Source organism: Dicentrarchus labrax, unplaced genomic scaffold (assembly GCF_905237075.1).
Source record: "Dicentrarchus labrax unplaced genomic scaffold, dlabrax2021, whole genome shotgun sequence".
NCBI classification, from domain to species: domain Eukaryota; kingdom Metazoa; phylum Chordata; class Actinopteri; family Moronidae; genus Dicentrarchus; species Dicentrarchus labrax.
In genome coordinates this window covers 13,560,490-13,704,668 of record NW_026136701.1, presented here as the reverse complement: position 1 = coordinate 13,704,668, position 144,179 = coordinate 13,560,490, and the positions used below count along the sequence as shown (strand labels likewise).

The window sequence follows — 144,179 nt, the reverse complement described above, 5'->3', positions numbered from 1 at the left end:
ACAAACGTTAGTCTATCAACATAGTTGAACATTTGATGCAGTTATTAATCAACACTGGTATCTTGGCTTTTACAGTATTTATTTTGTCTACTGTGTACATTTACATTGTTCTAGAAAAGGGACTTCTAAAAGGATAATATCCATATTTTACAGTTAAAGTCAATGATATTGCTCTTTAAAGCTTTACCTCATTTGCCTGAGGAACAGAAAATCAATAAAAGAACAACGAGGGATAATCCCTGACACATACCAAATTTATGAACTTGATTATTTGGAGACGTTTTGGGCACTAATTTGCATTTAAAAATCTCATAACACAAGTACCTGCCTCCCAGTACACACATACTAAACACAGTAAGGCAGTACACACAGCTCTGTATTAAGTGGGCCCAAGTAAGTAAGCATATATATACAAAGGAACACACCAATAAAGTCTTCACCCCTGCAGGACTAATGATGACATGTCACACCAGAGGGTGCCTTAGTCAGCCCCAACTTCAGAGGGATCTTCCCCTGCTGTTAATTAAACTTCCTAATTGAAATCTTAAAGGCTGTTTCAGTTCCGCTCACACAGCTTGTTTTCTCAGGCTGTTCCGCTCCAGTAGAGAACGTCACATTGTGAACGAGCTGCGAGAGAGAACAAGACCATTGATTGGTTTGGTCAACTGCTCTGGATATGGGTCAGTCACATCTCCACCCGTCTGCTGCTCTGTTTCTGTCTGCCTCTGTCGGCCTCTCACTCTCTGAGTGGTGGTCTCTGTCTGTTTACTTTTTGCTGGTCATAGATGCCTAAATGTACAGTATGAATACATCTTTAGAAGGAAATGAGAGCACAAGCAAACAAAAATAAAGTTATATAGTTAATATAATTAAAACTGAAAATAAATAGGTAAATAATTGTAATGGACAAAATCACACAGTCATAAATTGAGGACTCAAACCCAGCTGTAAAAAGACAGAATTTAAAAGTTGCATGGTTTTTCTTATAGTGGAAAACCTATCCTTGTATAAAATGATCATACACTTGTGTAATTCCATTTAAAGTCTGTGGTTGGGACATAGAATATGCCATCTGAATTTTAAGACTGCTGAATGAGCTTTTTAGCTCTCCCAGTAGTCTGGTGTTGTTGAGACTAATGGTGAGGTTTGAAATAACTTGTTGAAAGACAAATATTCTGGAGAGCAAGTGAGCCTAACTCAACAAAACAAACAACAACACAGCCGGTCTTACCCACCCTGCTTGTCTCCAAAACAGACCAACTTTCTTACAAGCCAGTAGTTCTAGTTTCTCAGTAGCAGGATTGAATATTATTGTGTACTGGAAATAGTCTCCATATGTATTTGTGAGCAATTTACACAATACAAATTTTTTTTACATAGCTGTTTCTACATCTTTGTTTTTGCTTAGTGGATTCTTAAAGGTTACGTATATATGAGATTTAAAACATTAATATGGCAGTAAAGAATTATCTGCTATGTAAAGATATATTGGAGTAATGAGCAGAGAATGACATCACAATCCCTTTGCCTGTGTTGCTATCCAAGCCTCTCTGTTCTCTGTTTACAAAGACAGACTCGGCGTGTATGAATTTTAGTGCATGTAAGACCATCTGTGAGCAACTGAAACAGCTGTTTTTTTATTTATTTCAGCCAAACCAGAGTTGGTGAATGTTGGAGCAGTGGAAAAGCTAATAAATATTTCATAGTTTTATTTTGTTTCTGTCCACTTTGAAAGAAGTTACGATGTTGTGATGATCTGCACGGTAAAATTACAGGTTTTGTCTATGGAGTCGCTGTTGCTGGTTAAACAGAAGGTCTATCTCTGCATGGGTACTTTGACTGACACATTTGTCCCCAAAGATTAGCTACGTTGCCACCATTGCAGCCTGTTTTGTGAATAAGTGAATTTAGGGTTTATTTTGACCAAACCAGTTTTGGTGATTGTTGGAAAGACTAACAGGTGGTTTTGATGAGTTTTGTTTCATTGCTGCCCAGTTTGAAGTGTGTTTTATGATTATCTGCTTGGTAGAATTACTGGTTTTGTCAATGCAGTCTGGTGAGTCATGACGTCAATTGTTTAGGTGTTTTGTGAACTTTTCTGGTCCTTGTATTGTACATGAGGTGAAGGGTCAGTAAAAGTTCTTGCTGTCAGGTTTTGACTTTTCCTACTCCTTTTAGGGATGCATGGTTTCTCTACATGCATGCTGAACACAGCACACACCGAGAAGAAGAAAAAGGGGAGTCTGGCTCATATCAAAATGTGGCCAAGACTGTCTCAGCCATTCAGTTTTTTGGTGGTGGGGGGTGGCATTTCTTTGTTGATTCTCAAGCCTCTTAACCACAGCTGAGAGTTGTTTTGTTGTCTGGCCTCCATGCCTCAAGAGTTCAACACAGAGTAAGACAGCTCCCCAAAGGCTGATATTTAAGCTATAGGGGTGGAAAATAAGGGATTTTGCTACGGGTGTCTCTATAAGCCTGTAGGCTGCAGCACAGGGACTTTTTTCCCCCTCAGATGTGTCTGAGCCCACTTGCTGAGAAGTGCTTGGCAAGTTTTTGAAGCAGTAGAGATCCTTGCTGCGGGCAGCTTCACTGAGCTCTGGCTGATAGTTGTTCACCAAGTGCTGAGAGTGCTGCTATTACGGACACATAATCTTCATTCTTCAGGCAATCGTGGCATCTTTTGACACTTTAATGTACTTTTAAGAACTTCTGTCCCCATAAAATCGTTAATTGTTTTATGGTAATATGTTTAGAACACCCACAACTGCATTAAAATATTCATTATAAGATATTGAATATAGTATTTATAGTATAAAGTATGGAGAGTTATATGCTAGTTACTAGAGCTGTTAATATCATTTATCAAATATGAAAAATGTCTTGACAATTTGTCTTGACATGAGTCATGGTGGTAGAGAGGATGTGATTCCCATGGGTATCATTTCTGTACTTTTTGGAACATTTGGCTTACAAGTAGAACATTTTACTTGAAAAAAGGAAATTATGAACTGCCGTAACACTTGGAACAAATAATGAATTTAACCTGTTATAATTAGTTTAGGATATACTTTTACAACTTTTATAACAAATAATTAATTTAACAAAAAAAACAATATTAAAAATATATTTAGATTAATTAAAGTTACAAGTATATTAATTTAAAACAAGAAGAAATGTACCTATCCTTAATTAGTAGTGGTGTTGCTGCAGCATGTGACCATTCTGTGTAATAGTTTATTGGTCACTTCACAGTTCACATATTGAGGGATCACTATCAAGATGTGGGATGTATGTATGTATCAAGTATTAGGGGATGAAGTCAGGGTCGAATGGTATTGATATATTGGCTGGAAGGTTTTAATGGGAGGACCCCAGGGAGTGGGTGGGGCCGATGTCTGGATTGAACATTGTAGCTTCATTGTTCCCCTGTGGTTCCTGTAATAAGAAAGTTGGTGATGTTGGACTTGAAGCAGAAAATGCAGTTTTGCGGCATGATAGAGATGTGAGAACTGAGACCGAAGAGGAAGGGGTTGGACACATATATTTCAAAGAACACAGGAAATTGGAAGACAAAGGGCTTTGGTCTTTGTTCTTGAACCTAACTTACAATCTAATAACTTCATGAAACAGGGGACCATGGCTAAAAAGTGGTTGAAGAGGTAGGAAGAATTTAAAAAACTCGGTTGTGTGAAGCAGAGCCATGATGGTGTGAAAGGGCCCTCAAATGCAAAATTTTGTGCATAACTTTGAAGCTTTGTAACCGGAATTAATGATGCTTTGTCTTGCTCATTTTGGCTCTTAAATATTGTCCATTGTGGTAATCAAGGCTCTTTTATAGTTTTGCACTTCAAAAATCACATCCAGCCATCCTTTTGTGTAGTCACAAATAATGTCAACATCAAAAAAGGTCTTTGGGGAAGTATCAGAAAGGCTCCTTTTCATCTCAGCCGGCTGGAGCGGTTTGATTGACAGCAGCTGGCAGGCTGCATGAGTGCTGGTGTTACACTGTAGGGAATGAGAGACAAAGTAAACAAACTTGTGCTGCAGCCTACATGGGCAGACAGCGTGTTGTTAGTGATGTGGAAGAGTAAGGACCACACCAGCATCAAATGGGACCCAGCTTACATTTGCAGGTTGCAGTTTACATTTGGTTTAATGTGCTGCAGGTGAGCAGATAATTACCTGTCTAGCCTGCAAACTGACGTTACAGTGCACTTTTCTCCAAATGAATGTGTTTTTGGTCGTTCAACAAGCTGAGGCACAGGAGTTTATAGTGTTCATATCTGTAAGGAGGAGACTCTAGTAGTAAAGCTAATGTGGGTTGTTGTTCAAATGCTCAATATCCCGTTGAATTAATGCAAACCTAGGGGGCGCCATCATGAAACCAAACAATACACAATAAAAGTTTATTACTTTTTGCTGTAGCAGACCAATAAAAAAAGCAATTTAATTTCAGTTGGACTTTTAAAATAATAACAAGAAGTTTTCTTAATTCCTTAAATCCATCTGTAAGATCCACCCAAGTAGCATTTGGTTAAATTCAATTTGACTTCATGAAAACAAAAGAATGAACTATAACTATATATCATCCAAGCAGAATCATTCACTTGCAAATGGGCATGGAGATGTGATAGCCACTCCAAAAGAATAACTTCCTCCCTCTTGTCTTCCTGCAACAAATTGCTGCTGCCCATGCTGCCCTTCCCATCTGCTTCTCTGTGTGTGTGTTTATTTCTTTCCTCTCGCATTGTTTACACTGTGTGTTAATGAGACATTAGATGTAGCCAAACCTATTCATCTCAGTCCCATTGTTCAAACCTCCACGTCCGAAGATAGAGCTTCAGAGCTGCCAGGAAATCCAGCGACACCTGCTCACCTGCATGGGCACACTCCATGCAAAGGTTTAATTGGAGGGAGAGAGTGAGAGGGGAAAAAAAACGACAAGGGGGACAGATTTAATTGGAGAAATGAAGAGAAAGGAAGAATAAAGACAGGCAAAATGAACGTGGTTGAAGGCCCTCCATTTCTATGAATTGAAAACTCCCCTCCCGCCTCTTCCTTCACTCATATATCCCCCATGCACACATGATGCAGCAGCAGCGTTCATCAAGTCGAGGGGAGGACAAGAACAAAAGATAAACTCCGTTCACTCTCTGGCACACGGAGTTAGAATAGCAGCCTGTCAGATAAGGAGGAGAGCTGGAGGTGGACAAAGGATGGGAAGGCAAGAGGAGCAGAAAAGAGAAACAGTAGCACATAAGGAGATAAGAGGGAGAGCGAAGAGGAGGAAGACTCCAGGTTGATGTGGGAATAGGAGGAAACAGACAAGGCAGAAATGTGATGCAGAGAGGAGGTCAATAAAGACGAGAAGGTGCAGGAGAGGAGGAGATTGGCACGTCACTGCGGCCTTTAGCACAATCTGCAATGTGCCGTGTTTATCTCAAACCGTACTACTCAGCCTCTCGCTGTTAAACGCTCTTTGTTCCCTCTTTTTTCCCTCTCTGTCTCTCTCTCTCAATCCCCGTGTCACACAATGTGAATCTGCCTATCGCTGTCTCAGAGAGAAGGCATCCCGCATCTTTCAGGAGGTTATCAAGACGGGTACATGCTGTTAATTACCCAGCTGTCATTGATCCGCCATATGTGCGCACGTACACAAAGACACACACAAGGATTTAAATGACAAGAGAATGTGAGGAGTTGATGTTGTGGATTTTCTTTGTGTTTTCAGAGTTGTGTGATGGACTGGGTTCAATTTAGGGGTAGATCTTTAGCGAACAGTTAAGCCTTTGGCCCCTCGTGTCCTCAAGAGAAGTTAAAAGTTCAGGCTGTTTATAAAAGCCTGTGTTTGTTTCGAAAAGAAGAAAAAGAAAACAACAAAGGGAGTCAAACAAAGGGAATCACAGAAAGAGACAGTCATGTTGTAGACATCTTTATCTCATATCCACAGCGGTGACGTTGGATTGCACAGCACATTATTTGTTTCAGCGCCCCTTTCCTCCCTTACACAGAGCACTGTTGGGTGACGATGTGCCCCAGAGTCATGATGTAACTCCAGGAAACTGATTTTCCGAATAGAAGGTCATCTATTTTCTATTGCGCAGTAAAATGAGGTTACAACGTGTCAGTGCTTCTGCTACCATGTCGGAAGATCAGATATTGACTCAAAAAGGGTGATGTAAGGTGGAGAAATTGAGGTGAGTTTCCTTGTGATGTGGTTAAAGTATCAACAAAGGCACTATAATCAAGCCTTGTTTAAAGCTGTGCAGGGACCGGTGATATACTCGCATGGCGTGATGTAATGTGCAGTAAAACTTGGGTGGGCTTGCTGATCAAGGGCTTGAATGCTTTTGAGACTGTGATACACTGTGACTAAACATGGAAAAGTGTCTCACTGCTCTTCCCGCTTCATTCTCTGGGGATTTTGGATTACTGATGTGGAGATTTTGCCCACCCCATGCAATACATATTTACAATCTACTGTATGTGCAACAATGTCCCTTTGTTAATGTGTAGTTTTCATGTTTTTTTAAAATGTTCTCTTATGATTTACCTGCACTTTCTCCTTACTAGCTCTTCTTTTGGTTGCTTAGAAGGAAGAGATGATTAACTCTGCTCCCTGTTTTGTGGCACTCGTCGATATGCAGTATCAACTGTCATTCTTTATTGAGGACCAAATTATAAGGCATGGCATTGGTTTTCATGCATTAAAGGATACGTCTGCCAATATTTTTCGTAGAATCAACTGTGTAGCAAAAGCCTAATATAGCTCATCCCTCTGTGTCACAGAGCTGCATTGTTTTCCAATTGTTTGCCTTTTCTCCAAATTAAGCAATGAATTTGTCAACAGTTTTTACAGATTTACATCCATACACTATAAGGGCAGGGAAGTCAGAAGTCCTGTTTGTCAAGGGGTTTAAGACTGGATGCATATAATCTCAATATCTCTGGTTCAATTTCAGCAGGGAACCTGCTGTTGCATGTCATCACCCTGTATGCCTGTGTCTCTCTAGTGTCACACTATAAATCCTAAAAAAAGAAAATCATAAATATGGCAATATGGGTTAATGCACATGGTGTCTTCATTGGATTTTGAAACAGTAACAAAAATATGTAATAACATCAGCCTTGTCCTTTGAATCTTTATTTAGACTGGCAGCAGCACACTTCTGGTTCAAGTAGCAGAAAAAAAGGAATCCTTTCAAAGATGGCCTTCAGCAGTTCTGGCATACCTGATTAAATAAACTAGACAAGTTTATTTAATCTCTGCCACTAAGGTTTTGTTTAGAGGTTGGGTCATTGCCACTTCGCTTCATCATCTACTACTGGGTTTGTCCAGAGAGAGAAAACACCCAAGGCAACACAGCAGGCTAAACTAAAGAAAAAGACCCAATGCTGTTTGGTTGCTGTGTTATAGTCCATACAGGTATTATTGCCTGGTACTGATACTGAGTCAGCCACTGCTTGTCTTTATCAACCATTAGATGATCAAAAGCCTGCAGGATGCAGTTTATTGCCATGTATGAAACCTCTTAGATAATTTAGTTAATACAATACTTTTTCCCTGCATGTTCCTAATTGGAAGATGATAAATCATTTAAAATACTATGGCCATAAAAGTTGCATAAAAAGTAGCAATAACAAATTATTAATACAGATGATACATTTAGTAAAAGTACACTATTTCTAATTGTGTTGGGCATAATGCATCCAAAAAAATTGAGCAAATGTTTCTTCCTAATTACCTCAACATTAACTTAAATATATTATATTATATATATTTAATATATATATTTAAGTTAAAATGTGAAGAGAGAAATGTATGTGTTTTGTGAAATTTTTTCATAGTCTTATAAAGAGAGGGAAATATACTTTCTTTGCCCACCTGCACCAGGCCGTTCTGTAGAGGTGTGACATTGAGATGACACATTCACATGTAAAGTAACCTACTGACTTAGTTTCAACAGCAGACATTCACTTACTCCATCTATAAAAAGCTGAAACACAATGAGTGTGAATGAAAATGACCCTGTTTTTCAAAAGTGGGCGGACAAATCTCATTATTTGAGAATAACAGTAGGCTGTAGATATAGAAAACATTCTGAAAACGTTTTTGTTTTACACTCAGTTAATTGTAAAAGTTGTTATTTTTCTGTCTTTGTTGCAGCCATGGACGCACCCCTGAATCTGACAGCCAGTGAAGTGAATCACCGCAGCGCTCTCATCTCCTGGCAACCGCCAATCGCAGAAATTGACAACTACATGCTCACCTACAAGTCGACTGACGGCACCCGAAAAGTATGTAGTGCACGCAGCTGAACTCTCATGTCTCATGTTGATACCATATATATATATATACTGATAATCATAATGTATGTTAACATTTTATCTGCAGCCAAAATGTGTTTTCATATCTAGTGGTTCTGAAAATCCTGTTGAGCATCATGCTACATTTGCAAACGTGTCAGGGAGATAAACTGTTTTTTTGTTAATCCACACACCTGAAAATAGAAACTTAGTTCTGCAGATATTGTAGAACATATTGAAACCCCTCCTTGGATTTAGAAATTTGGAAACTTATTATACCATAGCTGAACAATGCTCAGGAAAAGAAGATTAATGCAGAGTCACAACTTTATGACAAGCACTTCAAAATTCAAATGTTATCTTTCAATCATGTCATCCCTTGATGTGGAATGTGCAAGCGTTTGGGGACACACACACGCGCACACTCACAGATTGATACACACACAAGGGAAGTACGCAATGAAATTGCTTGTCTAATAGAGATATTACTTTAATGTGTCTCAGTAGAGACATTGTTTATTTTTATTAAACCTTTGATGTGGCCGAGTAATGGAAATAAAGCACATTAGCAAGAGCTGTGTGGAACGCACCATGACTGTTGCCGATTTGATTGGAACCATTTCCCATGATGCTCTGCAAAAGACTCCCTTTTATTGGCAATTACGTGTCTTATACACAAACACACACATGCAACCAGATGCACACAGACTTTCCCCTTCAAATGCCCACTGTAGTGGCATAATCTCATAAAAAGTCAAAACACACGCACATACTGATGAAATAATGATCCAGCAGAAGTGTCTCTCTCTCACACACACACACACACACACACACACACACACACACACACACTGACCTTGAATGTGCGGTACTGCTGTGTGGTTGACCATCGGGTGTCACTCATGCACAAAGAATGCAACACGAACAATTCAGATGATTACATTTTTTAGATTTCACTTGTTTCCAATGCAAACAGACGTCTATCAACATTATTCTTGGAATGATTACTTCCTTTATACTGTTGATCCCACCATCTGCCTTTTCATCTTTATTCCAAAACAATGGTTTGTTTCTAAAGAAACATTTTTCAATAATATTAAATAATTTAAAACATTTGGTATGCTATTTCTAAGACTCTGCATACATTTGCATGTTCAGTCAAACTGATGAACATTTTTTTTTCTCCTACAGCACACATATTTGCCTTATACATAAACATACAGCATACAAATCAGTACCCAAAAGGGAGAAATTCATATTTAATACTGGTTTTATTATGGCGGTCTGTATTTTGGCATTAACCAGTAATAGTAATACCCTTAGAGAACCTTTTTCCATACAACCAATCAGACTGTACTCTTTCATGGTGACGGTCACACATGACAACCAGACAGCAGCCTTTTACACAACACAAGAGCCACAGAGTTTAAACAACCACCAACATTAGCTTTCCTACCAAAATCTCCTCCTCCCCTTACAAACAAGCTTAAGTGTCTAACTTACAAGCAAAGACATGTCTCGAGTTGCACTTTGGATTGCTGAATGACCGACCAAACAAACATCTGCTGGAGAAAAGTGCTCTGCTAATGTCAGTTTGCAGACTAGTTCGCTAGATGGCTGCTCAGCTCCAACACATTAAACAGCTTCAAAAGTAACTTACTCTTCACTACCACTGCAAACTAAACACTGTTGACCCATAGATAATAAGCTACAGTTCCCAGGCCAAGTTTGTTGCTCGCACCTTCACAGATTCAGAGGAAAAGGAACATTTTCTATTTCTATTTTTATAATAGAAAAACTAATTTCAAAATATCTCTGACATTGTTTTTGACTGTAAAACCAAATATTTCAGGTCACAGCTTATAAATAGGTTCTTCATTGTTAATTACATACAGTCATTTTTAACAGCAATTATTTTTTAACAAAAAGTGAAAAGCCGGAAGATCTCGCAGTTGGAAGAGTTTTTAAAGTCTTCTCATCACCTTTGATCGTGTTCTTTTAGATTTTATTCAAATCTTCGTTCGCCACAGTGAGCTGCCTCAACAAGTGCCTGCCACATTTTGAATTCATATCATTCAACAACAAATGAGTCATACCACTCATGCTCAGAGCAAAAACGATTGCTGCAGCCGGAGATTGAAGAGTCGTCCTTGTGAGATTTGCCTCTGGTTGTCTCCACTTGAGGTCTGGCTTGACTGAAAACATGCGGCAGCGTTACCCCGCCTGTAATCTCACCGCATATTGGTGAGACTTACAGCTGTTCAGCCAGCTTCCCCTCTTACCGAGATAATGGACTTTTAGAATTTACACAAAGTACCTGTGAGATTAATTTCTTATCTGATCAACATGTACTTAACAGTGTGTAAATGTACGTATCTCTGACGGTTATATTCGTGCCTGTAGTGATGAACATCTCCCCATTCACTCACACACAAGGGTAAATAAATATGCATCCACCAAACATCCAACCACTGAACCACACAATCAATAGTGAGTGCATGAAGGTATATATTATCCTTGATAAGAAAGGGCTGTTGCACTGCAATAAAAATCTTATCATGACCCTGAAAACCTGCTCGGAAAATGTCAGATCCTCCGAGACACAGATACCATTTACCAGCTGCTTCCCTGCATAATTCACGTGGACACATTGCCTGGAAATGTGTGATTTTTTTCCCATACTGGCTGAATATTCATTATAACTTGTTCATATTTAATGTGTATCCAGGGCAAACTGTAGCACACAGGCACACAAACTCACACATATGAATACATGCACAGACAAGTTCATGTTTCTGTCAAATTAACTGAGCGTGGATTTGTTTCTCATCTAAGAAACTGATCAGAGAAAAAGTCTGTCAGAAACGGTCAAACGTCTTGGCTCCTTAAGACTGGCTCAATAAAAGAAGATTTGTCAAAAACAAAGGGATGTAATTGGATTGTTCTTCACCAAAAATAGAAATGTTGTTTCCTGATTGCTTAGCAGCTTCTCAGCTTGGCTGTTCGATAAGAGTCTTTTATCCTGTTCTCTCCGTCTAGTTGTCCCCCTTCTCCTCCGATCCTCCACCCTCCCTTCTTTCTCTTTCCTTGGTTTTCTCAGTTCCTCTTTTCGTGTTTTTTTTTAGTGTCACTTTTCACATATGAAAACACAGACATCCAGACACTGCAGTCAGTGGAAGAGTAACTTTTAGTGCTTAGTTAGTTAGTTTTTATTTCTATGTCATGTCAAACATCTAGCTCATCCCACATGGGATTACAAGACGCCAAACAAAACAAAAGAACAAAAAAAAGAACAACATTATAAGTTCTGCTTTATGCTTTATCCAAATGCACTGTACACTCAAAAGAACTGCTGCAAGTTTATCCTGTTGTTGTTTCTCCTCCAAGTAACTGGCTAATTTAAATAATTCATATGTGAGCAACCAACTTGAACTTCACTAATACAGTATTTAAGTATTTAAATTGACTTAATATTATTTTCTCAATTTTTCTAAATAAGCCTCTTCTACTTGTGGTGCCAGTTTGAGAATATTGTGCTACTGGAACACAAAGCAAGCTGTCATGTGTTTCCTGAACAAAAATAGCTTGAAGGTTTCTTTGTTGCCATACTGTAGGTCTTTGTAATACTCACAAGCTCAGTTCAATGTTTTATCAGTGACTTATGGGGATTCTAATTTAATTTATTTCAACCCTGAGGTTTATACTGAATAAACATGAAATTATTACTTTTATAGAAGGCAATTTATTTATCTAATATCTTTTTAACTTGTATGTGAATGAATTCTGTGTGTGTGTCTGTGTGTCTGTGTGTACTAGGAGCTGATCCTAGATGCAGAGGACACATGGATTCGACTGGAGGGACTGGCTGAGACCACAGAGTACACTGTCAAGCTCCAGGCTGCAAGAGGACTTGACACCAGCGCTGTAGTCTCCACTACCTTCACTACAGGTACAGTACACACACATTCATGCACACTCTCACACACACATAATGTATTTGTGTTCTTTGATTTAAGCTTGTAAAGAAATTCTAATGGGGTTGAGTTTTCTTGACCCCGCACATTTTTTCCCCCCTTGTGCACTGCATTTCACATTACAGTCACCATAACTAAAGATGCACAATAATGAGTCCCCAAAGTCAGGCATAGTTTTCTTTTTCCTTCCCTGTAGCATAGCAAGGGAGACTTCCCATTAGGTTTCACCTGCAGGGTGGCTGTCTACAATCCTGACGCTTGAACAGTGTGCACTTAAATGTGCTCAGGATGACACATATGTCACTCAAACCAGGGTGTGTAAGGATAGCTTTGCAAATTGTCAGTTTCACTTTAACCTAAAACAGTTTTAATAGATCTTTTCTGGCATGACAAGTTGTAAATGCACTATTTGAATATTATGACCATTGAAAATGGATATAACAAACATCTTATATTTATATTTACAACAAACATGGTCCCCTCTACCTTTAGCTCTGTTTCTGGCCCCACTTACTCCTGAAATATCTGCTCTTTAACAGTTAATTTCAAACTCCATCCATGCAGTCTACATAAATCATACATTTTAAGTCAAAATATGAACAAAAATAAGGAAGTCATAACTTAACTTCATGCATCCTCTGCTTCTCTCCAGGGAGTCGTCTATTTGCAACACCTCAGAATTGTGCCCAACACCTGCTAAATGGAGAGACTCTGAGCGGCGTCTACACCATTTACATCAACAGAGACCCCAGCCAGGGTGTGCAGGTGTACTGTGACATGACCACTGATGAAGGAGGCTGGATTGTAAGTCCCTGTGAAGATGACGCCTTCTTTTTAACACCCTGTTGTATGTGCAGATTTTATTGCATCAAATACAACACTGAAGGTCATTTTGATCATAGCAATAGCAGTATTTAGTTCGTCATTCTAGTTTGAACACGTGAGTTGTATTTTCCTCATCTTGTCACGTGATCATATTTTGGTGTTCAGGTATTCCAGCGTCGTCAGAACGGCCTGACAGACTTTTCCAGGAAGTGGAGTGACTATCGAGTGGGCTTTGGAAACCTGGAGGATGAATTCTGGCTTGGTAAGACTCTTAATCTAGAGAAATTCTGTGTAGTTTCAGATACATGTCCTTCACTCTTTTGTTGTTAAGTGCCATACAGAGACATAACAACAGGCATAACAGCTTCTGTAGTTGAAACATACAGGGGAAGATAAAAATCTGTACTATTTCTCAGTCAAATCACGGTAGGAACTGGGGAGTAGAGGCTCTACATTTATTTTTTTGTATATTTTTATTGATACTGACTGACTAGTACTTGTATTAGAACTTTTACAGGTGAGGTGACAGATTTTCTGGTGGCTTATTTCATGTCACCTTGCCCAGTGTATTTCAGCTGCATTTCATTTGCTGCAGACTGATATTAACCACAACCTGCCAACAATTGTTCAATCTCAGTTCCAGTCTTCTGAAGGGTATATTACCCTCTTCATCATCACACCGTCTCCATGACTAAAGTGGATTTAATAGGTACAATCAATGGAGGGTCATACCTTTCACTCGGTTTCAATTGATACATATATTTCATGGAGAGGAAAGATGTTCCCAATATCTTGTGCAGGCAGTATAGCCTTTCTTGTAAGAGTTTTCCCTCATCTCATCTTTCAGCACTTGACTTCACAAAGTCAATCCGATTCATTACTGGATTCTCTGAAAGATCATCTCTCCCTGAAATGACTGAGTAATTGTTTTTAGCGTCGCACTGATTCAAAGACAAAACAACAGAACATCCTCACTGTTTTGATGGACTGCTGCATATTTTTTCTCCCCCCACCCCAAAAATCTCATTATGAGACAATAATTATATTCATTAGAAGATGTGCAAATGAGTCATGTTTCTTCATGGGCCAGTTTTTGTGTTATTGTTTTGGTGCAGATGATTAAAGGGAAATATTGCATGAATATTTCATTAAGTGAATCAGGACCTTGAGAAGAATGTTTTTTGAACTTTTTGATTAGAGAAATTAAATAACACTGGGGGGAAATTTTATGGCATTGCATTATCACCACATTATAGCAGAGGGAGGGCTGTTACTTTGCAGCTGACACATTATTGGATCATAATACAAGATAGCTGTGGCACGCTCTATTCCATTAGTGATTAAACACACCGTAATAGGTGAAGGCATAAAGAGATTTTAGATTGAACCCCCTCATGAACTGGAGCTGACAATGTAATGGAATGTGGTATAAAAGCCTGCAATTCTTGTTGAGACTGTCAGATTTGTTGCTTCACTGGTTATTTTTAAAGCAGTAGTTTGCGGTGTTGTCGAGTTGAATTGAATAATAATGTCAGCTGCTCCTGTTACTTTGGTGCACTACCAGAGTGTTCAAAGGTAGCTCTTACGATTGTATCACAACAAAAAAAGTTGGATTGCTGTGTGATGGTATAAATTAATAATTTATCATTTTTATATTTCAACAACACTGGAGAATTTCTCACGGCAGCACAGGAGGCCTGACAGAAATATTGGAAAGATATCTCTGAAGGATGACACTACACACACCATTTATATAATCTTTGCTCACCACACAGTAGATGGAATAGATAGTGAGTTATAAAGTGACAGGAGTGTTTTAGCCGAGACCTGAAGGCATCGTGTAGCAGCATCCTGGCACAATTTGTAATGGCTCTCTTCATACAATATGATCTAAAGATGCCGGAGCATATCTGGTTCAGTGAGTGCAAAATTTCATTTGACCTGTTTCCACTTCAGCTGAATCAGCAATAATCTTCCCTCTCACCACTTCTGGAGTAGTCCAGGGCTGCTTCATCTCCAGGGTCTTGCTTTACTTTTTCAGTGCTTCCTAGGATGCACTTCTCTACCCGTCTTTCTTCTATCCTGCACTGTACTCTGTCCTCTCAGTGCATAAAAGCAGCTTAATGTAACCTCAGGGTGTGAGGCATCAAGAGCTGCTCTTTGCTCCTGTGAAAGGTTCTCCCCGTGATGCCAGATTACAGATAACATGCCAGCGGGGGACATGGTAGCCTCAGAGCATGGCACAAAATGTCAAGCTTGCTGTATGAAACTGTCTTGTCTGTTGATCTAGGGGTTAATACGGTTTTTAACAGAGGACTAGAGGCTTTTTTTTTTACACATAGAAGGAAAAGCACAGGTGTTACTAATAACATTAATGATGGCTCTGTCCTAGTAAGTTTCGACAGTGGGACCGTGAGCCAGGACCCTAAACTGAAGCAGTGTACATTTTATCATTTACACATGTGCTTTTGCTACTCTGACATTTCAAAATGTCTTCTATGAAAAAGGCCTATTGGGGCATTATCTATTTAAATGCCCAATCTCAGCAGAACATGGCAGAAGGTAATTTACAGCAATCATGTGTCCTCCTGAAATAGGTGATAGTTATTTATGTAAGTACTACCTGCAGGTGGTACAGTATTCAAAGGATGTGAAGGAAGATCATGAAGAAAACATTGTGCGACACCGATATCTTCCCCCACTTATAACACTGCAACTTGCAGTTAGTTGTTATTTACTTAATTCACTACTTAACTCTCAAACTACTCTAATCTTCTCATCTTGCTTTTCTCTTCAGTATTCTTTTCCACACACTGTTGACTTTCTACAGTGGTATGTTGTATAAAGTCGCCCAAAAAACACAATTTGTGTTTAGGATTTAGCCTTCAAAACGATCAAAACCAGTGTGGTACCAAATCACATCAGCACCAGCTGGTGTGTGCACTGCTGTTCTCTCTCTTGCTTTACCTAGTCCACGCTTATAAAATATACTGTGTTGGCGTCACAAGAGAACGTCAAAGAATGTGTGACTGTCACTTTCCGTACTAGACCGTAGCCTAGATGACTAGTTAATTGACTACAGATAGTGCCGGGAGTGAGAGATGCTTTACTGAAGCAACAGCACAAAACACAATGTTCAAGAGAAAGGTTAGAAGTATTTTTGGCTCATTATGAAACTGTGGTGGAACTAATTGGACCTTGGCAGGCCGCCATAGTCTAGGTTTTTTTTGGGAAATGCTGCGATTCGTCCAAGTGAATTTGAATAAATAATCTCAAAGCACTGCATGACACCACACAGGAAAACATAACGTAAAGACTATACTAAACGATAAGACATATAAATCTTGCCATCTTATTGACGATGGCATTGTCAAAAGCTTCTGGCAAGCTAGTAGTAAAATACACAACATTACTAGCTTAGTTTACTGACAGGTCAATAGGGCATGCCATAGGTCAAGATAGTGGAGCGCCCCATGCTGGATCACAAGGCAAACTACTACACCCGGTCTGTTGTGCTAATAGACTATCATTTTTAAATTCCAAACAGGTCATTACACTTTGAAAATGAACCACGTTCAAACACATTTTTTGAATTTTAAATAAAAAGTGAAGGCCCTACTAAGCAGTGTCCTTAAAATGTATCATCCTTATAGAAAATAAATGGCATCATCATACAGATGGTCACTGCGGTTCCAAACCATTTGACCTTCTCTCTTCTTTCTACAGATTAGATTGCTGTCGTAGCCCTGGAGAGCCATTATAGTGAACATTTAGCTAATCACCACCTCTACACACAGAACAGCAATATATTGAACAGTATGGAACCATAAACATGGATATTAAATCCACTCAAACTGAAAAGAAGAGGCACTTAACCGGCCAGCAGTAAAGAATATGGAAATTAAGCTTTCATTATTATGTTACAGTTTGAAAACGGCCATTTTTATTACTGCTCTAGGGCGATCTATTCTCCCTACTCACTGACCTCAGCCAGTTCTCAGCCTGAACACAATGTCAGTTTGATGATGTAATAACAGAGAGAAACCAGGGTGCCTGTGTGCGATATGTGATCATTATCCCATTCTCTTTCCTTTTTTAATCCCCCCCTTGTTTCTGAATAAGTGTGAGAGAAAGACTGGTAATAAAATCTGACGAGATTGTAATATTGGTAGTATAATAGGACAAGAGTGCAATAGTGTGTCAAAATGCATTTTTAATCGCTGCAGTTTGGAATAGAGCACTCTGATCCCATAAAACTGTTGGAGGAAAAAACAGTAAAAAATTATGGTTGCAAGATTAATTGCTGATAATACAGTGATATTATACAATGGAAATTAGGGATGACTGAGTGTTAAACACAATTTTATTACAACAATTGCTTTTCCCCTGTCACCCTAAGTGCCTTTGGGTTGTAACATAGATTTTATCTGCTTTCCAATGACATATTACAGCAGGCTTAGTTTCCCTGCTTTCCCGAACTTCGACTGCCTGCTCCTTATCAGCGACTACTGCAGATTTTTTATGTTTTCTTCGAATTTTCACTGGGTTTAAGAAAAAAAAACCCACGTAATGCTTCTGTTGGAAGCAGGGAAGTGGACTTTTCCAAATGGACGCTTGTTGTAATCTGATAGGGAAGGCAGCTCCAATCTGTCAGGTCGGTGTGGAGCATTATCACCTGTCTGGGTTCAAACGAGCCTCGTATCTGCTACCTTGGAGATAGAGAGCAAAGCTGCCTATCTCAGAAAGTCGCAACATGTGGCATTTGCAGGAGGGCTGGTGGTGGCCGTGTGCACTGCTCTCGACAGTGTCAATCATCCACATCCATATGACAAGCTGACAAAGACGTCTGACAGAGTGCTTATCAGGATTCAAACCTTTAACCTACAAAGCTGTGGGTGGGAACAAACTGTATTTCGCGTAAGTAAAAAATAAAATAAGAATCTGGGTGGTAGAATGTCAGGAAATCAAAAAATCCACAGATTCAATTATTGGTTTAATGGTTTTATGTCTTCTCTGATCATTATTCTCATATATTTACCTAATATTGTTATTCTGTCATTCCATATTGGTACTTCAGCATACTCTATATAACAGCTATTGTATCCGCTGTATGTCAATCCTGGAAGAGGAATCCCTCCCCTGATGCTCTTCCTGAGGTTTCTTCCTTTTTTGAATCAAGGGTCTAAAGGATAAATGGTTTCATATGCTGTATAGATTGTAAAGAAGAAAAAGTGTGATTTTTAATTTTGGGTTATAGATTTTTTTTTTACATGACTCTGACTTTAACTTCAGACATTTGGTGGGACCAATCGAGACATGTGTGCAACTGAGATATGTAGTTAAATGTGCTTGTATGAATTTAAATCTGTACCTGTGTTACTTTGTCTTACTTTCCATGTCTTAGCGTTGCTTTGAAGTCCATTGTTACTGTCTTGCATCCAGACTCCATACAAGTCCAATCACAATATGAGCGTAATGACGTCCATTATCAGTAGCAGTGTAATTACTTCCATATCAGGATGAGCGTGATGACTTCTAAATCTTGTTTTGAAGCTCAAACACCAGTATGATTAAAAAGCAGATCTTTCTTTGGTTATTAAATGGGTAAGCGCTGGTGTAATTAGAAGATAAAAGTTGTTTTCAAACAGCAGGTGTAACTGTAAAGATTTGGTTCGCGTCTCTGGAGTCTACAAACATAGAATGAATATCGACAATAGGATTTAATATAATGTGTGTTGTTTCTTTACAGGTCTGGACAACATCCAGAAGATTGCTGCTCAGGGCCGTTATGAGCTGAGAATTGACATGAAGGACGGACAGGAGTCGGTGTACGCCAATTATGATAAATTCTCCATTGGGGATGCGAGAAACCTCTACAAGCTCAGGATAGGAGAGTACAATGGCACCGCTGGTACGTGGTTGAATACATAAGGAATCTTTTTTTTTAGTTAACGTGTGTCACTGGTGGTCCAGACCCCCACTAGGGGTTGCCAAAGCTTTACAAGGCCTTCTTCATTTTAATGGGTATAAGAACTTTTTTTCATTCATTCCTGTGAAGAAAACTAAACAATGAAATTGTTATTTTTAAAAGTTTGGATTATTATTTAAGATATAAGCTTATAAAAACTCTCGCAGGATAAGGACATGGTGAAAACCTGAACACAAATATTTCCTCAGAGCCTTCCCTGTCTGCTAAACAGCCTCATCCTGCATTAGGTAAAATAACCAAAGAGCTAATAAAACAACCGAGGAAAAGTTTTTTTTAAAACAGACACACAGTCAGGATTGTATGAAAGGTACCTAAAACATCTGAACTCATTTCTGATGCAGTATTCACAGGGAACAGTCTGCTCTTTTGTGTTCACTATTTGGGTTCATTGTACAGTTTATATGTGTATATAGTATATGTGTTATACTAGTATTGTTGAGCATTGAATATAATATTTAATATCCATCAAATATTTCCCTCAGGGGGTGTCAATATCTGGCATTTTTCTTTGCTCTATGGATGACAGCCTTGTGATCAACCCTCTCACTGTATAGAAATGGCCAGTGAGGACCTCAACATTGAAAGCTTTTTGCTACATGGATATTTTTTTCATATCAACACTATACACTATATACTGTAATATAAGTGAAAAAGCTCTCCCATCCCTCCTCCGCCATCTGACATTTTTTCTCCTGCCACTTTTCTTCTCCCTGATGTCTGAAACCCGCTTCAGCACTTCTCCACATTTCCACTCATGTCCTCACTCTCCATGTATCTCTCAGTCTGTCAACATGACCATATGCCAGAATTACCCATCATCTCCTGGTGTTTATGATTATAATTCTGTCTGCCTAAATAAATTCAGAGAGCCTGCAGCAGGAAAGTCTTTCCTCTCCCTTCCCTCTCATGCCTCTCCCTCCTGCCTGCCTGGTCGTTTATGTCCCTTCATCACGCTGTTATTCACCGCAGCCATATGCCAATGTTGCCTGACATACGTTGATGTTTAAGGTTCTCCGTCTCTCTCTCTCTCTCCCCCTCTCCTCTTACACCAGGTGACTCTCTGAGCTACCACCAGGGCCGGCCCTTTTCTACAAAAGACAGAGACAATGACATCGCTGTCACTAACTGTGCCTTGTCTTACAAAGGAGCCTGGTGGTACAAGAACTGCCACCGGGCCAACCTCAACGGCAAATACGGCGAGTCCAGACACAGTCAGGTGAGTCGTCCAATAAATATCGGATCAAAGAGTGAATGTGACAAATCAAATCTAGTCTAATAGTCTACTGATCATTAAGCCAAACATATTTTGTGGTGTAAGTTAGAAAGTAATCATGGGCTGGTCTACCTAAATTACAAAAGAGCACTTCTACTTATTGTGGTGTTATATGTGGGATGGATACAAGACAAGGATGAATTACCTGTAGAACAACTGGCTCAGGACCTCATAACTCAATTTTTGTTTGGTTTTGGTAAAGTTCAATATCAACTTACACGATAAGGGCCTTATGGGTGATAATATGGGTGAGCTTTATTACCAAAGAAGGTGTCTGGGTCAAAGTCTGTCTTTAAGGCCTTCATTATTTTGGTTTTGTGCTTACATAATGCATATTCCCAAATTAATTTGTGTCTAATCAAATTACCACACAGGAAATCTGAGACCAGGAAGCATAGAAAACCTGTAAACGATGAACAGAGAGTGGGAGGAATGGGGGAGTTAAATTTTGGTTTCATTTGACCAGGTTGTGAGATAATTGGTCTCTGAGATTTCAGCCACCATCCTGATATAGTGGGGCTGGTAGTGTTCACATAATTAAAACATTTAAAATTTTACAATTCAACAGCAATGTGTATTTCCATAAACAATGTCCCCGCGTCACCTTACACTGAACCTCTCCACTGAGCTACTTCTTTGGTAGAATGTAGTTCCAGTGGAAACTGCTGATATCAATTTCTGTGGATTATTATACTGGGGCGTTTCTGGAACATACACACTGCTGTTAATTTTTTTAAATGTAGTTTTTCAATCCTTTAAGCACCACACATGTCCCATTCATGTATATGGTATTGGCATGGCAGCAGAAAACTCAGTGGTTGTCCTAAAAGCTCAGCCATTTTTGTTGGTATTTGGGTGAAGCGGCCCTTTAGCTCAATATTGTGGCGTTGGCATTTTAAACACATAAACTGTCCTGATTATGGCAGTGTGATTAAAGGTTAAAATCTCTCGCTTTGAAAGGCTTATAATTTATAAATGAAATTACATGAAACTTGCTACAGACATCCATCTCCATACTTATTACACTGATTGGCCTGATGGAGGAGCTATAATGAAAGGTCAAAAACAAAAGGACCGTAACTGCTGCTCCACTTGTCGAATTTTAATGAAACTTGGAGAGATGCATCTTAATATTGATTGGTTCCAAGTGCTTGTTTCATCTGTTGGAAATAAGACTCTTTCAGGAGGAGTTTATCTAAAGATCATTGTCAATTTACAGAAATATGTGAAAGGAAAAGGCCAGAGTTTATTACAGAGTATTTTGCCTATTACATCTGAGGTGTGAGTGACTGTTAGGGGCTTGTCTTTTGACAAGAGTGTGATGTGCTCTCTCTCTCTCTCTCACAGCTTGATGCTGAAATGGCTCGAGAAAGAGAGTGGGGTGTTGTGTGAAGCAGTGATTAGGCTGAACTACAAAGGCTTTCGAGCATCATGGCTTCTCTCTGTGTGCTCTGTACCTTTCTCTTTGTTGCTTGATGACATGAAACAAGACCAGGTGGGAGCAGAGATGGACAGGCATAAAGACCTGCAGAGAGAAATTACTTTTCAGAGTAAAGCTGAAAATGGGTGGGTTTTGGCTGTGACGGGGATTAGAATAGAGTGAGACTGCAATTGCACTAAATTCATAATTGTGCTATCTCTCAAGTAAGGAAGTTGGCCCTGCTGCTTAAAAGGCACTTAATATAAAATTTCCTTTTTCAGACTCTTCTATTATTTGATATTTTCTGTCATTTTCTCAAATGCCCTTGTTTGGCCTAAAAAGCTCTGTTGATTCTAGCAGCTTCTGAAGTCACACTTTCGCTCTTGCAGGGTATTAACTGGTACCACTGGAAAGGCCACGAGTTCTCTATTCCTTTCGTGGAGATGAAGATGAGGCCGTTCAACTTCCGTAGCATCAGCAGCAAGAGGAGGCGGTCTGCCCCTGTATAAACAAACCGCCTCCGCGCAGCCCAGAGTGGCGGATAAATGGAGTTCGGACGATGTTTGGTGATGGACTCTCTCACTGATGTGCTTTTTTTAATGCCTTTTAGTGAGGCTGCAAAGGGAAAAAAAAGGGGGGTTATGACATAAAGCTACTAATATTTTATTAATATTCAGTTGTAAAATAATAAAACACATTATTATTAATATACTATTAACAGTCAGAAACTGATATACCCATGGAAGAGATCACGTAATAGCAGAGCTGGTGAAACATCGTCCAAACTCTGTTTACCTCTGCTCCTGCTCAGCTTTAGCTGTTTTTTCCCTGCTGTACTTCTACCCAGATGATAGAGGACACTGTATGTAATTTATTAAATACTTTGAATGACAATGGTTCTATTTGCTGTAAAAAAAAAAGAACAAAAAAAAAAAACGGAAAGGCAAACCAAGAAGCTTCTTTTTTCTTTAAGTGTGTGATTTGCCTTTCCCTGGGATGCGAGGAAATGTGCTCAGAAATGCCCTCAAGAGTGCAAGAGCTAGCGTTATTTTAACCGTTACGAAATAATAACACTTTTAACGAAAAATATACTGTATATGCCCTTAAACCCCTTAACTGTAAGATATATATATTTTTATAACTGATATTGTGACAAAAGTCCATCTGTTTAATATGATTTGATGCCTCGGTTTTTGAGCCTACATTACGTTAATCATTGATGACAATTACTGGAGATAAAAATGAACATCAAAAAGCTTAACATCTAGAATCATAACTCACAAAGCAGTGCACCAGCAACAGCTTCATTACCATCTATTCTATTTATTTTATTTCTATGTGTTACTGTTAATTACAATATCCTTTGTGTTAATTGTTGAAGCTAAATGAAAATCACCAACATTAAACTTTATTGTTATTGGTAGCCACACTGAGACAGTATTTGCACTACGAGTGGGAACACAGCAAAGCTATTGTTTAATCAATTCAAATGATTTCTCGAGTTGTTCGGGGGCATATAATATTATTTCCTGGACATTATTTTCAAGCAAATTACAGACGCTAAATATCTGTTTCACCCCTGTTATAGATTCTGTGATTGCTTGCAGAGATGGTGCTGATAGATGTAACATTTAACCAAAGATCTGCATAATAAAGACTCGGCCTGCTGTTTGGAAAGATGCCAGTCGGTTCTGTCACCAAAGTCACTGAAGCAGCTTTTTCCTCCATTAATAGATTCTCATTTTTCAGGGACCTTTATGGTAATCATGTCCCCTGGCAATATTTTATGCAATGTGAACACTAAATTCTATGCAGAGGAAAGTCAGGGGTGGGCATAGTGCAGATTTTAGCCTGGCCTCCCCCCACTGCTAGCTGAAATGAACTTAACAAAGAAAGCAGAACAGTAGGTGGAGTGGAGCCAAGTCTTTCTTCTGTGCCCTTCTTTTACTTGCTTCGCTATTTAATCTCCCCAGTGAAACAACAAAATCAGCAAACATGGCAGAGAATGTATTCTTTTAGGCATAATCTGCAGCATGCCCACCAAGCATTTAGTTCTGTTCAGTGTTCACACTGTTGCACAAAGCGTTGAGTGCCAATGTGCTTAGTTGACTGCGGTTTTCTGGGAATGGTTTTGTTTTAGTTTCCTGCCTCCTCTGTTGGAGGAAAATTATCTCTGTGGAGTTTAAAGACAAAAACCAACAAAACTGGTTTGTTCCTCTCTGGCTTCATACTATCAATAAAAACGTTTTTGGTTTTTTTTGTCCAGTACAATCCTTGTAAAATCAGTGTCGCCATCACTGCAAGCAACATTTGGTCTCATATATATTCAATAATCCAAATATTACCAGCTGGAAATCTCATTCTTATGTACTTCTGTCAGTTTCTTCAATTCAGTTATCTCACTGAAGCAAACCAGCTAATCTGGCTTGTGTCATGTGACTGTGAATATTTTTCATTTGTGTTTTTTGTCCTTTTGACTTGAAAACAATGGTGACTCCCCCCTCTATAAACTACTACTAATATACTCACGTAGATATAGAGTTGACGCTAATGTGACTTTTGATGTGTTCCCCCTTTAGATGCAAAGTAAATCAGAAAGAACCTTTCCCCTTTAACTGCTGTATTTTTAACCATTGTTGTGTTTAAGGATGGATGGAGCCTACTGCATGTTGACTAAATTGCAATCAAGAGCCTGATAGTAAATAACAAGTGTCATAAGAATATGTTTTTGTTTGATTTGTAGTGACATATTTCTTTGCTTATCTGGGCAAAAGGCGCTCTTGAAATGGTTTGTAAGGAAGAAGATGTAGATAACTTAGACTATCAGCTGCTGTGGAAAAACAAAAACACGACCGAAGATATAATTTATAACAAACCATTCCAACACGTAACCTTTCCCAGGTCTGATTTATGTTTCAGTGTCAAAGTGACTGTTTCAGAGCCTCACATGCAATCCATCTCCCATAGTGATTTATAATAGAGTAGGGAATTCTCTGTGTACTTATTTCATTAACTACTTAGATAAAGTTTGCCTCAGTGCATTTTTGTATAAGGAACAAAGGTCATGAAGCTTTGCAGGAAAGGACCAGAATGTTATTTGTATTGTGAGGGATTTATTTCTCTCATGGCAAACTATGAGGTGCTCTTAAATCTTTCAAGAGAAACGCTAATATATATATATTAAGCTTATTTTACATAATTTTCCAACCATCCTGCATCAGTTTAAGCTTTTTCTGTCAATGAGAAAACCACAAAAAGTAAATTTTATTTTCAAGTTGTCCTGTTGTAGAAAAGCCTCTGCCCTGTCTTTTATTTTAGGTTGATCATCTATTTATATGATGATTTTATGTGTTTTTTTGTTTTTATTTTTCCATTTCCATTTATTAAAAAAGTTAAAAAGTCTATTGCTCGGGACAGACAATACATTACACATATTAGTGTAATTACAGGCTTGGTAATATTACTCTTAATTGAACGTTTTTTTCGGGAAACATCATTTGAAGTTGAGCATCGGTCTTGTCATGGAAACAGCATGCCTGAAATTACAAAGACAGAAAAGCTCTAATTATTTTCTTGATATCATGCATAACTTGATGTGGTTCCCTCCAGCATCAAGTAAGAGCCACTAGTTTGTTTTCCTCATTGCAATTATCTTTGGAGGAGAGGCAGATGTTAAATTGGCATTTTGTTTGTACTTCATCATGTATAATTTCATCTCTTCAATCTACTGTATAACATCAGGTTTGAAAAGAAACATCCCCTCTATGATTCAAACTTATAACTCAGTCTCAGTCACTGGAATACACTGGATCACTGTTTGTTTCTCCTGAGAGGAAACCTGTTCCCCTTATTCATTTCACTACTATTTATTGTCCAATTAATCTGCAAGAAATTACAGTTAATAACGACAAAAAGTATCAAAAAGTAAAATGCTTTATTTCATTGGTTTGTTTTACAAGTGACCTGACTGATATAACCATCATGTTTGGTGGTGGTTGTTATATAAGCCAGATACTGTAACTGCATTGATTTGCCATGGAAATGTAAATGTTGACAAAATGTGATCTTGACTGTTTGAAAAGCTCATATATGCTGAAACTAAGAATTTATTGTTGGATAACCTTGGATATTACTGTCAAATTTAGCTCTAGTTTGACTTAAACATGTACTATATAGTTCCTTTTTTAATACATTTTCTACATATTAATAAAACATTCAAATAGTCTGATTTGGTGTATTTTGTTTCTCTTTTTGTTATGTGTGGTGATTATGTGATGTTACTTGAGAAGTTTATGGCGAACCGGTCACATCCATGTACAACATCTTTGCATAAACAAAGCCTTCATTCAATTTGCTTTCAATTTTTGAGTCAAGTTTTATATAAATGTCGAGCTGTGATTACTCTCCCTTTTTACTCCTCTAAAATAATGAAGTATCAAGAGCCGACTGACTCCATGTCATAAACTTTTCAAAGTATATTCACTTCTAATTGGCCATTAAAAACCGAAGTGTGGCCAGCAGCAGTTAAGAGTGAACAGTAAAAGGTGCCGTCATAAAGGTCTGCCAGAGCAACTTGGCTCTGAGATCTCTAATTTGTGCTCACATGCGGAGACACCGCAGACCTGCACTGACATGAAAACACATCTGATGACTTGTAGTACAACATATTGGCTAAACATTCATTCCACATAAAAAAAATTAATCACCTTCAAAGAGGTTGTTAGAGAGAATGATCTGTTGGCAAGAAACCCATTTAAAGTCAATTAGACCGAAATTCAGAAAAAGCGGATTTCTAATTTACGAATAATGTTTTGAATGTCTCCAATTTATAGAAACAGTTCAACTTTTTGGGAAATATACAGCTATTTTACTGAGAGAGATCAGTACCGCTCATAAAAGTCTGTCAAATATTAAGCCACCACCAGCAGCCGGTTAGCGTAGCCCAGCATAATAGAAGAAGCAGGGAGCTACAGCTCTGTGCAAAGGTTAGAAAATCCACCCACCTTAGGCCCACTAACATGATTTCTCTCGCGTTCAGTCCAATGCAAAAATCATATTTTATGCGGGATGATGTGCCAAACTACTTCTTAAGTCTTGTTACTGTGAGGTTTCCAGGTAACCAGTGGGGACTGCAGGAGGTTGCTTCACCTGGCTGCAAGATAACATGCATTTGTGAGTCTGGACAGAGCTAGGTTAGCTGTTTCCACTCTTTCTTCTCAGCCAACTAGGAGCTGGCAGTAGCTTTATATTTACCATACAGACGTGAGAGTGCTGATCTTCTCATCTAACTCTTGCCAAGAAAGCAAATAAGTAGGTTATATTTTCCCAAAATGTCTAACTATTGCTTCAAGTCCATATACTTGATTGATTAATCCAGTAAACATATACATCCACAATAGAAGTAAATAAAAGTTAGTAAAAGTAAAATACATAGTGTTATCAGTTTGCTTAACAATAAACAATTAAACAGCTATGATAAAGCGGTACCTTTAGATAATGCTCCAACAAGGGCATTTGAGAAGTAGATAAAAGATGAATATTATTACATTATTATTGTGGTTCCTATAGTCTCTAAAAGTAGAACAGGAGCCAGAGCCTTCAGTTACCAAGCTCCTCTCCTGTGGAACCAGCTTCCAGTTGTGGTTCGGGAGGCAGACACCCTCTCCACATTCAAGAGTAGGCTTAAGACATTCCTCTTTGATAAAGCTTATAGTTAGGGCTGGATCAGGTGAGTCCTGAACCATCCCTTAGTTATGCTGCTATAGGCCTAGACTATCGGGGGATTTCCCATGGTGCACTGAGATCCTCTCTTCCTCTCTCTTCCTGCACTCATTCATGTCCCATTAATGCATGTTACTAACTTCACTTCTTCCCCGGAGTTCTTGTGCTTTCTCGTATCGCAGGTTCTTATCGATCCTGGTGGATCCTCCTGCCATGGTCTTGCTAGATTGCCATTACCAATACTGTTGTTACTGTGCACCTGTCTGTCTGTTTGTCTCTCTCTCTGTCTCTCTCTCTCTCTCTCTCTCTCTCTCTCTCTCTCTCTCTCTCACCCCAACTGGTCGAGACAGACAACCACCCACCTAGAGCCGAAGGATCTGTCCGAGGTTTCTGCCTTTTAACAGGCATTTTTTCCTTGCCCTTGTCACCAAGTGCTTGCTCATGGTGGTACTGTTGGGTCTCTGTAAATAATGTTATAAAGAGTTCAGTCTAGACCTGCTCTATTTGAAAAGTGTCTTGAGATAACTTCTGTTATGAATTGGCGCTATACAAATAAAGCTGAATTGAATTGAATTGAATTATAGAATAATTCTCATCTCCTTAGCTAAAAAAACTGACTACTAATTAAGGCTTGTTAGTTTTCTGAATAGTCTGACGTTAATGAAAATAGCATTGAAGGTTATACTGAACTACAAACAGCTAGTTTGAGCACCTTGCAGAAAAATATGCAGTTACACACACATGCAATATAGCAGCTACAGATTTTATCGCAATAACACAAACCCACAAACCCCCAATTCAGCAATTTTAAAATTCATTGTTTAATTACTGCATGTTCTAATTATCCATTAATTATCTGTTCAATTGTCTGGTCAGCAGAAACAACTTGGTAAATAATGAGCCTGCATGAAGTTTGTGAATATATTAGAGTCAGACAAATAAATGAGCAACACCGGATTAACAGTGTGGTAAAGGTCAGAGAGATAAGCTCATGTTCAGTCTTTATCAAAACAAAATTAACTGCTGTGTCAAGAAAACAATTCTCACTGTTAGACAAGGTTCTCTTCCTGTTTACACTATTTATACTTGAACTATGGATTCCTGGGTTTGAGTGAAGCTTTTATTGAATAGAAAAGTACTGCTTCAGTATCTTACAGCAGTTTGTCCCCGATTTACCAGAATTATCAACAGAGGGTGATTTTTTTCCTAATTTCCTGCAATTTTATATAACTTTTTAATAATTTACTCAATGTTCTGCTCACTACAAGTGCATGGTGTCTTTTAACCTATGTAAGAGCTCCGTGGGGAGCAGTGGTTTGAATTAAAAACTGGTCAAATTGATCAGGATGTGTTGCACAATTGAAGTCTGATTAATTAAACAGACTACAAACCCTGCTGTGTTGACGCCACTGCCACAGTCTGCTGGGTTCATACGGTGCATCAAAGGCTGTCTTTGTAGTTCTTACATGAAAGATATCTCACACTTTCGTCTGTGGATAAAAAAGCTCAACTTTTTCCATGGTAGATACGGTAAGATTATTGTCTTTTATTGCAACCAGCAGATGGGGTAACTGAACTTGCTATAACCTGAGCTCCAACTCTAAGTTTTTAATGTTGATCCAGAAATCTTAGTGTTTCATTTGTGACCCAGAACAGCTGACGGTATCTACATCACAACAGTTTAGGTTATTTCTGTTCAGTTTCTGTTGTGACAGCATGCAACCTGCTGTAGTAATATTCCACTGTACAGCTGCCAGTAGTCAGATCTCAGACAGCTGAAAGGACACAATTTCAAAACAAAACCACAGACCACACAGTCAGCTTAACCTGGTTCTCCTCTCATCTCGAAACAAATTAGGAGAAGTTGGTTTTCATTAATGACATCATATTAGAATCATAATATGACTGTATTATTGACTATTACAGGGTTACTCTAGCAGTTATTAATGATCAGATCAAAGTTTGCTGTGTAGCACCCCACCACCCTGTGCTATATAAGCGCTCAGACCTTTTGGTTTGGGGTTATAATGGGATTGGCATTTTTACTGTGGTATCAAATCGGTATCAAGAATTGAATTTCACTGGTACTGATAGTGGTAGTGGTAGTGACATCCCTAGACTGAGGTTCATATCAAAAATATGAGCTGTACAGACACTGCGCTGATGTGTTTGCCTGCAGGGCTTTAAAATCAGATTGCCTTACAGTACTTGTACAGCCGCAGTAATGAAGTCACTTAAATATTGTACAGTAAGATGTACAACAACTGTTGTCTAAAAGCAAGTAAATTATACATTTCAGTTTAATAATGCAAACATTAGAAAGAAAAAGGGCTGTTGGCTGAGTCTGGCACAGTTTTGTTTGTTAGGTAAAGAGCCGGACTGTTGCAGCCTGTGTCTGGACTCCAGAGCAAGCTGGAGCTCCGGCTACTATACTATGATGTCCATCCCATCAGAGTCCCAAACATAAGATGATCTGTTGACTCAAGTAAGTCAGCTCTGTAACTCTGCTAAATCCCAGTGTCTCTTTTCAGTGCTTCAAGGATTTTTTTTTGGTGCATTCGAGTTAAGTCCACCGGGGCTTATAGTGGTTTCTCTGCAGAATCGCCTCAGCAAAAGTCCTCAAGGGCTCTGATGCGAACTTTCAGGAATAATTTCAGTGAGTCTGCAAAGCTGCAAAATGTACACACTGAATATTCCCTAATTGCAGCATTTCTCTATGAGCAAATTAGGCACAAAAAGTTATTCTATTTTTTTATTGTGACTTAAGTACATCCAAAACTATAAACTCCTGAACAATAATTAGTCTATCTATTTCCACTTTAAGGCTCAAGCCATCCAGACAAGTACAAAGGCTAAATAAAACATTCAAATCAAGACATATAATAATAATTATAATATAAATTAATTATTCATGTTTCCCACCTGCTTACATGGTAATGAAAAGCTCAAGAATGCTGCACAAATGTCAGAAAATTAGATTTGTGTACAGCAAAACACAGTTGAACAGTATAAATGTTGAATACTGCATGGTCAAGGGAATAAGGAGGCATCAGTTTCTCTTTGTGAGACATCCTCTTCTGCCACTCTCCCCTCTCTCTAATCCTCTACCCTTTCTCCTCCTCTCCTCGCCCCATCCATCCAGTAATGCCTCCACCCTCTCTCTGCAGGTTTGAGCACAGAGCTGGTGACAGGATGAAGCTGATGAAAAGCGGCGTTGTGAGGTATCCCCAGTCTCCCATGCGCTCGTACAGTCTCTTTACATCTCACTGAACCCGGAAAGTTAACAGGCCCTGGCAGGCATCTGAATAAGAGGGAGGTGCAACCCAGATCTCCCAGTTAGAGCCTCTCTGTGATAGCGTTGTAAACACCAGGGCTTAATTGGGATACTGGCCGGTGAACAGCTTGATTTTCATCAGCCGTTTATTGATGCTCAAAGCTCCATGAGTTGGAGTGGGGGAGCCTGCACAGGGCCTTATAAATCACAGAGGCATCGAGATTTGACTGTTCATGACCGCAGCGGAGTTGAAGATAAGGTAAGAGTGATAGTTAGAGTGTCACCTTTTACAACGTAACCTGTTTTTTTGTTTGTTCTAATCAGAGTATCACAAGCTAAAATGATGAAAACGCCTGTTATTGGAATCATCTATCTAACCATTCATTAAAGTTTCCAGCACTCTTGAACACCAGTAATTAATGCATGAATGGAGGCTCTGAAGCCTGAATAATGAGACTGTTTATCCTTTTTTTTGTACTAATACTGACTGACCAATTATGCCCTGCACTAACATATATTATATTACACATTTTAGATTTAATCCACCTCTAAGTCTTTCCTTTCTGCAGCTGCTCAGGCTTTATCCACAAACCGAACCGATACAGAATTCATTAAATGCATCGCGCTCATGCTTTTACCTCTTGAATGGGTTGGCCTGTGAATGTAGACATGAGTTGACGTGGTTAAGACAGTGAGGTTGTGAGTAGACTGACAGGTGGACTCCAGGGGAAGAAATAACCAAGAGTGCACCAATGATGAAGAGATGAACTGGATATACTGTTTATTGTTATTAACTAAGCCACACTTCTAATGCCCTCTCATCTGTGTACATTTGTTATTTTTGATAAATAATCGGTTCCCAACCTTTTTGTCCAGCATACCCCCATGCCCCTTTGATCTGTGTACTCTCTGGTTCACTGATTTACATGATGTCAAATTCTCTGCTCTTTTCATTTTATAGCCATCGTGTGCGTTTGGCTCAACTGTGTTCATATTCTGGGCTATTTTTGTCTCAAATTTGTTTTTCCTGCTTTGCAATGTTCTACTTATGATTTAAGGCCAAATAGAAAATGGAGTTTGATCTTTGCAGTGTGCCAGCAGAGCTCCTTAATGCCCCCTCCCTGCATCAGCTGAACTACACAAAGTCCTCAGGAGCCATTCAGATATGAGTGCTGACACACATACAGTATGAAAGTGTCTCTCAAGGCTGCACTGACCTGAGGGACAAGCTCAGCAGAGAGTTTATTCTGTACTCTATCACATCACCTACAGGATGTAACATGCTCAAGACTTCGGATGGGGAGGGTTTTTTTTTGCAGAAGGCACAGTGCCAGGTGTGTGTTTATGTGGGGGTGTTTTTGAGAGAGTATTTACCATCTGAGAGTGCATTTCAGCCTTAATTCCATTCAGTTTGAACTGAACTGAACTGAATGGAAATCATGCTTTAATGGCATGGTATGTTTTTAGCATTTGTAGTTGAGGACCAGGAATAAACAAGGAATGTCAGGAATGTCAGTCTCCATACTTGAAGGGAAAAACTCTTGGTTTATCTCAGCATCTTAACTTCAAACTGTAAAAAGTCATTGGTTACACACACAAGTAGTTAAAGTGTCACAAGGTTTGGGCTTCTCATCAAGGCTAAGGAAACCCACAGAAATGTTCACAAGTTTGTTTCAAAGTTTCTGTTTAGCTCAGTGAGTAAAAATACATTTCTGATGTCAAGTGTTGTCTGTTTTGTAACAGCGATTACCTGAGAGAGAAACTGTATACTGAGATAATAATGAGATGGGGAATATGACACAGTGAGGAGATGAATGCAAGCAAAATATTCAGTTACTGTCATGCTGATATTAATTGAAGTTGAACAGGGTTTTGAAAGAAAAGTTCTTTTAGTTTTCCCTAATTGAACCTTCCTGTGTTAAAATGTTCCTGTAGCTACAAATTAGGAAATAAGAATCTGCTTCAATCTAAATAATTTCTGTTATCATTTTCACTGAAACGGCTGTGACACTGAATACAAGTCAATAATACAAGTGTGTTTTACTTCTCGGTTATCCCACGGCCACACATGGTCATGTTAATATCTGTGTTTATCTTGTAAGACAGATCAGACATTTCTGTCTGTAGGAAACACTAGTCAGCATCTGACTGTAAAAGATAATGACACAGCAATTATAATGTAGCATTAATCTGCCTTAATGCTTCACTGTCAAGGTCCTGTTTGAACTCTGTCTGTCTGTCTGTTTGTCTGTCTGTCTGTAGCAGATATTTACAGATAGCTAGGACCTAGCAGAAATAACAGACCACAGACCGAGAGGTAAGTTTGAATGGTCAGCTTGTTTATGTAAATATTAATAGTAGACATTAGTGCTGGGTGATATAATGGATCAACCAATATACTAGTTTCAATTTCCAGTATGATTTTATGTCTTTACTAGGTTGCACAGTAAACATTGTTTGCATTCTGACTCATATATTGTATCATACTGTATGTACCTCTTTAATGTTATTTATTAGCTTACATCATATTTATTATTTATTTAACCATTTGTATTAGGGTTATATTAACCTAGGTTACATATCTATCAGCTGCATTTTGCACATTTTTTTTTAAATTATTCATCAATTTTTTGTCCTGTTATTTCCATGGCAACCTAAAACGATGGCTAACTTGACTTGCTTTTTAGTCCCACGATGTCTCATTTTGCTTTGCTGTATTTAGAAATACTGGTGAGCAAAGAGGAACTTAGAAAGTCCCTGCTGACTATATTTAAACACTCTGGAAAATACTTGCCTTACTGCTCACAGTGACACCCTTCATTTATTTATGCAGCAGAATAGACCAAAATTCTGTTCTTCACAAGCCAAGAAAGAAATGTTTAACATACTGTCTCGTCCTAGAAGACAGCCTGTGTCATACGGTAACTATGCTGAGATTATTACGTAATTGAATGTTAAAATAGCTCAGACTGACCTCATAGCTGGAATGTGCAATTAGGTACCCTTGTAAAAGCCTTAAGTTTACATGCCAACCAATAGCTCTTCAATAATGGCTTTTCTTAAGAGCAAGAGACAATTCCTTATATAGACTAATCATGTCTTTCCCTGTCATGCTCTCTGCCTGTTTTCACAGCACTGGGCCCAAACATTTTACGGGACTGAATCACCGCTAAGGTTTTCCTCTGGGGGGACTGGTTTTATTAGCAGACTATTTCTGGACACTTGTCAGATTCCACTACAGCAACCCTTTAGTCACTTTTCATTAGCGCTCATGTTGAAGAACTCACAAAGTGCACAGTGTTGGGTTCATGCTCACTCATATTTCAGTGTGTGGTGGCAGAACCAGTAGGTTGTAATGATTTGTAATGCCCCTTTGCACAGTCCAGTAATTCCATGATGTCTCTATGCTATCATGATTGTACGATCAGTGATCCAGTGTGAGCTCAGTGGTCTTTCCTATAATTTGTTCAGCTACAGACCCACGCTGGATGAAGGGATATATTGTTTTCCCTTATAGGTGAGCTTGACTAAGAATAAGGTTTCTATAAACCAGATGGGAGCTACACCCGCTATAGTACAGGGTCAATGAAGTATAAATTGAGAGTAACATTTCCATGGAGGAAATGGGACGCGTACGAGGGTCACTGCAGTGTAAGTTGAACATAAGGTATCCTCAGAGAAAAGGGAAGGAACAATGGGTCCTTATAATATCAGAACAAAAAAAGTCCCCATCATGGAACAAAATAATACAGTTTCCCTCGTCGTGCATTTACCCAGCAGCTACTGCTCGTTTGTACCGAGGCAGCCACATAGCCTTGTGTTTTTGAATTACAGCAGACCTGAAAATGCACATTGTTGCAGAAGATCCAACTGATCAGATCACTCCTCATGCCTTCTCATGGTTGAAAAGCAGATCAAATCTGAGATTTTCAAATGACCCCTGCATGTATAAAAGGGTATCAGTGCATGCAGAAGATCTACACAATGAAAAGATGACTTTTACAAGCAGTTATGTCAGGAGTTAGAAGTCAAAGCAGGAAATGGAAGATATAGTGAAATCATTTTCATGTAAACGACTGTAAAGAAGGATTTCCATCAAGGAAAGTGCTGCTACACTCTGGTCATTAATCAACACTTGCTCGAGGTGACTGGACACTGTAGTGCCTCTACAGCAGCTGTGATATAGCTTCACTGTGCAGCACTACACGCCCTGCCAGTCAGACAGCACCCTCTCTGCTCTCTGTCCGTGTGTGTATGTGTGTGTGTGTGTGTGGGCGGCTGGTTGCTATTTGTCTAAGATGGCTCAGACACACCTGCGGACAAGATGAAGCTTGTCTCATCAATTTTCATGTAACCATGCCCCGTAGCTACGAAGAAACACGCTGCATGTAGAGCCAGTCAGATGCTCATGAAATGTGTTTTCAAGATTATCAGAGAAAATTTTTCCATCTACAGTAGCTGCAGTAGATCTTTGCAAAATAGCAGTGATCTCATCATATTTCAGATGAAGGACACATAGTATCAAAATTCTTATTTGGACATGTAAAGTGCCTCATTCATTATTTTTTTTAATCAATTTAAAGATTCATTTGGAGACTGACGCTGTAGAAGGAACAGTTTAGCTTAATGTAAATATTTTTTTAAAGGGAATTCAAAGTGGGTATGTAACCTGACTATGCAGGCCCGCATTAACCACTTTTTGAGTTCACTGTACTGCAGGTTCATGTGATACTGTTTTTGAGTACATATACAGTATTCAAGTCAATGGACATTAACTTCCCCTTTGAGGCGTTGAGAGTACATAGACTTTTTTTTCCCTTTTTCTTACTTGAATAAAAGTCCTCTTTTGCTTGACTGAACTGAAAGGGCATTGGCCACAACGCCAAAGGGGTAGTTAATGTGTGTGTGTGTGTGTGTGTGTGTGTGTGTATGTGTCTCTCACATGACCTCACTTTTTCATATCTCACAATTACATCCAATGCTCTCACCTGGTGATTTGCAGCTTTCGTTTCCCCTTTTTATTGCCATTTGGAGCTCTGAGATGGGTGGAGTGGTCTCTGTTTGAGCTGTAATTTAGTGCAAAATGCTCCAAATATTCAGGCTGCTGTTGCAAGGTTTCAGATCAGTGCATGGAGGCGAGCTTTTATTTATAATATTTGTTCTAAGATACATTTAATAAAGGCTTCTAATGATTTCATTTCATGTTCAGTTTACTGTACTTTCCCTCTCTGTCTGACATCATTCACCGCTTGTGTGAGTAAAGTAAAACAACCACAAGAATCCAGTTTGCCATGCAGGAAACACACGAGCACAGACAGAGGGCCCATTATTACACAAAGTGGGCAGGGTTCAGTGACGTTGTGATCAAAACACACACTCACGCAGAGAGAGAGAGAGAGAGAGAGAGAGAGAGAGAGAGAGAGAGAGAGAGAGAGAGGAGGAGGAGGAGGAGGAGGAGGACGGGAAACAAGGGTAGAGAGGGAAACAGGAACAGAAAGTGAAGACTTGTCAAGATCTCTTGGTGAGGGGGGGACCAGAACAGAGCAGAAGCCAGATGCCAAAAGAGAAACAACAGAAGTTTGAGCAGCTGACTGGATTAGACAGGAGGGGAGAGCTGACCTGCCGCTTCTCAAGTGCCTGCGGGGTAAGATGCCGTTTTCAAAGAGATCTTGAGTGCCAGCATCTCGAAAATTCTTTGAAATTGTTCTGAGTGGTTTATATAACTGTTGGTGCTTTTTGTTGTGTGGCTGTAGGGAAACAGAGACACAATTGCTGCTTCTGTGGTTAGATTTGACAGGATGTTTGACAAGTTACAACGATAAGCGTTAAGTTTCTTCCTGCCTATGAGTGCTGTGTTTGAGTGTCACTATAACATGCCCCTCTAATTCATTTCTTATTTTCAAAATAAACCTTTTTACAAAAAAAACCTCTAAAGACATTCCTGAAAGAATGTCCTCCACTTTGTCAGGATTGAGTTGTCACAAGCCTGAACTGTCTTGGGCTTGTGCACTTGCTCTGGCTCACTGTGGAGGACTCCTCCAGACTACCAGCAGGCCTGTAGCTACCCAAGCGAAACAGCTGCACTTAGTGATCCAAGATAGCTCATGATTCCTGTGAAAAAGGAGGGAGTATGGCTTTAATCGTTTGTTGGTGGCTGACTCAAGTGTCCAAGAACTGTGTATTAATACTGACTGATGAGGAATCTGCTCTGACCATGTGCTCGGGGCGAGTCATTAAAGATTTCTGCCTTGCCTTCTGTCACAACTTTGTCTTTTAGGTCGCACATGCTCCTTAAAGAAAGCAGCAAGGGCTAACTGAGTGCAATCATAACATTTTTCTCAGCCCCTTCCTGGCTTTGTGTGCCCCAGAAATGGCCTTTTCCTGTACATAAATGTCTCCAGGAGAGCACAGTGTCATGAGAAAGTGAAGTACCCGGTCAGTGTCTTAGAAGGGGATCTCAGTGAGATGATAAACCAGGGAAATATTCCCGTCTTTTTTTAGTATATGACTATATTCTCCTTATAAATGACCTCTTCTATTCTGTACCTTGGTTTAACCACAAACTAACATCAGTTCAGACATGCGTCATCAACATTTACAGTGTGAACTCTCACAGTACTGCAAAAGAGATTCTTGGCACAATAACACTGGCAATCAAAGTGTTTACTTCAAGAAACGTTTGAACACCCAAGTGTGAAACCACCTGAGCTGGAAAATATTCTATTTTAATACTAAAATTACTATTTTGACCTGAACAGTTTTGATCGAGGAATCCTTTTTTTCCATTTCCTGACACTGACAATACCCGTGTTTAGACATAACTTACAGTGATCTCATTCTTCCTGGCCAGAGACTATAACAATCATAACACCTAGTGACTTATACATTCCATTTAATGACTTTACCTCTGATACACTGTTAGTCATCCCTTTTTATATTGCTAGATCACACCTCTGTTTTGCTCCTGGCCCTTGTCCCTCTCCTGCAGCCTTATTGTTGAGTGACTCTGGCTTGTCGTGTTGACAGTGTTTTCATAATGTGAGGGAGATCAGAGTGTACACAAAGGTGCTGCTGCTCAGCCAAGCTCATCACAACAACATGTACCAACAGCAAAGAAAATAATCAGGAGTAATGTTGAATTGACACCACGGCTCCCACCAACCCGCACCGTCTTCAGTATAGTTTATGATGGAGTTTCCATTCAAATGAAGCTCACATTTTGGAAAAGAAAATGTGAATTAATGCATGTTTCCATCTACTACTGTGAATATAAGGACTCAGACGCACCAGGAAAAACATTTGGTGGCCTCCATTAGGGTGCGATTAAAACATTGCTAGAGGAAGCAAGACAATGTCAGTCTACACTGCTGATGTTTTCGTCTGAATGATGTTAAAATCATCTATGTCATTATTTATTTGCTATGTCTGTTTCCATTGCAGTTAGTCACATTCTGATTTTAATGAACTTTTTTTTCTGAAAACATATTAAATCAGTTGGATGAAAACATATTTTATGTACAGTGGTTTCCAACGTTTATGGCCCATGACCCCTTTAAATGAAGATATGTCAAGAAAAGTGACAAAATACAGTCAAAGAAGATGGTGTACAGACAGAAATGCAATGTGCTGTCGACTGTTCTCCGTCAATTCAATGCACAAAGGAAGTGGAGGAGTTTCTCACAGCTGCAAAATATTAAACTAATTGTTGATGGTGGTGAAACAGCTCCAGGAACACCTCAGAAAACAAAATGTAACTGGTGTATTCCTGGGAAAACAAGATTAATTGGCAGTGGCATTCTGAAGTCGCAGTTGGCTTTTCTTTGCACAGCACACGTATTGCATCATTTCCTGCTAGTAAAAAAGAATGTACAAACTCCAAACCGAGGTTATTATAGTTAACTAAAACTAAACAAAAAATTTAACTAGGCCTGAAAAAGCATTATTTGTTAACTGATATAAAAATTAAACTGAAACATTATTCTGTAGGTTACTTAGAAAAACTAAACTAAACTGAACTAAAATTACATAAAAATACACAGGAAATGTCTTCAGTTTAAGTCTTTGTCAATTTGGTCAAATTTGTCAACACAACAAGCATAGTTATTTATTTTATTTATATTAATTTATTTATTGAGACTGGGATGTCTACACGAGTAAATAGATTTGTATTGTATTGTAACCCCACCACCACCAAAAAAAAAAAAAAAAAAAACACTGAAATGAATAAAAATGAAACCAAAACTAAACATTTTTGAACAATAAAAACTAAACTGATTGAGCAAACCCACTCTGGAAACGAACTGAAACTAAACTGAACTGAAAACACAAATTAAAAACAAAACAGAAGTAATAGAAAAACTAACTCTGCTGCAAGTAGTAGTATATAGTGTAATATTTTTTTTCTATTTTATTAATTTCTTAATCACCTCGTGACCTTTCAGGTTTGTGGTGACCGCTTGTGAGGGTCCCAGCACACAGACTGTTAACCACAAGTATATGATGTAAAGATCAAAACATGAGTGGTTAGCTTGCACCTAAGATAAAAAAAACAATGCACAGCATATGTGCCCTTGCTTTTTAAACTTTATTATAAAAATAAGTAAACAAGAAAACAACAAAGGGCAACAACTACAGCTTCACATGTGATTATTTTAGACCAGATCTGCTTTTAGAGATTAGACTGCTCTTATATATTCAGCTGATGCTTGCTACTACTTAGCTTTAAGCACTCAGCTTCCTGTTGAGCAAATGAACAGGAGGGAAGTTAGCAGACTGCTGGTAAACCAATTTCACACATGAGACACAACGCACGGCAACAGCAGCGCAAAATCTATTTGCTCTCCACTTGCAGGTGCATCTTCCTCTCGCTCTCTATACCTAAGAAGCAGCCAAATGTGAGATGGAAATCTTTTCTCCCTCCTGCATCTAGAATACAAAGAAGCTCTGTAGCCGTGAGCTATAGAGAATTTAAGAGACAATACTTGAGTCAAACAGTTGTTAAACACCATTTAGATAAAGATGTCGCCTCAAGGTGTCAGACTTAATCAAACAATATTCTCAAAGAAAAGGGAACAATATGACTGTTATTTCTCAGACTGACTTTTCTTTTGCAGACCCGCCTCACCAGTAAAAGGAGAGCTGTTAGGAGGAGATTTCATCTGAGGAAAATGTTACAATCAGAAATTTCTGAAAACTTAAGCCAGGTCCCACCAATCTCCTCCAATGGGAACCATTAGCCGGGCATATTCAGATGTCCCCCCCCCCTCAGTCACACTCTCTCGTCTCAGCGGGACTCTTACAGAGATTGGTTACCTCCATCTCTGTCTGGCCTTCCCTCACACACAATCTCCCTCCATTTCATCCTAATCCTACTTTCTCTCTCTCTGTTTGCCCTGTTCTTTCTCAGTGGGACTCTTAGAGAGATCTGCCCTGAATCCTGAATGACTCTTCTGCAGTATTAATGAGGGGAAAGCTGAAAATCTGAAGCTGAGACTGACGAGGGGGAGAGAGCAGGAGTAGAGACGTTAAAGACAGAGACAGAAAGATGGATTGGAGGCAGGGAAGGGAAAGAGGGAAAGAAGACGAGCTGTCTGCTGAAAACCAAATTTCTCTCCATGTTCACTTTGTCTTTTTCTTTTTTTTTGCTCCACAGACACACCCAAATTGAACCACCTCTCTACAGCTGGAATAAACTAAACCTAAAGCCAAAGGGCAAGAGGACAAGCGAAGACAAAGAACAAGAAAATAGTTGCTGGAATGCCAAGCAACATAAACAAACTTTTCCCTCGTCCATCAAGATCAGAATCATTGCAACTGGGCAATTTCAAAGAATTTGTTACAAACAAATGAGCTTCTGGTCTTTTGGATTTATTTCAAGAATGCTTCGGCTTTGAAACCATGTCATAGGACACTTTAAAGGAAGGAGGCATACATGCAGTCACCCTCCATGCTTCCAGTGTTTCCAGTGAACATAAACACCACAAGCCTTGAAGGTAGATAGTGCTAATTTCAGGGAAACTATCTAAACTTACTAATGACTATTAATAGAAATATCTGACCTGAGACCTGTTGGGCTGGTGGTTGTTTGATGCTGTGCTGAACACTGAGAGTAAAACTTCATATGTTTAAACTTTAAAGCTCCAACCAGATTACGTAAAAGGACTTTTATCTTAAATTAACACCATATCTCAATTATTTTGGTGTCTCCAGCTGCCTTATATGCACATTTACTGACTTACAAACAATCCTCTAAAGCATTTATTAAATCTTTACAACTGCCAGACAGACTCAATTAAAAGGAGCCGCAGCCCTGTATCTGAAAGCCATGGATGGTAAAACAGAAAGCATTCAGGATTTTTTCAACCAACTGTGGAGCTTCGCTACATACAAACACAACCAGGGGGTCTACAACACAATCTGCCTGGTGGTCCTCCTAACTCTTCCCCTGCTGGTCCTCCTCACTACTTTGGTGTTGTGCTGCCACTGCTGCTGCTGTCGCCATGCCAACGGCTGCTGCTGCTGTTGCTGCAGCAGAGACACCATGGCAATAGCAAAGTCAGAAACGAAGAAGAAAAAGACTTCGGCCAATACTGACGACTTGTGGATCTCAGTCAAGACGGGGCCAATGACACCTGACAGGGTCGACCTGGCCATGGAGTAAGAGGTCGTTTTTTTAGTTGGAGATTGCTGATCCTGGGCCAGTTGGAGCTGATGGAGTGTCTCAGAAGTCTAAAACTCAGAATATAGCTTGGACTGGAGTCTAAAGACATTGTACAAACTAGCCAAAATCACATTGTAATAGGCACATATTTGATTGAAAAATGTAAACAGTGTACAGATTTGTGTAATTTTGTATTCATATAATATCGTATGAGGATGATGTTTACAGCATTTTGTATGAGCTTTTTAGTGCTTGGTACATAAAGGAAGAAAATGCTCTACAGAGGCATACACATATCTGCAAGTGTGTGTGTGTGTGTGTGTGTGTGTGTGTGTGTGTGTGTGTGTGTGTGTGTGTGAGTGGAGTTAGAGACAGAGAGAGAGAGAGAGTGTGTGTGTGTGTGTGTGTGTGTGTGTGGGGAGAGGAGTTAGAGAGAAAGAGTGTGTGTGTGTGTGTGAGTGGAGTACAGTGTTATTGAGAGCACTTTGTTCTTAGAGCTCCCATGTGAAATTCATTGCATCTGTATTTGGGAGAGAGAGCCAATTTAAGGTCTGCCCAGTGTTCAGGCGGCTGTAATATTGCCTACTTTTCACATTCAGGCTGCAATTGAGACTGGTGATTGACTTGCACTTTGAGGAAGCCACTGACATTCAAAAAAGTTTAACTCAGGATGCAGAAAGAAAACTAGAGCTTCTTTAATTTTGATTATATATAATATGATACAGTGTAGACTACGAGAGACGCAAATCCTAGTTTGTTTTTTGGAAGTATTCAGGTCAAGTGAGCCTTAAAAGCCTGTATTTATTCAGTTTTGGATATAAGTTAAATATAAAAGGTCAAATTCTTATAGAATTTGTATCTAATAAAATCTATTAATGAAATTTCTTCCAACTTAAAAATGCTTTTAAATTTAGGAGAGGTCTCTTAAGCTGGTTGAGAGAAGATCTGAGATGACTGCAGTACAGAAACAGAGGTGAACGCATACCTTTTGAGACATGTTTTTGAGTGATTATGGAAAATGTAATTGGACATAATGAGCACAATAGCTGAAGCAATGTGTATAAGAGTTTTAACCTACTATTTGATTTGATTTGTTACATTTTTGCATTTAAAGCGCCGCAAACAACACAAATTAAGCTGACTATTAAGCTGATTATGTTTGCAAGCAGTTTCCATGTGTCTTAACTGTCTTGCATGTCAACGTGGTACTAAATTGTCTGATGTACATTGATCTCCAGCTGCAGAATTTCTTTCTTGCTCCAGTTTGGTTTTCTTTTTGTTTCCATTTCAGCAAAATTTTCTCATTATTTCATCTAAATATATTATAAAATAAGATTGCTTTTAATTTCACATTAATTGTTATTGATATTAAGTATGAAAAAATAAAATACAAATAAAAAATTTGCAGAATAAACATATCACAGAGTAAAATGTAAAGGTCTTTTAAAACAACTAATGAAGAATGTGGATGATCCTTGTGTTTGATTGACTATTCCAGCTCTGAGCACATGTGATTAATCATTAATCATCCAATTAAAAGCTGTTCCTAAAGGTTATTTTTACAGTAAGTTGTTTGATAAAAGTGTCTCATTGCTCAGACTCAGAACTTTTTAAATAGTCTTTAAAGAATAAAGAGTGATTCTTTAAAGTTTGATTAATACAGGCCCAGGTTTGCTTACATCAATAATGTTAAATGTTAAATACAGTAGCATTACAGTTACACTTATAACATTAACAAGTTATATGGTCAAAAGAATTTCTGGCCAAAAGAATATTCAAAGCAAGTTTTGAACTTATTCAACTTAACATATTTTTGAAATATAGAGAAGAGGAACCCTGAAATGAACAAATGATTTGGGCTTCAAGTGGATTGTGCCTGAAGGCTCTTTATTTTTTTAAGTGTATGACATCTCAAAGACCAATTAAGCAGAAGCGTCTCAGCAGTATCATCATCTTTATGCATAAGCTTACACTGGCACTAAGTTGATCTTCTTGCTCAAGCACTGCTGGGAAAACAGGCCCCACTCATTTCATTACTGATCAGACAGATACATTCCCATGTGGAAATTGGGGTTTGTCACTTCTGCTTCATGTTCAAGAAAAACTGTACTTGTTGGGCTTAATTTGAAAGCTTACCCTGCAAAATAAAAGCCTTGGTAGCAATGCATGATCGCTAATCAGTGCTGTTTTCCAAGGAATAACATCATCGACATGTTCAGGGGATGGATGAACATGTCATTGTGGTTCGTATTTGTCAGAGGAAGAGTCACTTCCTGTTCATTAATACAGACTGCGACAGGCTTTATTAACAACATAAAAAATATATAAAAATGGGCAGTAGATAAAAGAAAGGTATGATTGCAGTCTGTAGGATTCAGTGGCGTCTAGTGGTGAAGTTGCAAATTGCAAACATCTGAATACAGCTCAGAAATGATTGTGACTGCAAAAAACAAAAACTGTTCTGGGATAGTATAGGAAACAATTATGAAACAGAATAATGCTGATGCCTTTGTATGACCTATTTATTCAAACAAGACCATCAGTGAGAAGATTGGCTATTTCTGTAGTTATTCCTAATGACCAACGGGTCAGAATTAGTCAGATTCCCCTTGAAATCGATGAAACGAGGAGATGGAAACACTATCACATTTGTCCACTGGGGCTGCCAGAATCATGAAACACAAAATGAAAGTTCCTTGTTGCTGCTTTAAGTAATGAGTATTTCTAAACAGTGGTACAGCTACTTTTACTTAAGTACAAGAAAACCAAAGTCTAAAAATGGAAATCTGCAATTTTACATGGATCATGTGTCAAACTTATTTCTCTCTAGGACCAGTTGCACAGAACCTCCCCAGCGAATTGTCAATGATAAGCAAATATAATTGAGCTTTAAAGCTGCTCTTAGGCATATTTGTTTCCTTCAGAAAAAATCAGGCTAGCTATTTCCCCTTGTTTCTAGTCTTTATGCTAAGCTAAGCTGACAAGCTTCTGGCTCCAGCTACATATTTAGCTTCCAGTTATGAGAGTGGTAGGCCTATTTATCTTCCAACACACATATAAGTTTTGAGAAGAGATTTAAAAAATTTATCTGACTTTCCAACCTGAGATGTTGAGGCAGGGCGTCACAGCAGGGGGGGTCTCACACTGAAAGATCTAAAACTACACTGATCATTGATCTTCGGCACTGTGGGATGGTTGAAAACTCGTCATGATTGTTGATCTTTTAGAAAAGTAGAATCTCTCTTGCTTTCAGAATTGTGGCAGTCGTTTAATCAGTTTAATAATAATGTATAATTACAAAGACAAATGATGACAGGCAGGAAAATTAGGGTTTTTTCCTTCTACACGTTCAATCACTCAGACATGAATACTAATAATTTTATAATTCATATTCTTGAATTGCTATTATTATTCACCAGCTGACCATGAGTTACTGATACTCATTAGCAGTTTTCCAATTCGTCATATGGTATTGTGGGTGTTTTTACATCCCTGTGCTATATATATATATATATATACATATACATATATATATGCTGAAGTGCTAGGTGCATTAATGAGATCACTTTATTTTCTGATAACATGTTGACACTACCAACGCTTTTCTTCTCAACACCTGTTAGGCAGAATCTGTGATATTGACCCTCAGTATGTTTTGCCTTCACTCACTTTGAACAGATCATACTTTATTTTCTAGGGAGTTTGTGAATCCGCTGCAGGTGTTAAAAGGTAGGGAGTATAAAATATATATGTTTTGCTTTTTCCCTTTGTCAGTTGGATCAGAGGTAACTGAGTGGGATTTGTCATCTTTTTGAACAGCAAATCTCCCGTCACGGATAGTTTTCTATATGATAGCACCACATTTTTGATCCTATCCAATTATGCATGACATTGTATATTTAGGACGTGTTTTTGTTGTTCCACAGTTGAAAAAATGCTGAGGTGATTCTTTTTTCTTTTTTTTAATTATATGCCTGGCTGGGCTTTGTTGTTAGCTCTGCATGCATAATTTATCCTGACATATGGAGATACAATGATAAAGGAGAGCACAATGTGGAAGATGACAGGGAGAGAAATAAAGTATTTTTTTTAGCTTTGTGAATTTCATCTTTCTATTTATAATATAAACTGAAGTTAACGGAGCCTTTAAGTTCTGACATAAAGTCATTATCTTTATGTGTGAATGTGTCATATATTTCACAGGCCTCTTCATTCAACGTGGCTGCTGATAATCACACAATATGCTCACAATAATTCAATATCTATAGGGCCAATGCATTTATTTGGAGCATACATGCATCTTAATGGGAACGAAGCTGTTTGTCATTTTTGCAGACTGTTAACACACATTATTGAGACCACAGGAACTGTGACTATGAAATGTGAGGAAAAAAAACAAACAACAAAGCAGCATTGTGGTGCAATCAACATACGGCATGACATCTGTAAGGTTCCGAACTGCAGTATTTCCTATTACACCAACATCTATTGAAGTTGATAAAAAGAGGAGGAAGGTTTATTATGGTATAAACTGTGTAAATAAACAAACCTGAAAGCTGCTGAGGCAATGCAATTAATAAGCACTTCTGCCTCTAGTGATCTTCATGAACGTGTAATTTTCATCATCGGTTTGATGGCCGTAGCAGAGCAATCTTTGATGCAAGTAATCAGTTTGGCTTGAGGAGCAATTCATCTTTGACAATATTAAAGCTCAGACATGCACTTTGGGAAATTTGTTCCGTCTCACAGATCCTGATTCTTAACCTGCACAAGATGTTCGGTGTTGTCAAAGTATTAGCATAACTTAAATCCCAGCATGTAAACAACATGTTTGCTTTATTTCATTCTTAAGGGCCCGAGGTGTCTTTGAGATTGATCTTTCACAGCTTGTCCTCTTTTCGCTGTGATGTGTGAATGTGAAAAAGAAAGTCTTACTTTCGATCAGGAGGTGTATCCAACTCCCTGACAAATCGTTTTTTTTTTTTTTTTATCACTGGTGTGCTTATCCAAGGTGTGATGCATTTCAAACAACAGTCAATATGTTGACAGGATTTTTAACACTTTAGAGTAGCTCAGTACTCGAACCCTTGTAATGCCTGAAGGAGCCTGGTACCTGGCACATTTGTGACTCCACCTTTACGTAATAACCCCATTCAAGTCACTTAGCCCTTTGAATATGTATAAACAGAGCAGGCCAACCAGCTTTTGTGAGATGCAATTTAGCAACAGGTGTGAAATTGCTTCCATTGCACACTGGAACTGGAGCAACAGAGATTCAAAAAACCTATCAAGAAAATAAATATCAAATCAAATATAAATAGTGAATATAGTACATACATATGGAGCATCCTGTTTGCTGAACGGTTAAAGCACACACCCCATAACTGCAATGTCCCCAGTTTGTTTCCAGCTGGGGACCTTTGTTGCATATCATACCCCCTCTCTATCTCCTGTCATTTCCTATCTGCTGTCAAATAAAGGTCAATATTTACACATATTTATTTATTTTTTTCCCCCCAGATTTTATGCAATACCCTCATAGACCACCAGGGTCAACTGGTTGAGAAACAGTGTTAATGAGCACACACTTAATTTATGATGTACCTTAAAATGCAAGGATTAGCACCCTGATATTCGAATGATTCAATGGTACCTTTTTGTCTTCTTATAAGAAACAGTTTTTACAAATAGAAGTTCATTGCAAATCTCTTCTCTTTTTTCTTCTGTCTGGTCAGTACTTCTCTCTTTCCATGAACTGCTCCCCCTCCACCCCCTAAAACAAACAGTCCCTTGTTACAACATTGCAAGTTCTCTCATGGAAAAAATACATCACACTGAACCCAAGGCGTAAGTGTCAACCCAAGTGACGAGGGCAGACAAATGTGTATGTCTGCAAGCTTATATACCGCACTGCATATAACCACGCACACCCAGAGATGGAAAGAGAAACAGAGAGAAAGGACAAACTGCTCTGTTTATCCTGGCACAGAGCAAACCACTTGCCTCTCAGAGCAATGGCAGGAACCAATCTCCTTAAAGTAATTTGCAATCACTGTGGCTGAAAAGGCCTTTCGCATCAATGAGCTTTTGTGAGACATTTCATTTCAAAGTTGAAAAAAGGAAAAAAAAAATTGCTATGCTAGAAATATTTGCTGCCAAATTTTAGGCTGCAGCTTTCTCACACTCATATCTGAGTTAGATGAATGAACCCTCAGAAACATTTTCTTTTCACTTCTTTATTTGGCCTTAGAGGAAGGAATGACATGCCTGAAGTTTCAATTGATCATATCTGTATTTAGTATTTAAATGGTGTAATGTCCTGTTTGTGTCCTCTCCATGTACTTTTTGTACATGTACGTGTACATTTTTAGCTGTGTAAATATAGTCCCTGCCCAGACAGGCAGTGAGATCTTGCTGTCTACACATTTTGAGATACAGAATTGGGAAACTGTTACAAGACCAGACAGTAAATAGTCATCAGTCCCTGCAAGAAGTTGCTCAATTGAGTATGATGAAAGTGTTGTACTGTGGGAACACTGCAGCTCTAAAGAGAGAAAATCAACAGATGAGATTGTCAGCCAGTGGTGGTGGAAGTACTCCTCCCACTTTGAGTAAAAGTAACAATACCTGTAAAAAGTACTTAAGGTATCACACGTAATTAAGGTATTGTGCAAAATGTCCCCATTCAGAGTGTTTTAACAGAGCCTTCAAGATCCTGATCCTGATGTATGTTTTTGTCTTATGCACACAAGATAATAAAAAGTACACCAAATTATCAGCTGCAATGAGATTCAAACATATTTTTTTTTGGACTCCTGTTAGTTTTGTTGTTGGGCAATCTATAGCCTTATCGTTCTTATAAGTACTTGATTGCCTCATGTTAATGTCAGCGTATCTTGGGCCTTTAGTCTATAACAATACATCATATTTAAAGCAGCTACAAGGAATTTTCAGTTTTGTTGATTCTGATGGCCCCTGTGGACTAAATAATTAGTGTTTCCACCGTCTTGTTTAATTGATTTCAAGGGGAATCCACCTGGTGGCAGGCATTAAGGATAACCATATAAAAATAGTCTAATCTTCTCGCTGATGGTCTCATGTGCTTATGTAAGTCATTTGGGAGATCAGTATTAAAATGAGACTGTTTCATAACCAATTAAAAACTCGTTGTAGTACATTTAATAAGTTTATCATATGCCAGCCATGTAAAATAAAAGAAACCATAGCAGTAAAATAACACTTGTGATCAGTTCAAACCTGACCTTTATTTGACAGCAGACAAAAACGTTTTAATACTTATAATAAAGAATACTTAAGAAAGTCTTATTGTTGTTATTTGTGTTTCTAAATGGATCAATACAGTGATATATAGCACTACAGTAGGAGTTAGAATATATAAAACCTCTGCTGACATTCTCATGATAAAATTCCACCTCTGTAAAAAGATAGAACGACTTGCTCATTAATTATTTTGTTCCCCGTATTCCTTAAGGCTCTATAGCTATCCTTGTTAAATGACAATGTCTCCAAGTAAAAAAACCTTTATCATTCATTTATATATTTTTTATTTATTTATTGTGTGAATGTGTGCCATGAATATGATCGAGGAGCTATAATGTTAGTTTGACAATACAATTAGTAAAAAAAATAGTCATATACAGGATTTTAATTTCCTCATTTCTGACCTTGGAAATCGTGATTGAGGATTGGTTGGAATATAAAACCTTATGGGCCATGAAGGCTTAAATTTTTTTTTAGTTGAATGCAAAATTTATGAGGAGCAGGGACAACAAATCAATTCTGGCAGATTAGCAGAAAGGTTGATTGATGTGCTTTGTCCCTGTTGTATAAACCAACAGAGATTATAATAAAAGTGTAAAAAAAAAATGTAATTATGTAATAAAGTCAAAGTCAAAGCAGTATTAATAACCTTTGTCAGCTTTCGAGATTGAAAACAAGAGTTTGGTCATTAAGTGCCAGAGGATGGGGCAACCAAACTTCATTCTTATTGGCATTTCATATGGGCACATCAGATTGATTGATATGCACTGTCCCTGTTGTATGAATGTAAAGCAGGAGCAATATGGTCATTCAAGACAGCCATCCATTGTTATTCTCTGGCTTGTCCTACACAAACTAATGTGATGTGACAGTGTTTGTGGCACAGTGGCAGCTTAATGTGACACAGCCAGCCGGCTTCATAATCAGTAAACTCAGGGCACTAACTAACTGTCCACACCTGATCGAAAACAAAACACACAAGCCATTTTTACCACTTCTTTCTTTTACTTTTATGTTATTATGACAATGCTACTATACACAAACAAGTTGCTACTCAAATTCTTCATAGGACATAAAATAAACAAATATAATACAAATAACCTCGGCTGCAGCCCTGAGGTTTTTTTTAAAAAAAAGTTAAAATGAATGCAGTAATAGGAGAAAAATTAGATTTTTTAACTTAAATCTACTGTTTCCTGATTTATAATTGAGGTTACTACCAGAATCAGTGAAACAGGAGTTTAAATTACAATTTTATTATAACTGATAGACTAAAATCGTCAACTTCACTTCACTTCACTTCAAAACAACTCTGAGGCATTTCTCTCTTTGCCCCAAAAGAGTACACGTTGTCTAAGAGTTGAGACATACAGGCATGTAGACCAGTGGGAACCCTTGTGTGGTCAGAGCATCAAGACATATGTATGTACATATGTACAGAAACACCCAAATCTAGCGTGATGGCAGGTTAATGGGACTGATGATGGCTGTTGCGGTTTTAATCGGAGGTGCTGCATTATTTCTTCTGGAGGTTTGTGGTTCTGCTCTTCTCTCTGGCCATCAACGATCGCCTCTTCCTGGTGGACAAGGATCCCACAGGTCGGATCTTCATCTCGGTGAAGTCGAGGGACGTCAGGTGGCCCTTCCACGGTTTCCAGTTCACTCCCTGACAGCAGGACAGCGGATTGAGATTGAAATACAGAAGAGGAGACAATAGAAAAGGGGAAAGTACGGTGAGAAGGAGAAGTTGGATAGATGAAAGAGAAGGGAGAGGGGGGAAAATGAGGGAGGCAAGAAAGGGGTGAGAGACAGAGAGAGGAGAGAGAGGGATTCAGAGAAGAGGCATACAGCATGACAGACAGGCAGAATGAAAAACACTAATAAATACCAGCCTCTGGCTTCATTTCATGTGAGTACAAACTTGTTTTGACTGTTATTGCATTTCCCCAACAAACAGTGCTGTAGACATCTGCAGCGGCAATATTATGGATGAAATCTCGACAAGAACAGAGATCTCCCCTGGCATTTTCTTCAGTGTCAGTCTCCCTTAGACATAATAACTGTTGTTGTTTACCCTATCAGCCTGGTAAAAACACTTATGGTTTATAGCTGGTGTGAGAAATGTGTTTTCTTATCACTGCTGATGGATTCAGGCCATTTCTGCTGCACCTCAACAATCCAAAACAAAACAACTAGAAGTGGGTTGGAGTGAAGTTGTCTGTGATTGCTGACCAGGGACCAGCCCCCTGGTCAGCACTCTTTTTTTTTTATTTATTTTTTTATCTTTTTGTAAGAATGATGAGAAAGAAAAATAACATTGATAAATTATTCGATTATGATGGCTATAGTATTTGTTTTGTATCGTTTTAGCGGTTCCAAATCATGACAGGAGAAGCAGGCTGTTGTGAGAGGCACTAAAAACTGTATTTCTTCTAAAAAATACAGCAAAACTAACTTTTTGACTAACCCAGAGTGTTGAAACCTCCAAAACCGATGAATTAATCAAGAACAATGCTGACATTTTGAGCTGAAGGGGATTCAGAATGGCAAACAGAGAATAAAGCAGCTCTGGAATCCACTTGCATTATTACTTATGAGTATGAAAGATCAATATTTGGACAAAAAGTCTACAGTAGAGCTTAATTTAATGAAGCAGATTTAAATGCTAGAACTTTACAGAGAGTTGTAGAATCAAATAATTTACTGGGAAGGATGAAGTGAGGACATGATGTTTGACAGCCTCATCTCAAGAATCCAAAGACTAGTAACTGGCAACTTGGGTTCGTATAAATCTACCATCACATTATACTGTCAGTGCCACCTGTTGGTTTGAAGGCACACTACACCAAGAGTTAACCTCAATACTTGTGCAGTCAATACTTGTGCAGTACATTTGTGTTTCTTTTTGAGACATCGCCAGATTCAGAATAATGGCACAAAAGCACCTTATGACAAAAAAAAAAACAAAAAAAAACATTTTGCATGTATGATCCAATGCAGAACTGCCTCCCTGCTCACTCACCACACTGTGCCTGCTGTCTCCCCAGTTCCCGTTGAGGTTGGCAAGATGACAGTTTTTGTACCACCAGGCACCACGGTGGGCCAGGGCACAGTTACTTAGGGCGATGTCATTATCTGAGTCAATAGTAGTCCAGGGCCGGCCTTGGTGGTAGGTCATAGCATCACCTGGGGATCATCAACAATAATTAACAACAATAATTAGTTTAAATGTTAGAAAACTCAAAAGAACACGCTGCATGCACACAGACTTTTGCTGCACACTCCTTTTTCTTCTATGTGTTCCCTGAAATTTAATAAAATGCCAAATATAGAGTATGTTGTTTCAGCACACTGTGATATGTGTAGACACAGTGTCCCACTTGCTGTGTGTCTGTATCTGTCTCGCTTCAAAGCCCACTAAACCCACCTTTCTTTAGATACAGCCTTCCCTATATAGCTACTGTCTATAACTGAGTGAATATAAGTTTCTGAAACAAATATCCCACCTATTGTTGGTGTGTATTTGCTTTCTCAGCACCCCACAGAATAATGGGTAAGATGCCAACTGCGTGAAAAACCCCTGTATTCCCACCCCCGTCAGCCTTGCCCTCTCTACTTCTCTATAACTGCTTCTATTTGAGCAAAGTGTCAGCGAGAAAATATAAACTCTGAAAGCTGCACATGTTGTCAGTGTCAGTCATTTTGTATTGCTGCTCGTTTGGTAAAGATTTTAGAAGCCCTGAAGACTCACCTGCTGTCCCACTGTATTTGCCAATAGTGAGTTTGAACTTCTGCTTGACCGGTGCAATCTTAAAGTTGTCATATACAGCATAGACTCTCTCTGAGCCCAGGCCCAAGTCAAACCTCAGCTCATACTGAGTAGGAGTGTTGGTGAGCTCATATATCTTTTCCAGACCTGAGGGAACAACCAGACAGAAAATGTGAAAGCAAGAAGAAACACTTCATTACTGTTCATGTATGTGTATGCTTCAATGTCTGCAGAAAGACAGAACATTGGAGTGCTCACCAATCCAGAACTCCTCTGTCATGTTGCCAAAACCTGCTATGTACTGTCTCCAACGTTTCAGAAAGTCCAGCTTGCCAATGTTACGACGCTGGATCACCTGAAAGCAGGGAGCGCAGGAGTTTCACTGACAGCTGTTACACAAATGTTTCACAACAATTTCCTTTGGGCTAGTGGTTACCATTCATACCACTAAAATTCAAAAAGAATAACTGTCAATTTCTATCATTAAAGGGGTGAGTTAGTATAGCGTTTACACAAAGTAAGAATTAAAAAAAAGTTTACATCCATGTCTGTTCAGACTCATATAATCTGTATATAATGTAGTGACGACTATGAAGGAATTTAATAAAAGTTATTATATAAGTGTATTTTCGTCAAAATGGAAGTTATCACCATACTGATGATTCATATGTATGATTTCGGTGTGAATATACATTTTTGAACTGATTATCATAGATGTTTTGGCTAAACAGGTATCACATGAACTTGGTTACTATGTCAAGATGGATTCTTATAGCTATACAAAATTTTCTCCTTTTCTCATTTTTAGGTGTGGCAGCTCTCTATGTGATCCCTCACAGGATCAAGAATAGCTAGGCACGCTCCAATACGTTTGCAGTCACGTGATTCCAATGATGTTGGACATTTAGAAGGAGGCAGGAAATGAAAGGCAGAATGGATGAGATGGAAAGATGAAAGCCCATACTGTGCTACTTATTGTTTACTCGTTGTGTCGTTCGAGTCAACGTGTGTGAAATCTGGAATCGCACATTTCATTCATAATTTATGGCTAAAAACATAGTTTCAGGTCACAATGACCTTTGACATTTGAGTCGAAAGTGTCACCAACCGTGAAATATTGTCACAATCTCCCCTTCTGTTTCTGCGTTATGGTGTTAAATAATGGCCAGAAATTTCCTAGACATTATGATGTCACAGTAAAGTTGACCTTTGACTTTTTGGGTGCAAAATGTTATCACTTGGTGTTTAATGGGATAAATGGGTGCCTCCTATTAAACATCTGTATGACATTTTGTCATAATTACCACATAAATTCTTGATTATGACCAAAAATGGTCTATCAAGGTTATTTTGAGGTCAGTCACAAGTGTCACCAATTCATTGTCTGCTCAATTATAAAAAAGTGTGAATTCTTGAGTTATAGCCAAAAAACTGTTTCGCGAGGTCACAGTGACCTTGGCTTTGACAACCAAAATTGGATCAGTGTATCCTTGAGTCAGCGCAAAATTTGATATAATTCCCTCAGGCGGACTACCCAAAAAACATAACGTCTGCAGCCATGGCTACGGCATGAGGAATGAAAAAGATTGGTCAAAATCGAAGAATCAAAAGCCAAGATATCTTGAGTACAGTCCTTAGCTCCACAAACACTGGATCCTACATTCCCCAAAAGGCAGTTCAGCAGCATGTGGACATTATCAGGATGGTTCAGACTTCTGTTTTCACAAGCTGAGTAGTTGACGAGTAAGTTAAAAATGCTCCTTTAGTGTTTACTGGTACGAACTGCGTCCACATAATAAACATCACTTTAAATAATAACAAGAAACAATGCAGTATTATTCATGTCCTGAAACCTTGCTTTTTGTCTGTGCAGATTATCAATAATTCGTACCAGCCAGCCGCCTCCATCAGTGTCCATGTCGCAGTAAACCTCAATTGGTTTGGAGCGGTCATTGTTAATATAGATGGTGTAGATACCACTGTTCTTATTGCCATTCTTCATGACCTGAAGGCAGTCCATGGGGAAGGGGTACAGGAGACCAACTAGGGATAAAAATACATTATTAATGTTTAACACTGTATGAAGAAAAGACCATATTAGGAAGGAGCATCATGCACTTAATCTGTGGACCTGCAGCAAACAGAAGACGGAATACGGACCTGTTTTGAAGATGGTCTGTGCCACTTTGCTCCTCTTGTTCCCCCTGTAGGCAATGATGGTGACAATGTATCTCTTCCCCATCTCCAAACCGGTTACAGAAAACCTGCTCTCGCCAGCTCCAAGCTGCTTTTCAACTGTCTGACCACAATAAAAAACAACTAGAATTAATCTTACTGAACACTCAATAATCTGTGTAATTTAGTTGTTCCATATAATGTGTGGTATATAATGTTGCCTTTGATTACTGTATGAGTGATGACATTGTCTTGAGTTTCAATTAGAGAAGCCATTAAATGGGCTAAAAAGATTCAATTAATCTCCTCATCCAAGAGTTTAAAATGACTTCAAGTAGATTAGTTTTATTTTTGACCACAAGAGGTCAGCGTTCTACAGACCTTCACATTCACCTATACTGTAGCCTCTGTCTATTTCAAACAGTGAAGAAACTGCTTGTAAAGACAAAAACAGGACTTAAAATCCAGCATTGTATAGTTCAGTATTTCTATGGCCACAGGAAGCAAGGAAAGTAACTGCAGCTGAGCTTTTACCTAACGGAGAATAAAAGGTTTGTTGCATCCTCCTGAACACTCAAACTCAGCTTTTCATATGAAGGTGTGTTCTTTGTGATTTAATGGTTGTATAAAAAATAAATGCAAATATGCTGAGATACAGAATAGGTTATCTCTGTATTTATAAAGGGTGAGACAAACTGTTCAATACCTCAGCTGAGGCATTATTATGCTGCTGAGTATGCACACCATATTATTCTAAGTCTTAAGAACAGCAACCAAAACTTTGATGCTGACCTCTTTAGTATTATAGATAATGTTTAGCACTTTTAGGTGATGTCTGTCTGTCTGGGTGAGGAAATATGTGGTCAAAGAACCTCCATGTTGCCATCCTCGTCTCTGTAGGTGAGGATGTACCCCTCAATGTCAGCAAGAGGAGCGATCCAGGTCAAAACAGCAGAGTCCAGAGCCACATCAGTCGCCTTCAGGTCCTGAGGGGCATCAATGTCTGTGGATTGAAGGGTAATTCAGAGTAGATTACTGCACAAGAACATGGTGTCAAGTGTATGTCCATTAATACATCTTTTAAACTCATTCTGGATTTGGGTAAGCAGAGGATTTTGATTATTCTTTTCTCATTTGTTCAATAAAACTGAGAATAATCCTTTCTCTTAAATTAAACAGTTATATAAATGTAATATAAATGTTTTTATAAAAATCCTCATTTTAATCTCTATATTCTTTTTTGCATTGCTTGTTTGATTGCAAACCTTTTCTCGTACTCAGCTGTGAATTAAGTGTTTCTCAAACACAAACACAAACACATAACTTTGCGGTGCAGTATTCATCCTTTATTCCCTTTATCTACCTCGGTGATAAGTGCAGCATTAATGGAGCAGACACTGCAGCCTCTCTGCACCTGAAGCGAAACATCAGAGATGACTACCATTCGCCTGCAGAGCTACAATTTGCCTCTGCAGATAAACTGGCACTTATCCTCTGCCTTATTTAAATGCTTTGGAGGTTTGACCTGAAACAGGCGCTGAAATCATTTGTCTGACATGAAGACGCCTGCTGTAGCAGTAGGAGCTACCTTAACCTCCCTTGGCTCAAGAAATTACAGGAACGGTGTGTCACCATGATGTACAAAATAAGCCCAAACAATCTATTATTTATTCAAGTCGAGACTCGTACTTTCTGTCCTCTTCTGGAAAAGCATGCGCCTTTTATTTATATTAAGGAATCATCAGTTACACTGTCACAAAAAAAAAAAAACTGGTGGTAATTAGATTGTAATAGGAGAAAATAGTGCGAACAGGGACACATTTAGTAGTACCAGTGGTGTCATTAGTCTGTGAAATTCAGTGATGTTGGTTTGAGACAGTTTTAACTGACATATTAATGGGGCTTGTTACTAGGTTCAATAAAGTCAAAAATGTAATAACACATGCTTTTATGTTTCCCAGATGATATCTTTTGACACAAAGACTTTCTTATCTGAACCCAGCACTACGTTGGTCTGTAGCATCTGATGGTTTCTAATGAGTTACGACGAGACAAGTTTATAATCCCAAACTCGGCCATTTGCTGCCTAATTGAAAAAGATCCAGCTTTCACTTAGAGCTCCCAGGTGATTTTACAGATCATCTGGTTTGCACAAAGATACCCCTGTTGTACCCCATTCACCATGTGCCACTGCTGCTATTTTTACCCCACACTAAATTACAAGTCATACCCGGTGACCTGGCTCGGCCTGTGGGAAACATTTCCTGCCAGAGCAGGGGTATTGGTGCTTCCTGGTGGTTTTGAAGTCTAGAGTAAACAAATTTAGACTTTGTAAGAAATGTACTGTTTAATAAAGCAAAGGTCATATGTGGCAAGAATTGATGGATTGCTGTTTTGTGTGTACATAAAGGAAAACATAATTATTAGTAAATGAATTAATAAAGCAATTTCCAAGTTCACTTGGTTTGCTACGAAATGTTGTAGATAATTAGAGTTTGACTTGTTACTGTCTTTGAGATCATCAGCAGTTTTGCAGGTTAAACTGATATGTTAAAAAGGCACAATTGCAGTCCAATAACTCTCACACATGATGCAAGCACAACAGGTTCCCAACGAAGCGACCCAGATGTATTCCCTAACATCTGATGCTTAATCCATGACCCCTGTGAACCAGTGTATCCAGTACTGTCACATACAATGACATTAAAGAAGTAAAATACAGCCACAATTGCAGGAATCCACAACCCAGTTAAATGCTATTTTTGAACATAAATGAACTCTTGTTCATATCTCTAGGGATCACATTAAAGTAGTTCTTGTCCTCTGAAGTAGTGACTTGCCAACATCTGTTCATAGTACTGCTTATGTAGAACCAATATTCCCCCAGTCTAAGGCCACTTGTAACAGACCCTGACTGACTAGAAATTCCTATCAGCAATCTCAAACTAAAGCCTTTGTTTTTAACAATAATAGACCCGTAACCTGTTTGAGCTTGTGTACGCAAAGATACCTGGAAGTCATTACTCACAAACAACTTTGTGTTAAGATCAAAGCATTTTTTTTTAGAACAATGGCACAGTTGTGGTGCTAGTACGAAAGATAAAAAAACACCCAGAATCTGTCTGCATGACAGTTTGGTATGTTTGTTTGGTATGTTGCCCATTCCAAATTTCTTGCCCTTCTATTAGACAATACAGTAAATCTAGATTTCATCAAGTTTTGTTTTAGTGTGTTTGACTTGTGGATTTAAAGTTAATGGCTGACTTTAACAGACAGGTAATTCTCAGAGCTGGCCCATCAGATGATAATTGGAGAAAACTAGTTAGGGATAGCAATTATTGGTAAATGTTTTTTTGCTTCAGTGTACCAATATCATTGAAAATAAAACTCTAGACTGACAAAATGGCCTTTTTTAAATGTTAAACTAAGAATTGACATTTCAAAAGAAAGGAGAGGTTTAATATTACCAGAAGAAAACCCTGCCTATTTGTAGCGTATTAACCTGTCTCAGCTTGTGTAAAAATCTTCCTGGTTGCTTTGTCCCCTTTGATGGCCCAGATGTAGACGGTGTAGAGGAGCCCAGGCCTCAGGCCAGTCAGCATGTAAGAGGTGCTGTCAGACCCAACTGGGATTTCCTCACTAGAGCCCTCAGATGAGTTGTAGGTTAGGATGTAGCCATCAATGTCTGCCTGGACTCGATCCCATGACACGCTGAAGCTGGATTCTGTTTCATCTCGGGCTAAGAGGTTAGCAGGAGCATCCAGTTCTAGAGGAAGATGTTAGTGGAAGAGGTTAATATACTACTGATGCAAACTACAAGATGTGCTGTTTCATTTCTCATCCAGAGGTGAACAAATGAAAGCTTTTGGCATGCATTTGCTAAAAATATTAGTAACAACAATAAAGGACAACAATTTTAACTTCATATATCAAATAAAATAAAAAGAATAAGAAACCCTCTTCAATTTGTGGTTATCATATATATATATATTCCCACTAGCTTTGTCTCCCATGACTCACAAATATAGATGATGTAAGGGATACAAGGACCAAGGCAGAAAGCTTGTAAGAGACAATATGGGATCCCAGACGTATGTCCACTGATTTTTGATCGCACTTGTCGTCTCACAATACACTCATGATGTCTGCACATGGAGTCACAGTTGAAGCAAGAGCCAAGAAAAGGCAAAGACCAGCCATAAATGCTTGTAGTTTGGGGGCAATACCTGTTTGGCAAATGGTATGGACTGAGCACACTTTGGGGATGTTAGAATGTGCATCTCTCTGGGAGAAAATCTAATTCTTAATATAATATCCATCTTATTCAGGATCATCTCTTTGCCCTAGGAAGGGAGCCTGGTGCACCTTAAAGTCGAAGGGACAAAAATCAAGACTGGTCAGAACATTTGGCTTTCTGGGTTTGCTGGAATGCCTGGTATCAGGTCGAAATTTCTTGTGTCCAGGTTCTGCACAGAATGGACCGAAATCTCTATCATGGAAGCAGCTGCAAGGAGCTGTGGTTAGAAGGTAAAGAGTGCTTGTCATTGTGAACCTGGTGATGAACAGCTGGAGTGAAACGCCGGAAGGAGACCTTCAAAGTCTTCCATTGTCCTCTTCTGGTAAAAGGTGCCATGTCCTATTCTGATTAGCAAGCAGGTGCTCCAAGGATCCAGGTAATTGGGATTTTACTCAGAAATTAGAGTGAAGGAGAACGACAAAATATTAAGAGGAACTTGGTGTAGCAATGTAGACATTATATAAGATCCTGGTAGTAAAAGACATGTGAATTTCAAACAATCTTCAATCCATCTTTCATCCGTGGTCACAAACGTTGGGTGGTACAGTACATGTAACTAAAAACAATGAAACTGTTGGATACAAGACGCTGACATGAGGTTCCCCAACATGTTGGCTGACCTCAGTCTGCATGACGGAGTAAAGAGTCTACTGATCTGAGAGAAACTATGAATAGTTCTCTGTTTTGTTTTGGTCACTTGGAAAGAATGGCCTGAGTGCCTCCTTATGCTCCATGCATGACTGACTGATGGAGAGTGCAGAGTTGTCCCAGGACATGCTGGAGGGATTCCACCTCTGAGCTGGCATGGGACTGCTCAGGAAGAGCTGGAGTAAGTTATTTGGAAAAAGAATGTCTGGGCTGCTTTGCTCACCGTGACCCGAATAAGAAGTTGGGAAGTAGATGGATGAACTGATGGATGAATATTCAAACGAATATTCTGGTTTTGATTAGTCTACCATGTGAGAAACACATTTTTCTTTTGGGGTTGTCTAGTCAAAATAACTAATTATAGGGTGCTTAAAGATGTGATGTACCAAACATAAACTCACAAAAGAATATGTGAGGTCGGTATTTCAATTGGCTTTCATTGGTCAGGCAAACAGAAAATGGTAGATTTGAGACCTGTCTCAGCTTCTGTTGAGATCTTCTTGCTGGCTTTGTTTCCTTTGATGGCCCAGATGTAGACAGTGTAGAGGACCCCAGGCCTCAAACTAGTTAGCACGTAAGAGGTGCTGTCAGGCCCCACTGGGATTTCCTCACTAGAGCCCTCAGAAGAGCTGTAGGTTAGGACGTAACCGTCTATTTCGGCCTGGACTGGATCCCACGACACACTGAAGCTGGACTCTGTCACATCTTGAGCTGAGAGGTTAGCAGGAGCATCCAGTTCTGGAGGGAAATGTTAGTAGAGGATATTAACACACTACTGATGCAAACTACAAATTAGTTGTAGTTCAACCTATATCCATGAACTTATTCCAAGACCTGGTCTCATAACATGCAGAAGCTGGACTCACCTTTCACCATGTTTCACCTTTGATTAAAATCTTTGTAGGAGTCTAGAGTTGGATTTTTGTTTCTATTTACATAATGGTTGAAAATTAAATCTAACAAACAGGTGTTGGTCAGGTTACCATTTTGTAAAATAAAAAGGTTTTAAAACTTATTTTCCTTTGAAATAGTCAACAATGTTTTAAGGTGCCTAAACATACTAATGAATGTAGATGTAACCCGCAATTTGGCATTAGCTGGTTAGCTAATTAAGAATATTGACTTGAACACAAAGTTGTAGATTTGAAACCTGTCTCAGCTTGTGTTGAGATCTTCCTGCTGGCTTTGCTCCCCTTCATGGCCCAGATGTAGACAGTGTAGAGGACCCCAGGCCTCAGGCCAGTCAGCATGTATGAAGAACTGTCAGACCCAACAGGGATTTCCTCACTTGAGCCCTCAGAAGAGCTGTAGGTTAGGACGTAGTTGTCAATTTCTGCCTGGGTGTGATCCCAGGACACCCTGAAGCTGGACTCTGTTTCATCTTGGGCCAAGACGTTAGTAGGAGCGTCCAGCTCTGCATGAGGAGTTATGGTTAGTATAGACTACTAAATGACATCACTACATCCAGTGCAAACATAACAACAACTACACACAGCTGATCAAAATCAGTATAATGTAGTTACCTCTTACACATAACCTTCGGTCACTCTGTAAGAGGTTAGAAATGTCAAACTTGGAACAAAGTGTTTGGTGGAGTCTGATTGAGTTTTTTGGGTCCTATGAATCTCTCTAGAAACAATAAATAACTTGTTAAACAAATGCTGAAATTATTTCATTATTACTTAAATGTAACATTTTATTGCGTTGAGGTTTTGAATCCAAGTTTGACATCATATCACATTGTTATGTAAGCAGGGGTATTTGAGTATACTATGAGCTATGTTAATTAAAGAACATGCAAACTACTACTGCAAACAATAGATGGTGACAGAACACTGAACCACTGATGTGTGATACAGTATCACTGGTTTGGCTTCCAGATGAATCCCATGTGTATCTTGTGTCTTCACTGCTCTATATCAACCTTTGAATGTTTCTATTCTCCTAAAACAGGTAATGTAGGTAAGAGTCCACATAAAAAATCATAACCCTTTGATGTTAACACTACAGATGAAAACTCTCAACTGTCCTTCACCATGACAAAATAATAACAATAATAATGGTTATTCTTCTCCCTATCGCTCATGCTATAGTTAATTGAGATCACAATTGCTAACATCAGGGGCTAGCAAAATGAGTTTCAAGCCACCAGATATCCGCTGATTGATGTATGAGTGAGGTTATTGGAGCTAACATGTCTGCTTCCCTCATCAAAAGGAATCAGGAAAGGTCTGAAAACTGAGCCTGAATGACAACAAAAATTTTAAATGTGTATAAAAATTGGAAAAGACACTAAGTATATTCAGCAAACACACCAACTAAAAGTAAACCAGTTTTTACCCATTTGGCTAAAAACAATGGGAGCCCTTAGTGGCACAGAAGAAAGGCATTCCTGCTTATACACAGATGCACACACATACACCACAACATACCATACACCTGCAAAAGCACAGTAGTGAAAGTTATACATTCAACAAATTAGTTTTTGGTCTCCATATTCGACTGAATTTGTAAAACAATTTGGATATCCGCCAGTCAGTACTCTGAAGCGTTCCTCTGCTGCCTTTCTTCAGAGACATAAAAGCAAGCAGACAGCAACAGCTGCTAAACTTCACAACAGCAAAGATTAAGAGAAAGAAGAACACAGGAGAAACAAAATAGCTGCCTTTATTGTCTAAGCAAAATTGGCTCTTCTCAAACTTCTTTCAAACATTCAGCCCCAGGCTAAACTGAAACACCTTTAACTGAGGTGTCCAGCCTAATTATGTTAAATAGCCTTTTTCAGTGAGAGTTCATGTTTCTCTCTTGGCAGTTAGGCAAAGAGGGGATAGTGTACTAAGTGAAAAATATCTACTGTGATGTCTTTTACTTCTTGCCACCACAAACAAAGACAAGGATATTGTTCAGAAAACCAGCACACAGAAGATCAAAAGGAAATGAATGGTCATGAGCTTAAGAAAAAGAGACACAAAACATCTTTCCCTTTGTTCACAGGCTGTAAAGAAAGAGTGAAAAGAAACACCTGCAAACCCTTGAGATATCTGAGAATTACAGGTCATTGTCTTTAAACAAAAGTGTTAGTGGTTTATCTCTTATGTCTCACCTTTGTGGAATTCTTTGTTGACTTCATATCAAAGACCAGACCCTTTGAACTTTCAATTTGGGAAACTCATCAATTGTGGACAAAAGATTAAATACAACAATCACTCCCGTAATGAACCAGGGTCCCATTAAAAGAGTACCTGTTTCAGCTTCTGTTGAACTCTTCTTGCTGACTTTCTCTCCCTTGAAGGCCCAGATGTAGACAGTGTGGAGAACTCCTGGCTTCAAGCCAATAAGCCTATATGACGTGCTGTCAAGTCCTACAGGGATCTCGGTACTGGAGCCCTCAGCAGAGGTGTAGCTCAACATGTAGCCCTCAATCTCTGCCTGGACCTTATCCCATGAAACTGTTGCAGTGTCCTCTGTTACTTCTGTGGTGACCAGATTGGTAGGAGCATCAATGTCTGAAGAAAAAAAGAAAGAAAAAGGAATAAGTAACAAGCAGACAATACAAAACAAGGAGTTCTTGTTCTTTACTGATCCTTTCATTCCTCCCACATTGGCTGTAGAAACTCAGCTGAGCAAAATGCACACTCCAACTGCACCCAGGAAAAAAAGCAAAAACAGACGAACATATAACAATTGGGCGATGACTAGAAAAAAAGCAAACAACTGGCAACCATTCCTGTCAGTAGGAGTACTGGCACAAGCTGTGAGGAACTAGTGGGAGGAAAGAAGTGTTGGCAACTTACTACAGACCCAACAAATTCCTCTCCCTAGGGTGCCCTGGTAGCTCAACAGGTAGAGCTGGTGCCCCACGTACCAAGGCTGAGTCCTTGCTGCAGCGGGCATGGGTTCGAAACTGACCTGTGCCCCTTTGCGGCGTATTGTCCCCTCTCTCCCCCTTTCCTGTATCTCTATAGCTATTACTATACATTAAAGGCAGTAAAAGCCCCCAAACATATTTAAAAAATAAATAAAATCACAAAGGTTATCCATCGGTACATTCCATTATGGCCAGTATGACAGTTACAAAAATTACTAATGTGATCTGCCACCGTATGTGTAAATATCATTATAATGGTTAAAAGAGAAAAAATGGGAACTGCTATATCCAGTCAGCCCCAACAGCATTGAATTGTCTGTGTGGAAGAAACAAGTGAGGTGAGTAAAAAGCAAAAAACCAACAGCAGCATGTGGCAGGTAAGACTAAGCTATAGTCTGCAGCAGTGTTTTGCACAAGACGGAACTATAGAGCACTTTCAAGAAATGTCCCTGTAATAATTATCCTTATCCCATCAGCCCAGAGAGTGTATATAGCAAACAAACTTTTCAAATATAAATCTATGCAAGCTTGTTATCCATATTTTGTTTTGAATGGATACTGAAGACCAAAGGAGAATTTGTACTCGTGGGAAGGGCTCTATGAAGCTCTTCAAATGAACATCACATAACCCAACCCATGGTACTGTTCATTAAGCTCCACAGGATGAGCTGCACAGCAGAACACAGAGCCTCTGTTTGTAAAGTCGATGGGCTATACGAATCATAGGAGACATATCGAAGACACAGGCGGAGCTGTTGGTGGTGCATGTGTGTGGATGGGTGTTACTCTCTGTCGAGGGAAATCTCGATGAAAGTGAAGAGCTGGAGCAGCAAAGAGAGAGAGGGAGACAGAAAATAAAAGAGCCACAGAGGCATAGTAAGAGAGACACAAAGGAAGTGAAAGGAAATGTAAAAGCAATCATCATTAAGGATTATTCCTCTGTGGCATTGGCTAAGTCGAGGTCAGTCTTGTGTCAGTGCGCAGTCTGCATCATGAAAACTGATTGATGATGCATCCAGGAGAAGAAAGGAACTATGCAGCTGTCTAACTCTATATCTCCTCTGTCTCTCTTCTCTTCTCCCGTTGTCACTTTTCTGTCCTTGTGGCTGCACTGCTTGACAGTCTGTCATGAGCTCAACCACAGAAAGAATTTATAATTGCTCCATTTTATTAGGACTGAGTGTTTCCTCCAAGGCCTAAAAATGAGAGACCATTCAGTAGTCTAAGTACCTTAAGTGAGTGCTACTAAGGGAGCCCATAAAGCGTCAATCCACTCATCATGTAGAAAAACCTTTAGGTACAGACAGCATGCAGGTATCCATCCAAATGTTTGGTCCAGTGAATACTATACTGGAGACTATAAAAAAAATCAATAGCAGCTGTGTACCAAATAAATCTAACATCATCGTATCTGTGACAAGATATTTTATATTTGACCTGTTCATAACACAGCACAGCAGGTCTTAACCTTTATTTGAATATATTTGTGGTGAAAATGGTGAAAGTTCACACTGACTGTACTTTTTACTAGTACACCTATTGTGTTTGCATCTTGTAATGGAGAAGTAGTCACACACACTAGTAGAAATGTAATTCCAGTGGCACTAGCAGTTGCTTTTAGATTTAGAAAATGCATATATGACAGTCCTACAACCAACTTGCTAACATTGCTAAGGCAAAACTTGCCATCTGAAGTGTGCCATGTCCACATACTTTGCTACAGTCAGTCTAAAGAGGATGAATCCTGCTTTTTTAAAATGAAATATTACACACTTTTTGTTTGTGATACATAACCCAAAGTGATGTTGGCTACAGATGTCCTCTCAGTTCAATCAAAGTCAATTAAATGAAGGGGTTTCAAATTGATTTACAACATTCAGACAGCCCAAAGGAACTTTGAAGTTAAAAGCATTTGACAGTTTGAAGAGGAGCCTGCTATTGCTTTTATCCCTCACTACAAATTAACTTAAATTGTTATTTGGTTTGTAACCACCTGAATAAAGCCTGTATTCAACTGTGCCTCGTTCTCCTTCAAAACAATGGTTTCCTGCTCCCTCTGTGGTGTTATTTTGTTACCCTCTGCAGTTCCTTTTTCTCCTATAGGCAGTTTAGCTGCTGTCTGATATATTCTATGCATTATTAGATCTTTTTTCCACGCACTACTACTTTCTGAGGGCGCCTTGCATTTGCTCTGGAGTTATAGTGTATGATGGATCGAGTTTCTCCAGACGTTCTACCCCACTAGCTGCGTAGCGACAGTGGCTACTGGGCTACAGAACATGAGCCGTGGCTTCGGCCATTTGGCAAAACAGCTTATCCATTATAGGTGGCATGTTCAGCAGAGGCATCGACCACAAGGTGCACAGTAACAGGCCGTCTTTCATCATTTACAGCCTCACAGCTTAACTGCCTTACTGTACAGCAGAAGCCATACAGTATGTCCTGGTGGTGGAGCTGAGGGGAAATACGTGTCAGTAGGTTCCATTGTTTGAGAGACTACACTATGTCAGGTGTGACATCTGTGCTGTTGTGGAGTCCCCTCGCTACCAGAGGCTTTTTTCACGTTTGTCCAACAATCTATTTGTAACGTAAGCAGCTCATCATTCTTTATGACAGAAGTAACATACGATATGAAAAATATGAAAAACCCTTTCTTGCCATCATAAATCATTCTCTCTTTATCCAGCCACTGTACTAGCATACAAATCTCACAGTTTTGATCAACACACCATTAGATACAGTACTAATGCTGTCAAATCACCAGATAGTATCAATATATTATGACAAAGAAAAGCCTGACCTCACTGCAGCCACACACCAACTGTAAACTGTAACTGATGCAAAGATCAAACTTTTGAGGATGCAGTGCTGTGTTACAGGACAAATCCATGACTAAGGGTACAAATGGCATATCCTGCACCAAATGCCACAACAATTGGAAGTTGCACATACAGAGAGCAGTATATTTCCTGTACCTTACCTTTGCTACAGACAATGCATGTACATTTATGTTCACACACACACACACAAATAGGCCAGCAGAGTTGACTCTTACTATAACAATACAATGAATATACAAAAAGGGGTTAGGGTTCTTATCATTATATTTATAGAATATCCTTTTGCACATTTTCACGTCATTTTGGCAGCTTCTGTACAGGGTTGGCTCAGAAAACACAGATGGACAAGTCTGAGCAGACATTGTACTCCTACTGGACCACATGAGGTGCTATAGTGTGTCCAGATAACACAAAGACTAAACATTCAACTTCATGCCAAGTCCATCTGCTTTTGGTTATATGGGCCTTGGTGGTGACTTTATTGAATCTGAATCAGCAGCAGCAGCTGTAGTGTGTTCTGTTTATACGCCTTATAATCTTTTGGCAGTGACTATGAAATGTCTGCTCCAAGTAGAGATCCCTTTGGTTCTGGTGTTACAAAATGTTAGCAGTCATTGAATCATTTTACTCAGGAAAGGATGGCAGTTAAAGGACGCAATGGAGCCACCCGCAGACACACACATACATATAGACTGTGAAAATACAACAGGCTGAGAGAGGATTATTTATAGGACCGTACTGGATGCACATGTGGAAATCTAGCAATAAATATGAAATAAAGTGTCATTCAATAGCATACAATATACAGTTCACTTAAGTCAAGTTACAAGGCTAAAGTGAATACCAATCACCATTAAAAAAAACATGTCATCAGTTTTGTGGCTACTTCTGTCATCTTGAATTTTTATTTTTTATTTTTTATTCTTTTCTTGTTTTTTTAAAACTGCTTATCTTTTTTTGTTTCTAACCTGTAGCACTTTGAGATCTTTTGATGAAAAGGGCATTATAAATAAAATGTATTATTATTATTATTATTATTATTATTATTATTATATAATAAATAAATTCCCACAATGGATTTCAGTGGTGGCAAGTCAACAAAGACTGAAAGAGAGTGAGGGACAAAATATCATAAAAAACATTCCAATGGTGAACTTTGAAAGAAATTAAAAAAGAGAAAACTGAGAAAGAGTAGAAGACAGATGGTAAAAATTAGAAGGAAATATAATAGCTTCTATAATGCAGGGAGTCAGCTATAGCCTCCGACAAAAGCTCAGTTTCATACCATAGTAGCTACACTGTGATGCATTACATACTGCTACATAATGTCACTGAAATTGCCTCTTTGTGACCCATTATTTTAATATCCTGCCTTATTCTTACTCTAGATTTCCCCTATAAATATCTTGATATCTCATTGTATCCTTATTGTCCCTGTGTTCTTCTATTATACCTGCTCATTTTTTACTGTAATTTCTTCCTGTAACTGTAGCACTTACTGTCTTTTTTTCTTTATTGCTGTTCTTTTTTCTGCATTTCCTCCTTATGTTCCTTTTATTTCTCACTGCGTATAACCACGCCGGCCTCCAATGCTAACAGCATGTTTGGTGAGATAATAGGTGAGTGCGGTCTGCTGTTGCTCCATGCCAGTCATCATGAAACCAGCACATTCTTGCTGGCAAGCAGAGCTGAGGACTATCCTCCTCAATCACCTCTAAGCCTTTTTCATGAAACACCTAAAATGAAGGATTGTAGCTACTGGAGTGGGGACAAGCCACTGTCTGTCTCGTGTAGATTAGCACATTCTAACATTCATACACTTACACACATACACCTACACAGACACACCTACACACACACACACACACACACACACACACACACACACACACACACACACACACCCATGCAATTACTACATGAGTAGGTGGTACACTCACGCACAGAAAAAAAGATTAGCAGTGACAGGGGCCCTTGACTACCTGACTGGCTGCAAAAGAAGAGAAGTGAGTCTTCTTGAAAGTACCTAGCTAACACTGATGACTAAAAAAAATTGAATTGGCTGCCTCGGGGTCTAGAAAACGAAAAGCCATCAACCTTGAGACTGCTTTTGAACTGAGTGAGCTCCTGGGTGTATGAGAAGGTGAAGGAGGAAAGAAAGAAAGGGAAACGAAAGACAGAAAAGCCGAAAATAACACAAATGAGCAGAATAATGGTAGTAACTTGTCGAGCCATTGTGGACCATTTGTGCCTTAAATAATAATACTTTAAAGCAACTGAATGTTATAAACAGCTGTTAAAGTGAAACTGTAAAATGAATTCCTCCTCACGTCCTAAAACCAGTCCAGAACACGATTAGACCAATTGTGTCGAATTCAGTGCCACACCGCTAAAATCCAACATTACCAGATGGACTCTGTAAATCATGGACCTTCTCACCTCACCCATCAGGGAGTATCTTATAGTCGTTACACTGTTCATATCATGTTTCCCCCTTGGTGACCAGGCTCACCACAGCCATTAGGACCCGTCCAGATTATTAGGCTGTATAGTCAAGCCCTCCACCATTAAGCCATAAGCCTGCTCCATGCTGGATGTATTCATTATGCTATTATCATTGACCGTGTGTGGAAGGTAATACCAGGTTGTATCATCATGTAGCCTGTCAGTATTGTGCAAGATTATGTGTTTTTCCTATTAGGTTCTGACCGCTGGTGAATTATAGGTGGCTTGACAAGAGCTAAGAGCAGTCTTTGATGCTGCACCCAATTTAAAACTAAGTGGAATATTGCTGTTTCTTTAATGTGTTTCACTTCCACAAGTGACTGATCTATCATTTTAAGTGTCATCCAATTCAGACACAGTCAGTGGCTGCACAAACGCAGGCCCCTGCGATTTCTGTCCAGCGGTTGTCCATTTCAGATGAAATTAGGCCCATTTTGTGCAAATACTAATAATATACAGAATTTGCTAAATTGCTGGTCACTAAGTAACACATTAGGTTAAATGGACCGTGAACGCTGGGCGTGTTGATACTGACCTGTGGCACCAATGACAAAGGAAGATTTTCCCTCAGTGGCTCCTTTGATGGCCTGCACTGAGATTTGGTACTCTGTTCCTGGAAACAGACCTGCAGAAAGACACATTTTTTTAAAACTCTACAATGGGAAAGATGTGATGAACTACAGTCTCTACCACTGAAATACTCAATGCAAGTAGTTCTCAACTTGGAGGTCGGGACCCACCAAGAGGACCCAAGATAAATATGAAGGGTCACAAAATGAGATGAAGTGATGAGAGACATAAAAATGGTTTCTGTTACACCATTATACCACATGGTTATTTTAAGTAAGTAAGTAAGTAAGTAAGTAATGATTTAAATATGTAGCAGGAGTCAAGAAGTGCTTCACAATAAATGTATTTACCACAATGTATCAGCAGGATAGTAACAACAACTACAGTAAAAAATATAATAAAAGCAGGAAAGAGAAATGACAACAGTAGAGCAAAATATCAGTTATCAGAGTCTGATATTGAGAGGTGAATTACTATAGAACTTAGGGCAGAGACAGCAAATGCCCTTCATTTTAAGCTGAGGTCTGGCACAACAATTTGGAGGTATACTCAGGGGCTTCAGGGGTTTTTACATGTATTTATGTCTCCTGTGCAAACTTGTGTTCTGTCTGTTACACCACTTACCCACAATAGTGTGTTTGGTGCGCGCCTCCTGGCTCTTCTGAACGTTCTGCTCTTCCTCCTGCCCTGCGGGGTCAGTGTGTGTGAGCCTGAAGTGATCCAGGTCAGCTGCTGGATTCTTCCATTCCACCTGGATAGAGACTTCTGTCTGGCCAAGAACTCGGATATCATCAATAGCTGAGACATCTGGGAGGGATACAAGTGTTAGACAACAAGGTGGAACTGGGAGTACCGACATGACCCTCAAACTAGACCTTGCATTAAAGCCCCTGTAATCACAAGCATCTGCCCTGCTCGGCTCCCATGTCCTTGAGCAAGATGATGGATCCCTTCCACCCTGAAATGTGACCGTCCTAGGGAGGGGATATACAAGAATTTTCCTTTTGGCCATTAAGAAAATACAAGTTCTTGTCTTACCCCAAACAGGAGATAATGTCTTAACTTGGCCTGGTATGACCAGTTCTCCTAGTGTCTAATGTAAGCTAATATTAGCAAACCTTAGACAGATAGTGCTATATTACATTAGCGAGTCATTTCTCAGATTTTAACAATCTTCTCTTCTTGTGCTACTGTCACACTGAATTTAAGTAAAATTACAGAACTGACTGCCATTCAGAAAAAGTTACACAGAACTTTAATTGTGAAAACACATGCCAGCAGTCTCAACTCTCAATGATTGACAGATAGTGTAAATAATGCACTTGTATTATTGTTTTTCTCTTATGTTTTGGCCCATGGCACTGCTTTTAAGTCAAATATGACAAAGATATGCACATATATTAAGTATGAGTCAATTGTTCTAACACATGGTCACTGATTTAACCTATGCTGTGAGTCAGAGGAACTATACAGGGGTAAATGACAAAGATTAGAAGAACTAAAGGCTTTTTCACATATATGCCATTTCATAAATATATGAAAAATAGGTGACTGTATATACAGATTTTTACAATATTAGCATGGACAGGAAGGATTTGCCGCATATGGTGGAAAAAACAAAACAAAACCATCAATCAAAACAAATGGTACCAAATAAAAAGGGTTAGCATTTTTTTATGCCAGCTATGTGTTTTTCTAAGAGAAAAAGAAAAACATTCACTTGAGCCCTCTTTTGAAGTAGATCATTGTTTGAAGTTGAAAACTATGTAACCAGTGAAATGTCTGCCTCATGCTGTGTACTCCTCACACAACCATAAGCCAGACGATGGCGTGTTTTCTCATGCCCATATGGGAATGCCATGCTCTGTGAGGTTTTCCATGGCTAACCAGGCTAACCACGCATTAGAGTCAAACTCAATTTCTTCCCCTGTCTGTCTGTCTGTCTGTCTGTCTGTCTGACTCAAGCCCACCAATCCTGTCTAGTAATCTCTTTCTCTTAAATCTGTCTCCGCCACATCTGTGAGCAGTGATTTCCATTAAACACATCCGTAGAGCTATTTCCTTGTAATTACCTTTAAATTTAATGGTTAACAAACCAGTGCTTAATGAAACACTTAGTAATGACAGGCTTCAACTTGTTCATTGCTTTTTAGCATAGCATTTGCGTTAAAGACATATGGAAGATTTAAATACAGGAAAATTTTAGCAACTGCAAGTTATTTACCACAAGTGGAACAGACTGTTCATCTATGCATGAATATACACATTAATCACATGACTGCACATATATCAAGTGATATGAAAAAGTGTTATTGTTCAAATTTGCAATATTCAAAATGGAGTCACCTTAAACCTATCTATCCTCTGGACGTACACTTACCTCTTTCCTTAAATCCAGATTCTTAATCCCCAACACCTTCTCCCTCTAAACATTTCAAGAGCTTGACATATCAGTCTTTTCATGGCTCATCACACGTGTACTTACATTTGACCTCAAATTTGACCGTTTAATCCACAGAAAATCTAACAAAATCCCCCACACCTGCAGGCCATACCTGGCCTTCCTGCCACATGAGTCTTTAATAGGTTACATCTGCTTTTGCCCTAAACCACCGGCACTGTTAAAGACAACATGCTGTACCCAGCCCCATTCCACTTTACCAGTAACAAATCCTATTCTGCGTCATGCTGATTTAGTCAATAGAAGAACACATTTGAAAGCCTTATTATTGTTTTTCCAGTCCTGATCACAGTGTTCCGAGCTCACCTGTGGTAGCTTCGATCTTGTCTGCTTCACTTTGGATTTCTTTGATGACGGCATAAACCTGGACGATGTAGGTGATCCCAGGAGACAGTCCTGTGATGAGGTAGGAGTTCTCTGTGTTGGGAACCCTAACCTAGGATACAGTGATTTGAATTAAAGGCATATACATGTTATAGAAAAAAACGGATTTCCTTTATTTGACATGACCAAAGAGAGAGAGAAAAAAAGAACGTACTTGCTGCAGGGCACTCTCATCATCTTTGGGATGATATGTCAAAATGTAATACTCTGCCCCATGAACTGACTCCCACTCAACCAGGAGAGAGGCGTCAGTCACCTGGACCAACCGCAGACCCTGAGGGCCGAGGACTGAGAGAGAGAGAGAGAGGCAGACACACCCAGAGAAAGAGACAGAGAGACACAGAGTTTAATAGAGGTTATAGCACATTTCAATACAATGTTCTATTACTTTAATTGCTTCCTTGACTGTTTCCCTCTGTTCTCTCTGTCAGTCTTTATGCTCCCTCCTCACCTAATACATTTACAGAAAAACTGTTACTATTTTCTCAGTAACACTTTACTTTAAGTCCCCCTATTTATTGTGTATAATCAGCATATAAACATGATTTATTACGGATGCAGTTATAAGGACATTTTAAGCGTTTATTAAAGTATTTGTCAACAATAATAACTTCTTCTATAAAGAGATATTTTATATTATTACTATGTTTTACTATACCATAAATCATTATTTGTTTATGAACCAACCAACCTATGTCATCAGCTAATATAAAATGAGCTATGGGGTTCTACATGAACACAACATTTTCTGACATGGGTAAAACAATTTTGGTTATCTCACATTTTTCTTCTCACTGGTTTGAAGTAGGGTGATCTCAGTTTCAAAAAGACCTACGGCTCAATAATCACAAAATAATAATTCCATTTATATGACAAAAGTTACGTTAACCTATTAAAATAACATGAATGAAAAGCTGTGATAATGAAAAGGTATATCAACTGCTGAACATAGTCCAGAGTATGTTTTCAAAACTCTCTTTCAACCTCTTTTTCAAAATGAATTAATCCCCCGACAAGACTAATAGACATTTCATTGTGATTGATTACTTAACTCAAACAGGTTTTAAGTCTGAAGTTTATAGTGTACTAAATTGTCAAAGAAAAATCAATGGCTGCCTGGAAGATGAGAAAAACATATAACAATGTTGTGTTATCGTTTAATAACCTTTTCTCATTTTAATTGCCCTTTCTTCTCTTTCTCTGTCCGTCCCCCTTACACCGTGTGAAAGGATCATGAACCAGGAAAAAGCAATGCATTATTTTGAACATTGAGGTTTCTTCCCAAACCTGAGATGGAAACTGGGGAAAAAAATATTGCTTTTCAGCGGTTATACGAGGGCTTCACAGGAGATGATGGAAAAAATATGGCAGGGGGCGAGTAAGAAGGTATATAACTATGGGGGGAGTACAATAACAAAACAGCAGCCAAAAGACAGAAGACAGCATGTCAGCAGTGTTGGGGAGTGAGGCTTTCCACAAACAAGAAGAACTTTCTGTGGGTACGATAGAGGGAAATAAATGGTAGATGGTGGTACATTCAGAGAAGTACAGCACACTATGCACAAATGTAAGCATATTTCAAGAGGGAAAAGCAGAATGGGTTGCTGAAGGAGTCCGCCATAACTTTGGCAGGGAAGGAATTCACATCAGTTTCAGACGCTGTTCCACAAGGCAAAGTCAGGAATCTTAATGTTTTTTTTTTCTCAAATGTAGCAATCCTTTTCCATCCAGTAGCAGTTAATACCCCCCTGTTGGTACTCTAGGCACGACTGTCAACAATCTTTACCCTCAAATAATACTTCAGAGCAGCTGGGGTGAATAAATTATCATATTAAGACGGGAAAAAATTAAAACTAATAGTGATTTGTTTCTTCTCAGAATGATAATTAGTGAAATACAATTTGAAGATGGAAAACATGACTGAAACAACATGTTTGGACTTCTTAAAAAGACTATAAATCAGCAGTGAGCGAGAGCTATGGAAGTATCAGTTCATGTTCCCATGTTAATGTGGTTCAGGACAAATTAAATGGGAATTCAATCAACTTCTTTTTTGTTGTTCCTCTGTGCAATATTATCTTTTATAAGTTTATAAATATTTTAAAATAAGACATGTAAATCAAGTCTCTGAGCCAATTCACTTAGACACAGAACTGGAAAAAGTGGCCCAATATGGTTTTAAGTATAGGAGAAAATTCAATGGGTACATTATGTTAAACATAATCTCTTTAAATGCATCTATAGATGAAAGGAAACACTTCTGAGACAGTCAAATAAGCTACGATAGGAACGGTAAATCCAAAGCATCTGCATTGTGTTGCCATAGCTCCAAAGAAGTTACTATGTTCGCCTTTAATAATCTCGCCCACATTATACTGAGATCAACTTATTAGATGCGGTTGCTAAACTTTCCTCTTGTTTTACTATAATGTGTTGGATAGACAAGAGTTCAGGCTACAAAAATATTTTCATTGTTAAAGCACCAATGGTTCTCTAAACCACATGGCAACATCAATGGCAAGGAATGAAAATGCACTATGCTGTATGTACGGTATATCTAACCCATACTTCAAGATACGTGTTGCCGTCATCACCCACGGAGCAGATTGACATCTATCATCCAGGTGCTGAAATGGCAAGTGGCCACATAAAACAAAGAATGTCTCGACTGTTTTGCTTTTGTGCTCTTCTTCTCCCGTGCTTATTACCACTATTATTACTATCACCTAAAATCAACACAAAGTATTTTTTTTTCTTACCTCCCAGTTTCCCTTCCTCTCTGACTTTCCCTCTGACACGGTGCCACTATTGATGTTGGACTCCATTCAACAGCAGCTACACACGAAGCTGCAGATCTGTCTTTAGCTATTCTCTGCCTCTGCAGAGCAAAACACAGCTTGAAGAAACTAAAACGCCATCAAGGCTTTGACACCGCTGACCCGCTACTGTGAAGACTGAACCATTTACGCTTTTTTCAAGACCTAGAATTGGTTGTGGGACTTCTTTTGGTGGATCTGCTCATAGCAAATGTTAAAAATCCCCCATTTTAAAGGATGTGCTCAGCACTCTGGGTTAAATGTAAAGGGAGAAATGCCATAGACGAGTATAGACAGATGTTTTAGTCCATGACACAACCACATTGAAAAAGCAAAATGTTGTGCATTTTACCTGCAGTAAAATTAGCAAGATCTGCTTAGAAATGACTGTCACAATGTGAACTCAGTGAATTAAACTGTCCGCGCCTGGCTGCTTCTGCTCACCTTTCTGCTCACCCAGCCTTAAATTGCCATAAAATGCAATTTTGTACTCTACTCCTGAGGGAGTACAGCAATAGTGGTTTGGTGAGCAGTGCATTAAGCGGGAAAGGTGATGATTCTTCCACGGGGTCAAAGCTTGATGGAGCCCCAAAAGAGTGATGGGTGTTCTTATATTCTTGTGTTCTTACAGTATGTGACCTGATGCCGACGTTGTCAGTGGTCATGGGGTCAGCCCACTGAAAGGGCCCCATCAGCTGCTATATCTGAAATAACTGTTGGAGAGATGCTTTGAATTCCACTGAAGTAGGTCACTATGGCCATCATCATAACTGCCATAACTTAAGGTTCAGAGTCAGAGAAGTTTACCTCAATGAACTGACCATTTATTGCCAAAGGTTAGAAGTTACATTTGGCAGAAAAGACTGCCACACTTTCAGAGTCTGGTCATAATCATTATATTTTCGGAAAGTCAACAAAAGCCTCAGAATATAAGAAAAAGTATGCTGGGATGGTGGAGAGAGCAGCAGCAGCGTTGTTGGTACAGTAAGGTTTTGTGCTGGATTTGGTTTCCACCCTGTTAAGCTAAAACATACTGTTAATTTCTTCTGACTGTGCTCTGAACACAACCAAAGGTAGTCTATGAGCAAAAATAAAGCCAGTGTATAACATCACCCTATGACTGCAAGTGAATTGTGTGTTTTTGTAGTCAAACAGAGGGGTGAGAGTCCAGAGAGTCTCCCAGTTTAACTTTCATATAAATCATATAAATCTTCTTCTGATGTTTCTTTTTCTTTTTTTCTCTCTATTTGGAGGAAATAGCCCAGCTCACGACTGACACTGTTCTTCAAATTCTATGCACACATTAACTGGACTACTACTCAAAACTGTACAAGTTCCTTGCAAATGTTAAAAGGTAAATCTAATTGCATTTAATAAGTCATTTAAGGCCAGCCCTTTACACCTGTGTGAATATACAGGGTGTTACTAGTCAGTTGATTGAATGAAATGAAATCCATGATGGCTGAATTTAATTTAGCTGCTTTGGTTTCAGGGTCCTGGCACTGTGAATGCTGGTTCAATGTCAGTCTGCCATTGCTTATTGGGACACCTGAAACCATGATTTGTCATTTATGTCACAAGTAAAGCTTTTCCTTCTATGAAAGGTTGAAATGTCTGCTGTAAAAAAGGCCTATTGTTGAAAAATGAGTCTCAGATGCATCTGTTTGGATCATAAATCAAACAAATGACAGCAGATAAGCTGATACCTGCTCGAATGGATTGTTGTAAGTCCTAAGAATTCATCCAGGTAGAGCCTAAAAGTGTTTACTAAATGATACTGGGAGGAAACCTATATGAAGGTGACCTGGGCTCAAGGGGCAAGTGTTATACTTTAATGGTCCCAGAGCTCTTTGTAGCATCTGTGTTTTCCATGAGTTTGCAGTTAATATTCACAGCTTAATGTCAGAAGAGTCATAGAGGTGACTAAATGAAAATGTGAAATGTGAATATAAATTCTCATGAGAAACACAGATCAAACTGAATGCAAGTCTGGGTCATAAAAAGTTATTATGCTGCACCTGAGCTATTTAATTTACCCATAAAAAGATCATGTGGAATATGCTTACTCAGACACGATTAATCTCTACAGGACACATCAGAAATGTTTCTGGTAGCTAGGATAAGAACTGCCCACAGGAGCAAAACCTGTATGAATGATCTACAGTATGTCTGCTAGGGTCAAATAGACTGGAAAATATGCTGGTGAACATTCCACTTTAAGGAATAACGTCACGCCAATGTAACAACAAAATTTCATTGTGAATCCATCTATTTTACCTGGAATTTGCTGCAATACTGAACACAAGTCTTTGTAATAAGCAGTGTGAACTTATCAGTGGTGGATTGTAACTAAGTCAATTTACTCAATTAATTACTGTACAATTTTTAGGTGCTTCTACTTTGACTTCTATTTTCCATTTCCCACTTTATAACCCTTCCTCTATTACACTGGATTTGGAGGATACTGCAGTATATAAGTTATTTATTTAACAGATGCAAAAATAAAGTGATGAACAAATTAATGCATCTGTGATTCAATGAAATTTAATTAAAAAGGCATAGTACAGAGAAAATATAAGATCAATGTTAACAGACTGGAGATGTATTGTGACATAGTAGCTCGCCCATGGGTATTTTTACTCCCTTTACTTTACCATCTATTTACCAAGTTATTATGCATACAATGAAAACAAACATAGATTTTGTGTTGTCAAGGATTTGAAAAGCTTACCTAATGAGCAGTCTTCTCCATAAAAGCCTTCATCACAGATGCACTGGCCGTCCACACACTGGCCATTACCAATGCAGTCATTGGGACACTTCTGGATGCTGCAATCCTCGCCAGTGAAGTGTGGGAAACACACACATTTTCCATCCACGCAGTGTCCCTTGTCGTTGCAGTTGTCTGGACACATCAGCTGGCTGCAGTCTTCTCCAGTGTAGCCCTGATGGCACACGCACTTCCCATCCACACATCGGCCGTTGTCATTGCACTCGTCGGGGCAGGAGGACACGGAGCAGTCTGGGCCTTCCCATCCTGGGTTACAGAGGCAGCTACAGGTGTCCTGTTGGTAGGTACCATGGCCACTACAGCTTGTGTCCACTCCTTGAGAAAGAAGGGTGAAAATGTGTTACTGAATGGTTAACTGTATAGGTTAAAATTGTACAAATCTCTTCACTTGCTCTCAAATGATTATATTCCTTCTACATGAGCTTAACCTGCTATAGACTATAATAAACATATGGAAAATAGACCTAAACAGATGTAAAATAACATTATTTGCAGCTTCCTCCCTACTGCAATCTCTTTTTTCCAAATTCGTTTACCCAGATTTTGGGTTAGAGTTGACTTCCCAGTTCAGTCTCCTACCTATATGATGGCACAGCTTACCTGCAGCGCCACCTTTTCCACAACATCCCTGAGTACACTGGGTCTTTAGGTAGTTGACCTCTTCCTCCAGCCCGTTGACTCTGTACAAGAGTGACTTAAAGCTTTCCGATTCCGCACAGTCACATTTTGGTGTCTGCAGCCTAATGTTGTGTCTGAAGATGATGTCGTTCTCTCCATTTGTAGTGGTTTCTGTCTGCAGACCTACAAAATATGACAAAAATGCAACCATTCTACATGTAGGCCGATAATGGGTAATAATGCTAACACACAATGAGACAGATTATTTGGTATAATATTAATTTCAAGGTGAAGAATCTAAATAGGCATTAGATACTATTCAAAAACTGAAAAGACCAAAAACATACCAAAAATTCATGAGCCATAACATACAGGTAATGTGTACCTCTAGCCCACATCCAGTATGTGATTAATAATGGAAGTATTTCAAATATCAATCTACATTCCTTTAACATAACAAAACATCTCATTCTTATCATATTTCTTATGTAAACAGTTAATTTATAAGCTCCTTTCATTCTGGTTTCTGGTTATTTACAGATTTTCATCCAATTTTCTAAGCTCTCTGCATACTCATGCTCCTTGTCATCTGTAATTATTCTCAGTTGCATTCTCTGTTACTCTAATTATTTATTATTTTTGTTCATGACCTGTTTCGCCCTGGGTTGGCAGGCTTTCGAGTTTACAACTGGAGCTGTCGATTTTATAGACATGGCTGAAGGTGACTCCCTGCTCTGGGGCTGAGGGGTCTGGGTTGTTGTTGGCGGTGCAGAACGGTGATATGATGCAGAGTAGGGCCAGCAGGGACCGGGCCCTCCACAGGAATCTGGTGGTCATGGCTAGAGGACAAGATAAGAGCAGGTTATTGATTGATTATTTTCTGAACCATCACACTATTATTTTCTGAAACACAGACAGACATTCAGCTCACACAGGACACACAAAATGCTGATTGCTGATTTTACGCAGATTTGTGGAGCCCTCTAAAAGCAAGAGGCTAGATTTAAGGGTAAACATAGAATGTAATACATTTGATAAATCTAAAAAAAACGGTATTTAGGGAACCTCTTTGTAAGATCTGTTTTTATTTGGACAGCATCTGCGAGCACACAGAACTCTGACAGGAAAGTAACCGTGATTACTCAAATAAAGGAGGGAATGACCCTTTCCAAGCTAACAGCTATCATAAATGTATTGTTTCCATGAAGTAGTAAAATGGAAAGAAGGGTAGTTTGTGGTTTGAACAGCCCTGGTTGTTCCAGGAAAGAAAAGAAAAACGTAGAAAAAGTAGTTATTATTATTATATTCATTGCAGTGGTAGCCCGCTATGGTACATCATTAGAGGAACGGTTCAACATTTTAAGAAATACACTTGTTCATTAGCCCTCTAAGAGTTAGATGAGCAGTTTGATACGTCTGCCATGTCTGTGTGTTAAGTATCGAGCTGGGAGATAATTATATAGCTTAGCACAAAGACCGAAGCACAACCTTGTACAACCACAAGTTGTCATTTTGTGCAAATGTACAAAGTACAAATTGAATACAACATGTTAAATATTGAGCTATATTGGTACTGATTCATGTCTTTTTTTTACTTTTGGGCTTGAGCTAAGCTAAACTTGGCTCACTTCATAAGCATATTTCCAAAAAGGATGGATTATTCTTTTAAATAAAATAGATTTTTTACCTCTTTTGGCCACATCAAATTCACTTCCAATATTCTCACAGTGGCATGGCACAGTGTTTCATATGGGGATGAAGTATATATTCCATCTGTAGTGTGAGTTTATACATGCATATGTAGAGATTGTATCTTTGGCATGAACTATTTGTAACAGACTACCAAAACTGTAGATGTTTGTCTTCATGGCTGACTGGACTTGAGTCTGCGGGGTTGAAAGAAGGGTCACGTTTGTGCTTTCCAGTCAGTGTTTTATAAAGAGCTGAGAAAAGAAATACAACCTGGACAATGCATAAGTTACATTCAGTGGGGCACACTGCTGTATATTTAATCAAACCTGAACCATTATGTCACTGTGGTGTGTGTGTGTGTGTGTGTGTGTGTGTGTTATACTCTTATTCTGCAGTATGGCAACAGAAAGTGAGCAGTCATCACTTTGCCAGAGATCCTTTTTCTTTAAACCATAAATTGTGCTCAGTCAGGCGTTTCAGAGCTTCAGAGAGAACAGAAACTTGGTCCTCAGTGATGTCATTGTGTCTAATGACAGTGATGTCATGTGAACTCAAAACCTTGCAGCGGCTTCCCCGGGAAGCCAAATTACATGCTTTCAAAATAGCAGGCCTGTTTTAACCTTCAGTAGGTCTTTTTTGGACCTTGGTCTGAATTTAACATTCGGGTGTAAAAGTTTAAATTGCGGCAGAGGGAACTTCTAATCCGACTGCGCTGAGCTTGTGTGGTCTATGGAAACACAAAACCTCTAATAGAGTGACTTAAAGCTCTGCAATAAAGTGCCGGGGGCCACTGCTTGACAACTGGAAAACTACATAGCAATATATACAGTAGCATACATGCTTAAATAAATATATTAGATTTGTTTGAAATCATGCCGGGTTATTTAATGGAACATGCATGCTCTGCAAAACCCCAAAGTTGTTATAATGCCGCACATACTGTATGTGACAGAAACAAGAAAGAGAGACAGGAATCACAGACTTTGTGAGCATAACATTGTGATGAAAGAAGAAATCTGTTCTTGTTCTTTCTTATTTTGAGCAAAGAATATTCCAGCAGGACCAATAAAAGCTGAATAAAATATTTGTATTTTTGTCGTTCAGTAAATTTATTCAGTTTTTTAAGTAGGTGCAACTTTGAAAAGGAGAAATTGACCAGTTGGAAGCTAAAACATTTGCCTGTTGAGCATCAAAGACTAAAACAGATGGAAAAGTAGAAAATGTGCAGGGAAAGAAACAGATCCTAAAAATCCCACTGGACACGGTGTGAGCATTGGCCAGAACATTAAAATGTCAACAAGTGGACCTTAAACCCACCAATCCCCCAGCCACCATAATGATACCATTATCAGATTAACAGAGATTCTGAGCAGTGCGAACACCTGACCTTTTCAGTGGTCTGAAAAGGTTTTTATGTAATTTTTTCAATAGCTGAAGTGGAAAGCTACTTCAGTCAAATAAACTTTGGCTTATGAATCTTTACTCTGATGATTTACACAGGATGTAACTCAAGTAGTTTTGTGATTCAAAACTCTCCGGTCCTTTTAAAGGGAGACAAATAGACATGTAATTACCATGACCTGTTTCTAACTAGTCCAAACTCAATACTGCTGACCTTGTTTGGTTATTTTAGCTGTCTTTTTGATTGCTGCTGGTCAAAAGCTTGAGGTCGGAGACTGCTGCCAGTGCAAGAAATCCAAGCTATGACATCACTGGGAAATTGCTTTTTTGACCCTATATGGTGGCCAAAACCTTAGTGGGTGTTTTATCAATGGCCAAGACTTTGGAGGGCAAACCAGAGATGAGGTAAAAGAGACATTAGGGGTAGGAGATGGAGAGAGACTGGAAAGTAAGTGAAATAGAGATGAAAAAAGTTAAAGAGTGAGAGAGATTAAGTGAGTGAGAGAGAGTGAATAGGTGATAGAGGGGATGATGGAGGGAGTGTGTTTGAATCAGTGACAGCCTAGCAGTTAGCCACATTATAGACAGTATACTATAGCCGTGTGGAGTGGCACTGAGCACTGGCGCGCAGAGATGCTTAACAAGCATGTTTATGGCTCCCTGTCAAGGTTTTATTTGATGCTCGCCGTTTTCAGGCCCTTTTCTTATTTCTCTTGGAGGAGATAGCACTGCGACCTTCCAAGCATAGCAGAGGGCCACTACTGACTGCTAAGAATGTCCCGGTTTAGGAAAGAAAGACAGATGGAGGGATTAATGGAGAGAGGAAATGGGGGATAGAGGGGGAAGTGGCGCTGCAAGATCTAAGAATTGCTGTCGGAGAGATGGATGGATGGATTGGTAGAAGAATGGTTGGGTGGATGGATGGATGGATAGAGAAATATTTTGACTGATTGATGGATAAATGATCAACAGATGAGTGCTCGGTTGGCTGAATGTATGTGTGGGTGGATCAATGGACTGATAAATGATTGAAAGGATAGATAAATAAATCAGTGAATGGTGGACGGATGATAGGTTAATTGAATTTTGGAGAAAACAGAAGGGATTTACTGGATGTTGTACAATGGACCAGTAATATAAAGATGTTGAACTCTGGTTTGATATCAATGTCCAGCAAATTCATTATTTCAGGCAGCTGACTGTCAGCAGTCAATATGCATAAGACTGCAGAATAAATCAGAAAAACAGAATGGCTTCAGCCTGGTGGATGTTCTCATGGCCCATCCAGATTGCATTTCAACCTGGCTTTCCCTCTCAAGTAAAATTCAACATGTCCATAAACACAGTTAAAAATTCCTTCCTGACAATAACTTCTTTATGTCAAAGCAGAGCTATGTCAATGGGCCTGTAAAATGTTTGTTGACTACCTGGTGATGTGTGTTCACTCTTCTATATGAGACAAAGAAGTGCATTGGACCCATGTGTGTACAGTATATATGTAAAACTTGTCATTTATAGCTTACAGAGACAAGAGGGGATTCCCTCCAAAGGTAACACCCACAGTTTAATCACCTGGAGACAATACTGTCTGGATCCACAGATGCCTTTCACTGAAGGCTTCCTGACAAGCTGTAAGAATGCCCATGTGCTTGTGTGTGTTTCTAATAATCTCTGTTTGCTCTCAGAGCTTTGGGAACAGTGAATGCACTAAACATTTGGATAAACAGAGAAAAGGAGGGGGAGACTATGAGTGAAACAAAGACAAAGAGCTGCAAAAAAAAGTATTGGGACCACAGATACACAGAGAGAGATAGGCAGAAGCAGGGGACTTGGTCAGTTTGTGCACATTTGCCCTATCCTCTCTGGAGAGCCATTAAGCCTCAGACAAAAGGCCGACTGTTTTGCCAGGTTTCAGCTCAAGGCAAATCTCATTGGACCAAACCCACAAGCCTGAGGATGAGTAGAAGAGAGGGTTTAAAAAGGGGAGCAAGATCGTGCCTTTATGTGCGGTTATAAACTTGTGAAAGCTCCTTTCCCTTCCTCTTTCCCTCCCCTTGCAGCAGCTTGTAGACAGAACAGGGAAACTAAACTGAATAAGACGAAGCTGAAAGCAATTATCGTCTGAGAGCAAAGCTCATATCTTCATGATTCTGTCTGCTTCCTGCTGCCATACAGACCACAAGTAGACCTCGATAAGGACCTCGCTTCATCAGAACCATAGAGGCTCCATTCCCCTTAGTGGGGCCGTCAGATGAAAACCTAACCAACTGAAAAGATAGAAAAAGAACACAACCCGAGCATTATTAAAACAGCCTAAGTTCCAGACAGCGATAAGTTTTTAAAATAATAAAAATGTGTTTTGAGTGGCTTTCATGTGCCCAGGGGTCATTTTCAATCAAAAAAAGTAAATGAAAAAACTGGAGTTTTGAGGTTTCCATGAAAGGAGTCATGTTATGCAATCTGAACACTTTTTATAAGCCACCCACTCAGGGTTGTGTGTGTCTCTCTCTCTCTCTCCGTTTCTCTCCTTCTCCCTCTCTCTATCATTTTGCATGGCTGAGGGCCCACATCTGTAGCTCATTTTGCAAGGGCTTCTGTGTATTCCCTGAGCCAGCACAGTAGCATTAAAGGTAAATCTACTGGATCGACAGCCCTATGAGAATATCTATCACCCCAGCACATAGTTATTATAAATATTTATGTTATTATCATAGAGGGAAATTAGTGCTGGCAGCTTTGTTGACAGACAATATAGGATTATCTACAGTACAATGTGGATATTAACTGGATATACTAATCATAAATAATACCTCAAATACACATTGCTGTCTGTCACAGCTTCCCCAAAGGGAAAATAACTTTGTTGATATATGTATTATTGTTTTGACATATACTAAGTAAAAGTAACAATATAAAAATACTTAATTACAAGTAAAAGTCATGCATTTAAAATGTTACTGATGTAAAAGTACACTTATGCATGATAAATGAACCCTGTCAGCGTAATATTATTATATCATTGGATGGTTTACTGAATGATTTATTTTTGATGCATTAACAGGTAGAGGTACTTTGGTCAAAGTTGAGCTACTTTAAACAGTTTCATACTGTTGTGTAGTTGAATCTACAACAATACATCTTATTTTATAAGATGGCTTCATGTTTTAAAATGTAATGGAGTGAAAAAGTACAATATTTGCCTCTGAGAAGTGGGATAGAAGGATAAAGTAAAATAAAATAATAGAATAAAATAGAAATTGTCTAATAAAGTAAAAGTACCTCAGATTTATACTTAAGTACAGTACTTGAGTAAAGTCAACTTAGTTACTTTCAACCGCAGAACAATATACAGTATATTCAATGATTTTAGTGAATGAAGAAAGAAATCACACTCAACAACTGAGCATCCTTACTTTACAAACGCTCATTCAGTGTCAAAATCCTACCACATATCAGTATTGTATCAGTATCACTGACCAACATCTCCACAAATGTCTTACAGACAAGGTGCTGTCAAGCAAATGCAAACTAACATAACAACAGCTTCAGTCCTGTCCAGGACATATATATAAATAAATTATATTATTTAAATTACAGGTTACAAGTTAAACTGAGGGAAGTTTAGATGGAGGAAGAAAGGGAGATGGGAGAGAAATACACACTGAGAACCAGCTGAGACAGAATTAGTAGTGTGAGAAAGATTGATGGCTAGAGAAAGAGGGCTAAAAGGGAAGAAAACATGTAACTGGTCCCCATGGGGTCATATAGAAATAAATAAGAGCTTGCTCTCTCTGAACACAACAGATTTAACAACTTTAAATCAACTACTGTCATTGAAGTTTTTTTTCTCTTGATACTCATCAAATATAACTTCCATTTAGTCTGTATGTTAACGTCGTACAATAAATGCCCAATCTAATCTTACAAAGCCTTCCAGTAAAACTTCACACATAAACAGGTTAATTGGACTAATAATGGCCAGTAAACTAAATCCTTCAATAATTAAAGACGGTAAAGTCAGTAAGGTAAAATTGACAAAATTAAATTGTTGCCTTACCCTTGTGGATTTTCTTTAACTTTCTCCTCCTCTACTCTCTTTCTTTCTCTCTTTTCTCTAAAGGACTGAACGTCACCAAGCCTCTCCCTCTGCCACCTGTTGACAGGCCCAGGCCAGTGATTCAAAGACCTCTACGCTTGCAGTGACTTTTGCTCTCTCCCTCCCTCTCCAATTGTTAAAATCTCTCCCAAAATGCCTATAGGCCAATGGGCAGTTAGTTTGGGAGTGTCTCCTCTCATCTCCTCCTCTCCTCAAGCGATTGAATGAAAAAGCAAAGGGAGAGGAGGAGAAGAGAGATAATGAGCACCATTTAATACTTTAGTATTCCCCTGAGTAAATCCCTCTACCTAAACATGCCTATCACCTTGCTTCTTCATCGTCTCAACACTTTCTTCATTTTTTAATAACTGATTTTTTTCCCCCTCCCTATATGTGTTCGGCTATATAGTAGCAGAGGAGGTCCAAAATTAATGTCTTTAGCAGAGGGAGCAGGGCCTTAAACACCACGGTAACCGGATAAAGGTTAGATTCAAAGGGGCAAGATCGAAGCCAAGAAAAATGTAGAGTCAGCTTAGGATGGAAGGAACCACCGGGGAGAGGTTATTTTTGACAAAATACATTTTTAAAAGTTAAACATGTACACAAGAATACACAACAATACTTAAAAATGCCACATTTGATTTGGATTGATTTGGATTCAAATGACGTGGATACAACAGTGAAATACAGATTATACTTAATATGGAGACATTAAAGAGCTCTAGGGGCATTTCTTGGAATAAAACCATCTGGGGTTATGTGTTTTTGAAAATCTCTTTTGAAACATTTATTGTTGGTTGGATGATTGGCAGTAAGACACTGAAAAAATCTTGACTTAATTTGACATTTAAGTCCTATTCCCTCTGAAATGTTTCTACATTTTTTTGTGTGAAACCAGGACACCGCTAAGCATGCTGTGAAGACACATAACAAGCTAATTCCTTCAAGCTGACAAAAAAAACCACAAGCATCACATTTAAAACTCACCCCCTCAGTCTGCATTATGACTACTTTGAGACACGCACACAATTCCTATTCTGTTTCAATGTGTGCACACAAACAGGGGCAGCATACACACATAAGCATCTACCATGACCATTACCAAAGACCTCAGGTGTCAAGGTTGGCAATATTTTACGCCGACAGGGGCTATTTGTCTCTAAATATATAAGTAAGGTTTCGAATTTCTGTGGTAACACTGAGGACAGAGGGATTGTTCATGTGAAACTGGAGCTGAAGCTGAGAGGCAGGTGTGGTTGTTTGTACAGAACAAATGCTGCTTGAATTTTAAATTGTACTCTTTGACATGTATGACAACAGATTTTTGTTCCATCTGTCTTTTCCCTCAATGTGCGATATTGAGATACTTGGGACCATACTGTAGCAAAAGACTAGATATCGTAAATTAGACAAAAATAAAGATAATAAAGAACAATTTGACAAAAACGGGAAAGGACAAGTAGTGAAGACCATCCAAATGAATACTAACTGGTTTACTGACGCACATTTTAGAAAATATTCTTGTTTGTCTCCATTGTCCGTCCACTTGGGGGCAGGGTAACAAGCTGTAATTACAATATTGACATATTTCCACCACATAACATTGATATAGTTAACTTGTTAGCGAGCTGTTGCTTATTTAACATCTGGCAAACGTTGCCACATTATCATTAATTTCGGTGAATGTAAGTGCGATAGGCCTAGTCAGTTTCTGAGGTGCAAAATTTTAGCAAGTAGGGTGAGTTTATCAGAGCTGTGTTTGCTGAAAACAGCTTCCTGCTGCATCTGGAAACAGCACTCATGAGAGCCGTAAGATTGAACCAGAAGAAGACAGGGCAGTAAAACAGTGAGCTAAGAACAACTCCTAGGTCTGAGAGAATTTGGTGAAAATAAGCGTTCGTGACTACAAATGACACATTTCCCATCACATATGCTCATTTAATCTATTGTTAATATGAAAACATTTACTAGAGCTGCTTTAAGGTGTGGTCATAATAGTTTGTGCGTATTGAAGACGCGGTGGTGATGATGTGTAAGTCATGGATGGATTTTGAATGGATTCCCTTTTAAAAAGCAGATTTACCAGTTTTAGGAGAAAGCAAAAAGAACAAGGATTATATTGTTGGCACTGAGAGGCATCATAACTCTTGAAAGATAATATCTGTCATTCTGCAGCAGTGTCTTTGCAGTGTTTTTGAAAGCAAACTGCTCCTTGTACCAGGGACAGGGATAAATGAATCACTGGATGCTCCATAATGACACTGTTATTAGAAAGAGTTTACATTTCCTCTGGAAGTTAACAAGTAACCTTGGAACACCAGTGCACGTAATGTTCAGCCTCAGATTTGGTCCTGTAGCTGAGCTTTCTACACATTTCACTCGTTTCCATTATCAGAGAGCTATGAAACTAGGTCACTTTCCATTATACTATGCTGAGGAACAAAGACTACAAAGATTAATTAAGTTGCCCTAAATTCCATTTTGTCATGTACAAAGCTCTTCAATCTTTGTCATTAGAAAGAGGAATGTGTAAATGTAGAGTTGTGTTAATTAACTCTGGCAGATTGGAGGATAAAATCACCTAGAATCATGTTTTTAAGGAAGAAAGAGAAGAATAAAGGATAGCGAGCTGATATCCCCATTATCAGATTTACTCAGTAAAATAATACATACAATACATCATATTGGTTCAGAAATCAATGACTAAAGAGTACTCCTTTATATGGCATTGCATTAAAAAGTTTTTCATAAAATCAGTGACATACTAGAACTAATACTACTGCTACATAAAGGCTACAGGGGAGGTATACCTGTAGGCAGCAAGAGCTTGCATATTTAGTATGTGTGTGAGTTCATGGTCTTTTTTCCAGTATTGTGTCCTTCATGTTTGCGTGTGAGTGTTGAGATGTGAGCTGACTGTTTGTTGCTTATCTGAGATCAGCTAAAGCTTGGACACAATTACTGGACATAGACACACACACACACACACACACACACACACACTCACATGCACACACAGGCACAGACCAGTCACTCAAACAGCAAAGTTGTCAACATGTTTGTCACAAATGTCAACAAGTATTAAGATTCTATTTCTGTTTCTGACAACCCGTCCACAAGTGCTTTTACTAATTTTGGGAACATTCGGTACATCAAAAGATCTTTTTACTTTGTGGTTTGGTTAAACATATTGACCAATCTTAACCTTGAAAAACATCCTTCCTGCAGACCTACAACTTCCTGCATTCTTGCACTTAGTCGGTTGCAATGCATGATATTGTAAAAATAAAAATGTTTTCATTAAAAAAGATCCTTAAATCCTCATGCTAAATCATTTCATTTCAACCCACCTCTCATTCCATCCATCACTCCTTCCTCTTTTGAACTAATGTTTGAGTAATTCCTAACAAAACAAGAGGAATCGTCAGTTTCAGTGAATATAAAGAATACACATTGAACTCCATTCATGCACTCGTCTGTTGCCTGGACATGCTGTGTGGGAGGTGATGACATTTACAGCGCTTCATGGGACAATGAGAAAATATTTCATGCATGTCACTATACATTCAGGGAAATGTGACTGTTTCCCATTGTAAGCGCTTGTTGGTTTCAGCCCAATGCTGGGAAACTTACCCCACACCAGCAGCAGATGTAACAGAACTTCTTCACAGTGGGGTGATTTTTATACTATGTTTCCTTTAATGCGATGCATGTCTGTACTTTGTTTCCATTCTCTGGGAAAAAGACTTTGAAGTCCTATTAGAAATGCTTCTGCCAGACCAGAAGTTGGTTTAAAGCTGCTGAATGTAGGTGTTTTTGACATCAAAATGCAAACAAAAAGGTCAACACAGCTGACAGACGTATCTGGTCTGTACTCAATAAGCAGGTGGTGATCTTCATTAGTCAGTTTATGACTGTCATTTGCTGCCTTGGAGTCCTCATTAAAGGAAAACTATAACCATCAGCATATGGGATGGATGTGAATATACTTCCTGTGAGAGAGTCTTCCTAGAGGAATCAGCAGCCTCTCTTATTTTATTATTACACACTTGCTGTCACATGTTGGATGGAAAAATCTCTAAATAAATTTGCACTTCCAGAAATAACACTGATAATAGATACTGACAGATTTACAATGCACAAAACACATTATTATAATGAATTCCATGGTTTCATGTTCTTTTGATGACAGTGGAAAATATTGGCCGAGAGATCACTTCAGACTCTACTTTTCAACAAGGTTGGGTTCTGGTTAGTAGGGTTGGTCATAGACTGTGATTTGGTTTACTTTTTTCTCAGGCTGTTTAAACACTGAGGACACAATGGCATTGATCATCCTGAAGAGATCATCATTATTAGGATATAAATGGTTTGTGGTCAGTGGAAGGATGTCCGTCACCATGGTTTTGTATTTATACAAAACTGCATTGCTGCTAGTTGGTTGGATTTTTATAAGCAGCCAGCAAAGCTGTGTTAAGACATGTTGGTAGGGCAACAGTAGTGAAAAATGTTGCTCATTTAAGCTGAAAAGCCACAACATTCTTTCCTGTGAAGCTACAAGAGAGCAACAGAAGTAGATACAATAAACTCAGAAGCTTTAATATAATTGCACTAAAAAGGAAACTTTACAATGTATTCCTGTTTCTAAATAACATAACTTTTAGCAGACATTCACCATAATAAGCATTAATAAATCAAATTGTATGTGAGACTATTAATATTCTTGTATTATTCACTGTTCCTGATAAAGCAATGAGCACTGCTGACATACCTCAATTTTCCCTCCCGCAGATTTTGAAACTGAATGCTTGATAGAGGAAGCAATTTGCTATCATCCTGTTTTTTCCTCCCAGCCAAGATAAATAGCAGCCTTCCTGATGCTCATTTATTTATAGTTAACAACAAACACCATAAGAACCATATGTGAAAACTTGCAAACATTGTTTACAAAGGGAATTTAAGCTGCCTAATATCCTGCCATAATTAAGATGAAACTTAACCATGTATGCCAAAGATGTAATTAACTGAGATAATTACTGCATTATTTATTGCATTTTAAAAAAAAACAAATTAGTGTTTTTGACATGAACTTTTTCAGAAGGTTGTTATGAAAGCTTTTTTTCAATGAATATCTGCATTTGTACTGAGAGGTGCCCCAGCATCTGCTGTCAATCCTTGCTTTGTGGTGATCACAAACAAAACACAAAATTGAATCTTTGCAGTTTATTAGGTTAGACATTTTCAAACTGTATACACCCTAGAACTTATTACAATTTTGGACATGGCGTCTTAGAAAAAAGTGTTGACATACCACATTTTAATATTTGTGGGTCTGGTGTCAGTTCTCAGCAATTGTTCTACAATTTGAGAAATATGTGTTTGCTTTCCTGCTTAGATGAGATGATTGATACCACTCTCAGGTCGGTATGGTAAGTATGAAGGTTCAGCCAGCAGCAAGTTAGTCAAGCTTAGCATAAAAAACAGCTTGCCTAGCTCTGCACAAAGGTACTGTAACAAAACCCACCTACCAGTATCTCTAAAGCTCACCCATTAACTGTTTTATCTCATTTGTTTAATTTATGCAAAAACTGAAGCATAAAACGAGTGATTATTATGTGCCGGACTGTTTCTTTTCTGGGAGCAGTAACGTCGTGTCGTCACCATGAGGGTGGCCTCCAGGCTTTATGCTAAGCTAAGCTAACCGTCTTCTGGCTCTAGCTTCATATTTAATGGGCTGATATGAGATTGTGTATTAATCTTCACATCAAACTCTTGGGAAGAACCTAAACCCTAAAGTTTCTAACTTCGCACTGTAATGTTAAGTAATGTGTAAGGTTTGCACCCAACATGGAAACACTGACCGCATTAGTCTAAATACATTTTGATGGCATCATAACTACTGCATGTCTATCAACCAACCACTTTCAGTAATTTAAACCTGAACCCTCATTGGATCCTTTCAAGTAAATATACAAAAAGCACATTAACTCTTCTCTTTGAACCATATTTAATCACGCACAGGCTAACTGTGGTGGGGGGAACTGAAACATCACTGATTGCATGTGTTTCCTTGTAGATCTGGAAACTGTTGATTGAGGGGAATGATTTGATCTGAAGGGGAGCTACACTATGAGGGGTTGTGTGCAAAATGGGAACTGACAGACGAGTCCAAATAGCACCCGCAGATATCTAACACATGAAATATGTTTAAAGACTGACTAAATGTCTGGCTTGTCTGGGGTTTATTAGGCTAGATTAACACGGCCAACTCAAAGCTCAAAGTTTTTTCCATTCCTGACTGAACATCCAAAAATAGGGGCAACATGTTTTCTATTTGTTTACATGAAAATGACATGATCAGATTAGAGGAAGTTGGACCAAAGCTGCTATCAATGCAACATTCTGCATGTTTACACTGAACTGTCTTGGAGGCTGTTTTTATTTTTTAGCAGCGTAAACTGAACGTGTGTGACTTTGGTGGAAAGCAGATCAGATCATACGATGCACGGGAGATAAAGGCTAAGTCATTTAAGGGAAAACAAACCAGAGCCATATGGAGGTTTGGTGAATATGTTCTTTTCAAAGCCCTTGTTGTGTGTTCAGATTTCTTTGATGCCTACCACATTGTGCACATACAAACAAACTTGTGGGCAACACATAATTTACATGATCATGAACTATAAGCTGTTTTTCTATCTCCAGTTATCTTTAATGCACACCACAGATGAGCTTTATGTTTAGCAAAGGCAACATGTGCAGCAATTGTTCATGTATGGGCAACACACCCGGCTTTCAAATATTATTTCTCATGTGGCTTCTGTTTGTTAGAAGGTATATGGTAAAGAGCAACAAAAATGATCTTACATTGTAAAAAATGCTGTGGTCTTGTCATAAGTACAGTACATGGTATCTTGTGACAAACTCAGCTTTTTATATATATATATATATAAAAAATGATCTACAGTAAAAATGAAGGCACTTAATTAGGGACTTGCTGTATCTACGCTACAATTCACAAAATAAGGCGAACCTGCCATCAGAATGATAATTAATGAGTCCTTAATCATGTGCATGGAGTCGGTGAAGCACATTAGCAAGTGAGTTAATTGGAACAGACAAAGCAAGTGAAGCAGCAGTCTGACTGATGAGCTGGTGTCAACAGCTGTTACAGAGCTTCCTGCATGGGCTGTTGTGGATACCAGCCCTCAGGGTGCAGTCTTCCTGTCATGAGACCTAGTGTGGAGACCTGACCCCTGGACCACAGGCTCATGCTTTTTTGATCTCACGGACTCCCACGTGGTTTCTTCTGTCCTCAGTGATGAGAAACGAGGTGAGAATTTAAAGAAGAAACGAGCTCAAGCAGGTAAAGTTGCATCACTTCCTGTTAACACTTCCTGCTGATGCTTATTTTATAGCGTTAGTTAAGTTAAGCATAAGATCTTATGACTACTTCCATAAAAGTAGATATTTGGACTTGGACTAGATTTCCATAAGTATGAGAAGAAATAAGAAACACAATCCTGTTAAATTATTACACATTTGTGACAAACCCATGTACTGAAATTGAATTATTTACCACAATATTCTATCCTTTTAGAAAATAAAAATAACCTCTGTGTGAGATATCAGATTTCGGCTGACAGTATAAGGAAAGTTAAGATAGCCTTTCTTGCTCTTTCATAGGGAGTTTTAAATAACCTATTGTATTAATACAATTTGAACACAAAAATGGAAAAAGTGAGCTCTCAAGAATCAAGACTTCCTCAAACTCTGACAAAACGGAAATTATTTCAGCTTTGTAAAATGGCACCAGGAGTTACCCTTCACCTGATTCTCTTGGGTCAATAAGGATTTGTTTTCAAAGCTTGCGGACTACACTTCCTAGAGCACTGGTGGTCCCACAACTAAGTATAATCACAGATGTGTCTGTATCCCCCTCTCTCTCTATTTCTTTTCCCCTACCCTCATGGACTCATTTAAATTCAGACATAACACAAACCAGCTTGTGTTTTTCTTTATGAGGTTATGCATCAAACATTTTATTCACCTAAATAGTGAAGCTCTTGAGGGTGAGAGGAAGAGTTGTTGGCTTCATAAAATCCTCCCCTCAGCAGAACACAAGTGAATGCAGCATTTCTGCAGATGGGGCTCATCATTTTTACTTGACCCAAAAGTCTCAGTTCCAAGTCTTACAATATTGTGATTGATAATATTAAGTATGTAATCTATCTGCCAGGACAAGAAAATGATCAAACAGATGCTATGAGAAAATCAGGCATACGACTCATGCCAACATGGTGTAACTTGTTTGATGGGCACAATTTTTCTTTGAGACTTTGTTTTGACTTGAGTTTTTGTGAAAACATTATATACTATAAATGAATGTTTTAAAAGTCAGACAAATGTATCCGGTGGTTTCATTATCGCAGTATGTGAAAGTAGGAAATGTAGGTGCATAGAATTACATACGACAACAAACCCTTATAACCTTAACAGACACTTTTTAGTGTATATTTTGACTATGCAATTTTACATGTCTAATGACCAGGCTAAAAAATACCTGATGGTCAGTTTTGGTTCTCTCATCTGCTCAAAACGTTCACCTGATATTGATCAAATTTGTCACACATTGGCATAAGCATGTAAGTTTATGCACATTAATTACTTATTGTCCCTGTCAAATATTTGTATTTTGTTTATTTATGGCATTTTAGGAAATTATACATTTACTTTATAACATTATTAATTATAACATATTAGTTATAATTAAAAACAAAGTCTCAGTAGACTTTTGATATTATTAATTATATGAATTCAATTAGTATCTAACCCCCAAATGTCATTTTTAATCATTTCTAAACTGCTTATTTATCAGGTGTAACAATCCTATTTCTGGGAAAGCCCGTCTACTTTACCCTCTTAAATAAACATGCCTTTGGCTAAATTTATTGGCGCGAAGAGGATTTTCTTTGCCTTAAAATGTGAACTTATTCATTAAGGATTTGAGTGTACTTGAATGCATGCCATAAATCTGACCAAGCTCTCTCTTTCTGTCTCTTCTCCTGTGGGAATGGTACACATTCCTGAGGTCTGGAAAGCAGAGACCTCTGAGTCACTCAGGTCATGGCCTCTCACTAAATGAGCTGTATCTGCTCAAATGGACACTGATTACTAAGAGGAGAAGGAGTTCCCATGCTCACGTGTCAGTGAAGGTATCACTAAAGATTGCTGATTTAGCCTGATACCTAACGTCATTGTATACACTGTTAGAAGCACAACCAAATAATGCTGTTACAGTATCCAAATATCGTAGTATCTAAGTATCTAAGTATCTAAAGACTTGTTTTGAATAACAGAGGGTTACATGTAATATAAAAGCAAGCATTGCAGAGCTATATTTAGTTTCTTTCAGTAGTGTGTTTAGTTATAAGTAGTAGAAGGCCTAAAAGCTTTTTTTCTCGCCTAATTTTGCTGTCTCAGTTTCTCCTAAGGCGCACTTATACAGTGTTCAAATATACTTCCAGGACTGCATGAGTTTTCCATGATCAGAAATCCAGTCTGAATGGTTTGCTTTGTCAATGATTTATTAAAGCACCTTTAAATACAGTAACATGTGCTTGGTTCCTTTCAGTTGGCAAAAAGGTTTGCGAGAGACGTCCGCAATAAAATAATGGTCCAGTTGAAGGCTCGTGGCTCTGCATGCGAAGTTTACAACATCTCGAGGACAGAAAGAGTTATTTATTTTACCAAGCGAGAGAAATACAGGAAATGTCTCACTGTTACATTTTTCCTCTTTGCACCAGGTACTGAATGTTTGATTGTGGTTTCATAGAAAGAGTAGTGTATTTAAAATGAACTGTAATCACTTCACCACATTTGTATAGACTGGTGTTTCAAGACATAACACTTTCTTGACATTAAGTGACTCTAATGTGTTTGGCGTAGATAAAAATAGGCACACACTAAAGTACATGTACCTCTTAATATATATAGATAAAACTTTTTGTATACTGATCCGACATAATCTCTTCTAATACTTAAAATCAGCTCATTCACAGTATTTAATGCTTTTTTTGTCAGTAAGGGCCCCCTGTTCCTGTTTCATCATCTCATTTTTAGATTTTCTATAAAGGGCAATATCAATATCAAGCCCCGCATCTGATTTAACATTCAGCCTTTAAACAATAACAGATTGAGTTCATTTGTCCCAACCAGCAGATAAAAAGGGGAAGAAAATGTAATAGCCTATATGGATAATATCTGGACAGTAATCAACTTATTTATGAAAATATACAAAGGTGCTTATCTTTAAAATTATGACTTGGTTTTTATACCTGGATCATTGCCAGGCATTACAGCAAAGACTGGGGAAACCAAAGTGGCAGCACTGTTTCCTATCCCCAATTCCATCACATTATGGCCCCATATAATATTATGTTATGGTATAGGAATATAAGGAACATATTATTTTGGCAGCTGGAGATGACTGCACTCAAAAGTAGTTTCAAATATTTGAACTACCGGAGGAATACATGCTGAGATGTGATGCTAACTCTAACCATGGCCTTGAACAGTCTCAAAGAATGAGATCACACTCTCTCCAATATGCCAGAGTTAGGTATAATAAATATGTATTTCACTACTATGTTGCTCCTGACTGGTTGATTATGTGGACTGTGTGTGACCTATGTTCACAGGATGGTCACATTGTAAAAGTGGGAAAGCCCACCCACCAACAGCTTGTTTATTGTTTACAAGATTGATTGCATTTGTAAAGATGTCAACCTCATGTTTACCCTTAAGGTTTAGACTTCTGTTGACATATGTTTGTCTGAGCTTTTTCCTTCAGTTTGAATGTGTCCGACGCAGGGCAAGAGCCTAACTTCAGAGCTTTATAAGGACTCTATATGTTTCTTTCTTTCATGGTGCTTCCATACTAATGTGTAACCAATGCACCTAGTAGTCTCAGCCCCAGCTACATCATTTTGTCCACGTTCGCAGCACTGCTGTCATTTTTTATGGATGAGGCCACTTGTCTGCTGTGTCACTGAGTAATCTGAATTTATCTCAGTAACACATCAGTTTTATATTGCATGGCTTTGTTCCCGAATCTCCCAAGTCTTTGCTATGATCCAGCCTGAGGTCTTGATCCCCTGTAAGGCACACACACTGCACTGTTAAGACACTTGTCTACATGACACTTCCAATATTATAATAATAATATCCAATTGCTTTGATACCAGCTAACGAGACACTGCATTGTCATCTTACTGTCATTTGTATTATCCACTCCAAATGTCTAAACGCCCAGGTCAGATCCTCATGTTGTCATTATTTTCATATTTTGTTTTTATTTTGTGTAATGACCAGCATGTTTGTTGCGCCAAAGCATCATCATGTACAGTATTTCCCTGTATTTAGGGAGATCGGTATATATTATTAGAATTTGGTTGTAGTTTAGTACAGTTTCTCATTATTTAATCAGAAAGAGCCTTGTTGTTTACTCTGATCAAGCTGTTTAAGATCTTATGTTGATGTTATGTTAAAACTTCTCTAAGAGAAAGGCATTTTTAATTTACACAAAGCTTTATTCTTACTGGCAGAATCTGACAGTTCGGCATTTATCCTAAATCTTTACAATATATAGAAACATAGAAGGTCACCTTTCAGATCCTCTCAAGCCTTTGACATCTCTGTGCTATGGAGGTAAAAGAAAGAATGATTTTGCCTGTCTGGTAATCTTGGAACAGCCATCTCAGGGGTTTGAACTATAAGCCAAAACCAACTGAGGGCCAAAAAGCAGTTTAACTATGATATACTGCTGCTGTCAAATGACAATGCTGTAGTTTTTTAAATCTCAAAAACTGAACAAAAAAATGTTTTTCCTGGTTGACAACCATGTCATTTCACAATTACAGTGATTAAAAAAAGATTTGTTGCCTCTAAACAGAAAAAATAAAAGACATTTGAATATTTTCACCTGAAGTTTTTCTGTTGCGTGCAAACAAGAAAATACTTAAATAACAGTGATTGTCGTGTTGTTCTAACGTCTCTCTATATACCGAATGTCAGGTTTAGAAATGCCACTGTCTACTTTCATTTTTCATTTAATTCAATGCTCCGAGGCCTGTACAGTTTTTCCAGCCTGCTTCATGATGTTGCTCTTTATAGAGGAAGCACTGTCTGCAGTTTGTCACATGTTAATATTTATCCAAGAACGCATCACCTCAAGGCTACAAAATAATGGGGATTGTTTAAGAAAACTGAGGAATCTGTGGCTATTGTTAAATGGTTTTTCTTCTATAAAAACTGTTCAAGACATTGCCTTGCTGAACCATATGTTGAAAGAAGACCACAGTGCAATGTTTTATATATGTACTTCCTTGAAACACAAGCGTTTCATTGTTGGTGGTGTCAGGGGAGAAAAGATGGGTCTGGTTTTCAGAAGATTTAAGAATAGGATTTCGGTCAGACATAAGGTTTAGATTCAGTATGAAGAGGGACCCTACTCTTATGGTGGGTGGTGAGAATGAGAGAGTATGAGCTTATACGCATAGAACAACACTGCCACCTGTTGGTAACTAGTAAGAGTCAGAAAAAGTCCCAGCCATATTGACTCCTGTAAATCAAGTCAAAAGGGCATCAGGAAGTTGGTGTTGAACTAGCATTTAATCTAATCCTGCAATCAAATATCTCTGAGTTAATTTGGACTAGTCATTAATCAGACAATCAGTATTAGGAGTTTATACTTGCAGTATAATGTCTTCAAAGGGAATATCTAGGCTACCTTCTTGATTATCCATTACCTGACATTTCAGACTCTTTAAAAGCAAAATAACCGCAAACTTTAAAAAAAAAAAAAAAAAGCAAAATCAGGTACTTATAGTTCTCTAGTTTGTGGATCCATTACACACTTTAAGCACCACCTTGTCTGAATCATGGCAGATGTAATAAAATGTAGCCTACCACATGGCTGTGTGTGTGTGTGTGTGTGTGTGACTTATCTTCTGATAAAATGATTTGTAAAGCATGGATGGGATTAATCCACACAACATTTACACTCCTGGTCGAAAGGTGGTTATAACTATCGTCCTCCTCCACACTCTCCAGTCCAGCAGGTGGCGGTAATGCGCCTACACGCTGGTTTGCCAACCGCCATTAAAACCCGAAGAAGAAGAAGAAGAAGAAGAAGAAGAAGAAGAAGAAGCTGCAATCATTCAATATGGCGGCCCACCGGGTAGCATGTTTAGGGTTGAATGCCCTTTATTCTAGTGTCTGCGCCCCAAAGCAGGTAACTAACTTATTATTACGTTGTGTTTTGGGGGTTTTTCATTAGGGCTGCATCGTCTGGCAGAAGGATTTAGAAAGCAGCGTTTTTAGAGCTAGTTAGTTAGTTAGTGGTCGTACTTGCTAAGCTAATGCTAGTTAGCCTGCTAAGTGACAAACACCTTTTGGTCGCTCGTTGCTAAGTTAACTAACTGCTTGTCTATTTACTGTAGTATTAGTTTATTTATACTCTGATTGGCTCGGGTTAGAATGGAAACGTTTCTCACGGGTTTTGTCTGTGGCAGCTTATAAAAGATTTCAATTTAATTTCTGAAGCTAACGGTGTCATGAAACACATCCTCACCTGTGTTACACCACCGAGCCTTCCTCACATCAGCCTCACTGAGCTCAGTGGGTTTTTGTAGGTCAGGTGAAAGGGCCGAGGCCAAACATGCTCAAAGACCAGATATAGGTCTATTGTAATGTTGACATATAGGTTTAACCTTGAATGGTTAAACGTGTGAAAGCTCAGTAGTTGGTAGGGTTTATGTCAAATGGTTCAGTTTGTGATAACACAATTGCTGTAAACTGTTATCAAGTTGTTTATGTTAGGTTTACAAAATATACAGGCCTTATTTTTGTAGTTATTAAATACAGAGCAATAGATAAGAAGGTTAAAAATTGTACTGCATGCATACAATGAGCTACCTTGATCTGAATATGGACAAGCACATAGTTTGATGATGTAGATCTCAAAGATTCTCTTTTAAACTTTGTAGTCTTTCTCATGCTACAAAACTGCGTGAACTAATGGTCGAATTAAGTTTGTTTAAATGCATTTTCCTCCTATAATTTCTCTCAATAAAGTGCAGACAAATTACAGGTTTTTATCTCTATCAATATTGATTGTATTTGATAGTTTGATAACTACATAGAGCAATCAGCCTTATGATCACAAGAAGAAGTGTTGGTAGGACTATTCTCATATTATCCATATGTAAATCTACATCTATATGTTACTGTGACCAATGTTTTTGATGTACTCTCTGCAAAAAGGCTTTACGAGCAGCCTGTGTCATTAGTATCTTACATATATCTCCATACATTCCAGCCGTACATTCTCTGTGTGGTACATTATTAATAATATTAGCTGTCAGTCAATAAGAATTACTGGAACACTGTGCAGGCCCTGAGGAGCTGCTGGGGGGCGGTGGAGCAGGTGAGGGGTTACTACGTCAACTGGAGGATGTTGAGGGACGTCAAGAGAAGACAGACGGCCTTCGACTATGCTGATGAGAGGTTACGGATCAATGCCCTGAGGAAGAACACCATCCTGCCCAAAGAGCTTCAGGTACAATGCTCTATTTCTTTTAATTAGTGTGTCTTAGAACGGAGCAATAATTCAATGTTATCATTTATTCAATTTCACTGGAATCGGGATTGTGACAATATGGTCTCATTGTGTTGCTCTTCCATAAATTCCACTTGTCTTAATTAATGATTCAGAGTGAGCTGTAATTTAAAAACTTAATAAAACTAGGTGTTAAAGTTTTTAACACACATGTAGAGTTTGGTCTAATGTAATGCACAACTGGGGAACATACTTCATTGTTTTGAATGTGACTTTAAATAGTGTGTGTCATTTTTTTTCCCAGTATTTTGTAGCGAATGCAGTATGAAATCTCACTTGAAAATGGAGCCTGCATCTTTGTGCGGATCTCTAAACAGCTGAACGTTTTTCATTTTAGCCAAATTGTCTTCTTTTTATAAAAAAGGCAGTGTACAGAGTAAAAGAGTAAATCTTATTCCACAATCCACAATTGTTGTTTTTTTTTTGTTTATCTATGTTTTGCAGGAGGTGGCAGATAAAGAAATGGCAGCATTCCCCAGGGACAGCTGCCCTGTGAGAATACGCAACAGGTGTGTGCTGACCTCCAGACCTCGGGGAGTGAAGCGGAGGTGGCGACTGAGCCGGGTTATCTTCCGTGAGTTAGCTGACCACAACCATATGTCTGGGATTCAGAGGGCAAGGTGGTGACCAGGGACATTGGACGTTACAGTCGGATTGGATCATGAAAAATCTGAAGAGCAGGACATCAGCAGTCAAGACTTGTTTTGGCCTTTTAATATCTTAGAGGTATTGACTGTAATAAAACAGTTCCACTACTATCCACAGAAGCCTGTATCTACTGAGGAGGACATGCATATACCATTTGTATAGATAATGTTTGTTTTGGTCAGTTAGTTGCTTTTCTTATGAAAAACAAACAAAATGCATAATATTTCAAGAGAAAGTTGGTTCTCAGTGGAGTAAATGTCCATGTAATTTGCTGTACTCTTAACTAATAAATATTGTATATTACAACCCTTTCTTCATATGTGTTTATTGTATACTAGATGCTAATACAGAAAGTAGGAATGTTTTATAGTGTTATTAGTATAAATATGAAAAAAGAGAACCAGATTTTTCTCCACTATGAGAAGTTAAAATTGTTGACTGACCAAGGAATCACCTATATGAAAACTGCAATATTTTATCCTATCCATGGTATAGACAAGAAAAATCAATTTTATTGACTTCCCTACTGTTGCTTCAACAGCATTTTATTTCAGTGTCTTTGGCAAACCCAATGACTGAACGAATTGTATCAATTACATACTGAATGGTGTAAACCCAGATCAAGTTTATGTACATGCTGGGGTTTTACTATGAATGTTAACCACTAACCTTAATTTAATATATATATATATATATATATATATAGTGTAAATATAAACATGAAATTAGCAATAAACGTGGTGCCATATAATTGGTGAATGAAATCTGCATTCATCAAAGTTATGAGTTTAGTCTGAAAGGCTAAAATCAGGCCGAAATAATGCCATGTAAATGTAATTACACCACTTCCAATAACATTTAGTGGATGTCAGCACTGGGTCCAGTAGGTGGCGGTAGTGCACCCATAGGTTGGTTTAGAAGGCGAAGCTCCAGAGGAAGAAGAAGCAGAAGAAGAAGCGCCGCTGTGGGAGCTGCAGACTGACAGAGACATGCACAAGAGGAGGGAAGAGTAGATACACAAACACCTTTCTGAACCGAGCGTGCGAACATAACTGATATCCTAAATGGATCCAACCGAACAGGTAAAGACCGCGTTTTTATTCCGTTTAGTGTAAGCTGACATACAAACTACGGTTTATATGGTATTAGCTAGCTGAAGTGGCTCAAATTACATGATACCACTGAACGCAATGCTACGTTAGCTAGTTAGCAAGCCACGGCAAAGTGGCGCCTGTTATTTTTGATCTAGTTTCAAGAAGTCACTACATTACTATCCAGACTTAAAACACGTATTTACCGCCAAATATTATAATAACGAAGTGACTACACTCAGTAACGGTAGTTTGCTAGCTAACGTTAGCCAACGTTAGCAGTAAGTTAGCTTTGACTCGAGTTTACCAGAACATTCGAGCAACCTAAGTTAGTAACGTAACGTTATTTGTCGCCGTAAGGTGGAGACATAAGTAACAATGATTTAAACTAGTAAGTTATAATATATGTTATATACAGTGATAGGCTAGAGGACGGTCTATGTCCCAGTTCCTGGATTAGGGAGTTAGTTGACGTTAGTTGGCATCTCAACGTTACCGACGGAGTAACTTTAATCAGTTCTGCTTCCAGAGTGTCAGCTCCAGGTAGTAACGTTACATTGATTTCAACTAAAGATATCACTCATATTATTTACCCTCAATGGCGTCAAACACTTAATCTTACATATCCGAGCAAAGTCAGTATGATACACGCAGTTGTTTTTTGTTAACAAAGTGAAACTTTTAGCTGATACGGTTAAATAATGCCCCCCAGAGGCTACACCTAAATTAATGTTTGGTTCTTACCAATAACATAAAATACCCTAAGTATTGTAGATGCAGTGAAATGAAATTAAAATTAAAATTATTAATAGTTTTAACTTGACATGTGACATGCCATTTGACTGATTTATTATTCAAATGTAGTTTTCTGTTGATCTACTAATGGAGAAACAAATTCAGCTTTGATGAGCTGGTTGTCTAAATCAGGTGTGTGCATTTGCTAGTGGTCTAATTCTTTCCCCAATACAGATCAACCAGTTGGAGGCAGATTTGTTGGAGCTGGGGTCACTCTTGGAGAAGGCAGAGAGGAAAAGAGTGCAGGAGGTGCTAAAGCAGGAGCAGAAGAAGGTGGAGAAGGAGCTAGTGGTCAAGCGACAACAGAAGGAGCAACAAGCCAGGAGAGAGGCCGACCCATCTGCTGCCTCTAAAGCAACGTACACAGTCAAGATCACCAACTACGGTACTGTGCCATTGTTTAGCAAAACTACCAGTCATTTTTGAGACAGTGCAACAGTTAATGTGCTCAAGAGCTGAAAAAGTATTTGCAAATTGTTTCACACTTTTGAATCTTCGCTGCAGCCTGGGACCAGTCAGAGAAATTTGTCAAAATTTACCTTACATTGAAGGATGTGCACCAAATTCCAGCAGAAAATGTGGAGGTCAACTTTACAGAAGGGTAATGTGATAATCAACATATATACTGGATACAGAGTGTTTATTTTTCATCACAAACTATACAATTTAACTTGATCTTTCCCTCTTTTGCAGATCATTTTCTGTTTTGGTAAAGAATCTAGATGGGAAAAACCACCAGATGACAGTCCTCAACCTGTTATTCCCAATTGATGAAAAGGAAAGCTGTAAAAAGGTAAATAAAGCCTATTCATCTGTCAAAAGAAGTGATGAGTTTGTCATAGAACTTGGCATGATTTATTTGCTGGTAACACGTAGATATAGGCAGCAAGTTGAACTTCTTATCAGTCCAAATTGGTAGCAGGAAATGAGGCTAATTAATTAAAATATTTAAGCCATAACACAGCATCTTAAATCAATTTCTGAATTTCTGATCACATTTCAAAATCATGTTGTCTTTCTAAAGATTATTAGTGTACACTAAAGCCTTCTCTGGATGGATGACGCTTTCTGTTGTTATGGGTGAACCACCTTAAGCAGTTTGTGATCCCTACAGGACAGAAAGTAGACTCCAGAACAAACTGGCAACAACCACCCCTGATTTACTACATTGATTTATTTAGTGCTTATGGCTGAGGTTCTGTTCAACAATTGCTAAATGTTTATTACAGATCCAGCAGCAACATAGAAACATGGGCATAAAGTCGTCCACTTTCTTGCCAACTGCTGATCAGTGATGACTTGCATTTTACCCTTTGGTTCAATCTGCCAACTTCTGTGGGAAAACCGAGCAGCAGAGTCTTGTTTTTCCCCGAAATGCCTGTAACCATCTTTCCTCCCTTCAACAGATAAAAACAGACATGGTCCTGGTCATGTGCAAGAAGCAGGCAGCAAAGAAGTGGGAGTGCCTAACAAAGGTGGAGAAGCAGTCTAAAGAGAAGGAGTAAGTTCAAAGAAATATTGATGCATTTTACTTTAGCTAATTTGCACAAAGCTGGGTTTTAAGTGATGAAAGGCCACTGCATGCTTCAAATGATGAATTCTTACAAGGTGTTATATGATGATGCATATGATTCATACTACTGCTACTACTGACGTTTCTTTACAAGCTAATGACAGTGGTGTGAGCAGTTGTATAAAAAAATGGCATCGTTTGTCAGTAGTGTCCTACACATTTGGCCAATTACTCCAAACAGCTGTCTCAAACATGCAGCAGCCTGCTTATTAAAGTGCAGTACCATATCTCTGTACTAGTTGTCACTGTACATAATGCAGCCTGCGTATCCCACTATTCTGATAAACAAAATGTTATCTTAACCTCCCTCAACAGTAAACCCAATGTAGATGACAATGCAGACCCGAGTGACGGCCTGATGACCATGCTGAAGAAAATTTACTCAGAGGGAGATGACGAGATGAAGAGAACCATCAACAAAGCCTGGTCGGAGTCCCAAGAGAAGAAAATACGAGGAGAGGGCATGATGGACCTCTGAACTGCTCTCACTGCTTTACCACAGCAGAAGAGGCAGCTGACATGACTTGAATATTAAATGTTATGGGTTGAACCTAAAGTCCAATATATAAAATCATATTTCCACAAACACTAGAAAAATAGTGTGCAGCCCTGGTGTTCTGATAGTCATGGGACATAATGCATAAACCTCTCAATAAATCCCACAGCAAATGCCCATACGAACGTATGGCCACTGTCCAGCAGATGGCAACCATAACACAGCAAGAAATCCCACAGTTTCATCACTTTATTTTTGGTAAAGCCAGATTTAATGGGTTAAAGTACCACAATGCAATTATTTCTCTTGAGCTAAATGTCTGTCAGTGCTTCATAGTTTAAATTTGACCAGGGTCTGTAAAGTCTCATCTTGATATTGTTCCTGTGCAGCTAAACTGAGCTGATATTTAAGATGTTTTCGTGTGTACTTTTGCCAAAGTCATGCTCATGTTCCTTTAACGGACACAACCAGAGGGCTCTTCTGACTTCTTTTTAAGTCTTTATATCAGCCTTTTATTTGTTGTCATTCCATAAATAGTTAAGATGACAGCTGCAAAGACAGTTCTACCCATGCATCATTTAATAATTTGCATCCCTGCATGGGTCTGTAGTTTACCCATTCCTGTTGCATAGTCTACTACTCTAGAACACATTCTTTGTAATTCCTTAATTTCCTAAATGTTTCTATCATTTCTATTTACAGTTGCACTGTTCATGTTTTGATTTTCTCTCATGAATATGTAAACATTATGTTTTGATTATTTAGATTATTTTACTCTGGCTCATGTCTTCACCTTATATGTATTGTTGCCCACCCTCAGGTTGTTCATGAATTGCTCACAAATATACATCTTGAACCGACTCTTCTTTGCCTGTTCTTTGTTTGTCTTCTGGTTTTGAGATCAGAACAGTTTTCATTCAGCGTTTTAACCAACTATTTATTAGATTTGGCTAGTCATGATTTCGATATGCGATCACAGAGAGCTACAATCAATACAATCCTTCACCAGATCACCTAGATTATTGTGGGTAATGCAGTACAGCGTTTAATGGTTCATGGCCTATCTTGCTCTTATTGACAGTCACAGCACATCTCAGACTGAATTAAAAGTTTTATGTTATTTACAGGGCATGAACTGTCGAGCTGTACGTTTTGTCCACTAGGTGGCAGCAGTGATCTGTATTTCGCATGGGTTACTCTGGGGATCATAAAACACACACACACACACACGGGGGAAATCTAAGCCACGATTTTACTGTAGAGATGTGAGCTTTTATTTTGTAGGATTCACGAAGGATTTGGCAGAATAACAAACTAAATTCTTCATCAGCAGTTTTGCTAAAATCAATTATAAGGCTCATTCATTTTTATTATGTGGAGGTCCAAAATAATTTATGAGTCATGTTATTAATTTGGACAAACAGATAAGGGTCATATGACCCGTTGTAAAATTTCCACGGAAATATGGCTGCTCGGAATGTGTCTAGTTAATATGTTGATCCGTGTTGATGTGTTTGCATAGTAACCTCCCGGAGACGCGTGAGTGAATGTGGTAATCATCAGAGCTCCTGGGGAAGAACCACTGCAACGCATTTCTCACTGAGAAAAGTTAGTAGAAGAAAAGTCCACGCTCGGTAAAACATTCACACACACACACACACACACACACACATACACACACACATACACACACGTCTTAACACAATCTCCCTTTTTAAGAAAGCGCCAAAGATAAGAGCCCAGGAGAGATTAACTAAAGGGGGATTTGCTTTTTAAATTCTCATCAGAATAAAGACTCCTCAGGGATGTAGTCTGTAGATTGAAACATGCAACACATTGGAAACCCCCCTCACCGCCTGCCTGCCTGTCTGTCTGCCTGCCCGGGTTACAGCGTGTCATTGGCCTCACAGTAGCACACGAGCCACATCAATGTGAGACACATCGATTATTTTTCATGAGATTTTTCATTCATGTTTTTTTTTTTTTTTTCTTTCTTCTTACATTCCAGATCAGTTTTTGATTGGGACTGTGTCTGAGCAAATCGTCTGGACTTTCTCCACCAGTGCGCCACCTCCCATCCGCCCCCCTGTTCCGTGACGCTATATAAACCTCAGCGAGTCACAGACCTCGATCAGATGGATACAGTTGGACGAGGTGGACGCATCGGCACGTACCAGACAAACTACTGACAAACAAGGCGAAAGGGATATATACACACATATATATATATATATATACATACGAACTGATCGTTCACACCGCTGCGCTACATGGATACCGGTTGTTTCACCGCGGCGCAGCGTATTTCGTGCCACACCATGAATGCGGATTTATTTAAGCCTGTTCCTGAGCGTGGACCCCAACAGTCCTCTGCCCCGGTGAAAACCAGCAGGAATAAACCCGAACAAACCAAACCAGAGCTGGCCCAGGTGGTGACAGACTCCAAGACGGGAAGATCTTACAGTAAAGGAAAGCTTTTGGGAAAGGTAGGACGATTTAAATGTTACATGTGCTCTCGCTTCACCACAGGGATCTCTCTGAGGCGTTTTATCAGAGGCGCAACGGTGGATCCAGAATCTGTGTTAAAGAGTCGCTGGTTTAGGGTGATACGGAAGCTGTGGATGATTAAAATTAAACGACTGGCTGTTTTCCAGGTGTGTTAGTAATGCGGGAATAGGGAATGACCTCGTGGGGACCAATCTCTCACCGCTGTGCGCCTCATTGCTGAATGAATCAGGCGCAAGGTGTGCCCGGCTCCTGTGCGCACACATGATTGGCATCACCTTTTTTTTTTTTTTTTTTTAATAAAGCTGAGTAATTGTTTGTATGAATCCTCGCATTTTATTGTCATCTCACTCAGACAACCACAAATCCATCTGCCTCTGACTCTAGCACGGTTCCTCTCCCATGTCGCCGCTGTAATGATTTTCACACAGTATGTGCGATGTATGAATGGAGTGACTGTATCAACATGTTGCTCGTCATCGATACGCTGCGTCGGGCAGCCAGCCAAATCTTTTTTTTTTTTCTTCCCTTTGCTGCCTGCCGCAGAGCTGGAAACGTCTCCGTCAGTTTCACGGTTAATGAATGCAGCAGCTCGGTCTGCCTCATCCCTCATGTCCTCAAGCCTTTTTAAAGTCTTGATTACATCAAGAAATGTGCATGAATACGCAGCAGTGAACATGATATTTGGGGTTGCTTGTCGGTTTGAGAATCATGAGAGCATCCAAGGCAACAAAAGATGCTGGTCAATTGATCATCTTGATCACAAAATGATTCATCAGAATAGAGTTAACCCTATAATGTTTGAGCCATGATTTGTTATTTCTTTGGCCACACCAGCCATTCACAATTGGCTAAAGTGTCAAATCATTTTGTTTGCTGTACAGCTATTTTGATTCTCGTTTCGAAGACATTGAGGCAGATTATTTATGGCCATTGCAGGTTTTCAACCTGCTGCTTTTGTTAACTGATCTTCCTGTCTGTCTCCCCCCAAGGGCGGCTTTGCTCGATGTTATGAGATGACAGACCTCTCCAACAACAAAATGTATGCTGTGAAGGTGATTCCACAGAGCAGGGTGTCCAAACCGCACCAGAGGGACAAGGTACACCATCATGCTTGTTTATATTTCAGTATGTCTGGCAGAGAGGCCCATGCGGTACCTGAATTCAATATCTGGATTGTGTTTTTAGGGTTGGAAATATACACACAAATTGATGGCCTGTCACATTTTTTTTTTTAACAGATAACGAATGAGATCGAGCTCCACAAAACCCTGTCGCACAAGCATGTGGTGAAATTCTCTCATCATTTTGAAGACCAAGAAAACATCTACATATTCCTCGAGCTCTGCAGTCGGAAGGTGAGACTTCATAAAGCTTAACAGTCTGCTCAGCTTGGATGGGCTTTGGTTGCACGTATTCAGTTTGCCTTGTTTTGCTCCAGTGAAATAAGACTATACCCACTATAGTCATTTAGTTTAAACCTAATTTTAAAGTATGCAAACCTAGCAGCCTAGTCATTGCTGGTAGAGTCCCAGACACCCACATAAATTACAGCACCACTGTGTGTGTGCAGCAGTGTTGTACAGTCCCACTGACTGATGCGGGGTTAACAGTTCACTCATTGCTCTCTCTGCAGTCCCTGGCACACATTTGGAAGGCGAGACACACGCTCACAGAGCCAGAAGTGCGTTATTACCTCAGACAGATCATATCCGGCCTCAAGTACCTCCACAGCAGAGGGATCCTGCATAGAGATCTCAAACTAGGTATGTGGCGCACACGCATGCAAACCATCCCAGGAATCTGCTGTGACTTTGGACAGGCACATGTTATTTGTGGAATGCTGACTGGACAAATGTTCTCTTTCAGGCAACTTCTTTGTCAACGAGAACATGGAGCTGCGACTGGGAGACTTCGGCCTCGCTGCCAAGCTGGAGACAGTCGAGCAGAGGAAAAAGTTAGAATTTTTAAATACTACTTCTAAGCATTTTTATAATTGAGGTAGCCACAATCTCTGACTGAAGAGATTGATATCAGAACATTCAAAATAGTACAGGTTTTTGTGAACGATTGTCTTTATTTAAACTTATTTAACTTTAAAATTTAAAAAGCATAATCATTGCTTCTATACATAAACATAACTCTCTAAAACCTGAACATTAAGAGTCTTGGACCTTTTTTCAGGGCTTCCATAATGCACAATCACTTAAAACCATTACGTCAGCTACTAAGCACACATACTTCCTCCCACTACTTTTCCCTCAGTAAGTACCTTACTAAACCGGTTTCCAAGTGGCAGTTGAATGCAACACTCAGTTTCAGTACCTGTTTGACACCATCCACCACAGAACAAAGTAATTTTCAGTATTTAATATGTCATGTACTTGTTGTTCTCAGAACAATCTGTGGGACTCCGAACTACTTGGCCCCTGAGGTGCTCAACAGACAGGGCCATGGCACAGAGTCCGACGTCTGGTCCCTCGGATGTGTCATGTGAGTTTTGGCTCATTTAAACCTAAAGTTATTTAACGTGGTTCAGTTGTGTAAAATAACATTTGCGCAGTACATGTTTTGGTTTCATTTAAGCTTAATTTTATGTTTTTGTTTTTTTTTTAAAACGGACAACCTCCAAGATTGTTTGTTTAAATCTAAATCATTATTTGTTGATCAATGGTTTTGGTTTATCCCATTCAGGTACACACTGATGTGCGGCAACCCTCCTTTTGAGACTCTAGACCTGAAGGAGACCTACAAGTGTATAAAAGAAGTTCGGTACAACTTGCCATCCTCGCTCTCTCCTGCAGCACAGAAACTCATCTCAGGCATCCTGCAGAAAAACCCCAGCGACAGACTCTCACTGGATCAAATCCTCAACCATGAGTTCTTCACCAAAGTACGCAAAAGTCGCATCAATTTCAAGAAAAAATGATGGGATTTGATACTGTTGTCCATTTATGCATACTTTTGCCATTAGCTAAAGATCGTAATGCTTTTTGGGAGTGGGAAAATGGAAAATTCTGGAACAGAATATTGCATGTCAGCGCTTGACAGTTGATCCTTTTTCACTGTGAATGAGCTGTGTGCCGTGCATCTTCCTCACCTTCTTGTTTGTTCCCTGTCTGCCTTTTTTTTTTTTTTTCTAACTCTAGGGTTTCACCCCTGATAAGCTTCCCCCAGCAGCTGTGTGATGGTACCAGAGCTCCACCCCCCCAGCCCTGCTAAGAAATTCTTCACTAAAATGGCCAAGAGCCTCTTTGGCAAAAAGAAAGCAAAAGGTAATCAGCAGTCAAGTGACTAGATCTAGTAGAACATCTTTTAGATATTTCTCTTCCCAAATGTAATTATGTAACACCTGTCATCTTGTTAATCTGGTTTTGTCTCATGAGAACTGATGTTTAAAAAATGTATTCAGTTTTTCCTTCCTTCATTTCCAAGAGCTACTGTATGTATATACACACTTGTGTGGTTAAAGACATTGTAACTAAAATACACAAATCTTGACATTGCAGTGGAGAAGATTCCATGCGAGGAAAAAGATGACAAAGACATTTCCAAGCTGGTGTCAGGCATCGTTAAATGTTCCATCAATCGGCAGATCAGCTACAAGACAGTGGGACCAAATGAGGTAAATCTCTCTCCCCGTGTGTGTGTGTCCTACTTTTGCAAGGGAATTTTTTTTGGCCTTGTTTACTTACAAAATGGGGTAATTCCAGCTACGAAGAAGGTAATAAAAGCCGACAAGTAGTACAGAAGTTAATAATTTCATGGCGGATGATATCTCTTATGAGTGTTTTGAAGTAAGCTTAACGCCTTTGCAGCATATTTAAACAAAACATTTAGAAAATGGCAATTTAGTGGAAATATGGCGACTAAAATGTCAGTTTAATTATGCGACGAGAGTTCTCATAGGATTGCAGATGCCAGCTTTAAATACCTTCTTAGACTGACTGAATATGGGGCTGCCATATGCTTTTAATTATACAAATGAATCATCCTTCTTTCTTAAAGTGACTTTTACAAATGTGTTTTCTAGCTATTTAGCTTTGTTTCACTGAGATAGCAGTGTAAGATTCTGCACGGTCCCTGAAGTCCTTCAGCCTATCAACAGATGAGTGAAATTTAGATGAGAGATGTTGCACAGTTTGTTGGTGGTAGCTGTTAATATTTAGTGAGGAACAGAAGTACATTAGTCTTATTGAGGCCAGTTTTTTTTCTAGTGTAGAGGAAATGTTACTGCTTAACAGGCAAAACCCAATGTCCTTTCTTCTCTACTATGTAATTTTAATCCTACTACAGACTGGTGTATTCATTTTAGCAAGCTTCAGCTGTGAGTGACTAAATGCCACAACAGCAGGAAGTTCAGTTGGCCAATCCCTAATCAGACTGGTCTAGTTGCTATTTATAGAGCCCAATAGGAACTGCATTGTTTGCTCTTTGGTGTGAATATTTCTTTGTCAGCTTCATAATGAGCCTGTACTGAGAAACCAGGTTGTAGTCAAGAAATATAAGCTGGATTTTTTTGTTTTCTGACTACACAAAGTAGCTGTCAGAGGAACCCTTTTTTAGCACGCGTGTTTGCAGAAAAACATTATGTTCAGAAACTGCTTTGTGGTCACATGACATTAGAAACTGCATATCACACTTGCTGTATGCTGGCAAGGAAACTGTACTACTAAAAGTAGTTTCACCCCAGTGCAGTGGCAATAAGATGCACAAAAAAAAACAATAGAGGCTATGTCGTTATTTTAGACCCACGAATGCTAAGCAAGCTAAGCAAACATTAATTAGAGAATGTCTCATGCAGTTCTTCTTAATTCTGTGGTTACTTTTTTTTTTTTTTTTTTTAATTTTTTTGGCATGTCGTGTTTTGTTTCTTCTTACTCCATCTTGTGCTCTTACTCTTTCGATGTGTTAAATCATATCTTTTGTTGTTGCTCAGGTGCCCTCTCCGACCAATCAGCTGGTCAGCTCTGTGCCTCTGGAACAGACTCCTGCTGAAGAGGAATCCAGGAAGTCAATCTCACGCTCCTTCAAGGGCACAATGGCCAGCAGCACTGAACGTAAGGCCCCAGTAAATGTATGCATTGCATTTTTAATTCCTTTTTGTCTTTTGTGGTGATCTAACTTCTGGTTTTCTCTCCAGCCTGTGAAGACGTCCTGAGCCCTGCAGCTGTTGCTGAATCGGCCATGAAAGTTCTCAACGGCTGCCTGGCTACCATGCCTGCAGGTAGGCATTAGACTGAGCTATAAAGACCACAAGAGCACTTTTGGCCTAGAGCATAATAATAATTGGAAAGTCAGATCGACGTGTTTAACCTCATGGCAATAATGAAATGCTGAGTTACATCTTTAAATATTTGTGTCAGAGATTAGAGTACCAAAACAGCATGCCAAAAAAATGCAGCTCCCCCAAACATGAACCAGCTTACATTCTGTTTTTGCAGAATCATTCAAGTTTAATCAACCAGAACATTTCCTTGCCTTTACATCCTCTGAATATCTGCTGACTCATGTAGCCTAGAGCACCTTATATCTTACAGCTTTCTTAACATTGTATTTCTTTAAGTCAGCGTTTTACCAAAAAAATGCCACCAATCTTGAATAGTTACTTTCTGTGCTTGATATTGTTCCATAATCCTAAACTTGATGTTTATTTTTATCTCTCCAGCCACTAGGAACCCACCCTGTTTGTCCAGGCCACAGTCCTTCCTGTGGGTGACTAAGTGGGTTGACTACTCAAACAAATATGGTTTTGGCTACCAGCTCTCGAACCAAAGCATTGGTGTGCTCTTCAATGAGGGAACACATCTCAGTCTTTGTAACCAACGCAAGTAAGTATCTTAAGAGCTACAGTATTTACTTAAGCTGTCATGTAAACAGCTTAGAACTTCTTGATTACTTTGACTAGACTAAGCCAAGTAACTGAACTGATTCAATGTTATACTTAACCAGTTTCCACATAGCTCCAAGCTAGCCGCTATTAACATTTTTGTTTATTCATTAAAATTAAATTGGAGAGAACTTTTGAAACAAATCAGAACACTTTAAATTATGTGGGGTTTTTTTTTTAAAAAGGTTTTCTTTCTCTCTAAACAGGACAGTCCACTACTGCTTGACCAACAACCAACACTTCACTTTCGCTACCAATTCTCTACCTGAGCAGCTTCGCAGCCAGAAACAAATTGTGGAGCTCATGGCAAATTACATGGAGCAGAACCTTATGGAGGTATGAGCAAAGTGGTTAATTTGCAGCCATTATTTTGATCAGTCAAACCCCAAATGACTGTATGCATTGAATTCTGTAATGATTTAAGGTATATACTGAGAGAAGACGAAGCCCTTTACTGAACTTTTGTAGATTTTCAAAGTGCATGTGACATCCTGGGATTTAAACAAAATATTTTCTGTCCTCTTCAGGGTGGAGATCTGCACTGTGAGGAGCAAGTCTCAGGTCCTCCTCCTCTGCTGCTTCAGTGGGTGAAGACCGACCATGCTCTGGTCATGCTCTTCAACAATGGCACTCTACAGGTTAGAAAAGGCTAATAAATTCTATATTTAGAGATAGATTTTTAAACCAGCGTAAACAAAGTTAGATGTGGTTTACCCATCTTGGTAACCTCTTACATTATGCTCTGTTTTAACCCTTTCCAGGTTAACTTCTATACAGACCACACAAAGATCATCCTGTGCAAGTCAGCTGATGACTCATACCTACTTACCTACATCAGCCGGGAACGCGTCTCATACACTTACCTCCTCAGCATGCTGATTGAGCTGGGCTGCACCTCCGAGCTAAGGCACCGGCTGCGATATGTGGTCCAGCTGCTCCAACACCATGCTGATGCCTGAGGGCACATCTCAGTGCCTCCCAGGCTGCCTGATTGGCAGATGCCTTAGAGGCAGCCTGACTGGTTAACACCTTCTTTGGCCGTCTGACTGGCTGATATAATTTCTCGAGGCAGTGCTGCAAGGAGCTGACACCTGTTCAGTTGACCAATGGAAGACTCAGAAGTTGAGCAAATATTCTTTGGACTGGTGCTTACGCAGTTGATTATCAGATTGATTGACCTTGACAAACATCAAGCAGTCAGGAAGTTGCCCAATGCAGCATCTGCCCCAAGGGTTTGTGCCTGTCTAGCTCATGCCTCAAAGGTATCCACCTGGAAGGTATTGATACCTAAGACTCCTACCTGGCCTGAAATGATGGATCCCTCACAGGCAGATGCCTAAATGAACACCCAAACTCCCAATTCACCTTCCCTCACTCACTCAAAACCACTGCTTCTTGGCTGGATCTTTCAAAGCCGCCAACCAACCCTGCAGCTTTCAGCTTCCCTGACAGCCGATAACCCAGGCATGGTTTCTCGAAGGTATCAAAACACTAAAATTGTCTTATTTGCTTGCAACGGAACAGGGATAATCTTGTAGCTGGAATGCTTTTAGGCTCAGTTTTCCAAAAGTATTTTAGCAGCAAGGTCATTTATGGCGTTGACTTGCACTGGAACTGATCTTACAGCAGAGATGCTTTGAGAACTGTAGTTTGACGAGAGAGACCCTCCTACCCTCGGTTGGTTTCTGGCCTCTTTAGACTATGGTGCACACATTCATTTATTTTATTTTTTATTTAAAAGGAAAAAAATGAGCCAGCTATAGGATCACACTACGATCTTGACCTCACATGCACAAATAACATTCCTGGCCTTATTTGATGATGGTAATGTCTGGAGAAGCTGCTTCTCCTCCAACATCACTTTTGTCTTTTTTTTTCTGTTCGTTATTGGAATCAAATTTCACTGAAATGGTACACGGCATTCTAAAGGGCCTATGGGAGCAACACAATTTTGCACTTTTATTTTTTTTGGGAATATCTGGAAAGCAAAACATTTTACTACCACTTGTAATATTTTATTTGTTTTTAACTAGATACCAAAAGGCATTTTCTTTGTTGGTTTTTAAAATTCTGTTTTTTTTAAATTCACATACAGTAGGTGAGTGTGCGTGTGTGCCACACATGTACTGGTAAACAACTGTTGGTTGGAAAATGAGGGTGGGGAGGGGGATAAAAGTGCCTTTCTGAGGGATGTCTGTATAGTGCAATAACAACCCTTTGTGAATGTCAAGCTGGATACAAACAAGGATTTGAGATGGGTTTTACAGTGGGATTTACTTTTGTACTTTAAGCAAAGTTTAAAAGTAAGTCCAATAGCACTACACTCACTACCTGGTATAAGCTTTTAGAACAACTGGTATCACAAGTATATATCCCAGTAATATCTACTAAGGAAAAAAGAAAACATTGTGCTCTGTTGTACTGTACTGTACTCTACTGTAATCCTTATCGGTTTACATTGCTTTCTTGACCCAGAGTTGTACCCTAAAAACTGTGACCTGGAATGCAAGTATTACGTACATGTGTTTTCAAAAAACCAACATTGTGAAAGCCATCTGCCAATTCAGAAGAGTCTTTATTTTTTGGCACATAATGTCCTGTTTATTTATTTTTTATTTATACATGTTTTTTATTTATTGTGTAAATGTTACGGTCTTGACAGAAGGAAATGTTCAATTCCAATCACTTTTTGTATGTAACATATTTGGGGAGGAAATAGGATAAAAATAAAGTTTATTGAAAATGAACTTTACGTACTCGAACTGTTGCATTTCTGCTGTACTTTTGATTTCCCTATACCTGATTTTATTGCTGCATTCACAGCATATACTATGTCTTGCTACCTCATTAGGTATATAAATATTTAGTGCATAGTTTTCTCTCTTGTAACAAGCTAAAACTGAAATCTAGGAAGTCTGGTAGTGACTATAAAGCTTTACAGCCCCGCTGAGAATGATAGGGCTGGGCACTATGCAGATGACATTCTTCGGTTTCTAAAAACCGATACTAGATCTATTCAACTTACAAGAAAGTTCTGAAGAAAATGACATCACCAACTCACAAGGGCAGCCTTGGGATGCAAAATACTGTAACTGGACATACCATTATTGTTCAGTCTGGGGCGACTCACATGCCTTGATACAGGTTTCAATGTGGGCTCCTTGGCCTGTTTTACCTCTTCTTTCCACACTAGACAAAGCAGCAATTAAATCATTCTACAGGGCAGTGTATCCTAGCTACTGCACCTTTACCTCTGCCTGTATGGCACATCTGGTGTGTGCTACAGACATCAGATGACGAGCATAATATGACACCACACTGCACAATGTAACTGGTTTGTGTTGTCCTCAATACAGATCCTGGGCTGCTCTTGGTGGGGTCTATCCTAAAGGAATATAAGCCAGTAGAGTCACGTTTCATGTGACACAATTGAGTTCTACTGCTTGTCTCTAGAGACTAGCTGTCTTTTATAAAGAGTTTCTGAACATGACCTTGTTCTTGTTGCCTGCAGCCCGTAACGTCACTGACACCCTCAAGTGACGTCCTCATCAAAGCATTTCTATTCTGGCAAAAATAACTTCCTTAACTAGACAGTGTATGTGTAGTTTAAAGCATATGAACTTCTCACCACTGCTCAGACGTAAAAAACGAACAACTCTAAATACCCTGTCCGGTAAGACAGTCGCAACCCAGTGTCACTTCATTTAGTAAACAGTGTTACAGGAACCCAACATGCAACAGCCCTTTTTCGACTATAGCGGTGTAACATGGTATACATCTTTCATAATGGCAATTAGTTATTAGTAATGTACGCATACATTTAGGTAGGAACCTGGCTTTGACTTTTATTTTAGCAATATATTTTAGAGTAGACGTCTAACAAAACAACTATGTCAAGACATTTAAAATATTCAATATTATTTGGTCAACAAGGCTTGGAAACAGATTATTCCAAAATACAATTCTACCAACAACAGTCAAATTTCTAGCTTTGATTTTTTCAAAATCTGCACACAGTATCAGCTGAGAGACCTCTTCAGATAAAGAGAAAATACTTGTGAGTTATGATGTCAATGTTTCAAACTTGTCAAACTAGTTCTATTATCTGTTAAAAAAGTGGGCACATTTTTTCTATTATGTTCTTGGTAATAGTTTCCATACCTATCCTATGAATACCTTGAAGTGCACACAGAGGGTTAGGAAATTCAACCATAGTTGGTATATCAACTTGCCTGATATTAACTTGCGTCTGACAGTCTTACCTTACTCACACTCTCAGCTGTTATGATGCAGCAGTGCTCTATTCAACCATGAACACATTCAGAGCAGCAATGAGAGCCAATGCAGCCTTGTTTAGTGGGTTGTTTTGTGTTATGTGAGTGTGTTTGTGGGTATACAAAAGGAAACGGCCTACAGATAGACAGGACTCACTTGGCAGCTACTCTATGAAACCCCATGGAGACCAACAGATAGGTAGATAGAGAGAGAAATGTCATCATACTCCCCCCCCCCGATTGCACACTGGAAACTGGGGCAGCAGCAAGAGATCACAAGGCTGCTTTGCTGTGACTCTGAGGCCAAAATGTGCTGATTTCACATCTTTAATTGCAGCGTGAGATGTTCACTTCACTCCACTCAGCCTGTTACCTCAGAGGTGTAAATGAGAATCTCTACTGTCAAATTCTTTCTGAATTCTATATATTACACACTTTCTGCACTGCTAATCTACTCTGAAAGAAGTGATCAAGAACACACTCATATCATATACCAGCTTTGCATATAAATGTTTGACCTCATTTGGTTGAATTTTAATAACTTTTTATAGTGAAATTTAGGGATTTAGGTAACTTTATTTATTATTGGAGCCCAGCTTTGAATTTAACAATAATCTTACACACAGAATCAGCACTACCAAAATGATGAATTACAAATTATGTTGACGTCAGGTGTACTGTTGTAATGACGTAAGATATGCAAGCAACGAGACAAGCACATACAGAAAGAGATGTGCTGATTTGTGCCCATGCATGTTAGAGAGAGGGATATGGAGGAGAAACGGACCCTTATCTCATCCTAAGTTACTGATGCTATCTGCTCACACTGACAAGAACAAATAGAAGAAGGAACTATTCTGATTTGTATTCACCTGCCTGCCTCATTATCTTCTTTTCAACTGTTCACTGCTGTTCTTCAGAACCATAGTCCTCAGTATGTGGTCTAAAGGTGACCCAAATTCAGCAAAACTCAAAAACAACAAGCCAACAGTATAACCATGCATAATGTGGTACATAACCACTTTATCTGAAAATAAAACTGAAAGTGAAAATATTTGTAATAACCGGTAATCGCAGGAAAAACAGGTGTGAATGATTAAGTAGAGCAAGTAGAGTAGGTCAGAGTTGAATCAGGTCACTGGTCAGTAAACCCTGACAGTTTGGGTTATAATTTTACAGTTCGCCCTTGTTTTGTCTTCCAAATACAATTGGCTAACCAGGGGCTTTGTTTAAAACCTGCATCTTCCCCGCTTTTGTTTCTTGTCCCATTCCACTATTTTCCACTGTAGCTGTGCTCTTAGACCTCAGAAATCTTTTTAGAGAGTATATTATGACAACGGATAAAACCAATTGCCAAACAAATAAAAAAATATCCAGTTTGTGAGTGAAATTACCCTTTAACAAGAGAGTATTATTGTATGGACTTTGTATTTCTTTTGATGTCTCCACAGTAGTTACTGTTACATGTAAGATAGTTTTTACCTATTACTAACCATAACCTAATCTGTGGCATAAACATGTCTTTTGCTTCTTCCTTTTACAGAATGATGTGGTTTAAAGCATTAGGAATCCAACCCATGTTCAGTCTGTGAAAGCTCTGACATTTGTTAAACAGGTTCCAGGAAACATCCACAGATTCACAGGAAGTAATGCGTTTTATGCTCCCATCAACAACAGCACTTTGTTTACAATAAACTGAAGATAGATAGCATGGAACTCTGCCATAAAACCATGAAAATCATTAAAAGGAATGGTGTCTCTGAATGTGAAATGTGGAATTGTCACACTAAGATTTACAGTAGAAAATGTTATCTTTTTTTTCATGGTGAGATAACCCACCCACTCCTAAATCTGAAATCATTTCCTGTGGAAAGACTAGACCTGTGACGTCTAGGCCAGAAGTGCTATATTAAAAAAACCCAAAAAAAACACCCTATTGCTAGTCTAAATCAAAATCAATCAAGTATATTTAGGTATGGTATTACTTTAGTCATTCTGTTTTGTTATGTTTAATTTACATAATTGCATTAATATTAACTTAAAAAGCCATGATTGGCTGACAGTACTGATAAGACTACTACTAAGTGTTTTGACTGGTGGCTCTTTATGGCTGACAACAGCAGCAGCCATAAAGATGTGAGCCTGTGTTTGGACCTGCTGCCACTTCATATTTTACTCTAACGCTTGTTGTAAACTTTTCCACTGTAAGCATTCAAGCTGTGTTAAGTCATCCAGTAAACAGGGTTAGGTGTCAGTGAATCCAGGTAATATGGAGGCCATTTGTATTTGATACAAACTTATTAAAAACATTTTCCGACTCTTGTTCTCTTTTTGTTGTACTCATACCTCTTATTATAAAAAAAATTCACTATAAAGCCCAACTGTTTCTTCCAGTCCTTTATGTGTGTTGGATTTTGTCAGGCTTCTTTAAAAAGGAGTGCCACAAAGTAAATGACCAAATAAGTTTTGTGAACTAGCGGTTGAGTTTGTATGTCTTCTATGTGTGGGCTAGTATGCGTAAGTGTGTGTGTGTTGCTCACATTTCTATGCTGTTCGTCTTAGTATACAAAGTTACAAAGAGCAGCTGTGAAGGGAAATGTTGAAGTGATTATGTTCCTGTGAAGATTGCTCACTCTGTGGCATTGTTTGGGCCTTTTTTTCTTCATACTTACGGAGAAAAGAAATCACTCATTACTGCTGTGATCTATAAAATCTTTGAAGAAGGGAAGGCGAGCCCAAGTGGGTGGCCGTGGAAAAAAAATCTCAAAGGAGGGGACATCCTTCCCTTTCTCCTCTGCTGTTTGACTGACCCTTGGCCACATCTTTTTCTGGCTGTGCGTGTGTTTGTGTTGGCGGCGGCTTATCCTTCATGCGGGATCCTGCTGCTGATGTCACATTCCTGCCTGTTAAGGCCACACTAAGACCATCACACACACTTATGTACGTCACAGACCAGTCCTACAGGAAGTGTGTGTTTCCTTTTACGATTCTCCCTCTGTTTCCCATTAGAAGCACAAAGGAGAATGTTATCCAGTCTCATACGGCCAGACTTACATTTTATCTCCACGTTTTAGTGAATCAGCTAGCTCCACAGTGATTCAGAAAAGAAGGGGACGTTGCTTCTGAGCCTTTTGAATCAAATCCTGGGCCAATCTACACAACATTTTGGAGCCAAGGACCAGTGTGTAGTGGCATCTACATTTTCTCTATTAAATGGAAATTATGTTTAAACACAAAGAATGATTTACAAATCACACAACAGGCTACATGTCTCACTCTGCTAGACTGTTCTTCATTGCCCTCTCGTGTTTTCTACCAGCCACCAATATTGTTTAGTGTTTTATTTTATCCCTAAAATAATGAATAAGGAGAGTTGATTAAACAACAACAAAAAGTCCCATTCACTAAGCCCCCTTACTGCTGCTTCAACTTCCAATCTAGCATGACACTTTACACTTGACAATGATAACTTTGGCTGATTTACCTTACCATTGGGTCTTAATTTTTTACACAGAAGTAAAGAAAGTCAGGATTCACATTTAATTTTTAATGGACAACTGTAGATTTTATCAAATGATAAAATGTGGCTAGCAGAATTGATCAGCCTTAGTAAGCTTGCAGGGGGTGTTCCTATGTTCCCAGGCACCTATGTTACCCAGTTCTAGGATCATTCTTAGGTAACTAAGTTAAGTTAGGACCCTGGGAACAGACAGTAGATATGCTCCCAGCTAGCATAAGCTAATGCTATGCTAGAACTCCACTAGCCTTGGTACAAGTGAGCTATAGTGCACCCCAGATTTCTGTTTGTTTTGGGGTTTTTTTTTTGTTTCACTTTTAGGATTTGACTGTGAGTAATAATTCATGTGTTTGGCTGGGGCTGATGTAGTGGAGTGTAAACTTCCTTTTTTTTGCATGTCATTTGCTATGTCATGTCAAGATAGGTAGAGGTAGACAACCAGATATGGTTATCCTTCAAATTTACCATGTATCCACAGCAGAATAATGCATCCACAAGCACTCAACAAAAACTATTTGACTACTATGAAACTATTTTATCAGAGATTTTTTAAAAGGTATGACAATATTTCCACTCGCTCATTCTGGCATTCACATTTTCTACACTTTTGCTGTTGTATTTTTTGTTTTAGGAAAGACTAAAACTCTTGAGTATCTCTAGTCTCTTGACAGGACTAGTTATGGTTGCTATGATTGGACAATCATTTTTCATGGGCGGGGTTTAGCAAATGGTCAGTTGTCCTTATTTGGCTGTTCAGGAACATCAGTTTCATGGACATTTTGGTTTCCTGTGGACTTCCTATTGTATATACAGAATGAGGCCTTTGAAATCTATTTAAAAACATATTCTGTATAGCATGTGTCCTGTTGAATGTAGTTTTCCAGCGTCTTTCCTCTTACTCTTTGGTGTTTCAGCTGGCCTCATTATTCATCCTCACTAATGATCAGCCACAATATCTCCTGCTGTGACAGAACATGAAACAGCACTAAAACCAAAGTCAATGCATCAGGAAGTCAAACATCTGGAGGGAGACAGATGAGGGGAGAGAGAGAGGGAGAGAGAGAGAGAGAGAGAGGAAGAATTCAGCCAGACATCTAAGTGCTGTGGGACAATTTTACCTAATTAGTAACTTCTGTTTTCTCAAGAGCTTTCTCTCTCCCTAGCCTCCTTCAGAGTATGTGTGTGTGTGTGTGTGTGTGAGAGAGAGAGAGAGAGAGAGAGGCTATTGTAATGTTCTTTCCTCATATGAATTACAGCCAAGTCCACAATCCTGTGTGAGTGCAAGTTTTTGCTTTTGAGAGGTTTAGCTAACACTCGTTTCCTCTCAGGAACAAGCATTTCTGAGTCATTTGCATCGGACCCTTTCCCTTCCCACGACTCTATGTTCAGACCTGGTGCATCCTAATGCATTGTTCAGATCTGCACATTCATTTCCTAGTTTAATCCATTATGTTTATGGATTTCCCATCCACCTCCTTCAATCCATCCACAGAAAATGATGTCTCCCTCAGGAAACATCAAGTGTCCACACAAAAATAATCCCAGTTCTTTCACAGCCTCTCAGGTGTCACCCACAACCTGTTTCCTGAACTCCTTCTGTTTTCCCCATTTTAGAGCTCATTTTTTTATTATTGTTCTTTTCATGAATTTTATTTAATAGTTTTAACCAGAAGAATTTCTAAAATATCCCATGGCCCTGAAAATATGTTTTCTTAAAGGTATCCTGTGGAGGGTTGGACCACCAGTGGCACTATCAAGCAAACTTTTGATGAGTGGTTACCTAGTGTGTTTGAATCTTGCAGATCCATGCAGGTGAAATGATGCATATTATTTCAAGCGTATTTTTGGTTTGGTTTTATTAATAGAGATAACGGAGACAGACAGAACATGGAGAGAGAGCGGGGGGTGGCATGCAACAAGTCCCAAACTGGGAACGTCCACAATCATGTGGTATGCTTCTGAACCACTTGGCTACAATGACTCCCCAAAAATGCAGGTTTAAAATCTGAAAAAATCGACTTTTTATACATTTTATGAAGAAGACAGTGCATTCAACATGTAGGCAGCACTGTTTTTATATGAAAGGATCATTATTGCTGAATCTTTTCTTTTGTTTTACTACTGTAACTTTACTTCTCCCAATGTGCTCCAGAGCTTATCCCTTCTAGTACTTTAGCAATACTATTTTCACATACACGTGCTGCCTCCTCCTGCTGCCTCCAACATGATTGTCAGTCTCTCATAACTTTTAAATCTTGTTAAGACTGTGGCCAAAGCACTCAATTACATTCACAGAGTCTGAATTGTGTTAAAAGCAATCAAAGTCAATTAAACAAATCTTAATTACTAAAGTCACTGAAACACTGAGTCAGAACAGATTGTAAAAACATGTAAATGACTTATGGCAAGAATTTTGAATGAAACAATGTAGTTGTAACATATTGTAAACAGTAAACCTACAGCAGTGCAGCTCTTTGATATCTGATACAAGTGTTCTGCTAATGACAGCCTAACTGTCGAGATGGCTTTCAGCCCTTTGAGCACAGCGCCAAAACTGTGACTGTCCTTCACTTTTCTGTTTGTTGTGTGGGTGTGCGTGGGCATGTATTTGCTAGAAATACACACTATGTACATGTGGAAACAGAAAACTATTTATAGAGTTGAAAAGTCATGGGGGGCTACAGGTGGTGTGTGATACTTCTTGGAAAGATCAACTATGATTAGTTTACATCCTGTAGTACGCACACACACACACACACACACACACACACACACACACACACACACACACACACACACACACACACACACACACACACACACACACACATACATGTACACACTTTCCTGTTTGTCAGGTGCAGAGGAAGCCAGACACAGTACCCACGCAACAACAACAAACGTGGGACAGAGCACAACAAAAACACTTTGATGGTGCAGTATGATTTTTCCATCAGTTATGAACTTCACAGATGCAATCAGAGGCAGGTGGAGAATTTCAGTTTATTTCTGTTGGAATATCAATATCACACAGGTGCAACTCTAACACCAGTTTCACTGCTAATGCTTCCTGAGTTGACAAATCTTACTTTGAAGACATGTGAAGTCACACTGAGCAGGGGATTTGTCTACATGTTGAATCCACCAATATGTGGAAAGCATTGCTAATTAATGTATTTTCATCTAAAATCTGTACCCTGCCTGCAGTGAGTCAGTGGTGAGTCTGATTTCCTGGTGACACATTGTTCTGCTACTGCACCATGCACATGAAAAGTGGCTTTGTAAGATGTAAATACTGTATGTCGGTTTCTATGTAAATGTCTGCTGGGAATAAAGCTGTTAGAGGAAACATGAATTATCTTATCAGCAAGGTCAAAGACTTGAATACTTATACTTTTGCTTTCTGTACTGTAACAAGACCACTATAATTATTTTGTTCAATACTGAATTTCTTTTTGACAGCTTCCTGTGAGACAGCATTTATTCATCTTTTGGGAACAGCATGTCCACACCCTTGAATGATGTGGAGACACCTTGTGTGAGAGACTGTTAATCCACTAATGTCTTTGGTAGGAAGAGACTCTGCTGACAAGACAGAAACACACACAGCCTGGAAGCAGATGGCCAGCAGACAGTGATGCAGAGCATGCACCGACACTACAGATGAAGTTTTTCTTAAGGGGTTTCTTTGGGCTTGCACTATAAACTGATGATTAATTTAATCTATGGGAAATTTAAATCAATAATCAAGTATGTGCTCAAGTGTAGTAAGAATCACCCTTTTAAAAAGCAGCAGCAGTATCTGGCTGCCTGTGAGTTTTAGAGTAGTTTTTACATTTTTAATTATCATTTTTAAGACACAAAATGAGCTGGCCCCAAGCTATATTTCGGACCTTTTAATCCCCCATGTCCCTCCACAGGCCCTGAGGTCCTCAAATGCAGCTCTCCCGGTGGTTCCCAAAACAAGATAAAAAAGCAAAGGGGACAGAGCATTTACCATCAGAGCCCCCAAACTGTGGAACAGCCTTCCAGGGGCTGAGAGAGATGGCAAATTCTATCACTGTATTTAAGTCTTTTCCTAATGCACTTTTATAGTCTTGCCTTCCTGTGACCCTTTTTCTAACCTTTTATTCACAGTGGTTTTATTGTTTTTTCTTTTTATTTATTTCTATCTTTTACAGTGTTCTTTGTGTTATACTATATATTGTTACCAATGCTGCTGTGGTTCCTAGTGTTCTGTTGTTTCTGTAATGTTTACCCTGTAAAAGCACTTTGTAAACCACTTTGAAAGGTGCTATATGAATAAAGTTTATCATTATTATTAAAAAGACAATTTGTAGACATATTCTTCATCTCACTAATAATCGCTTTATTGTTTTCAGTACATTTGCTTGCGTCATCACCACAATCATTACTAAACTATTGTAATGAAAGTGAAGTTTAGCGTATAAGAAGCGAAAGCATGCATTCAGACCACAGAGTGGTCAACAACACTCATGTGATCAGAAGCATGATGGGACAGACAGCTCATCAACCAGCTGAATGAGATCATTGAGAATAATGGACAGATCAGCAGCTCATCCACTCATATGATGCTGATCAAGGTCACTCAGCAGCCGGTCAACAGCTCACATGACAGACACCAAAACTTGAAAGTCATCAATGGACAAATGAGGCAGCAATTGTGTCTGCATTAACCTGATTTCCTACAGATATACTAATCACCATACTGTGACAATAGAAACATTCAGGCCATCCTAAAACCATAACCATGAGGCTTAGTTAGTTTATGACATATTTAACCTCATGAAGGGGCCTGTGAGGAGAAAACAAATATGTCGTTTTAGAGTTTTTACCTAAGAATCAACAGTTAACAGTGAACAGCTCCAAATAAAATATATCAGGAAATGTGAGAATCCAGTTGCTCGCCGAGAGCTTGTAAAGGGAGTAAACTATTTTCCTTTCCATATCACTTAGGAGTAAAGCAGTTACATAGTTAAGAAGAATATCTGACACAGACCGTTATTAGTTTGGCTTTGTTAAGTTTATTTCAGCAATTAAGCTCCTTTTCTTCACCACTGATCAACTTTCATCACCTGTCATATGGATCTGTTGTCATGTGAGTTCAGTAAATGCTACATTTCAATCCGTAGAACCTTTCACCACTTGGAATAACAAAGGTCTTACAACTCCAGCACATAGTCAAAAATGTAGCTTTCATTCCTTTCACAGAACTGATTCGCAAGTATAGAATAGACCATAAATATTTTCTTCAATATCTACAACAGAAATCAGTCATAACACAGGTTAACTTCATACAAGGTAATATTCAAACAGTACTGTCAAACAACAGCAATAGGCTGCCCTGTACCTGTATCATTTATCCTAACCCTCGTCCTTTTTTACAATATATAATAATATTTGCTTGAAAAAAAAAGCCAAATTAAGATTTTTTTCAACTTAAAAGCAAATTTTTCATTGAACTTAAGCCTTAGGCCTATCACTTAATCTAAAATGTGTCCATAACAGATTTTTAAATTATAATACAGTTTGTCATTTTTAAAATTAAACTAAGTTAATGCGTTTATTTGGTAATATTGGAAATGACAAGTCAAACAACTCTGTGGAGGTATCTGGCTGTTTTGTCATGCTGTTTCCAAGGTCAAAAACAAAACTTTCATACTCATTTAGTTTAACTCAGTATGGAAAAGCCCATGTGATTCCTTGGTGACAACTCTACATGTGATGATAATGTGGTACAATCACATGGGAAATACAAAATACAAGTCTTAGTTCGAAAAATGTGGTTTTGGAACATTTACATGGTATAATATGACAAAACATAGTAGTACCATGAAACACATAGAATCACATGGGAATTGTCTCAACTGTAATCGCTATGGGCCATAATTAGTCTTTTGATCCAGCAGCTCACAAGATCACAAAGTCAGATTTAGGCCCAGCCTCTTTGAGCTAAATGTTTCCCCTTTTTACTGAGAAGTGTTTTTGTAAGCCTCAAGACAAGCACTTTTTTCTTTCCTCGCCATGCAATCTCTGAGGGCTACTTTCTCTGTCTGACAATCAAGACACTGAAAAGCCTCCTACTACAAGTATGTTTGAGCTCCAGTCCGTCTGTTGTAGAATAAGAGCTTGTTGTAGGACAAGGCACCCTGGGCCCTCTCACACGTCTCAATGGGACACTTTGTGCTGTGTCCATTTCTATGTGGGGGTTGTTTGAAACCCCCCCAAGAGGATTTATTAGCTCCTAATTCAAAGTCAAGACTTGGTAGAAAAATACAACTGGCAAGAGGAGAAAATATCTCAAAGTTATACTGCTAATTAATAGGATCTGGATGCGGCGATTAAGAAAAAAGATCACAGATAAGATTTAGGAGACATGCACATGATATTTTCATTCTCTGTCCCAGTTTCTCTTCCTCTCTCTTCTCTTTCACCATTTCTCTTTCTGCTCTCCACAAACCCAAACAAACATTAGCACTGAAGAGAGATTCCAGACCAGACTGCCTGATAAGAGGGGAATTCCCATGCTTTGGATCATTTAACACACATATGCTCTCTCTCTCTCTCTCTCTCTCACACACACACACACACACACACACACACAAACACACACACACACACACACACACACACACACACAGTGCCAAGTTTCACCATGACACAAAGTTAACTCAGATGAAAAGCTTGTGTTAAGACTAAGTCCAGTGAAGATTTATTTCTGCATTAGCTTTAATTTTTGGAAACATGAAGGGAAAATGTTTGATTTACAACATGGGAAGTACCTGCAATGTGATTCCCCTACATACACAGGTAGTTAGAAAAAAGAATTGTTTGTGAGATAGAACTTACGTATGCTGATAAATTCCCCATTTTTCTGTAAATTTACATAGAAAGATAAATGGGGCACTAACTAGTTTAAAGGTTAGCCAACATGATTTACGTACATTATTAAGGCTCAGTACTGGATGTCATAACATACAAAAAGCACATTTTAAAACTTTGTGACAGAATTGTATAAAGCCAATACAGCACACTTGGAGCAGACAGGACAACACTCTACTGTCTCCAAATAAAACCCCAAGGCAAGCTGACAACAATACACATAAAGAGATAAGAAGAATTTAATCTAATCCAAGAGGAATGAGGGGGAAAACCCACAACCTGACTGACTGACTGGAAGCAAACTCAGCGAGCTGTGGTAATGGGATTATTGTACTATATTTCAAGCTGTCTTGTGCTGACAGCTAGATTAGTTGTATGACTTTGTTTACTACAGCAGAGGTCTTGGACCCCATGAGCCCCTTGAGCTGAAACCACGATGAATGATTTTTCTGTCCACCGCCCATTTTGGAGCCCATCTCGAGCTTGAGAAACAGGATACTGTGAATGGTAGCGGTTAACCACTATAGGAACCATATGTTATACAAGTTAATTAATTTATTTTATAGGCGGGGTGTGAGCAGTTTATCAGTCCAGTGAAGTAATTTCCGACATATTCACAATAACTATGTTTTCATTACTGTATAATGAAAAATAAGAATCATTATGTTTTTGTTCCCTCAGAATGAGCCGTTTATATTTACAGGCCTTCCATGGAGTCCGCCATGTTGAACCACCATGTTCCTACAGTAGCTCAGAACGGACAAACCAAACACTGGCTCTACATAGTTCCTACTACACCGCTGCATGCCACTAAATCCTACACACGGACCTTTAAGATAATTGTCTGAGGAGTTTGGAATCATGTGGTTGTGTTAAAAGAGAGAAACTCCTTTTCTATTTCCACAGAATTTGATTTGTGTGGCGGCTTTGGAGTTGCTGAGATGAGCATTTGATAGAGCTTTGGATTCATAATGTACTGCTTAATTAGTGAGTAAGTAAGTATTTATGTTACTTTTTTAGTGAGTTATTAGTAATAAGCCCAGCAATGTAGAGATGATTTCTAAAGTCAGCGAAGTGGCTTATTAATATAAGTGACACAGCTAAGTTTTCTAACATTAGCCACCGTGTGAAGGAGCAGCACACCTGTGAGTGTTTTGAATTATAGTCTCACAAAAGTTTCTTGTGAGGCATGTAGAAAGTAAAATGCACATTGTCTGACAGCTGAAGGCATTTTCCCTTATTCGTTTTAGTGTCTGTTATTTTAATTCATTTCTACAGAACAGCACTACTGAAACAGGGAAATTCTGCAAGGAGGAACTAGATAAGTCACTTTGTCATTTAATAAAACTGTATGGTAAACATCACATATAAAAAGTGAGTGTGGGGGTGGGACAACAATAGTTCTTTTAGTCAGCAAAACACCCAGCTACCCCAGCTCTGGATCTCCCCACCACAGCCTCCACTGCTTTTCATAACAGCCTTTGATGTATTTCAATAAACTGCGGGGCTGTCCCACGGGTGCCACCTTCATTAGAACAACCCACTGTATGTATTCGTAATCAATCTTTCAATAAGGGGATCCTAGAAAACCTCACATCTGAACTCTGTGCCTGGAGATGTGTGTGTTGGCGTATAGGTGAAACTGAAGTGAGAAGTTAAGTACTTTATCTTGAAAGAACCAAAGGTTTCTCAGCTTGACGTTGTGGGGTTTACCTCTCTTCCTGTAATCTTTCCAGGATTTGCCAGTGTGCATTTCACCATAATAATAAAAAAAAAAACAATGGGTCAGAAGGATCAATACTGCAAGATCATGGAAGTAACATTTAAAGGACAATTAACACAACTGAAAAACATGTCTAAAGGCAATCGAAACATCTCATGACAGTAACTTATCTAAACATCAAAGAGCTGACTGTAAATTGCTGTTGGCAAAGCTGTATTTTGGCTGACAGATAAGTGTGGTATTTACTGCTTTAGATGTCTGCTGATGTTGTTGTTTGCTCATGAAGTTTTATTAGTCTGTTTTCATCTACTCTGATATATTCTCACATAACATCTTATGAGGAGCTCAAATTTTCATGTGATTTACAAAATGATATTCAAATAAAATTATGTTATTTATTGGGTTTCATCTCATGTATGCTACAGCACACTTTACATAGTGACCTTTTTCAGATTACAGAGATTCCCGGGGATGAGAAGAGGGAAGTGAAAGGGCATTCAGTGAAATAAAACTGAGCTGCTTACACAGAAACACATAAAGATTTCAAGGGAAGTCTGAATGTCATCAGATCCAAATTAGCTCCCCAGCTCCAAATCTGCAAACACAGAAAACCCAAAATTTTCATCACCACCACCACCACCACAAACATTCAACAGTAACTTATTCATGCTTTAGTTTGTTTATCCACTTTCATTTACTGTAGGGAATGAGTGGAGCCTTATTTGAACTCATTGAGATTGACTGAAGTAGTGAAAGATCCAATCAACTGACTGTTTTCACCAGTGACAATTATCCAAAGGTACCAGTACCCAAGAATTAAGCTCCCTTAATGAATGCTTAAAAAGAACTAGTTTATGTGAACAGGAGGCGAAGGTGTTTCTGGCTGTTCCAAAAGGCCACACTCAGACATCATGGAGGCTGTACACAATAATTGTTCAATGACACAGACGGTCTCTCCAGCGTCTATTGCACGTCTGTCTGTTCCTTACTAGAATTGGTGTTCTAAGGACAGAGGGTGTTAAATGTACAGAATGTAAAGCCCCCTGATTTTCAGCTATATAAATAAAACGGGACTTTACTTGACTTGAAGACATTCACAGTGTTGCGCTCTTTTGTACATACGAACAGTGACAATGTCACAATGTGGCAGAAATAGTTTTGTGATTGATCATCCAGCCAGTCATTACCACTTAATCCCATTCATATGCCAGAACATCATTATTGTAATGAATTCAAAGATACACAATGATTTAACCAGTGGGTCACACACAGCCAGTGAAACTATCAAGAACATTTGTTTATACCATATGTGGGTATCTGCTGTCACCAATAAACCCTCTATGGAGTTTTGATTCTAGTGTGCAGGTACTTTTCTGTTTTTTGGTGCAGCACTCAACTATTCAAACCTGTTCACCAGTAACACACACACACACACACACACACACACACACACACACACACACACACACACACACACACGATTATATAATTATTATAACATTGTTGTTCACACACCATTGAAAGACAGTGTCATGGTAACTGCTTTAGTGAAATGAAAACAGAAAGGATCATCAGAATAATTTCCAACTACTTGCATTCAATAAATCATGTTAATTATCAGTCTTAATTGTTCATCCACAAAGCTTGGTATTTACAACCACACCGATATCTCTCTCTCTCTCTCTCTCTCTCTCTCTCTCTCTCTCTTCTCTCTCTCTCTCTCTCTCTATAAAAGAGTTATAAATTAACCCTGTAGGCCTGTGTTTAATTCAGGGAGTCTGTATCAGCCTGTGTCAAGCTCTAAAATGTTCTTTTTTCCTGTAAGCAGTCAGCACTCCCACTCTGAGAGGCTGTAGAAATTCCAAGCTAATCTTTGCTGGGACGGAACTCAGTCCAGCATGAAAGACTTGACTATTCTAATTCCATTGTGAATGTTTTGTCATGTCATGAACATTCATATCTGTACTGAATACTCATCTACGGCTGATGTGTGTGTGTGTGTGTGTGTGTGTGTGTGTGTGTGTGTGTGTGTGTGTGTCTGCTTTCAGTAAAGGCTGTCATTAATGAATCTTTTCTCACCAGCCACGGTAGTTAAAAGTTATTCCTGTGGAATTTATTGCTCCATATTGTGTCAACTCAATTAAGTGTCTTAATCACATTACACACATGTTTAAATCACACATCTTTACTCATACAGTATGACTACACACACACAGGCTGTCTGCATTTACAGCAGCTGTGTTCCTCTATGAGAATGACAACAGGACAGGGATCCAAGACAGATACAGGCTCTGACACAAATCATCACAAAACGCCTAAGATTGCTCATATCAGTGCACAACATTATCATGTATGCATCAGTTTTTAATCATATAACCCAAAATATTTGCATAGTGTCACAAAGATTTTTGCACATGCTCTCAGATATGCTCTCACACACATACACATACATATATATATATATGCATTATAACTGACATATCTTTATCTACTATCAACATGTACCGTCATTGTCTTGTAACATTTTTCATTTGCTGACGTTAAAAAGTTGCACAAATAGGGGCAAAAGCGTAAGCAATACGTGGTGTTAGAATATAAATGACAGTTTCAAAAAAACAACACATTAGTGAATGCTAATGGAGCCTGTGATGGAAAGGTTATTTCTGGTTCCAGACGTCTGAATCAGACAGGGGTGGGGGGTCATCTTTGTACATACCTAGCATCTTGAATGAAAACAGGCAACAGAAAAATGGTGATAAGCGTGGATCTGATCAACCCTGCTGTAAAAGCATTTGTACGTTGACTTAGATATATAGAAACATTTATATTCAAATATGATGACGTTTTTGACAAAAGATGTTTTAAAGTCAGTATCAACTTTAAAATGAGCACCACATTGTAAATGTCCCTTTATAGCAGCTGTTTTCTTTTCATTGAGTCTCTCACTCGGCAGCCCCCGTGGCACATCAAAAATATCTGTGCTGTTTGACTCTGTGCAATTAAGGCCAAGTGTGACATTACTGCCACCTTCCACCCACTAACACACAAACAAACACACACACACACACGCGCACACACACACACACACACACACACACACACACACACACACACACACACACACAGAGGCATTAGCACATTACAAGATGTGTTGCCATGGTAATGCAACAACCCATAATCACACTGAGTGTGTGTCTTGGTGAGTCACCCAGTGTTAATCCATAATCACATCCTCTGAGTGCTTATTTCTCGTACATTTACATTTGTGTGTACATCGATGTGTGTGTTTTAACATTTATAGTCAATAATCACATTCATGTTGGAAGCATTTTTTTATTGGTCAGTATGTGGACTCCAGATAGCTGTTATTGTTGCATTTCCTGCATTCAGCTCATGGATTAGTGTGTATGTATGTGTGTGAGAGAGAGGATGGGAGAGTTTGAGTTTGAGAAGTCCCTAATGTTTTCTCCAGTGACTCTGCCTCATTCTTGTTGTCTCCCTCTGATGTATTTTCCAGAAACTAGGTTCCCACTATTTCATCCTGCAGGATCCCCCCCTTGCATAGTGCAAAGCTAAAAACAGTGACTTGGAAAATTCTGTTGGTGCAAATAAAATGCCCCCTTTCATACATGCACCGTGTTATGTAAATATGTTGGTAATTTGAAACATCATAGTAAGACAATCTTACTGTGTCGGACCTAGTGACATTTGAATGGCTATTATAGCACAAGGTTGTATTTCAGAGGGATAATACATCTGTGACATGTTTGCTGTTTATAAAAACATATGGACATTTTCAGTATTAAGGAATAAAGTAACTGGCCAAGCTAACATGACACATGGAATTCCAGTGAGAAACAAAGTTAGCTCTACATGTAGTGATGAATGACCTCTGTGTCCCAAATTATCCATCAACAATATGAGTTAAAAGGACAGAAGCTGCCTCTCACATAAGTAACATTAGCATAAAAAAAGAGTAAGGTTTGCTCATAAATGACTGCTGTTTGCCTGATTCACAAGCTACCAGCACAGAATCTCCCTCATTGTGAATATTATATTAGTAATATCAACCTACTGACAGATAAATACCAGATGTGTTACACTGGTGCAAACGCTCAGGCAAACCTTCACTCATACATCAAAACTGTCCCTATACAGGATTTAATAGCTTTAGCAGCTGTCACCAAGCCCAAGACTGAAACTTTAAACACACATCAGCTGATCACCAAAACACTGATCACAGAGCCTGACAAATGTTTGCACAATTCATTAGACACACAGTAACAGTGTGAGCTGTCTTACCTTAAAACAACCACTGGAGCTTAGAGTTAATTCTGCACTCCGAGCTAACAGGGAGGTTTCCTTCTTGAGACAATGAACATTTTCTGCCCATTACTTTTGTGATTTGGGCAGTTTGAGGAACAAAGACAACTTTTCCTCCCGAGCTCTAAGTCATTTTGGGTTTGACTTCATTTGGAGACCTTTCTGTCATTTACTTATTTGGCTCATATGGCTAAATCATAATAAATCAGCCAGATATTGTGAGTGAGATGACCTTAGGTTGTCAACAAGGTACTTCTGACATCAGATCATTACATAAAATTGTGTTTTCATTCAGACTTGATGCCTGGTGCAGGGCTACCACTCCCTATTGCACATAGGTGCCAAATATTGCACAAGGATTACAGCTCTATCCTGTTATGTTTTAATAAACCATTTAGGTTTTAGTTTGAATGCCACTTCAACAGATAGTTGAAGCCAGCAATTACAGTTACACTTACAGATTCCTAAGCTGAAAAGAGGTTTTTTGCCTGCAGTTAGCGTGATATATGAGCTTTGTCTAATCCTGTGATTTTAATGTTTCCATATAAAGATTTGGAATGTTTAATTATTTAAAAGAATAATTAGTGTAATATTTAAAAGTGTTTTTCCTTGAGACCAGACCGCCTGCAGCCCTCACAGTGCACTGCACCCCATACTGTTTTATTATTGGAGGAGGGGGTATGTGGCGGTGTGTTGCTGGGGTTTGTGTTATTTGTGTGTTTGTATTTAACACTTCCTGGGTGAATCATGAGTCTGGCCTCATGCAGGGCTGATGATCTATGGCGGGCTGGTGTGAACTGCTCACAGCTACTCTCTCAGGCAGCTTTACACATGGGGTACTGGGGGTCTGAGGCGAAAATCTGACATGATATAGGTACGGTTATAAAGGCATTTCTGGTTTCAGCTCTACTTTTTTACTACTTTTATATACAGTCAGAGGCCGTGCAGCACAGTGGGGAAAAACAGTGACAGACATCTGAGGAATTCCTCCAAGTTTGGGAGTGGGGATTTTAGACTCCAGCTGTGATAGCTGCGTCAGTTGTCTTGTGGATAAATGGCTCTGGAAAATGTCACTGTAGGTGCCTGTTTTTCTGCAGTGCGATGGATGTTTGCTTTCCCAGAGGTGGTGGATGGCTGATGGGTATTCAATTTAACATATGATTTTAATCTGAAACAAAATCACTGATAACGTTTATACACATTATCCTTCAGTTATATGCAGGTGCTTCAGGGTAGTACTGAATATCTAATCCCAGATGGTAACAGCTTGTTTTCATTAAAGATTACATAATGATAAAAGAAAACAACAACCCAGTGACATGTGTTTTCCCTTGAGAACATATACCTGATTGAAGTGACCAAGGTAATTATCAAGGAAACCTTTTTCTGATCCAGTGCTCTCACCAGCTCTTTGAAGACAACCGTTGAAGAGTATTTACAAGTTATGTAAGCCAAGGGACCATAATAAAGTGTGTGATTATGAGTCACATAAATCTGCCCACTGAGAATAAGACATTCCACTTGACAAGGATGAACACCCACAGTGTCTAGAAGTAGTGAAGTGCTGATGCAACTTGTCACTGTGCTCTGACACTATAAATGTCACTTTGTCCATGAGAGGAGGAGGGGTGGAACAGCATGTACAGATCAAAATAAAGAAATGTGTGTGTCAGTTATTTGTCCAGAGTGTATAAATGTCAGAAACATGGGTGTCTCTGCCACAGTATATAACATGAAAGTTAGTTCAGTGTTATTACTAGAGGGTAATTGAAGCACTTACAGCCAACTGGTGCCTGCTTTTAAGTCATGAGGCACGTGCTTGTTGTGTGACTGAATCTATAAATGTTTTTGCCAAATTTAATCATCCAGACCACAATTAAAGACTATAGCTGTGGTGCATTTCTGTGTAAATTACGTCACTTTTGTATCCCCCAGATGGAGGAAAAGAGCCTGACCACACAACTAACAAAACTGAATCGGGTAAAGACATTTTTAGAAGACCTTTGAATTAAAAGAGGAAAGCATGACAAAGAAAACACTGAATGTACTGCAGAAACTCACTGGAAAGGAGATATGAAAATTAGGAAGTGTAATTAAACATCTGTTGCTTCAGTTCTTCACACCCACAGTGTTTTCATTGAGAAAGACAAAAGAAAAAAGGAGAAATATGATCCAGTTGCCATAGTAGCTGTAAATTGGTCAGTAGGATGCACACGGTGAGTGTGTGCGCAGAAGGAATGTGCATAATGCATCTAGACCCAAATCGAGGTACTTTGTAGATGAAACATATGACTCACACTGATCAATACTTTTGTTATTTTAGCATCCAAGGAATAGGGAGGTCAAACACATATGTAACCACATTTGGCATTAGCCAAGTTCTGCACCAGAACCATGAGATGCAATGATTACTATACTGGTTGTATTTGCAGTATTTTGCAAGTGTTTGCAGGTTTATCCCAAACCCACAGTGACCCAGGTTGTTGGTGGGTTGTTCATCTACAGCTGCAACTCACCTACAAGCTTAGTATTCTCACATTTCTCAAATAAAAACTGACAAAAAAATTTAGAACAGACCACATCTGTTTAAAGAGTCAGCATATTTTAGATTTAGAGAACAAAAGGGTTAGGCACCGTACAATGAAGTTCAGCTAATTTCATTGCCTTTGAGGAATGTCTAATTAATCTCAAACTTTGAATGGCATTAGTAGAGGTTAATTCGTTATGAAGCACCAATTGTTTTATATTCAATAACTTTGTTAGATGTGCTTGAGTGATCAAACCATTCCTCATATTATGACCCCAATGAAGCACAGAGCTAAACTTTTAATCCTTCTTACTTCAAACATCATGACTGTATTTAAAAAGAAAGAATTAATTCTAACTGTCAGAAAGTCAGAAAGCACAGGGAATTCCAGACTCCCAACATTTTCTCTCTGTCCTACATTTAGGACATCTTGTAGTTTGTCCCCTCATTGTGTCAAATATTCACTCCGTAAAATATCTATCTTTAGCTTCTAAATGCAGTTTTAAATGTCCAGTATGTAACATTAAACTATGTTTTCATTAGTGTAAAATCACCTTAATATAGTAACTGTTATATTTTTGTTACCTTAGAATGAAACATTTTTATCACAGACACCGTGGCTAAGCTAGGCACGTTAGGAATTGTTAATATGTCATATTTCTTAAAGGTAGTTTGGTGCAGGGAGCTGAATTCAAACTGATAATATGCATAATTGTCAACGTTTTGTCCCCACTATAGAAACACTAGGTAACTGCGTAAGTATGGTAACGTTGTCTGACATTTAGGTGTTGTTAGTTATTAGTTTGATTAATGGTTTAATAATGTGTATTGATTACTGACGCTGGCGGACCAGGCCAATTATCAGCTTATTGTACGCAGTGTGCTGTAAATGGTTGCCCTGTGTGTGTTTTCAAAATTAAACATGATTAAACATGATGTGCTTGCTATTTATGGTGTTATTAATTACTGCTGATGAAATGCAGTTTGGTTCTCAAACGACTTATCTGGTTAAATAAAGGTAAAATAAATAAATAAAAGTTTAAAAAAAGACTCCTTGTGAAAGATCTTGTAGTGTGTGATGCTCTGTTGCTGATCAGTCATGTTGTATGAAAACCACAACAACTTCAAGACTCCCGATTACAAGACTGAAAGTGGTGTACTATACAGAGATCTGACAGCTTTTAAAGTCATGTAGTGTGTCCAAGGCTTAAGAGAGCAGAGAGTGAAACAAAACTGTAAAATCATGGGCTGGAAAACCAAAACAATGTGCTGAAAGAAGCTATAAGGTATGTAAAGCTGAGGGAAAAAGCAGAGTCGGATGACAATTCTCTGTGGGTTCAGTTTGATCAACTCTTTTACATAATAATTTGATTCATTATTATTATGAAACTATTGCTATTAGTGCAAATTTTTATTTAAAAAAAACCCTTTGAGCTAAATTCCCAAAATACAATACATTAATTGAGCAAAGCAGTGAGTTTCCCCACCCAGATCAATAGTCTGGGAGAGTCACAGACATGTAATCAATACAATATCCAGATGAAGTACGTCATGCATCTGTTGTCTACGCAGGATGAAAATTAGGTTAGAATGAATCATGACTGCCAATACGCATTCCTTTACTGGAGACAGTACAGCAGTGTTTCTTAACAGTCCTAAATGAAAAGCTATAATAGTGTCCTTACATTTCTGAATGAGCAGACACTGGGGCAGATTGGCATCACATTGCTGAGTGCCACAGAGCATCCTCTTTTGTGAATGTGTGCATATTTTCCTTCCCTGGAGGTGCAATCAAAGAAATATGCTATGCATTTTCGTGCCATGAACTGAACTATGATCAGCATTTCTTGTCAGTGAAATATGATTGAATATTTGTGGAGGTCCTTTTGAGAGCCCACGTTTGGTCTACAATGCTGAAAACGAGTGCACTTTACTACACGTTTAGAAAGGGGAGGCCGGAGAAGGAATGCATGAATGATGGAGAAGGACAGTATGACAGTGTCCATCATGCCTCTTTCAGCACAAAGTACCTGCTGTGCCAACGAGTGAGAGCCAGAGAGAGGAAGAAACCAGAGAGAGAGAGAGAGAGAGAGAGCAGACATATAATAGCTTCCTTTACACGCAGCCAGCTGACCATCCATGCATTCAGACACAGACAGGCAGTTCCCATAGGTACTACTTTGGTGAATAAAAATCAGAGGCCAGAGAACAATTTCCCTCTCCCTCCCTTTGTCTCTCTCCTCCCTCCTCTCTCCGCTTTGCTTCCGGTCTCTTCTTTGTCCATCTCTGTCCGTGTGTCTCCTTTAAACCACTGCCTTGACCCCATCGCTTCATTTTACCCTTTTTACTTTCTTGCTTCAAGCTGTACACCACCCCGAAATTTTCTTTCATTAATCCACTCTCTCTCTCTCTCTCTCTCTCTCTCTCTCTCTCTCTCTCTCTCTCTCTCTCTCTCTCTCTCTCTCTCTCTCTCTCTCTCTCTCTCTCCTTCCCTCCCTTGTTCCTATTTCAAACCAGGCTGGGAATAGAGCGGCGTCTCTTGGAGTAGACGCAGCAGCAGAATACCAAATAGAGGGCAAGACATGAAGAGACAAAAAAAGAGGGGAAGAGAGAGAAAGCAGCGCAATGATGTCACAGCTCAGACGTGATCTGCCTACATAACAGGGTTACCACCACACCTGTCATCCTCGTTACCATCATCCTCTGGTTAATGGATCAGTGTGTTCTTAATGGGTTTGATTCATTCATGCTTGCATGACTCATTAGATACATAAAGTAATGCTTTGCAGAATATAAACAAGGTGAAATAAACATGAATAGGAACGTGATGAGCTCGGGGAAGTTATACTGTACATTATGCTGCAGTCTGTCGACTTACAGTGAACTGTAATGCATTTTAGAGCCTCAGGGTCTAAATATAATTCCTGTAAGCTTAGAGTTTTAAGTGTCAGGTAATGGTCGATGCAGACATTAGTGAAGCTTTAACAGACTTCCCCTCACTTTCTCTCTCAAAAGCTTCCGGCCGGTCTGTCTAAAGATTTTGTGCATCCTTTTGCATATACACATATACGCAGAGGAAGCCTGTCAAGTAGCTTTCCTTGTTCTCCAGTTTTCTTCAGTGAACTTTTCTGAGTAAGCTACGCCAAGCTCTGACACAATCACACTTACAGGGAGTCTAAATATTTCATACCTTTAATAAAACAAACTCTGCTACGTGAGACCTCTGAGGCTGCTGTGTCTTGTTGCTTTTAGTCACTCCCTGCTAGAACAGTGACTCATCCAAGTCTGTGTGAGATTCTTGTGCTCAAATTATATTTAAATATGTGGTTTAGAGAGTTGGCCCGGAGCATAACTGGTGATTAGACGGCCTTATGTATGTGTGAATGTGGCTGTGTGATACATCAAACTATTTCAGCTAACATTCCCCAAGGTCTCACATTCAGATTGTGTCTTTATTTCATTATTTGCCTCTCTGGTACTGCAATTAGATGATAAACCATTGTAAAACAAGATGCATGGAACATTTTAATACAAAGAACTGCTAATCACTACGTGTCAGAAGGCAAGTCAAGTAAAGTCAGTTTATGTAGCCAGATTTTAAAATTTTAGGTATACAACACCATCTATGCTAGACCTTTGGTTTGGATCATGCAAAACTCCCAAAAAACAGAAGAAAATTAAGAAACTGACTTAAAGAGGGACAGAGGAGGATGAAGCGACATGCATGAAGGGTGCACATTATGACAGACTGTAGAAAAATTACAATATGAAGAAACAGAGACCAACGGAGCTAACAAGGTTTTCATGGTTTGCCTGCAGATCAGGCTTCACAACAGGTTATTTTCTTTCCTCATCTACCGAGGAAACTAGTGCTACCACTATCAGGCCTGCTATCAAGCCTTGGGCTAAAGCTAGCTTGAATAACCATAGCTCAGTAGTAACATTAGCATAGATAAACTGCCCCCAACTTACAAAGAAGTCTCTCTACAAGAGACACGCTCTCTCCAAAGGAAAAACATGATGGGCTATAGGCTAGAAATAACAAGGCACTAAGAAAAGCTACCCTTCTAACACTAAAATATTTTAGAAAATGAAAGGTAGCAAAGCTAATGTGAGGTAGACCACACAAAGAAATAATAAAAACAAATAAAAAAAGAGAAAAGTAATGATTAAAAGACAATATTCATCTTACACAGGGTCATATGGAGGCTGTTAGAGGCATACAGAGTTTTAACACATTTTCATAGGTTGGCAATATGATAAAAATATCTGTAGTAGATATTGCAGTTGCAGTAAAACACTGCAACTTCAGGGGCTTTAGTGATTTCAATAGACTGACCTTTTAACTAGATAAGGTGTCTGTGGTTTAGGCTGCAAAGGATTTGGAAAACTAGACTAAGCTCTGTAAATGAGGATGCATTGGAGCAGCTCAAGAGCAGCAGTTGCGTGTGCCATGTATTAATATTCATATGACCCCTGGCAGATTGGGTGTAGAGATCCTTTCAGAGAAGTGTTTATTATGGTCACAGCCGAAAGAAAAAAAAAAGATCTTTGAAAGGAGCAGGCTCCGAGGCAGCAGCAGGAGCAGCAGCTTTGGGGCATTGTGGCAAGTCGACACTGCAAAGCTTTGTATGGTCCTCAGCAGGTGGGATCACCCCCACCCCTGTCCTGCACACTCAAACACACACACACACACACACACACACACACACACACACACACACACACACACACAATGCAAATATGCACATATATGGATGCCAGCAAACAAGCTTATTTTAAACAGACTCACAGTACATATGAGCAGTAAAATAAAAATGTACAAACAGTAAAGTGGATGAACATCAGAGACAGACAATAAGTTGAAGGGTGCACACAAAACTCCATCTGCTATGACAGAAGCAGGGAGCGCTGACTTGACACATGACCTTAAGCCTCGACGGCTGCCAATATTTCAGCCCTACAAAACCATAACCGCCATTGCTCCTCCTCCTTTTCCTCCTCCTCCTGCTCCTCCTGTCTTCACTAAGTGACAACAGACTCCGCTGATTGCCACCGCTAAAACCCCCATAAACCCACCAACCGTCTCCTCCTCCACCTCCTCCTCTCTGCTGAGTGATCCGGGGCCCCTCGGCTCAGCACAAAGACACGGCTGCTCGTCTGTCAACCAGAGGCACAGGACAGAGCGGGGCCCCTACTGACTCCTATTCAGCTCCATTGAATGACATTATTGAAATCCCAATCCCGCTGTGTGTATGTGTGGCGGCAATAGGCTCACACCTGTCCTCATAGCATGCCTGCCAAGATGGGAGGGGGGGTAGAGGAATGCGTTGATGCAATACCAAACCAGCTGTTTTCGCTGAGCAGTTTGCAAAGTAGCTCTCTCTCTGCTTTTGTGCCAAGTATGGTGTTTTTGCCTCTATTGCAATGCTATTTTTAATGTTTGGATAAACACACACACACACACACCAAATTACATATTGTTTCACAACAGTTGCAGTAAAACTGGATTTTAGTGAATCCTAAAGTACAGTCAGTCTCAGTGTTCTTGCTCTTTACCAGAACAGCTTGGGCAAACTTTGACATAAATGCGGCAAGAGGTAGCTTGAAACTTGAACTAAACTTTAACAGAAATTGAGTTGAATGGGACCAATTAAACAGCCTATAGTGGCCACAAAATATAAAAGATATGTTTTTATTCTTTTATTTTTATATAATTTTTTTTCTTTACATTTATATTGCTTTATTTGGAGGGCAGAGACGAGTCAACGTTTTAACTGCAAACTGGCTGAAAAGCCACCTGTTCTTTGGCTGAAATGCTGCTTGTCGTTAGGTTAAGAATGTGGGAAACTGTCCTGTGCTACTGGTCCAATAAATACTTTAAGAGGTTGTGTGTGCACGTGGTGGGAAAATGTGCGTATTTCTATGAATGGAAAGAAATACTGTGTTCTGCTGAGATGCAGGGTCATAGTCCTAGACGGTGCCTTACTGTTGCCTGTTCAGTCTGCAGAAGAGTGTATGTGTGTGGATATATCAATTGTCACATTTATCTGTGCCATTAGAGAGCAGTCTGTAGTTTCCCATCTGTTGCTCTGCTCTTCCATGCCCAGAGATTTATGTGTGATTATTGTCTTTCTACTTTTGCGGGTTTATGTGAATCCGCATCCCGTCGACCAGACTTTAAAGAGTCAATTTGCTCAACACTGTAGATAAGAAACCACCTGTTTAAATAAAAGCATTCCAGAGGGAAACTTTTCTTTTCTGTGTTTTCAATATTAACAGGTTCTTCAAAGGGCACACTAATCATGACACACCCATTTATCTCATCTGTGTACTCCACTGTTGGTACATATTGATTTCCAGGTTGGGACAAGCCTCAAGGGGTTCACACAGGATCAAGGCCAATCAATACGTAGTGCTTGTCTGACAGACATCAGTAAAACACATCAGACAAAGGAATTGACAAAACTAAGTCTGCTTCCCACGTTCATATGAAGTGAGAGTGGCATGTTGCCATTACAAAACCATGTTGCTTGATAGACTGGGTCAAAACAATTCTCCACAAATGGAGCCAGAGGCAACAGTCAGTAAAAGGTGCAAACAAATATACAAACTGGAAATACTGAACAGAAATGTCTTTCTTCATTGTTTCTTTTAGCCACCATTTTACTTTTATATGAAGTATATTCTGGTGCCAAAACAGGAGCTTTTCATAGCAGGAATGTTGATGTATTGCACTTGCCATCGTCTCCCTTCTTCTCGTAAAGGCTTTATCAGTTTCACCTTTGTCAGTGTTCCAGTATCAACCTTGTGTTAAAAGAATTTCAGCTTCAAACTTGTTTGACCTTCTCTGTCGGTTCTGTCTCTGGCATTTTGTTTCCATCATCATAACCTTGCGGTTTTATGATGTGACCTTGAATTAAAATCTAGTTCTGTGGGCAAACACATACACACACACACACACACACACACACACACACACACCTACAAAACACATCCTCATACTGCACAGACTCATGCATAATAGACACATTCATTATGACATAATTAGTATTACTAATATGAAACACCACCTCAGGTGTTCTTATCTGAAACTTACTAATTGTTGATTAGTTCTGCTGATCCAAAGTGTGTCTGTGCCTGTGTATGCTTTCATCTTTAATAATTTCTTAAGTTTTAATTTATTTTAGTACACAGATTTTATTGTCATTGTCTTTAAATGCGCAAGGGGCTGCTTTGTTGTGGGCGTGTTGCTACAGGCACAAATGACAAGATGAAATATGAGGAAGTCTGTTTTGAGTAAATCATCCATAAGTTATAAAAGCTTGTCAAAAGCCAAAACACTTCATAGTGGTTAATTTTACTACAGTATAAAACTGGATTTTACAACTCTGAAAAGTTATTACAATGACATCATTTTAGCCTTTGTCCTGACAGTCTCATTCTACCTGGAATGTGTGCTTGTATGTATCTGATTGGTCAGTGCAATGTGTAGGCCAATGATAACATTGCAGCAAAAGCTGAACCAGCTTAACCTTTTTTACTGTGCAACTGTGCATTTTTCTTTTCAAGTGTTTCTGGT

At 38.9% G+C, this 144,179-nt stretch overlaps 6 protein-coding genes across 13 annotated transcripts in view; 5 read left to right on the top strand and 1 right to left on the bottom strand.

The window, feature by feature from the left end:
• Positions 1-26,016, top strand: part of tnr (tenascin R (restrictin, janusin)) — a 167,285-nt gene extending 141,269 nt beyond the window's left edge. For all 5 annotated transcript variants that reach the window (XM_051404691.1, XM_051404701.1, XM_051404665.1 and 2 more), the window contains 7 exons: positions 8,168-8,298; positions 12,124-12,256; positions 12,934-13,085; positions 13,272-13,368; positions 18,856-19,017; positions 20,148-20,311; positions 22,178-26,016. In XM_051404691.1, the coding sequence (XP_051260651.1) occupies positions 8,168-8,298; positions 12,124-12,256; positions 12,934-13,085; positions 13,272-13,368; positions 18,856-19,017; positions 20,148-20,311; positions 22,178-22,297 (959 nt within the window). In that variant the 3' untranslated portion in view covers positions 22,298-26,016. The remainder of the gene's footprint in view (positions 1-8,167; positions 8,299-12,123; positions 12,257-12,933; positions 13,086-13,271; positions 13,369-18,855; positions 19,018-20,147; positions 20,312-22,177) is intronic.
• Positions 26,017-36,243: 10,227 nt separating this feature from the next.
• LOC127365503 (uncharacterized protein KIAA0040) lies at positions 36,244-43,610 on the top strand. The gene is made up of 2 exons (XM_051403651.1): positions 36,244-36,427; positions 40,436-43,610. The coding sequence occupies exon 2, from the start codon at positions 41,108-41,110 to the stop codon at positions 41,441-41,443; it is 336 nt and encodes a 111-aa protein (XP_051259611.1). The 5' UTR covers positions 36,244-36,427; positions 40,436-41,107; the 3' UTR covers positions 41,444-43,610.
• A 6,099-nt stretch (positions 43,611-49,709) lies between these two features.
• On the bottom strand, positions 49,710-85,868 carry tnn (tenascin N). Of its 4 annotated transcripts, XM_051405678.1 has the most exons (19): positions 85,617-85,868; positions 79,117-79,305; positions 78,449-78,649; positions 77,789-78,163; positions 72,396-72,529; positions 72,164-72,293; positions 70,021-70,203; positions 69,362-69,451; positions 62,856-63,119; positions 60,764-61,027; positions 60,088-60,351; positions 58,171-58,434; positions 55,541-55,671; positions 54,654-54,792; positions 54,385-54,536; positions 52,752-52,848; positions 52,476-52,640; positions 51,747-51,910; positions 49,710-50,390 (listed from the first exon to the last, which is right to left on the bottom strand). In XM_051405678.1, the coding sequence occupies exons 2-19, from the start codon at positions 79,301-79,303 to the stop codon at positions 50,241-50,243; spliced, it is 3,354 nt and encodes a 1,117-aa protein (XP_051261638.1). In that variant the 5' UTR covers positions 79,304-79,305; positions 85,617-85,868; the 3' UTR covers positions 49,710-50,240. The 4 variants fall into 4 exon arrangements, with proteins under 4 accessions (XP_051261638.1, XP_051261647.1, XP_051261657.1 ...); XM_051405687.1 differs by lacking the exon at positions 60,088-60,351; XM_051405697.1 differs by lacking the exons at positions 58,171-58,434; positions 60,088-60,351 and having other exon boundaries at positions 85,617-85,867.
• Positions 85,869-98,810: 12,942 nt separating this feature from the next.
• On the top strand, positions 98,811-101,286 carry mrps14 (mitochondrial ribosomal protein S14). Its single transcript, XM_051408331.1, has 3 exons — positions 98,811-98,946; positions 100,108-100,272; positions 100,777-101,286. The coding sequence occupies exons 1-3, from the start codon at positions 98,878-98,880 to the stop codon at positions 100,957-100,959; spliced, it is 417 nt and encodes a 138-aa protein (XP_051264291.1). The 5' UTR covers positions 98,811-98,877; the 3' UTR covers positions 100,960-101,286.
• Positions 101,287-101,894: 608 nt separating this feature from the next.
• Positions 101,895-105,795, top strand: cacybp (calcyclin binding protein). Its single transcript, XM_051404919.1, has 6 exons — positions 101,895-102,062; positions 103,041-103,251; positions 103,371-103,467; positions 103,560-103,659; positions 104,273-104,367; positions 104,755-105,795. The coding sequence occupies exons 1-6, from the start codon at positions 102,045-102,047 to the stop codon at positions 104,915-104,917; spliced, it is 684 nt and encodes a 227-aa protein (XP_051260879.1). The 5' UTR covers positions 101,895-102,044; the 3' UTR covers positions 104,918-105,795.
• Positions 105,796-107,059: 1,264 nt separating this feature from the next.
• plk3 (polo-like kinase 3 (Drosophila)) lies at positions 107,060-116,077 on the top strand. The gene is given in 16 exon segments (XM_051402659.1): positions 107,060-107,421; positions 108,433-108,540; positions 108,682-108,798; positions 109,077-109,206; positions 109,310-109,397; positions 109,838-109,933; positions 110,135-110,333; positions 110,590-110,611; positions 110,614-110,715; positions 110,950-111,065; positions 112,380-112,500; positions 112,584-112,667; positions 113,109-113,271; positions 113,537-113,666; positions 113,858-113,968; positions 114,092-116,077. Coding segments are annotated over 16 exon segments (2,001 nt in total). The 5' UTR covers positions 107,060-107,205; the 3' UTR covers positions 114,290-116,077.
• The last annotated feature ends 28,102 nt before the right edge of the window (positions 116,078-144,179 follow it).

Coding starts and splice junctions, on each gene's coding strand:
- LOC127365503 (XM_051403651.1), top strand. CDS start 41,108: ATGGATGGTAAAACAGAAAGCATTCAGGATTTTTTCAACCAACTGTGG.
- tnn (XM_051405678.1), bottom strand. CDS start 79,303: ATGACCACCAGATTCCTGTGGAGGGCCCGGTCCCTGCTGGCCCTACTC. Junction 54,793..55,540: donor ACGAGGATGGCAACATGGAG/GTTCTTTGACCA, acceptor TATTGTGGTCAG/ACAGTTGAAAAGCAGCTTGG. Junction 50,391..51,746: donor GAGACAGCAGGCACAGTGTG/GTGAGTGAGCAG, acceptor TCCTGCTGTCAG/GGAGTGAACTGGAAACCGTG.
- mrps14 (XM_051408331.1), top strand. CDS start 98,878: ATGGCGGCCCACCGGGTAGCATGTTTAGGGTTGAATGCCCTTTATTCT. Junction 98,947..100,107: donor GTGTCTGCGCCCCAAAGCAG/GTAACTAACTTA, acceptor AACACTGTGCAG/GCCCTGAGGAGCTGCTGGGG. Junction 100,273..100,776: donor TCCTGCCCAAAGAGCTTCAG/GTACAATGCTCT, acceptor TATGTTTTGCAG/GAGGTGGCAGATAAAGAAAT.
- cacybp (XM_051404919.1), top strand. Junction 103,468..103,559: donor GAGGTCAACTTTACAGAAGG/GTAATGTGATAA, acceptor CCTCTTTTGCAG/ATCATTTTCTGTTTTGGTAA. Junction 104,368..104,754: donor AAGCAGTCTAAAGAGAAGGA/GTAAGTTCAAAG, acceptor CTCCCTCAACAG/TAAACCCAATGTAGATGACA.